Genomic DNA, 121,896 nt, shown 5'->3' with positions numbered 1-121,896 from the left:
GAGAGAGGGAGATATAGGGATATATATATAGAGAGAGAGGGAGATATAGGGATATATATATATATAGAGAGAGAGAGGGAGATATAGGGATATATATATATATATAGAGAGAGAGAGGGAGATATAGGGATAGATATATATAGAGAGAGAGAGGGAGATATAGGGATATATATATATATATAGAGAGAGAGGGAGATATAGGGATATATATATATATATAGAGAGAGGGAGATATAGGGATATATATATAGAGAGAGAGAGGGAGATATAGGGATATATATATATATATATATATATACAGGTATATATAGAGAGATACAGGTGATTATTGCTTCTATTCCCATCAGTCCTCATCTGGTAAAGTCTGCGGGGATTAGAACGAAGGGCTGAGCGGACTGTACGGGCAGAATGGCTGCTGTGGAAGGAAGAGATCAAGGAAAGAGCCCGAAGCAAAGCAATGTCCGCGGATCACAGAGATAGGAGAAGAGACTCGGCCCCGTAGTGAGGGACTACGGAGGAGACGGGAGGCGCTGTCCCAGGTGCTGACGGGAGAATCGCAGCGCGGCCTGATGATCACTAGTGGGACAATTCTGTCACCCCCCTCCCCACCGGCGAGTGCTAGTACCGGCTGTGAGACACACACCACACACCACACACACCACACACCACACACCACACACACACACACAACACCCCCACACATTCACACCACATACACAATACACACACACAGACACGCACACACTCACCACACACCACACACACACACAACACACACAACACACATTCACACCACATACACAATACCCACACAATACACACACACACCCCCACATACACAATACACACACACCACACACATATACTTGTACACACACATGTAGCTGTGACACAACCCATACTAGTACCTGAACACACACATACCAGTACATGTGTTACAACACACACACTAGTACCTGAATAACATACGCACACACAGACACACACATACACACACGTACCTGTGACACATCACACACAGACACACACATACACACACGTACCTGTGACACATCACACACAGACACACACATACACACACGTACCTGTGACACATCACACACACAGACACTCACATACACACACGTACCTGTGACACATCACACACACAGACACTCACATACACACACGTACCTGTGACACATCACACACAGACACTCACATACACACACGTACCTGTGACACATCACACACAGACACTCACATACACACACGTACCTGTGACACATCACACACAGACACACACATACACACACGTACCTGTGACACATCACACACAGACACTCACATACACACACGTACCTGTGACACATCACACACACAGACACTCACATACACACACGTACCTGTGACACATCACACACAGACACACACATACACACACGTACCTGTGACACATCACACACAGACACACACATACACACACGTACCTGTGACACATCACACACACAGACACTCACATACACACACGTACCTGTGACACATCACACACACAGACACTCACATACACACACGTACCTGTGACACATCACACACAGACACACACATACACACACGTACCTGTGACACATCACACACACAGACACTCACATACACACACGTACCTGTGACACATCACACACACAGACACACACATACACACACGTACCTGTGACACATCACACACACAGACACTCACATACACACACGTACCTGTGACACATCACACACACAGACACTCACATACACACACGTACCTGTGACACATCACACACACAGACACTCACATACACACACGTACCTGTGACACATCACACACACAGACACTCACATACACACACGTACCTGTGACACATCACACACAGACACACACATACACACACGTACCTGTGACACATCACACACACAGACACTCACATACACACACGTACCTGTGACACATCACACACAGACACACACATACACACACGTACCTGTGACACATCACACACACAGACACTCACATACACACACGTACCTGTGACACATCACACACACAGACACTCACATACACACACGTACCTGTGACACATCACACACACAGACACTCACATACACACACGTACCTGTGACACATCACACACACAGACACACACATACACACGTACCTGTGACACATCACACACAGACACACGTACTTGAGACACAACACGCACACTAGTGCCTGAACACACACACACCTGAGCACACACACACCTGAGCACACACATCGCTGGCCTTGTACCTGTGACAGCAGGAATCACTAATACTGTATGTATCCATTGCTGAGTAATCTGTAACCCCAGGGAGCAGACCAGAAGTGACTTCTCAGTGCTCTCTGCATATTTAGGAGCACACGCTAGATAGGACAATAAATGATGAGAGCCACTAGGGGGCAGTGACCCGCAAACATTCTACAGGGAGACAGAAGCTGCTTGGCAATTGAAACTTGCACACACTTGGAAGCTGCTGTCAGCTCCAGCAGTTATTCTTCCCATGGTTTTATATCTAATTACATTTCTCTCAGGATTACTAAGCAACACTCCCCCAGATGGGTAATGTGAAGGAAGGTGATGTCGGTGTAGCCAGCTCTAGATGTGAAGTCTTGCATATTTGCTTTTGATGTTAGTATAAGGTGGAGCTGAGCTTTAAGGGGCGTCTCTCAATCTTCCACAGGCTTCACAGTGTGAGCAGGGACAGAACTGGAGCTATGCCCCATTCTGGGTTTCGTTCCATATGTGCTTTTCCCATCTCTCTTCCTACATATCCTTCATTGGTTTCCATAGGACAGAAGCAGGAGGCTCAGAAAGGTACAGTGCTCGCACTTTACTCCCAGCTCTGGGAAATATTGGCTTTTGGGGTGGATCTGTAACTCTGCTGTGCTCAGTGCAACTATGTCAGTGTCTAGTATACTTCATATGCATCTATTGTGACACACACACAGCATACACAAACCACAAACCACACACCATACACACACACCATACACACACACAGCATCCACACAACACACAGCATACACACATAGCATACACACACAGCATACACAAACCACACAACACACAGCATACACAAATCACACCACACACAGCATACACACAACACATGACACACACACACCACACGCAGCATACACACACACCACACACACAGCATACACACACAGCATACACAGACAGTATACACAAACCACACCACACACAGCATACACACATACACCACACACAGCATACACACAACACATGGCACACACACCACAGAACACACAGCATGCACACATAAACACACAGCATACACAAACCACACCACACACAGCATACACACAACACACAGCATACACACATACACCACACACACAGCATACACACACACCTGACACACAGCACACACATACACCACACATACATACAGCACACACACATACACCACACACACCACAGAACACACAGCATGCACACATACACAACATACACAAACCACACAACAAACTAACACATAGCTTACACACATGCACAAACACACCATACACACAGACCACACAGCATACACACACCACACAGCATACACACACTACACAACATATACACATACAAACACACCAAGCATACACACACACACCATACACACAGACCACACAGCATACACACACCACACAGCATACACACACTACACAACATATACACATACAAACACACCAAGCATACACATACACACACCATACACACAGAGACACTCATACCACACACACAGCATACACACAGCATACACACACAATACACACAGCATACACACACAGCATACACACAACATGCACATACACTTACTGCACACTATATAACAGATTCTATATTGAAGGTTCCTTCCTACCTGTTCACTCCTGAGTGCAGGATTTATTACCAGTACAGTGAGTAATATTTTATGTTTTCTGAGCCAAATCTATTCCAGTATATTTAATTATACCTAAATATTATATAAGAATGTGTGAACATGCGCCTGTAAGGATTCACTACTGTAAGGCAGGAATAAGGCTTTGGAGAAATTTCTATTCTGTGTATTCCATTCTGGTTGAATGTAGGTTACATAATGGCAAGAAAATGTCTTTTATACTTAGAGATCGATACTTGCAGTCTGTACATACTACATGTATATAAAGTAAATGATAGACACATATGTGTAGATAAATCTGTGCAGACAGATTTAATGTACCATCTGAGTCTAGTTACATATATGTAATGAATTCCTCTACAGTATGTACGGGATGTGGCTGCAAGTATTCTATGTTGTGTACTGTTAATATGTGTATACAGATTTTAAAGTAAAAAAACAAAAATACCTGCGGGCAGTGCATTGGTTCAGTGTGCAATCTCTGCTAGCTGCAAACTTGTTAGTTCTGAAAAAGTCATGACCCCATGTGTTAAAGGTGACACAGGACAGACACATACTGTTCCATCTAGAACATGTGAAGAACATGACATGTAATGTCCTGGCCGTCCACAGTGCTGAATACATAACATCGCATGCTGGTATATGGATGCACTGATAAATCTTGGATGTAACCAGAATTCAGAGACATTTGCGTTTACCCTGTTGTCCTTCTAGTGACAAGTATCAGTTTGAATCACGATCTGTATCTAACGTTGGCATTGTTGGGTTCTGTAACTTTACATATTCAGATATTTCAGTTTTACATCTCAGGCTCTAAAGGATTACATGGCTATTTTTCTGCTGCATTTCTTGTTTGGAAAAGGGTAATTACAATTTAACCTCGTCTTCCCAGTCTGAAATTATTTACTACCAAAAATCTCATCTTCTTAAAAAAATCCCAGTAATTGAAAAAAAAAAAATAGATACAAGAGGGTGAATCACTTTAAGCAAGAAAATAATCTGTGAGCAGATGCATCAGGTCATATTGAAGAGTGAGGATGTTCACAGGTGTGCCGAGTCCTTTGAGATGGAAACATCTGTCCTGGTTTTATTTTGGAAGTTTACAGTGTACAAGTAGAGCCCAGATCTTCTTTGGCAGTGCCACTAATGGTGATAGCACCACTGGCAGTGGATTGCCTCCCTGACCGGCGCAGTTTGATCTGCAGCTTAGACAGCACGTTCCCATATATAATCTATCCACTCTCGTGTACGGAAAGCACACCCTTATACCGTCTCCTACTACATGCTTATTTTAGTCTAAATATAACATTTTTCAAAATGTTCAGAAATAAGAGAAATAGCTAAAATGTGAGAGGCCCCTTGGAAATATGAAGGAGCTGGTGCAATGGCCAAACAGCATAAATGTTCTCACTCCAGCTGCAACCAAAGTATGGATAGTAATGTCATAAGTGCCACCAGTGGCATACATAGAAATCACAGGGCCCCATAGCAAAAGTTCTTCCCCCTCCATAAAAAAGATATGCTTTTGGCAGTGTCATCTCTCCCAACTCTTATAAATGAGAAGGACATGTATTGTGACACATACACAGTTATTATGTCCCTATTGAAGCCTCCCAGTGTCTTCTCCAGCAATCCCCTTTTTATGTCCATTATAGAGCATGATGCTTCCAAAAAATACCCCCATCTGCTGAGTATGGTATCCCCACATTCAATTCCCCCCCTTGACACAGTTTCATCCCTCACATACTTGAGGATGAATCCACAGTGCCCCAGCAAAGTATGGTGTCCTCACAGTGTCATTGACACAATGTAATACCTTCACAGCATGATGCTCCTAAAGTGCACAGGGGGAAGGCCCACACAACTCCCTATTCAGCATCAGGGCTCCCACAAAGAAAGAAAGCACCAACAGCCCCCACACAGAATGAGGCCCCCACAGCCTTCTACACACAGAATGAAGGCCCCCACAGTCCCTCACTCAGTATCAAAGCCCCCACATCCCCCCACTCAGTATTGAAGCCCCCACAGCCCACTAAGTTTGGGAGCCCCTACTGCACACCACTCAGTATGTGTGCCCAAATCAATATAGGAGCCCTCACAGTCCCCCACAGAACCCCATTCAGTATAATTTCCCCCACCAACTCCCCACTCAGTAAAATTTCAGTATGAAGGCCCCCACTAGTCCCCAACACAGTATAAGGGTCCCCTCAATTACTGACATTTAGAAAAACAACACTACTCACCTCACCCCGTTCCCTTGGCATTCTGCTCCGGTCTGTGTAGTGTGAGTACTTAGGCTCCACACTGCAGGCGTGATGTAGTGACATCATCCTACCTCCACTTCATGGAGTTTCAGACTCACAGGCACAGGCTGAATCACTCTTTAAGCTCCCTGAATCAACATTCTATTTAATGGTGTAGGTATCCTGGGGATGTGGATAGAGTTGAAATTGTGATGATGAGGGAAGGGTGTTCAGTGAAATGCCGCACCCCCCAACTAACAGTACCGATAGCGGCCGTGTGGGTTGCTGCTATGGATGGTACACTCCCTGGCTTGTGTACCACTAGTAGTTACAATAGCTTCTATTAAAGTACAGTGCCTTGTGAAAGCATTCGGCCCCCTGGAACTTTTCAACCTTTTCCCACATATCATGCTTCAAGCATAAAGATACCAAATGTAAATTTTTGGTGAAGAATCAAGAACAAGTGGGACACAATTGTGAAGTTGAACGAATTATTTTGGTTATTTAAAATTTTTGTGGAAATTCAAAAACTGAAAAGTGGGGCATGCAGTATTATTCGGACCCTTTACTTTCAGTGCAGCAAACTCACTCCAGAAGTTCATTGTGGATCTCTGAATGATCCAATTTTGTCCTAAATGACTCATGATGATAAATATAATCCACCTGTGTATAATCAAGTCTCTGTATAAATGCACCTGCTCTGTGATAGTCTCAGGGTTCTGTTTGAAGCACAGAGAGCAGCATGAAGACCAAGGAGCACAACAGGCAGGTCCGTGATACTATTGTGGAGAAGTTTAAAGCTGGATTTGGATACAAAATAATTTCCAAAACTTTAAACATCCCAAGGAGCACTGTGCAAGCGATCATATTGAAATGGAAGGAGTATCATACCAATGCAAATCTACCAAGACCCGGCTGTCCCTCTAAACTTTCATCTCAAACAAGGAGAAGACTGATCAGAGATGCAGCCAAGAGGCCCATGATCACTCTGGATGAACTGCAGAGATCTACAGCTGAGGTGGGACAGACTGTCCATAGGACAACAATCAGTCGTACACTGCACAAATCTGGTCTTTATGGAAGAGTGGCAAGAAGAAAGCCATTTCTCAAAGATATCCATAAAAAGTGTTATTTAAAGTTTGCAACAAGCCACCTGGGAGACACACCAAATGTGGAAGAAGGTGCTCTGGTCAAATGAAACCAAAATCGATCTTTTTGGCAACAATGCCAAATGATATGTTTGGCATAAAGGCAACACAGCTCATCACCCTGAACCCACCATCCCCACTGTCAAACATGGTGGTGACAGCATCATGGTTTGGGCCTGCTTTTCTTCAGCAGGGACAGGGAAGATGGTTAAAATTGATGGGAAGATGGATGGAGCCAAATACAGGACCATTCTTGAAAAAAACCTGTTGCAGTCTGAAAAGACCTGAGATTGGGACAGAGATTTGTCTTCCAACAAGACAATGATCCCAAACATAAAGCAAAATCTACAATGCAATGGTTCACAAATAAACAAATCCAGGTGTTAGAATGGCCAAGTCAAAATCCAGACCTGAATCCAATCAAGAATCTGTGGAAAGAGCTGAAAACTGCTGTTCACAAACGATCTCCATCAAACCTCACTGAGCTCGTGCTGTTTGCCAAGGAAGAATGGGCAAGAATTTCAGTCTCTCGATGTACAAAACTGATAGAGACATGCCCCAAGCGACTTGCAGCTGTAATCGCAGCAAAAGTTGGCACAACAAAGTATTAAGCTAAAGGGGCCTAATAATATTGCACGCCCCACTTTTCAGTTTTTGACTTTCCACAAAATTTTAAAATAACCAATAAATTTCGTTCAACTTCACAATTGGGTTCCACTTGTTGTTGATTGTTCACCAAAAATTTACATTTGGTATCTTTATGTTTGACGCATGATATGTGGGAAAAGGTTGAAAAATTCCAGGGGGACAAATACTTTTGCAAGGCACTGTAGTTCCACTTGTAACCTTATTTTATTTCCCTATTGAATGAACTATATACCCTAAAGCATTGGTGCACAGCTTTATTGGCCCATGTGATTCATTTATACTTTAAACATTATTTAATTTTTTTTTAGTAGACGTTTGATAAAGGAGACAGCTGCAAATAGCAGCATTCTAGCCTTTTAATGTCTAGCTATATCATCACATCCTGACAACTGAGTTTAAAGGACATTCTACTGCATGGATTCAAAATGAGAGATGCTCTTTGTAATAACTCTCTTCTGTGTAAAAGGGTATGTTTGAGGACCAATTTTTTCCCAAGGAATTGCCTGACACTTATGAGGTTATCCAGCTTTTTCTTTTAAACAGCTGCAAATGTTCAAAAGCAGTTAAAGGGAATCTGTCACCCATTTTTAGTGATATCATGTACAGATATCACCCAATTGTCTATCCCATAGGGATTCTATTAGGACTTTTGATTCCCCCTGACCCTGCACCTTTGATGTATAAATACCTTTTTTATGTTGGTGGAGATGTATGGAAATCGCCGCAGTCTGGTCCGATGGGCGGGGCTTATTCGCCTTCTTCCCCCCCTCCTCGGCTTGCTAAATGTAATCTTCATCTGTGAATATCACAGATGCCATAGTTTTCTGCGCTTGCGCATTGAAAAGGCCTCCAGTGCTTGCATCGTATGCTTTGCCCAACTGTGGGCAAAGCATATAATCGGTACTGCGCATGCGCCGGTATTTTTCAGTGCGGTCTATGCCCCAGAAGTCTTCACATCCAGGACACACTTCCAGGGCATAGACCACGCTGAAAAATACCAGCGCATGTGCAGTACCGAATGTATGCTTTGCCCACAGTTGGGCAAAGCACACTGTGCAAGCGCCGGAGGCCTTTCAATGCGCAAGCGCGGAAAACTACGGCATCTGTGATATTCACAGATGAAGATTATGTTCAGCAAGCCAAGGAGGGGGGGGAAGGGCGAATAAGCCCCACCCATCGGACCGGACCGCGGCGATTTCCATACATCTCCACCAACATAAAAAAGGTATTTATGCATCAAAGGCGCGGGGTCGGGGAGAATCAAAAGTCCTAATAGAATCCTTATGGGACGCACAATTGGGTGATATCTTTACATGATATCACTAAAAATAGGTGACAGATTCCCTTTAAATAAACAATATTCATCTCTTCTTTCTTTTGGCAATCTAGCACCCACTCCATGAGACCTGCCAGTCTTTGCTTACAAGCAAGTAATCACATACCACAAGTAATCACCTGCCACAAGTAATCAACTGCCACAACTCTACATGCCACAAGTAGTTACATGTCGCAAGTAGACACATGCCACAAGTAGTCAACTGCCACAAGTAGAAACATGCCACAAGTGTCACATGACACAAGTAATCACCTGCCACAACTAGAGACATGCCACAAGTAAACAGTTGCCACAAGTAGTCACATGTCACTAGAAGTCACCTGCCACAAGTAGTCAACTGCCACAGCTAGAAATATGCCACAAGTAGTCACATGACACAAGTAGTCACCTGCCACAACTAGAAACATGCCACAAGTAATCACTTGCCACAAGTAGTCACATGACACAAGTAGTCATATGTCACAAGTAATCACTTGCCACAAATTGTCACATGCCACAAGTAGTCACATGTCACAGGTAATCACTTGCCACAAGTAGTCACATGTCACAAGCAGTCATCTGCCACAACTATAAACATGCCACAAGTAGTCACATGAAACAAGTAATCACCTACCACAACTAGAGACATGCCACAAGTAATCACTTGCCACAAGTAGTCACATGCCACAAGTAGTCACATGTCACAAGTAATCACTTGCCACAAGTAGTCCCATGTCAAAGGTAATCATGTCACAACTAGTCACATGACACAAGTAGTTACCTGCCACAACTAGAGACATACCACAAGTAGTCACATGCCCCAAGTAGTCACATACGTTAGTACTGGCACCTCTGCTCAGCAGTAGGAGCCATGATTCCCATGGTACAAATCATTGGTACAACCTGTGTTGGCCCAAGAGGGTTGCCTGAAAAGTAAGGGGATCCACTTCCGCCCCCTAAGCAGGTGGCATTTTAAATTATGATGAGCAATTGAACTGTAAAGAACCCATATAGTGTTCTTCCACAAGGACCCTCTTCTGTCTTTGTCTGCTCCTGACGATGGCAATAGTATGGCATGTGGGCACTTGTGCACTGATTGACTATAGTGATCTTGTCCCAGCTGCTTGTGAATAAAAACCAGGAGACCACCGATGCATCAGTGCTAAATTCCCAAACATAGCATGAACGTTATTGTTTGATTGATGTACAAAGTTTACAGTAAATTAAATATAAGTTTGGAAACACCTTTAAAGACAAATAGCTACCGGTAGTTCAAATGCAACATGCATAAGTGCATTATTACTCCTGTTGTGTTTGAGAACCAAAATTCATTGCACAGTATCCTATTTATTCTGTTTTAATGGTGAAAAGTTCTCTGTTATTTTTCATACCTTATCAGAAGGCCAAGTTGTCAAATTTTGTATGAAGCAGATGTTGTCCTGTTGTGGTGGACACCGACACCTGTAGCTTCATCCCATACCACTCATGGATAACCTAGGAATTTAGGATATTAATACTCATACATTTTAAAATAGAAATGCAAAATAAATATAGTATAGAGTACTATAAAGCCTTCATTTCAGTAACACAACAACACCAAAACATACACAAAACCATAACATTAGTAAATATTGGAATATTAAAGGTGTTTGGCTTTCTATACTCTGGTGAAACAGCTTTTATTACCAAAGAAGTTTCCATTTGTTATATGATGCAATGATGGTTCAAGTTCACCAGCACTTCTGCTTTCTAGCAGTTCCATGTCATAGTTCATAGAAGAGGGGTCCAACTGGGAAACTCCTTCTAAGATGTCCTTTTGCCATAGTAAGGCATATTGACAGAGGTTGTCTTTGTGATACAGCCACCTTTATCCCCTTCACAAAATGTGAGGTAAGTGTACTGCACATGTCGTGTCTCTCCCTTTGATGTGGGCTCCGGCGCTGAGCCCACATCTTTCCCAGCACATATCACCTGTTTTGAACAGCTGACATGTGCCACTAACAGCCGCAGGTGGAATCACGATCCACCCACGGCTATTAACCTGTTGAATGCCACTGTCAATCTCTGACATCGGCATTTAATGTGATCGCACCGGAAGCGCGTCACTAGTTCTGCCCAACGGCGCCCATATAACATGACCGCGGGTAGCCGATGGGTTGGCATGACAACCAGGGGGTCTGCAGCAGAACCCTGTTGTTGTCATTGCCAGATTGCTATGAGTGCCACCCAGCCGTCAGTGCTCATAGCAGGTGAGCACTTCTGCTACACACAGGCGATCTGATCATTGCCTGTGTGTAGCAGAGGTGATCAGTAGAAAACAGCTTCTAGTCTCTCATGGAGACTATAGAAGCAGGTGAAAAATAAAAATAACAATGTTTTTAAAAATTTAAAAAAAAAATATATATAAAAGTTCAGATCACCCCCCTTCGTTTCGCCCCATTCAATATAAAACAATAAAAAGCCCACATATTTGGTATTGCCGCATTCAGAATCACCTGAATCTATCGAGATATAAATAGAATTAATCCTATTGGTAAACAGCGTAGCAAGAAAAAAAAGTCAAAATGCCAGAATTACATTTTTTTTGTTCACCAGAACACTGCATTAAAATGCAATAAGTGTCGATCAAAAGATTGTATCTTCACCAAAATGGCATAATTAAAAATGTCAGCTTGGCACGCAAAAAATAAGCCCTCACCCAACCCTAGATCACGAAAAATGGAGATGCTACTGGTCTCGTAAAATGACGCAAATTCTTTTATTTATTTTTTTTTAACAAACTTTGGAATTTTTTTTCACCACTTAAATAAAAAATAACCTAGATATGTTTGGTATTTACGAACTCATAACGACCTGGAGAATCATAATGGCAGGTCAGTTTTAGCATTTGGTGAACGTGGCAAAAAACAAACAAACAAAAAACAGTTGTGGAATTTCACTTTTTTTTGCAAGTTCACCGCACTTGGAATTTTTTTCCCATTTTCCAGTACTCGATTTGGTAAAACCAATGTTGTCTTTGAAAAGTACAACTCGTCCCACAAAAAAAAATAAAAAACAGACCTCATATGGCCATATTGAAGGAAAAATAAAAAAAGTTATGGCTCTGGGAAGCAGAGACGAAGCAAAAATGGGCTGTAGGATGAAGGGGTTAATGAACTAAATGTTTCTTGTTATCATTGGCGGCATGACGTCATTTGGTATCTGCACTCTTGGAATTAAAAGGAATAATAATAACATTACTAAAGCTGTCGTACCTGTAAGTATTCCTATAACAGCACCCAACTTCTCCTGGTAATGTAGTTATCAATTTTCTATCAATTATCTTGATTTGCCATTTTCGGTGATATTTAAACACTCTCGTAATGTTGTAATGGTTATTTTAAAGGGTAAGAATGTTTATCTAATGAGCTTCATGTGTTTATATTTCTCAAGCAGTTAAATACTATTATAAATAGATTAGTCTCTCCATCATACCAAAATGGGGCTTGTAACACTTGTCATAAACTGTTCGAAATATGATGAATTTTTACACCATTTTAAATGTTTCTAAAATATTGTAACTTTAGTAGAACGCAGAATTGATTTTTTTGTTGCTTTTGGATAAAGAAATATTTACTGATTAGGAAATAATAAATTGACGTTAAACAGATTTACAAGGAACAGATCCCTGGTTCTCATCAGGATTCTTTATTTTGTCACCTTCCGCAATGGATCATTTGTATCCTGGAACGAGCAAGTCTTTCTGTGGTCTGCAGATCATCAAGTACTTGCTACTGAAGTTTGGATATAAAAGTGGTCATTACTGAATAATAATACGCCATATACAGGTTAGAAAAGTACATTGTGAACAAATGAAACAGTAAAAAATGGAATGTAGGTTACACCCATCATTCATTAGTCAAAATGCAGACATTATTCTATAATGATAACATTTGTATCTTCTGGTTGTAGGACTGAATATTCTATGTGAATGCTTTTATGTCCAGAAATTCCAGAAAAACAAAAGTATTGTACAAGTGACACCTTTATTAGCTAAACAGAAAAATTGTATATTGTATGTTACAACAACACGTTTATGCATGGGCTGCATGGGCTTGTGTCTAAAGATACAACTGAGGCTTTTGTTACCTATAAAGAGGTAATAGGGGTGATGATTTAGGAGATTAGAGATCTGGAGTCAGCTTGGTGGAGGTGCGAAGGGTAATCGATGTAGTGGGTCATAAATCCAGGTGTTAGATTGTGTCTTTTATAAAAGACATGAGCATCTCAGCTTGAATTACCAGATTTCTCTCTCACTGTTGTTCTTAAAATGACCTCTCAGTATTAAAACTTTTAAATCTGTCACACTGTGTCCAGGTCTAGAGAAATGTCATCTCATTCCTTATCGCGTGTCGCTTGTTCAAGGGGTGGATCTGCAGTGCCTGTCTGTGGCTCACTATAGTTTTGACGGAGCTGCTGTTTTCCGACAATATCCGAGAACTTCCGGTGGTTACCGTCGGTGGTGACAGCTGATCAGCAAGAGTACCGAAGTTTACACCCTTACCGATCAGATTTTGTTGGCCTGTCATAAGGATAGGGCTTCAATATAAAAGTGGCCAAATCCGTTATTTTTGGTGTCAGTTTATGTGAGAGTAATGGTAGATTTTGGAATATTTCTTTCAGTCTGTGGTCTCTGTGGAGTATGGGTTTGAAGATCTGCATCAATATTCCTTATAATGCTCATGTAGAGGTTGAGTGCAACCACAAGAGAAACCCTGGTGTTATGCCTGTTGTCATCCTTCCTTTGTTTGTAATCCAGGAGGGTGCTTTTTGGGATCCCTGTGGCATTTTGGAACTGTTGATCTGTTACCAGTGGATGGTATCAATGTTATAGGAATGTATTCCTGAGTGATATCACGTGTTTTCTATCTTCACGGTCTGAGCAGAGCCAGATGTATCTCAGAGCTTGACTGTAGATGATGGATATTTTGTGTGTCTTGGATGAAAGCTGTTCCATCTAAGATATGCCAGACAACCTGTAGGTTTATGGTAAATTAAATTTTATAGGGTATTATTTTTGATGTATATGGCTGTCCAGAAGCTGAACTGAACATTAATATTTAAAATATAATTCCTTAAAACTGGAGCTCTATGGGGAGCATTTTTGCACATACTGTACTTGTCTATGTAGTCTATGTATGAGCTTTTTATATTGTTCTAGCTAATCTGTAAATATGATTAATGGTGGCAATAAAGGATATGTGACTATGTGAATACAACTATGCGCATATAGTATATAGAAAAAGGATAATGTTAATGTTTGGTTCAATAGAAAGTCATATGATTCTTTAACTTCAAGATCAGGACATTTTTCCTTTCGAGTGCTTTTTCTTCCCCTTCTTCCAAGAACACAATTTTTTACTTTTCCATCAACTCAGACATATGATGGATTTTGGTAGGTAGATATATAATTTTGAATGACACCATTCAGTCTACTAACATCATGAAATATTCCAAGTGGGATGAAATGTTGAAAAAAATACAACACCATCATTATTTTTTAAGTTTCTTTCTTGCTACAATTAATGGAAAAATTAGCTGGCAACATGATTTGTTAGATCAGTAGATCAGTGTGATTAGATCAATATCAAACATAGATTTTTTATTTTAGTATTTAAAAAAAAAATAGACGTAGGTCAAATGACAGCTACCCTGGCATTTCAGTTTTGTATGTTCTCATGTTTGTGTGGGTTTCCTCCAGGTGATCCGGTTTCCTTCCACACTCCAAATACATACTGATAGGGAATTTAGATTGTGCACCCCAGTGGGGACAGTGATGATAATCTCTGGAAAGCGACTGTTAGATCGCAAAACTTCAGCACTGCAGTATATTGTGCAATAAGAGGACCAAGATGACAAGCGGGAGCAACCCAAGATGATGTCATGAGGGGGGTGGAGATGCATGTATACGCATACATGCAATGGTAACCCAATCATTTAAAGGGAACCTATCAGGTTTGTAAACACTATTAAGCTGCAAATATATTGTTAATCAGCAGTGTTATGAAAGTGCCTGGCCACAGTGCTGAAAGTAAGCACACCCCAACACTGACTGACAGCTGACTCAGAAATGCATAAGCGCAAAGCCGGCTGTCAGTCAATGCTAGGGCGTGCATACAGCTTCTTCTCTAGGTGTTGTGAGCTGTGACTGTATTTTCCCTGTACATGCTTTTATGACTGAAAACCAGCAACTACCAGGAGAAATAATGTTGATTTTCTCCCAGATGTCGCACTTCCAGTACTGTGGCTGAGCACCTTCATAACGCTATTAACCTCTACATCAGCAAGTTAATAAAATTATCAGACTGGTTCCCTATAAATGGTGCTATCAGTGATGCCCGACATAGAATGGTGATGTACTATAACATTAGAAAGCCCAAAGGCGTAAATACTTGATACTTTTTTGGTACACTGGGTGTTTTTCACTCTGTCATCTGCATGACAGCTCCGGAAACACTGGCGTCTCTGATCAGTGTTAAGATCATAGCCACCGGTCAGAATGCTGCAATCTCCACGCTGTGAAATTACAGCGTGAGCCCTCAGCTGTGACCAGAGGTATTAAGTTTTTGGGTTCGGGTACTGTTAAAGTGCCAAAACTAAACTTTTTTTAACTTTTAGCCGAACCTGCTGGACCCGAATATCTAGTAGATTGCCCATCACTACCCATGATTTAAGCTTAAATAAATTTAAAGGGGTACTTTGGGCAGATGAAATATGTTTGTACTGTCCCTGCCCTCGTACACAATAAAGATTAGATGGTTAGTGCAGTTCATAATTTTTATAACCCTTGTAATTCAGTGACCTGCTCCCTCACTGCTTCCCATACCATCTGGGTCATGACATCATACACAAGTGTTTAGCTCCCCCTTGTAAGGAATAGCCATCCTGAGAAAAAGGGGTGTGGCCAGGCCCCCTATTCTCTGTAGAAATACATCTATTATCAGGAGACTCGCTGATAACAGCGGGGAGTTACACACTGATGCCATTTCCCAGACTGAGGAGTGAGCACTAAAGGGAAAAGCAGCTTCTGTCACACCAGCCCCCTGATAATGGCTTCCTGTCTGCAGTCTGCAGTCTGCAGGTGAGGGGGCATGGATATGCTGGGTCTGCTCCCTGCTAGTAGCCCTGCAGACAGGGAGACATAGTTAGGGGGCTTGCTGCTGCTACGAAAAGCCAGGAGCAAGCCACGTTCCCGCACCTCGGACTGCAGACATGGAGCCATAGGCCCCCATATAGTATAACACACTCCCCATATGGCTCCACATAGTATAATGCACTCCTCATAGGCCTTCATATAGTATAATGCAATCCCCATAGGCCTCTAAATAGTATAATATACTTCCCACAGGCCTCCATACAGTATAAGGCATTCCCCATAGGCCTCTTTATAGTATAATGCACTACCCAAAGGCCTCTATATAGTATAATGCACTCCCCATAGATCTCTATATAGTATAATGCACTACCCATAGGCCTCCATATAGTATAATGTACTCCACATAGTCCTCCATATTGTATAATGCACTCCCCATAGGCCTCCATATAGTCTAATGCACTCATCATTGGCCTCTATATAGCATAATGCTCTCCCCATACACCTCCATATAGTATAATGCACTCCCCATAGGCCTCCATATAGTATAATGCACTCCGCATGGGCCTCTATATAATAAAATGCACTCCCCAAAGGCCTCTATATAGTATAATGCACGCTCCAAAAACCTCTAAAAAGTATAATGAAGTCCCTAAAGGACTCTATGTAGTATAATGCACTCCTCCATACAGTATATGGCACTCCTCATAAAAAAATGCAATACTCATCTTTCCTCCTCGTTCAACTCAGCAGAGCGGGCGCCATGTAGTGACATCATCATGCCCGCTGTCATTATCTGCATCATGACATCAGACGCAGAGGGAGAAAGATGGGAGAGGGAGCGTGTCGCTCCCTGTCTCATCAATGCTTTAACCTGTATCAGTATCCAGCCAATACAGTTGAAATTACGATGACGGATGGGGGACCCGGTGCTGGCCGCAGAGTGTAACTGTATGGGCACGCTGATACGGTTACAGTAGCATAGCTCCAGGTGGGCACCTAAGAGCGTGGTGCCTGGGATGACCACCCCCTCTGCCCCCCGGTAGTTACGCTAGTGGCCTACATTTTTCAGTTTCATCAGCTGTAAAGTCTGTTTCTATAAATCAAGTTCAAGTTTGGAAACCACAACATGCTGCGGCTTTTTTGGACAATGACTAGATTCTTATGTGGTTTTCTTTGAAAACTGAATAGAAACAGTTCTAGAAATATTTCTTAGAAATGTGACTGTAAAATAATAGGCCTTCATGTTCCGAACAGCACAATCACCATAAAAACAGCATGCCAAGTGTGTAATCTTTTTGGTTGAGTTGAGAGGTAAAGATGCAGTTGACAGCGGCACAACTGTTGGCACTGTGTGAAGCCACGGCATAATCTGTGTCAGTTCAGGTTTCCTAGCAACTGCTTGATTGTACCATTTTTCATATTAATATGTGTCATTTTAATATCAGTATTTTGAAAGGAATTCAAGATGTTTTAAACTAAAATAACTTAAATAATGTTTAGTTATTAAAGAGGATCTGTCACTATACTCCTGTTTGACGCTATTCTTCACCCTGGTACTAAAAAGTTTCTAAACATTTCTCATATATAATCACACTATATGGTGCCCTCTGTATCTCACTGCCTCCTCTGCTGACACTGACGATCTGGTCCTCCTACTTGGCCGATGGTCATCTGAAGACACAATGAAGACCAAACAGGTGGCGGTGAGTAGCGGAGGGAAAGTTGAGTAGTGAGATGAGTATCAGGATTATTTTCTTTTTCCCATATTGCATTTATTATGCTTTAGGATCTGGAAAGACCCCAGAATATAATATGGGACACAAAGTTCACAGAGAATAACTTCTTCGCAAATCAAATTTTCCGGGAAAAACCGAGTCAACAGGAGAATTTGATTATTGCCTCATCCGCTCATCTCTAATATTCTCTGTTTTTGAAAGGCTGTTAATTATTTTATGCTTTAGTCAACTACTCTTCTTATCAACTGGCTCTTGGATTTCCATGTTAATAGTATCAGTGTACCACCCCATTTACATTCATTATAAATATTTAACTTTGAGCATTCCCTTGTGGGATTGTATTAAGATCTGTAGCGAATACATTTCTTTTCCTGTGTTCTTATGTAAGTCAGGAATACATTATTAATGAGAATCAAATTATCTGGATTGAAATTATTTAATTTTCTGCTACATTTAACAGAATTAAATAAGATATGACCAATGCAAATGATAATGAACCATGAAGGTCATAAATCATGGATAGAGCTATATCACAGTAAAAGTTCTCAATTTCTTTCACCAAGTACAGTTTTATAATATTTTTGTAATATAAATTAAATGTAGCTGCAGAGTTAGCTTATAAACTGAGCAACTCTGACGATCCTCTTCAGGCATTCTACTAACACAAGGAGAGCGGGGAAACTTTTTATGTCTTTGGTCAACCCCTTTCAGGAATAATGAAGTTACTTATCTTGTTTTGTAGGTAGGGTGTATACAGTTGTGGCCAAAAGTATTGACACCCCTGCAATTCTGTCAGATAATACTCAGTTTCTCTTTGTTATTATTATCTTCATTTAATTTGTCTTAAATGAAAAAACACAAAAAGAATTGTCCTAAAGCCAAATTGGATATAATTCCACACCAAACATAAAAAAGAGGGTGGACATAAGTATTGGTACTGTTCGAAAAATCATGTGATGCTTCTCAAATTTGTGTAATTAACAGCACCTGTGACTTACCTGTGGCACCTAACAGGTGTTGGCAATAACTAAATCACACTTGCAGCCAGTTGACATGGATTAAAGTTGACTCAACCTCTGTCCTGTGTCCTTGTGTGTACCACATTGAGCATGGAGAAAAGAAAGAAGACCAAAGAACTGTCTGATGACTTGAGAAACCAAATTGTGAGGAAGCATGAGAAATCTCAAGGCTACAAGTCTTATGAACAGCGGAACACGCTAAATAAAAATATAAATAAAGCGTGTTCGCCGCTCGGGGTCCACCGTGCGGTAGATGGAAAAACCGCAGCTAGATGAAGACAGAGCACTAAGGTGGTAATGTGCACGGGGTTAATCAACACCCAAATGCACCAAGCAAGCTCTGTTGAAGTCACAGAGCTGCAAGTAGTTAATAACTACAATGGTGCTGAGCCTGTTAACTGCACAGGTACTCAGCCACACACAACCGGTAGATGTACAGCAGAGTAGTTATCTAACTGCACTACATCCTCAAGGACCTACCGTATAAACTTGGGAGTAAAGCGTCGCAACCGCGAACGCATACATAAGCTGCAACTGCAGCGTGGCGAGGATAGTGGCGCAGAGAGACACCGCTAACCGCAGGCACGATGTCAGACGCTGGCAGGCGATAATGGAGCATAGGCGCGCTGGCGCTGGTGCTAATACTGGCTAAAGCTCAGTCCCTCACACAGACGTAATAACCAAGGAAGGGGGTTACAAATGAGTCATTCATCAGTCCAAGCATCCATCAACATACACACTGCAGCAAGTATGACTATACTAGCGCATGGCGGAACAGCCATGCGCACTTTTTATAGCAAACGGGACCTTCCGGAAATCTCCAGAACTCTGAGCTAGACCAATGGAATCAGGAGCAGGACCTGAGCACCTAACTCCTGAACTCCAATGGCAGATCGCCCCACGAGCATGCTCAGAGGATGGGATGAAGGACTTAGCCTCTGGAGAGAGTTGCTGCAAAGCCATCTCCTCAGCAATCTCTTCTGCAGTGGACAGAGAGCAGGAGAATGCAGGATGTGAGGGTCTAGATTCCTGCATAGTCAGGGCAGAAATTTGACTCCTAACAACAAGTCCATCTCCAAAGACATGAATGTTCCTGTGTCTACCGTGCACAGTGTCATCATGAAGTTTAAAGCCCATGGCACTGTGGCTAACCTCCCTAGATGTGGACGGAAAAGAAAAATTAACAAGAGATTTCAACACAAGATTGTGCTGATGTTGGATAAAGAACCTCGACTAACATCCAAACAAGTTCAAGCTGCCCTGCAGTCTGAGGGTACAACAGTGTCAACCCGTACTATCCGTCGGCGTCTGAATGAAAAAGGACTGTGTGGTAGGAGACCCAGGAAGACCCCACTTCTTACCCCGATACATAAAAAAGCCAGGCTGGAGTTTGCCAAAACTTACCTGAAAAAGCCTAAAATGTTTTGGAAGAATGCTCTCTGGTCAGATGAGACAAAAGTAGAGCTTTTTGGCAAAGGCATCAACATAGAGTTTACAGGAGAAAAAAAGGCATTCAAAGAAAAAAAACACGGTCCCTACAGTCAAACATGGCGGAGGTTCCCTGATGTTTTGGGGTTGCTTTGCTGCCTCTGGTACTGGACTTCTTGACCATGTGCATGGCATTATGTAGTCTGAAAACTACCAACAAATTTTGCAGCATAATGTAGGGCCCAGTGTGAGAAAGCTGGGTCTCCCTCAGAGGTCATGGGTCATCCAGCAGGACAATGACCCAAAACACACTTCAAAAAGCACTAGAAAATGGTTTGAGAGAAAGCACTGGAGACTTCTAAGGTGACCAGCAATGAGTCCAGACCTGAATCCCATAGAATACCTGTGGAGAGATCTAAAAATGGCAGTTTGGAGAAGGCACCCTTCAAATATCAGGGACCTGGAGCAGTTTGCCAAAGAAGAATGGTCTAAAATTCCAGCAGAGCATTTTAAGAAACTCATTGATGGTTACCGGAAATGGTTGGTCGCAGTTATTTTGGCTAAAGGTTGTGCAACCAAGTATTAGGCTGAGGGTGCCAATACTTTTGTCTGGCCCATTTTTGGAGTTTTCTGTGAAATGATCAATGTTTTGCTTTTTGCTTCATTCTCTTTTGTGTTTTTTCATTTAAGACAAATTAAATGAAGATAATAATACCAAAGAATTTGTGATTGCAATCATTTTCAGGAAGAAACTGAGTATTATCTGACAGAATTGCAGGGGTGTCAATCCTTTTGGTCAAAACTGTAGTTGAGCTAATGGACAAGGTGAGCAAAAATACTTGACAGAGAAATTAATATATGCCAAATTAATACACATGTAACTATCTGGTACTAAGGGGTTAATAATACATGCTTGCTAAGATAGGAATGGCAGACCATTCGGAATGAATCAGAAACCCAAAAAGGAGAAGAACACCGAACATGAGGTCATAATTGAGTCTAATACGTGAGTGAAAAAATAGAATTTTTTTAATTTTGAGCAATTGGTAACACAGTGGCACAACAGAAGTGGGTGCCCACACTCATTAAAATACATAGAATACATGATTACACATGACTTGCCATACTACTTCATTTGCAAATTATGTTTTTTTTACTCATGGCTACTATTCTGTCGGTGATTCAGGTTATGCCATTTCAATTATTTTGTGTAATCATATACTCTATGTATTTTAATTATTGTGGGCACCCACTTCTCCTGTGCCACTATGCTACCAATTGCTTAAATAAAAAATTTTCTATTTTTTCACTGATTTGTTGAACTTAGTTATGACCTCATGTTTTGGGCTTCCAGTTAATAGACAAGTAAAGTCAATAAGTGTGATTACTTCCACCTCTGACTTTTCATCCAGATTGTGTGGTGGTGGTAGAGCTGAGTTTTGTTGAGTCACATTACAAACCCTTCTATCGGCTTTCCTCTTCTCAAAGCACTCTCACTTCTGCTATACTGCTCCTACTCCTATCTCCATTGCCTGCCTGGAGATGAGAGAAAGCTGTCAGAAATGACAGTTATGTCTGTTGTACTCACAGCGTTTTATAACCGCTCTTCAGTGAGATCAGAGCTGTCTGTCTTTACTTCTCAGCTGTCTGATAACACCCACTTGAAGTTGAAAACTGGAAAATTAACTAATTAGTTGCCAAACGCATACTACCAAACTTTAAAGTTAGCAAAAGGCAAGTGTCACCTGTTGTGAATTCGCTTTCTGGCCTCCCTCTGGTTATTACTGAAGGTAATGGAGCTGGTCAGATCAACAGAGAGGCTGCAAGTTCTCTTTCTGGGCTCCTGCTGGTGGTTACTGGAGGTAATGGAGCTGATCTGATTGACAGAGGCTTGCCACCTAATGATGATGATGATTGGAGATCTGGGGTTTCAGATTGGGATTTAAGACAGCCCACTCCCTCTATCCCTGCTGGTTATTTGCTTCCTGTTCCTCCTGAGGTCTGATTTCTCCAGCTCTGTCCCTGCATGTTCAGCTAAGTGGTTTATTTGCTATTCTGTTTGCATTTGATCTGGTTTTGTCTATCTTTTCTTGGTGCAGGCCAGCCAGCTCCGGCTGGGGCTGTGCTGAATCACCGCCCATATGTTACTGCTTGTGCCAGATTGTTTTATCCCCTGTTAGATTGGTCTCTTTCTGCTCTGCTTTCAGAATGTACCAGAATGCTGATATAGTGAGGGGCAAAGTCGTGTGACTTCTTCAGTGTTTTTTGCATCAGACATGTTGGACTTTTTGCAGGGTTTTTTGCGTGATTGCAGACAGTGTCTTTCCTTTCCTGTCCTGTCTGGTCAGTGTGGCCCCCATCATTTGCTCAGTCAATTTTCCTGCCTGTGTTTGAGTTTTCATCTTGTCTCACCGACAATATATGTTTGGGGGCGATCTATTCCTTTGGGGTCTGCTCTGGGGCAGTTTAGATTTCCCCTTTCTTGCTTTAGGCTTAGTTAGCTCTCCGGCTGTGCCGAGGCATCTGGGATCATCGTAAGTACGCTCCACAGCTACTGCTAGTTGTGTGGATAGGATCAGGGGTCTGCAATCCACTTAGGTACCAACCTCTCTGGTTTTCTGTGGCTTAGCCTGGACCTGCTCTCCTCCTCGGTGACCCATTCATAACAGAATTACCAGCCTAACTGTAGACTCTAGGGTACTCCAAAGAAGGAAAAAAAAATTTAAAAAAGTGTCAGAATTTTTTTTTTTTTATGTACTTTTTGCTCTTTTTTTTCTGGGGCTGCAGGAGGAGATTTTTTTTCTCTAAATGGAGGCTAAACAATTGTCTGATCATGTTGAGCAGCTCGCTGCTGAAGTGCGGGGAATTTCTGCCTATCTCGCTCAATCATCTGCTGTTGAACCAAAAATCCCTACTCCTGATGTGTTTTTTGGTGATTGGTCTAAATTTTTGAATTTTAAGAATAGTTGTAAACTATTTTTTGCTTTGAAACCTAACTCATCGGGGAGCTCTGTGCAGCAGGGTAAAATTGTCATTTCCCTGCTGCGCGGTGATCCCCAGGATTGGGCCTTTTCTTTGACACCCGGAGATCCTATTCTGGCTCTTGCGGACCCGTTTTTTCAAGCCTTGGGGTTGTTGTATGATGAACCTAATGCTATTGATCAAGCTGAGAAAACCTTATTGGCATTGAACCAGGGTCAGGATTCTGCTGAGTTATGTCAAAAATTCCAAAAGTGGGTGGTCCTTACTAAATGGAATGACGATGCCCTAGCAGCTCTCTTTCGGAAGGGTTTGGCAGAAGCCGTAAAAGATGTTAAGGTGGGATTTCCTGTTCCCTCTGGTCTAGACGATTCTATGTCATTGGCCATTCAAATTGATTGGCATTTACGTGAGCGTAAAACTACATGAGAGGCATTGCCGCCTTTCGAATGAGTGTCTGAACTCGTGCAATGTGATAGGGTTTTGTCTAGGGCGCAACGTCAGGAGTTTAGAATGCGTAATAAGCTGTGTTTTTTCTGTGGCGATGCCTATCATATTATTTCTGTCTGCCCTAAACGAGAAAAGCGTTTTGCTCACACATTTGTGGTGGGCAGTGTAAAGCCTAAGTTTCTTTTGGCGATTACCCTGATCTCCTTGTCTACACTTTCCGCTAAGACTTTTCTAGATTCAGGAACAGCTTTGAATCTGATGGATTTGAACTTTGCTAAATTTTGTGGTTTTCCCATGATACCCCTGTGGACTCTTATCCCTTTGAGGGGTATTGATGCTATGCTACTCCTTTGGTGGAGAATAAACCCCAGTTTTGGACCCAGGTGATAATGCGGGTCACCGCGGACCACCAAGAAAATTGTGAATTTTTGGTGTTGCACAATTTGCATGATACTATTGTTCTGGGTTTTCCTTGGTTGCAAACTCATAATCCTGTTTTGGATTGGAAATCTGTGTCTGTGGTGAGTTGGGGTTGTCAATGTGTTCTTAGTGACACTCCTGTTTTCTCCACCTCTCCCCAGTTTCATGATATTCCTGACTATTTGGCTGATTATTCTGATGTATTTAGTGAGAGTACGTCTGCGTCTTTGCCTCCTCATGGGAGTTATGACTGTGCAATTGAGTTAATGCCCTGGTGTAAATTTCCAAATGGTCGGCTTTTCAATTTATCGGTACCCGAACATGATGCTATGTGATCTTATATCAAGGAGTCATTGGAGAAGGGTCATATTTGACTATCCTCTTCACCTTTAGGTGCTGGGTTTCTTTTTGTGGCCAAGAAAGATGGTTCATTAAAGCCATGTATTGACTATCATTCCCTTAACAAAATCACGCTTGACCTCGGGGGCGTATAATCTAATTCGCATCAAGCATGGGGATGAATGGAAGATGGCATTTAATACTCCGGAGGGACATTTTGAGTACCTGGTGATGCCTTTTTGGCTCACTATTGCCCCTTCTGTCTTCCAATCGTTTATGAACGATATTTTCCGGGACTTTGCGGATAAGTTTTTGATCATTTATCTTGATGATATTTTGATATTTTCCAGTGATTGGGATTCTCATGTGGAACATGTCTGGACTGTGTTCCGGATTTTGAGTGAAAATTCTCCGTATGTTAAGGAATCGAAGTGCCTTTTTGGTGTACAGAGGATTTCATTTTTGGGATTCATTTTGTCCCCGTCTGCTATTGAAATTTACCCGGCTAAGATACAGGCCATTTATGATTGGGTTCAGCCAACTTCTTTGAAGGCTCTCCAGTAGTTTTTGGGTTTTACTAGTTTCTACCGTAAATTTATAAGTAATTTTTCTGGTATTGTTAAACCACTGACTGATTGACCAAAAAGGGCGCTGATGGGGTGAATTGGTCTCCAGAGGCAGTCTCGGCATTTCAGGAGCTTAAGCGGAGATTCACTTCTGCTCTGGTTCTATGGCAACCTGATGTCTCACTCCCATTTCAGGTGGAGGTAGATGCTTCTGAGATTGTTAGGCATTGGGTTCCTGCAGCTGCATAGCAGGAATCCAGAGCCTTGCATCCTGCGGTCTCCCATTCTTCTCCGACCGCTCAGGAGCCTGCAGAGCAAACTCAGTATCACATGCGCTCTGCTCAGACCAGCTCTGTAAGACTGGTTGTTGCTGCCACCTCTGGGTCAGCAATAGCAGTGCAGGCTGCCCTGCAGCAAGCCACTCCAGTGGCTAAGTCCTCTCGTCACATTACTGGGAATGCTCATGAGACGATCTCCCATTGGAGATCGGGAGTCTCGTGCTCAGCTCCTTCTCCTGATCTGATTGGTCCATCCCAGAGATCTGGAAGGTCCCGCATGGCTATAAAAGGTCCATATGGCCACACGCTAGTGTAGTCTCTAATTGCTACTGTGTGAATGATGATGGATGCATGAACCTGCGAATGACTCATTAAGATCCCCTCCCTCTGATATTACGTGTGTGGATAGGGATTTAGCCTTAGAGTCAGCGCCAGTCAGTGGCATGCTACAAGCCACAGTGCTCATCACCACAGAGCTAGCGTCCGACAGTGCGCACTCCTGGGCATTGTCGTATAGCGGCTGAGTCAGTTGCCGCGCTGCGGTCAGCAGCACTTGTGGGCGTCCGCGGTCGTGACGCCGCACGCACGGTTGGTCTAGACGGACACCGACCCTGTGTCTTGGGCCTGAGTCCTGTGACCATATACCATGCTTGCACACTGCTGAGACCTGTGAGGTCAACAGGCTCGGCATTTATGTTTATGCCTTAAGGCGACTCTGTGAATATAACAGAGTACGCCCAGTGCACACCAGGTGAAGTTCAACCCGTGTGCGATATACCACCATATTGTGTGTCTGCCATTATATAGCAGCAGTTTAACACCTCTGCACGGTGGACCCTGGGTGGCGAACGCACTTTTTGTTATTTTATATTTAGTGCGTTCTGCCGTCCCTAACATTACACAAGTGCCAGGGCCTGGCTAGTAATGGCGGACCTGCAGCAGCTACAGTGGTACATTCAGCAGCTGGAGAGCAGGTTGGCAGCTATTGAGAGCTCCACCTCAGCTGCGAATGCTACAGTGGCTGCTGCTCAGGCAGTCGCAGAGGCTGTCTCACGTGTGTCCACACCCATGCCTATGCCGACAATAACCAGCCTCCCATTGCCCGATAAGTTTTCTGGTGACAGCACCGCCTGCAGGGGTTTTGTGAGCCAGTGCTCTATCCAGCTGGAGTTACTGGAGTTACGCGATTTCCCACAGAGCGGGCAAAGGTGGGGTTTATTGTTTCTCTCCTATCAGGCAGGGCGTTAGAGTGGGCTACACCATTGTGAGAGCGTGATGACCCCGTGGTTCAGGGCGCTGCTCAGTTCCTCACAGCTCTGAAGCAGGTCTTTTTGGGACCACAGATCATGCACGACACTTCTCTCCAATTATTGGCCCTAACACAGGTGTCTCTCTCGGTCAGCCATTATGCCGTCCAATTCCGGACATTGACTTCCGAACTGAAGTGGCCTGATAAAGCACTCGTCCCTGTGTTTTGCAGAGGGTTAGCGGAGCATGTTAAAGATGCTCTAGCAACCAGAGAGGTCCCCACAAGTTTGGAGGAGTTGATTGCCATCTCCACCCGCATTGATCTCCAGTTTACGGAGCGCGGGCTGGAACGTGCGCAATCCAGACGAATTGTTAATTTAGCTCCCACCTTCTCCCAGCCACTAAGATTTCCTGCTCAGGAGCTTACACCTTCTGAACTTATGGAGGTGCCTCGCGCCGGGCCCAAGCCACGTCCGGTGCGAAGCTTCGCACGCTGTTACCAGTGCCAGCAGTTTGGTCACTCGGCTAGCTCGTGTCCTCTGTGCTGGTCAAAAAAACAATCACGTCCAGTGGTCATAGGTGGTGGTCTAATATGAAAACCTTTTCCCCCAAACCAGTATTCCGAGGGACATTAGATAGCACATAGCGGTGCTTCCACCTGGGAGGTAGAGGTCACGGTGGACTTCGGGGTAGAAGGAAACTTCATGTCATCATCCTTTGCCCAAAAGCACACTATTCCGCTGGTACTACTGCCTCGTCCCTTGACCATCAGGGTGGTTGACGGTGCGCCGTTACCATCCCAAGTTACACACCAGGCAGCACCTCTTGGTTTCTCAATCTCACCCTCTCTCCACAAGATGTTGTCCTTGTTCATTTTGCCAGATGGCATCGACCAGGTGCTTCTCGGACTTCCGTGGCTCAATTACTATTCCCCTCATATAGATTGTTCTTCGGGGAGCATACTGGGTTGGAGCAAGGACTGTGAGGGAAGGTGCATGAGGGGCAGTGTTCAAGTAGCATCCACGGAGGTGCCCGCGGATCTTTCCGCGCTCCCTGGACACTACTGGCAGTACGTGGATGTCTTCTCCAAAAACTCAGCGGAGACGCTTCCGCCGCACCGCCCTTACGATTGCCCGATAGACCTATTGCCAGGCGCGGAGCCTCCTAGAGGTCGCGTGTACCCTCTATCTCTCCCGGAGACAGAGGCCATGTCACAATATATCCGGGAGAACCTGGCAAGAGGGTTTATCAGAAAATCGGTGTCGCCAGCTGGTGCAGGGTTCTTCTTCGTGCAGAAGAAGAGTGGGGAGTTGCGCCCCTGCATTGACTACAGAGGTCTCAATGCCATTACCCTCTTCCTTTGATCTCTGAGTTGTTTGACAGGTTGCGAGGGGCCTGGATCTTTACGAAATTAGATCTACGGGGGGTGTACAACCTGATCCGCATACGCGAAGGAGACGAGTGGAAGACAGCCATTAATACCAGGGATGAACACTATGAATATCTGGTCATGCCCTTCGACCTCTGTAATGCGCCCGCTGTCTTCCAGGACTTCGTAAATGACATCTTTCGTGGTATGCTCTCTACCTCGGTGGTGGTCTATCTGGATGACATCCTCATCTTTTCTCCAGATGTGGCCTCTCACCGGAAAGACATCTGCAAGGTCTTCGACCGTTTGCGGGCGAATTCTCTCTTCAAATTAATGGACTGGCAGGAGCCCCATTCTCTAAAAGCAGTGCAGCGCATTTTGGGGTTCGTTAACTATTACCGCCAGTTCATTCCCAACTTCTCCACACTGGTAGTTCCTTTGGTCGCTCTCACCAAAAAAGGAGCCAATCCAAAGGTTTGGTCAGAGGAGGTCTCCACGGCCTTTTCATCCCTGAAAACCCATTTTGCTGGAGCTCCCATCCTCCACCATCATCCTGATGTGGATAAACCCTTTATCCTAGAGGTAGATGCCTCGTCCGATGGTGCAGGAGCAGTCCTTTTCCAGAAGGATGCTCAAGGTCGGAAGCATCCCTGCTTCTTCTTCTCAAAGACCTTCTCACCGGCGGAGAGAAACTACTCCATCGGGGACAGGGAGTTGCTGGCCATGAAATTGGCCTTTTCTGAGTGGAGACATCTCCTGGAGTGAGCCCGGTTTCCCTTCCAGGTGTACACTGACCATAAAAACCTGGTCTGTTTGCAAATGGCCCAGCACTTGAACTCTCATCAAGCTAGGTGGTTGCTCTTCTTCCGCTTCCGCTTCACCTTGCATTACCTGTCTGGAAAGAAGAACGTCCATGCGGATGCTCTTTCTCGCTCGGTGGTCTCAGTGGAGGAAGAGGAGGTTGAGCCTCGGCTAATTGTCCCTACAGAGAACCTGAGGACCGTGGCTCCGGTCTCTCTTTTGATGCAGTTTAGCAGGGCAAGACCTTTGTCCCTCCTCGTGTGGGCACACGTGTCCAGGGTGGGTGGTCACTTTGGCATTCAGCGGACCACAGAAATCATGAAAAGGTCTCATTGGTGGCCGCACATGGCTCGGGACACTAAAGAGTACATTCAAGCATGCGTCTCTTGTGCTCGGAACAGGTCCTCTAGGCAGAGGCTGGCAGGGTTACTGTATCCCTTTCCGGTGGCAGACAGACCCTGGGAGATGGTTGGCATGGACTTTGTGGTCTGCCTGCCCAAATCTGGTGGCAGCACGGTCATCTGGGTGGTCACCGATCATTTCTCTAAAATGGTGCATCTGGTGCCACTCGCGCGGCTGCCTTCCGCTCGTGGTCTCGACACACTGTTCATAAAGCACGTATTTTGTTTGCATGGTATGCCAGACAAAATAGTCAGTGACCGAGGTCCCCAGTTTGCGTCTCGATTTTGGAGGGAGCTCTGCAGTCTACTCAGTATCGAGCTCAATTTGTCCTCCGCATATCATCCCGAGATGAACGGGTTGGTTGAGAGAGGCAATCAAACTCTGGTCACATACCTGCGACATTTTCTCTCTGCCAGGCAGGATGACTGGACATCCTTACTACTGTGGGCTGAATTTGCCCTGAATAACCCAGTGGCTGATTCCACTGGTCAGATGCCGTTACTTCTCAATTACGGCTAGCATCCGCACGTCCGTGTCCCGATGCCAGTGTCTTCCACTGATTCCAGGGTGGCAGACTGGGCAGTGGAGGCTCGCAACATTTGGGATCGCACCCAGGATGCTATTCGTGCCTCTAAAGAGAGAATGAGAGTGTCAGCCGACACACATCGGCGTCCCGCTCCAACTTTTGCCGCTGGCGACTTGGTGTGGCTCTCTGCGCATAATATCAAGCTGCGGGCCGAGTCCTCCAAGTTCACGCCACGATACATTGGCCCCTTCAAAGTCCTCGAGTGCATCAGCTCAGTGGTCTACCGTCTGGCTCTTCCACCACACTTGGCCATCTCTGACACCTTCCATGTGTCCCTTCTCAAGCCAGTTCACATGGCTCAGTTTTCCGAGACATCTGCCGGGACATCAGACCTCTCCTCGGATGAATTTGAGGTCAACGCCATTGTGGGACGCAGGATTGTGCGTGGCAAAAAATTTTATTTGGTGGACTGGAAGGGTCATGGTCCTGAGACCCTGACCTGGGATCCAGTGGAGAACATCAACGCTCCACTCCTGATCACTGTGTTTGAGCGAACCAGAGCTCATAGGGGAGAGGGCCCTAGGGGAGGTAATGTTAGGCATCGGGTTTCTGCAGCTGCACAGCAGGAATCCAGAGCCTTGCATCCTGCAGTCTCCCATTCTTCTCCGACCGCTCAGGAGCCTGCACAGCAATCTCAGCGTCGCAGGCGCTCTGCTCAGACCAGCTCTGTTGGACAGGTTGTTGCTGCCACCTCTGGGTCAGCAATAGCAGCACAGGCTGCCCTGCAGCAAGCCACTCCAGTGGCTAAGTCTTCTTGTCACGCTACTGGGCATGCTCATGAGACGGTCTCCCATTGAAGATCGGGAGTCACATGCTCAGGTCCTTCTCCTGATCTGATTGGTCCATCCCAGAGATCTGGAAGGTCCCGCACGGCTATTTAAGGTCCGCATGGCCACTCGGCCATGTGCTAGTGTAGTCTCTAATTACTACTATGTGAATGATGACGGATGCATGAACCTGCGAATGACTCATTCAGATCCCCTCCCTCTGATATTACGTGTGTGGATAGGGACTTAGCCTTAGTCAGTGCCAGTCAGTGGCATGCTACAAGCCACAGTGCTCATCTCCACAGAGCTAGCGTCCGACAGTGCACTCTCCTGGGCATTGTCGCATAGTGTCTGAGTCAGTTACCGCGCTGCGGTCAGCAGCACTTGTGGGCGTTTGCGGTCGCGACGCTGCACGCACGTTAGGTCTAGATGGACACCGACCCTGTGTCTTGGGCCCGAGTCCTGTGACCATATACCATGCGTGCACACCGCTGAGACCTGTGAGGTCAACAGGCTCGGCATTTATGTTTATGCCTTAAGGCAACACTCTGAATATAATGCCCAGTGCACACCGGGTGACGTTCAACCCGTGTGCGATATACCGCCATATTGCGCGTCTGCCATTATATAGCAGCAGTTTATCTCCTCTGCACTGTGGACCCCGGGTGGCGAACGCACTTTCTATTTTTTTATATTTAGTGCGTTCCGCCGTCCCTACCAGATTGGTGCAGGAGCCGTTTTGTCCCAAAAAGATCTGGTGACTTCTAAGATGAATTCCTGTGCCTTCTTTTCTCGAAAATTCTCCCCATCTGAGCGCAACTATGACGTGGGGAATCGGGAATTGTTGGTCATGAAATGGGCATTTGAAGAGTGGAGACATTGGTTGGAGGGAGCTTGACATCAAGTTGTGGTCCTCACTGACCACAAGAATTTGATTTATCTTGAATCAGCCAAATGCTTGAATCCTAAACAGGCTATGTGGGCCTTGTTTTTCACGCATTTTAATTTTGTGGTCTCTTTTCTTCCGGGCACTAAGAATGTTAAGGCGGACGCCCTTTCTAGGAGTTTTTTTTGCGGATTCTCTTGATGTGACTGATCTTACTACCATTCTAAATGAGGGTGTAGTTCTTTCTGCTATTTCACTTGATTTGAGACGTGCCCTGGAGGAATTTCAGGATGACAAACCTGAACGTTGCCCTATGGGAAAATTGTATGTCCCTGACCAGTGGAGGAAAAGAGTAATGTCTGAAATTCATTGCTCCGCTTTTGCTGGTCATCCAGGTATTTTTGGTACTAGAGATTTGGTGAGTCAGTCTTTTTGGTGGCCTGCCTTATCTCGTGATGTCAGGAATTTTGTGCAGTCCTGTGAGACTTGTTCTCGGTCCAAGCCTTGTTCTCGTTCTAGTAGGTTGTTGATGCCCCTGCCGGGGCCCAGGAGGCCATGGACCCATATCTCAATGGATTTTATTTCCGATCTTCCTATCTCTCAGAGAATGACTGTTATCTGGGTGATTTTTGATAGAGTTTCTAAGATGGTCCATCTTGTACCACTTCCAAAGTTGCCATCATCTTCTGAGTTGGTGCCCTTGTTTTTACAACAGGTGGTTCGGTTGCACGGGATTCCTGAGAACATTGTGTCGGACAAAGGAGTCCAGTTTGTTTCCTGATTTTGGAGAGCTTTTTGTTCCAAACTGGGAAATCAGTTATCTTTCTCCTCTGCAATTCATCCTCAGACCAATGGGCAGACTGAGAGAACAAACCAGACTTTGGAGTCCTATTTGAGTTTTTTTATATCTGCTGATCAGGATGACTCGGTCTCATTTTTGCCCTTGGCTGAATTTGCGCTAAACAATAGAGCTAGTTCTGCCACTTTGATGTCGCCCTTTTTCTGCAAATTTGGGTTTCATCCTCGATTTTCTTCAGGGCAAGTGGAATCTTCGGCCTGCCCAAGTGTGGCCTCTGTTGTAAAGAGAATGCAGCAGATTTGGGACCAAGTGGTGGATAAGTTGTCCCACTCTCAGGAAAAAGCCCAACGGTTTTCCAACCAGCATAGGACCATTGGTCCCTGGTTTAAAGTGGGTGATATGGTTTGGTTGTCTTCAAAGAATATTCCTTTTTAAGGTTGTGTCTCCAAAATTCAAGCCAAGATTCATTGGACCTTATAAGATTTTGGAGATCCTTAATCCCGTTTTTTCCGATTGGCTCTTCCAGTTACGTTTAAGATCCATAACTAGAGTTGAGCGATACCGTCCGATACTTCAAAGTATCGTATCGGATGGTATCGGCCGATCTTTAAAAAAAGTATCGGTATCGCCGATTCCGATACCGGAAGTCCCATTCAAGTCTATGGGACTTCCGGTATCGGAATAAGAAAAACCCTTTCCTGCCCTTGTACAGCCTCTCTGGGGTCTGTACGGGCCTTTCGGGGGGCTGTGCCGGCCTGCCAGGGGGTCTGTGCAGGCTCCGGTGGTCTGTGCCGGCCTGCCGGTGGTCTGTGCAGGCTCCACGCAGCAATGGCATAAAGTGAGACTAGGGACTTTTTTTTTTTTAAGTGGCGGAGGAATACAGTGCGGAAGGATACCTACCTTCCGTCATTGGATTCCTGCAGCCCGTAGAGAACGGCAGCATCATCTGATGCTGCAGTTCTCTACCCAAGATCGTCGTGGGACACACTCGTGGACTGCTTCGGATCGTGGGTGAGTATTTTTGTGGTTTGTTATGTTAATATTTATTCCGGAAAGACAATGGCTTCGGGGAACAATGTGACAAGTATTGGTAAGTATGTTACTCTATGTTATATGTACTGTATGTCTATGTATGTATTGTATGTATGTAGTATATATGTGGTATGTATGTAGTATGTATGTAGCATGCATGTAGTATATATGTAGCATGTATGTAGTATGTATGTGGTATGTATGTAGCATGTAGTATGCATGTAGCATGCATGTAGTATGTATGTGGTATGTATGTAGCATGTAGTATGTATGTAGCATGCATGTAGTATGTATGTAGTATGTATGTAGTATGTATGTAGTATATATGTAGTATGCATGTAGCATGCATGTAGTATGTATGTAGTATGTATGTAGTATGTATGTAGCATGCAGTATGTATGTAGCATGTATGTAGTATGTATGTAGTATATATGTAGTATGTATGTAGCATGCATGTAGTATGTATGTAGTATGTATGTAGCATGTATGTAGTATGTATGTAGTATATATGTAGTATGTATGTAGCATGTAGTATGTATGTAGCATGTAGTATGTATGTAGCATGCATGTAGTATATATGTAGTATGTATGTAGCATGTAGTATGTATGTAGCATGCATGTAGTATGTATGTAGTATTTTTTTTTTTTTTTTTTTTAACATTTAACACATTAGCCGGATGATGGGACTACTACTGTCCTATCATTGGCTAATGTGTCAATCACTGTCATGGTAGCAGGCATCGCCCGATGGGACTTGTAGTCCCATCGGACGATGCTTGCACAGACCCCCGGACATCAGCACAGCCCCCCGGCAGGCCGGCACAGCCCCCCGGCAGGCCGGTACAGACCCCCACAGGGTGCACAGACCACCGGCAGGCCGGCACAGCCCCCCGGCAGGCCGGCAGAGACCCCGGGCAGTCCACACAGCCCCCCGGCAGGCCGGCACAGCCCCCCGGCAGGCCGGCAGAGACCCCCGGAAGGCCCGAAATGACGGCGCATCATGATGCGCACACACCGCGCATCATGATGACGTCAGGCCGTCAATCAACTGAACTTCCGATTCCGATGCCGAATTCCGATATTGAAAAAATATCGGAAGTCGGTATCGGAATTCCGATACAGCAAGTATCGGCCGATACCCGATACTTGCGGTATCGGAATGCTCAACACTATCCATAACGCATTTCATAAGTCTTTGTTGAAGAGGTTTGTGGAGCCAGTAGTTCCTATGGTGGCGCCTTCTGACCCTGTATTGGTTAAAGGAAATTTGGAGAATGAGGTAGAGAAAATATTGGATTCTCATTTGGCTAGACGGAGACTCCAATACTTGGTCAAATGGAAGGGTTGTGGCCAGGAGGATAATTCTTGGGTCTCTGCTTCTGACATTCATGCTGAAAGATTGGTTCGTGCTTTTCACCGGGCCCATCCTGATCAGCCTGGTGGCGTGGATGAGGGTTCGGTGACCCCTCCTCAAGGGGGGGTACTGTTGTGAATTTGCTTTCTGGCCTCCCTCTTGTTATTACTGAAGGTAGTGGAGCTGGTCAGATCGACAGAGGGGTTGTGAGTTCTCTTTCTGGGCTCCCTCTGGTGGTTACTGGAGGTAATGCAGCTGATCTGATTGACAGAGGCTTGCCACCTGATAATGATGATGACAATTGGAGATCTGGGGTTTCAGATTGGGATTTAAGACAGCCGACTCCCTCTATCCCTGCTAGTGATTTGCTTCCTGTTCCTCCTGAGGTCTGATTTCTCCAGCTCTGTCCCTGCATGTTCAGCTAAGTGGTTTATTTGCTATTCTGTTTGCATTTGATCTGGGTTTGTCTATCTCTTCTTGTTGCGGGTCAGCCAGCTCTGGCTGGGGCTGTGCTGAATCACCGCCCATATGTTACTGCTTGTGCCAGTTTGTTTTATCCGCTGTTAGATTGGTCTCTTTTTGCTCTGCTTTCAGAATATACCAGAGTGCTGATATAGTGAGGGGCGAAGTCGTGTGACTTCAGTGTTTTTTGCATCAGACGTGTTGGACTTTTTGCAGGGTTTTTTGCGTGATTGCAGACAGTGTCTTTCCTTTCCTGTCCTGTCTAGTCAGTGTGGGCCCCATCATTTGCACAGTCTATTTTCCTGCCTGTGTTTGTGCTTTCATCTTGTCTCACTGAAAATATATGTTTGGGGGCTATCTATTCCTTTGGGGTCTGCTCTGGGGCAGTTTAGATTTCCCATTTCTTGCTTTAGGCTTAGTTAGCTCTCCGGCTGTGCCGAGGCATCTAGGATCATCGTAGGTACGCTCCACAGCTACTGCTAGTTGTGTGGATAGGATCAGGGGTCTGCAATCTGCTTAGGTACCAACCTCTCTGGTTTTCTGTGGCTTAGCCTGGACCTGCTCTCTTCCTCGGTGCCCCGTTCATAACAGTCACCCTGCCATATAACTAGGACAAAGATCGCAATGCATTGTCTGGACTGGCCAGTCTTTCTCTTGACCCGAGCGTGACAGCATCATGTATTTCTATGCAGCTGTCATGCTCAGGTCAGGAATGACGACAGAGAGTCCGAGCTTTGCATTGCGATCCTCGCCTGAGTTATACTGGTGTCTGACTCTCCTTTTGCAGCCAAGCAGTTAACCTTGTAGTATTTGTCAAAGCCAGTGGTCGCACTGTCTGGTAGAAAAGTGTGATTCTTCTACAGAACATATTTCCATTGCTCCAGCGTCCAGTGGCTACTTGCCTTACATCGCTGCATCTGACACTTGCACGGTGCTTGGTGATGCATAGATTTGCATGCGGCTGATTGCTCAGTGAAACCTATGTAATGAGGCTCCTCCCATAGTTTTTGTGCTGATATTAGTGCCAGAGATTTGGTATGTACACACGTGGTCAAAATTGTTGGTACCCCTTGTTTAATGACAGAGAGAATTATAGGTTCCCCCCTGCCTAAAATCCAGGATCTTTATGATAAGAGTATTCGATCCCACGCATTGAAAATTTCATCCGATCCCTCTCACCCGGGACACTCCTCATTCCAACTACTCCCTTCAGGACGTCGCTTCAGAGTCCCCAAATGCAGCACCAACCGCCATATGAACAGCTTCTATCCACTCTCTGTTCAACAATTAAATCGTCATGTGTAGACTATATACTGTATCTGTCTTGTTAGATGTTACTTGTTGTATCTGTTGTTATATATTATGTTGCCTCTTTGCCACAAAGAATTCCTTGTATATATGTAATATGTACTTGGCGATAATAAATTTGATTGATTCAAATACCCACAATGGTGTCAGAAATATCTTGAATCTGACAAAAGTAATAATAAATCAAAAATTTATGAAAATGAACAAATGAAAGTCAGACATTGTTTTTCAACCAAGCTTCCAAGGAAAATTTTTTTAAAAATGAAACTCATGAAATAGGGTACCATCATTTCTGTCCAGGCCTTAATTTAATATTTTGTTGCACAACCTTTTGAGGCAGTCACTGCAATCAAATGATTTCTGTAACTGTCAATGAAACGTATGCATCTCTTGACAGCTATTTTGGCCCACTCCTCAAGAGCAATCTGCTCCAGTTGTCTCGTGTTTGAAGGTTGCCTTTTCCAGACGGCATGTTTCAGCTCATTCCAAAGATGTTCAATACGATTTAGGTCAGGGCTCATAGAAGGCCACTTCAGAATAGTCAAATGTTTTCCTCTTATCCATTCTTGGGTGTTTTAACTGTGTGTTTTGAGTCATTATCCTGTTGCAAGACCCATAACCTGTGACTGAGACCAGGCTTTCTGACACTTGGCAGTACATTTCTCTCTAGTATCCCTTGATATTCTTGAGATTTCATTGTACCCTGCACAGATTCTAAATACCCTGTGCCAGATGCAGCAAATCAGTCCCAGAACATAACAGAGCCTCTTCCATGTTTCACAGTAGGGACAGTGTTCTTTTCTTAATATGCTTCATTTTTCCATCTGTGATCATAGAGCTTATGTGCCTTGCCAAAAAGTACCATCTTTGTCCCATCTGTAAGGACATTCTCCCAGAAACTTTGTGGCTTGTCAACATGTAGTTTGGCAAATTCCAGTCTGGTTTTTTATGATTTTTTTTCAACAATTGTCATCTCCCATGAAGTCCACTTTTGCTCATACAACGACGGATGGTGCGATCTAACACTGATGATCCTTGAGCTTGAAGTTCACTTTTAATCTATTTAGAAGTTTTTCTGGACTCTTTTATTACCATTTGGATTATCCATCTCTTTGGTTTGTCATCAATTTTCCTCTTGCGGCCACGTCCAAGGAGGTTGGCTACAGTCCCACGGAGCTTAAATTTCTGAATAAATATGTGTAACTGTAGTCACAGGAACATCAAGCTGCATGGAGATGGTCTTATAACTTTTACCTTTAACATGTTTATGTATAATTTTCTTTCTAATCTCCTGAGACAGCTCTTTCCTTCACTTCCTCTGGTCCAGCTTGAGTGTAATACACACCATGTCACCAAACAGCACAGTGAGTATCTGTAGCCCTCTATACAGGCCCACTCACAGATTCCAAGATTGTAGACACCTGTTATGCTAATTAGTGGACACACCTTGATTTAACATGTCCCTTTTGTCACATTATTTTCAGAGGTGCCATCATTTCTGTTCAGGCCTATTTCATGAGTTTTATTTTTTATTTTTTAATTCTGTGGAAGCATGGTTGAAAAGCAATGTCTGACTTTCATTTGTTCATTTTCATAGATTTTTTATTTATTATTACTTTTGTCAGATTCAAGTTATTTCTGTGACCATTGTGGGTTTTTCTCTCATTAAACGAGGAGTAGCAACAATTTTGACCATGTGCGTAACTCTGCAGTTAGTGAGTAAGTAGAACATTACCAATTTTTGACACACATCGAGCCCACATGGGCTGCCATTTTTGGACTGTGTTGCTGTGGTTCCTAAGTGATTCCACTTTTGAATACTATTTTTCATAGCCGATTATTGAATATTTAGGAAGCGATTTCACAAACGGACCTATTACTGCACCAGCACCACACTTGAATTCAGTGAGCTCTTTGCCACTTTTTCACAAATATAAAGGCTTATTTTATGGCTAAGTGAAGGTTTTTATATACCTGTAGAAATGAGAGTGAACAAAAAAAACATCAATTCAATTACTAAGAAGTGTGTTCAAAATATTGTTTGGTTTCCAGTCTCATTTTATCTTTTAAAAAGGACCTTTTACTAAATTTTTACTTGTTGAACTGGGCACACAATGTAAAGGAATAAAACTTTCTTTCAATTCTGCCTCACTGTTGTGGGGATAATAGTAATCAAATTATTTGACACTTAATAACTGGGCTTTAGTTAATTCCAAGTGGGATTTTTCCCTGGGGGGTGTCTACTTCTCCCTGCATGAGTTGCTATCTGAAAGCACCCACATGGTCTTAGCAAAAGTAAACTCATTAGTTCCTTAATACGTTGAATGCTAATATTCATTAACGGAGAGGTGAAATACAAAAATGAAAAATAAAAGCAAACATTTTATTCTGTTTTGCAGCCACTATTACATCATGTGTCTAGCTCAAAATGAAAAAGTTGGAGAAAGTTTCTCTTTAAGGTGGCTAATGTAATTCAACCTATAGATTCAAGAAAGTATATGTCTATTCCCATATCTTATATAACGGACATGTAGCATGCCTCCTTCACAATAAAAATATATGGCTTTGAAGAATTACAACCTTGAAAATGATCACTTGTAGCTGTCATGTTCAGTATGATGTAATTCTCTCGTACTGTGGATTACTAGATTTCTCTTATTTGGGATTTTGGTTTTATTCAAACTCTGTGCATACAGCGAACTATAAAGTCTCTCAATTCACTTACTTGGAAGATGAAATTGAAAGTAATCCCAGCAAAACCCAGCAGAACTTAAGAATAGTTGAGTGACGATATTCAACAAGAGAACGTCAATTTATTCATGTTACATTTAAGGGTGGGAAAAACTGCTCCAAATAATACATGCTTGAACGGTGGCTGCATCATTTACTAAATACTTTAACTCATTTATTTAAAGTGAGATCAGTAAAGTAGGTTTGTTTTACCCTGTCAAAACGAAGAAAAAGGGAAAAAGAGTTTGCAGCTTGCTAAGTGCATTGCGGTATCTAAAATGGTTCCTATGAAACACGAACATTGTAAATGAGGAATTAGGATTGACTGTGAGTTGTTTTGTTCAATAATTCATGATTCCTTTCACAACTTATCAATAGCAATGACAAGTCATTAAAGTCGAATTTGGAAAAACAAATATTCATGAAAAACAAGTGTGCGCTATTCATATAATGTTAAAATAGAAGAATATTGTAGCTTCATTGAGACAACCACCAAAAACTGCATTTAAATTATTATTATTTATTATTTTAGAGCCATTTATTCCATAGCACTTTACATGTGAAAAGGGTTATTCAAAATAAAAAAACAAGTACAATAATCTTAAATAATACAAGTCACAACTGGTACAGGAGGAGATAGGGCCCTGCCATTGAATGTAATCTTTCAAAGGGTTATCTTCTCATAGAAGATTGTCAGTTTGTGTAACGTGATAGTCTGGTAACACGTTATCTCCTATCCATAGTATAGATAACTTCTATATTGGTGGAGTCTGACTAATTATACCCTAAGGCTAGGTTCACATTACGTAAAGCAGCCCGTTCAACGCATAGCGTTGACGGGCTGTATTAATGGTATAGCATAACGCGATGATTCATCAGCGCTAGCGGTGATGGAGCCTCAGACGCTGCAGCCCGCGTCCGAGGCTCCGTCAGTGATTGATGGCACATGGCGAACGCGTGCCGCTTTATGGCATGCATCGCGATGCGCCCAACAATGGGGCTAAATGGCAGCGTTAATAGACTGCGTTACATTGTGTTATACCGCGGTGTAACGCAGGCCGTCCAAGGGACAGCCTAAATGCAGTGTGATCCCGGCCTAACCAATCGCCACAATAGGAAATTGTTTTCACCCAGCTGGATGGAGTATTGCTTTATGTGTGCAATATGCTTCTCCAGAAAAATGCTTTTATAGTCAATGTGATCGTAGAGGTTGTGGCAGAGTCCTGCAGGCAATCAGTTTGGCACTACCATTATTATTCAATTTCTATTCCTATGACAGAAGAGAAGTTTGTAAATAACGAGCACAAATGTGAATACAGGCGAAGTAGATTACGACATCATATGAGATAACATATGGTAGATATAATTGATGTTAATTTAAAAGAAAAGTTATTTTTTATCATTTCCTTTAAGCTCTTAAAATACTCAAAAACTTTTCATAGAGGAGCTGGACCTAACAGTTTTTTACATTTAAGGTGGGAATGCTAACAAATTTAGGTGTATAGAAATGGATGGCGGGCCTAGTCAATACTATTTGTTCCATTAAATTAACTCCCTCCTCCAATTTATCCTCATGTTGGCATCATCCTCATCCTATTGTGCATCTAAACACAAGCACATTCTAATGGTTCCCAAACTATTGGTCTCAGTAACTTGGAGCTCCACTGACTCTCTTTCTACAGCCATGTAGTTGGAAACAGGAACCAATTATATCGCTAGCAAGAATTATCAAATTGTGATGAAGTAATGGCAGATTTTGCATTATGTGGTCTGTACAAAGATTTTTAGTCCCTAAGGTCTCAATAAATAGAGAAAGGTTTAATTTTTCACTGAATGTCATCACATCTCTCTTAACTTCTCATTTTCCTGTGTTAAAGGGGTTGTGCACTACTTTAACATTGATGACCTAACATTAGAATAGGTCATTAATGCCTGATCAGTAGGGTTGCGACACCCTTCACCCCCACCGATCAGCTGTTCTTGTCGGCAGCAGCCGGAACTGCTCAGTTGTGAAGCTGCTTCATCTACTGATAGTGGCTGAGGCCAAATACTGTACATGCACCCTCTATTTAAATCAATAGGAGTCGGATCTGCATTATCAGTTGATGGAGCAGCTTCAAAACTGAGCACTTCCGGCCACCACGAGCACGAAGAACAGCTGATCAATGGTAGCACTGGGTGTCGCACACCCACCAAATTGACATTGATGACGTTCCCTAAGGTTATGTCCTCAATTGTAAGTAGTGGATAACTTCTTTAAGTATTTTACATCACACAATGTCCAAGATTTGTGGTGTTCAAGACACGCAAATACTTCGATTTTTGCTGTTTTGCTATGATAATTGTATGTATTATTATCACTATTTTTTTTCTCTTATAAAACAAAAAAACAAAAACAAAGATGAAATGGAGGTAGTAAAAGTGCAGAGTAGAGGAAAGAGAAATAGTTGTTTGCAGGTAAAACACAAATCCCTAAAGCAACCGGCCTGTTGTACATTTAAAGATATTGCATTTTTTCAATGTAGATGTACACTACTGTAATATGCTAGACAATATCTAATCTGTCATTGTAACTTTGCCATTGTAACAGTGGTAAGATTCATGGATCTTAGAATCAAACATATGAGCCTTAGTAAAGGGAATCTGTCACAACATTTGACCTAAACTATTAATATGAGCATACAGGTTTTAGAATTCAGATAAAAGTCCTACCTGTATTTCTCATATCAGATGTGTTATTGAGAAATCCTCTTTTAATACTTTATGTAAATGACCTCTTCCATATCTCTGCCTTCAGAGCTTATTATACATGAAGGGGGAGTTACCAGTGTAACTTTTTGTCAGCAGTATATAACCTGTATGCCTATATTAAAAGTTTAGATAGGCTAAATGTGCTGACAGACTCCCTTTAACCCCTTTACCCCCAAGGGTGGTTTGCACGTTCATGACCGGGCCAATTTTTACAATTCTGACCACTGTCCCTTTATGAGGTAACAACTCTGAAACGCTTCCATGAATCCCACTGATTCTGACATTGTTTTCTCCTGCCATATTGTACTTCATGTTGTTAGTGGTAAAATTTCATTCAAATAACTTATGTTTATTTTTGAAAAAAACGGAAATTTGGCGAAAATTTTGAAAATTTCGCAATTTTCCAAATTTGAATTTTTATGCCCTTAAATCACAGAGATATGGCACACAAAAAACGTAATAAGTAACATTTCACATATGTTTACTTTACATCAGCACAATTTTGGAACCAAAATTTTTTTTTGTTGACCAGCGATTTCTCATTTTTGCAACAGCATTTTATTTTTACTGACCACATCACATTCGAAGTCACTTTGAGGGGTCTATATGATAGAAAATACCCAAAAGTGACACCATTCTAAAAACTGCACCCCTCAAGATGCTCAAAATCACATTCAAGAAGTTTATTAACCCTTCAGGGGCTTCACAGAAATTTTTTGAATGTTTAAAAAACATGAACATTTAACTTTTTTTCACAAAAAAATTACTTCGGGTCCAATTTTTTTTATTTTACCAAGGATAACAGAAGAAATTGGACTGTAAAATTTATTGTGCAATTTCTCCTGAGTACGCTGATACCTAATATGTGGGGGGAAGCACTGTTTCGGCGTATTGCAAAGCTCAGAAGGGAAGGAGCACCGTTTGACTTTTTCAATGCAAAATTGGCTGGAATTCAGATCGGATGCCATGTCACATTTGGAGAGCCCCTGATGTGCCTAAACAGTGGAAACTCCCCACAAGTGACCCCATTTTGGAAACTAGACCCCCCCAGGGAATTTATCTAGATATGTAGTGAGAACTTTGAACCCACAAGGGCCTCACAGAAGTTTATAACGAACAGCCGTACAATTAAAAAATCATATTTTTTTCCACAAAAATGATCTTTTCACCCCCAATTTTTATTTTCCCAAGGGTAACAGGACCCTAAAAGTTATTGTGCAATTTGTCCTGAGTACGCTGATACCCCATATATGGGGGTAAACCACTATTTGGGCGCATGGCAGAGTTCGGAAAGGAAGCAGCGCCATTTGACTTTTATGGCTGGAATTGAGATCTGACGCCATGTCGCGCTTGAAAAGCCCCTGATGTGCCAAAACAGTGGAAACCCCCCAAAAATGACACCAATTTGGAAACTAGACCTCCCCAAGGAACCTACCAGATGTGTGGTGAGAACTTTGAACCTCCCAGGACTTCACAGAAATTTATAACGTACAATTGTAACATTTTTTCCATAAAAATGATCTTTTCACCCCAAATATTTATTTTCTCAAGGGTAACAGGAGCCTAAAAGTTATTGTGCAATTTGTCCTGAGTATGTCTTATATAGATGTGTGGTGAGCACATTGAACCCCCCAGTGCTCCACAGAAGTTTATAACGCCCGGGGCGTGAAAATAAAAAAATCATATTTTTTCCACAAACATGACCTTTTAGTCCCCAATGTTTTATTTTCCCAAGGTTAACAGGAGAAATTGGACCCGAAAAGTTGTTGTCCAATTTGTCCTGAGTATGCTGATACCCCATATGTGGGAGAAAACTACTGTATGGGCACACGTCGGGGCTCGGAAGGGAAGTAGTGATGTTTTGTAATGCAGACTTTGATGGAATGGTCTGCGGGTGTCATGTCGCGTTTGGAGAGCCTCTGATGTGCCTAAACTGTTGAAACTCCCCACAAGTGACCCCATTTTGAAAACTAGACCCCCTACGGAACTTATCTAGATGTGTGGTGAGCACTTTATACCCCCAAAGGCTTCACAGACATTTATAATGCCCGGGCGTGAAAATAAAAAAAATCATATTTTTTTTCCACAAAAATCATATTTTTGCCACCAATTTTTTATTTTCCTAAGGGTAACAGGAGAAATTGGACCCCAAAAGTTGTTTTTCAATTTGTCCTGAGTAGGCTGATACCCCACACGTGCGGGTAAAACACTGGGTGCATAGCAGAGCTTGGAAGAGAAGGAGCACCATTTGACTTTTTCAGCGCAAAATTGGCTGGAATTGAGATCAGACGCCATATTGCATTCGGAGAGCACCTGATGTGCCAAAACAGTGAAAACCCCCCAATTCTAACTCCAACCCTAACCCCAACACACCCCTAACCCTAATCTCTGCCCTAACCCTAGCCCTAACCCTAATGGGAAATGAAAATAATTACATTTTTTAAGTTTTATTATTTTTCCCTAACTAAGAGGGTGATAAAGGGGGGTTTGATTTACTATTTATGGTGGGTTTTTATATTTGGCAGCTGTCGCACGCTAAAAGACACTTTTTATTGTAAAAATAGTTTTTGCATCACCACATTTTGAGAGCTATAATTTTTCCACATTTTGATCCACCGAGTCATGTGAGGTTTTATTTTTTGTGGGACGAGTTGATGTTTTTATTGGTATCATTTTTGGGCACGTTACATTTTTTGATCGCTTTTTATACCGATTTTTGGGACGCAGAATGAACAAAAACCAGCATTTCAAGAATTTCTTTTGGGGGTGCGTTTACACCGTTCCGCGTGCGGTAAAATTGATAAAGCAGTTTTATTCTATGGGTCAGTACGATTACAGCGACACCTTATTTATGTTGTTTTTTTATGTTTTGGTGCTTTTATGCACTGAAAACAATTTTATATAAAAAATAATTATTTTTGCATCGCTTTATTCTGCGAGCTATAACTTTTTTATTTTTTCACTGATGATGCTGTGTGGCAGCTCTTTTTTGCAGGACAAGATGACGTTTTCAGTGGTACCATGTTTATTTATATCTGTCTTTTTTATCGCGTGTTATTGCACTTTGTGGTATGATAATAAAGCATTATTTTTTGCTTTGTTTTTTCATTTTTTTTAAGCGGTCTGCTAAAGGGGTTAACTAATGGGACAGTTTTATAGCATGCGGCTATACTAAATATGTGTACTTTTATTGTTTTATTTTTTTATTTCCAAAAAATGAATTTATTAGGGAATATATTTTTTTTATTTATCTAGGCCGGTTTCACATTTGCGCTTTATAGCACAGCGACGGTCTGCGCACGGCTGCCGCTAAGCCCCGCCCCCTGCCGGCTCCCTGCCCGCCCCATCTGGTCATCGCCGCCTACTAGCGCACATGGACGCTTGCGATCTGCGCACCCTATCTTTAGCATAGGGTCCGCAGATTGTGCGCTGGCCGTGCGCTAGCAGGATTTTGCCATGCGCTGCGCACTTTTGAAGGTGCGCCCGTGTGCGCCGAACGCAGCATGTTGCATTTCGGCGCGCACGGCGCACCTTCAAAAGTGCGCAGAGCATGGCAAAATACTGCTAGCTCACGGCCAGCGCACGATCTGCGCACCCTATGCTAAAGATAGGGTGCGCAGATCGCAAGCGTCCATGTGTGCTAGTAGGCAGCGATGACCGGATGGGGCGGACAGGGAGCTGTCAGGGGGCGGGGCTTAGCGGCGGCCATGCGCAGACCGTCGCTGTGCTATAAAGCGCAAATGCGATTTTTTATAAATTATTTTTACACTTTTTTTTTACTTTATTATACTGTCCCAGGGGGGACATCACTGTCATGTGACAGATCGCTGATCTGTCACATCACAGATCGCTGTGACAGATCAGCAATCTGACACAGGCACTGCTGGAGGCTTCCTCATGCCGGCGCTTTGCAGGCATGAGGAAGTCAGCTCCCTGCAGGCCCCGGCCAGCATATTGGATCCGGGGACCTGCAGGTAAGGAGGCCCCTGGAGCAGCGCTGCACATCGCGCTGCTCTGGGGGGCTCATGGAAGAATGGAGGGAGCCCCCTCCCTGCCGATGCATCCCTAAACCCCGGTACACTGCGATCGTGTTTGATCGCAGTGTGCCAGGGGTTAACGTGTAAGGGGCGGTCCGTGACTGCCCCTGACACATAGTGCCGGGTGTCAGCTGTGATAATCAGCTGACATTTGGCCGCGATCAACGGCGCTCACCCTGTGAGCGCCGCTGATTGCGCTAGATGTACTGTCCCGTCCATGGGCATAGGGGCCCGGGTCCCATGGACGGGATAGTGCATCTCATGTCAGAAAGGGGTTAAAATCAAAAAAGTATAGTGTTATATGCATATATGGTATGAGGTAGTAGTAACAGGTCCTTATAAGGTATTTAGCCACAAATATTAAGGTCACATATTTCATATGACAACAATATCATCTAGAGCTGCGCAAATTGATCAGAGATGCATCAAGCTTTCTGTCAATATCACAAAAATTTGGATCCCAGGCTCTCACATTTTTTGCTACTCAAGTAAAACGGTGGCTAGCTGGCTGACATTTAGCTTATTCTTTTTAGGCCTAGGTTTGAGTTAAAAAAATATTATAATTCTAAACATTATACTCAATTTACCACGCTTGCCTTCTGCCTTTACTGCTGGGTTGTGAAGAAGTAGTGAGAAGCAGAGGACATAAAGAACAACAGAGAAACGAAGGAAGGAAGCTGTGTGTAAAAAGTTTCGAGATGTATAAAAAATGTTCCTAAGACTGTTTACCCGCTCTCTTGTGCATATACTCCCTACCAAATTCCCGTTCAAAAAGTTTACTTTTGAATGGTGGTCTCCCTCATTGAACTGTGAAATATCTGGTCTTGGCACATGCGAGGATGTATAGGCATTAAACATTTCATAGTTACAGCAGTTGCCTACCTGCTGAATTTCACAAGTAGATGTGCTCTGTATGTTCTTATCTAATGTGCAATTTTATTGAGTAGATGATACTGTCCATATGGCTCAAGGGGGCTGTATAATGTATGCATGATGCGCTTTTGGGGTTAATCCTTTACTCACATCTCATAGATATTCTTATTTAATCTGCATGTACGGATTGAAACACTTTTAGCTTATCTTCATTCATTTAATATCAGAGGGCTATAAATAAAAAAAAAATAATCTAAATGATGAAAATGTTTAGTTACACTAGGGTAGGGAATGAATTTGACCTTTGTCACGCTACTGTACTTCCCTGTGCTTTATCTTATCAAATTAATAAATTGTAAGCTCTCCAAGGAAACTGCTTTGTGATTTCCTTTTCACAACTCTAAGTACATTGCTGGAACTTGTAGGGACAAAACAAAGCAACAGTTGTTTATTTTGTGGTTATGGGGATAACACTTGGTAAAGAACGGCGGATCGTATGATGACTAAATGTTTACTAAAACATATGGATGTTTTTTCTATACACGTAGAAGGCAAATACTTGTAGCATTATCCAAAGCGTTTGTATTGCTTTTCAGCAAGCTGTGGGATATTCATATATGACTGACAGGACAAACAAAGGTATGCCTAAAAGAAACATAAAACCTATATGCAAAACATCTCTTGCCATTGAAACGAATGTTACTCAAACATTGTGTGTTTAGAGTTGAAGCAGATATGAAAGCTGTCAAATAAAAAGAAAGGTCACAACTTGGTAACAGCTGGCAAGAAGTTCACCTTTCCTAATGGACTCTATGTATTGTAAATGAAAAACGCTTAGCAAATGCAGTATAAAAGTTTTTGCAAATTAAACTTTAGACATTTAGGTAATAGGGGACAGTAAACATGTAATTTATATTATTAAGAAATCCACTTTAGATTGGATCCAATTCTATTTCGTTTGTTCCAGCAACGACACGCTTATTTTTCTATACACAATTAAACCATCATGACATTGTGTATTTAGGTTTACACTCAATCTTTCACATCAATATCAGCTGATATGGAAAATAAAGATAGCCGGCAGCTCATTATTGATTCCAGCCTATAAACAATACAAGTGCAATTAGTCTTAATTGAGGACTTTTTTTAATCGGCTCTATTTATTATATTTATAGCAAATACAATTTACTGCTGGGCTCCGTCAACAGATAAAGGTGATTTGGAATATTATGCTGTGAGAAACACTAAGGAAACACAGAAGTTACTTGTTCTAGTGAAATATTGTATTGGCAAAATTCGAAATTAATTTGTGCTTTTAAGGTTAGGCGCCAGCCGTATGAACCCAGAAGTAATATTAGCGCAAAAAATGACTAAAGACAAATATTGACTTGACTAGACAGGGTTTTCTTTTTCATTACAGCTGCTGTTTGTAAAATAGATTTCCTTTGAGAAGAACCTTGGGGTTTAGTTCTATTTATTGTACGTTTGATTTCAATATATTGGCTCTAGTACAGTTTTAGTTGTATTAACTTTTCTCAAATAAGACAGGTATTTAAAGGGATTATCCCTTTTTCCAAAAACTTTAGCTTGAGCACTCTGTTAAGCTACTGTCACACTTATTAATGCACCAGCAATCCCGACCAGCGATATGACGCAGTCAGGATCGCTGGTGCATCGCTAAGTGGCCGCTAGTGAGCTGCCACACAGGCAGATCTCACCAGACATAGCAGGGGTCGGGGGTCGTTACTTACCCGTCAGACACGGCGATCCTGACGTCCTCCCGCCCACGTCCACGCGTCGCTCGTCGGCACCACAGGAAGCCCAGCAGGAAGCTGACGACGAGAAACGGTCCAGGACGTTCTCGCGCGATCAGCGATAATCAGCGGGGGAGCCAGTCGGTGACGTTACAGCGATATTGCTAGCGATATCGCTTAGTGTGACAGGCCCTTTACTAGTATTAAAAAACAAACTAAACTTTGCTTATCCTTTCCAGTTCTAACTATGCATCTCTTCCACTGCCTCGGTCACTTGTTTTGGCTGCTGCTATGATTTCACAATGTAGATAGCGTAAGCCGAGTGATTGGCTGCAGCACTGCAGGTAAACATTAGTGGCCAGGGAAACAAAGACATAGTACACTGATGAGCAAAAGGGTAACAATGTATTGAACTTTTGATTTTCAAGCTCCATATCTCACCATCCTCTTTTGCTTTGAAAGTGAGACTAACATCATTTTATAAACAGTCATCTTAGCTATCTCATACATAAAATATGACTAGCAAACATTTTGCATATGATTAGCTATGTAGATTCATGTCATGTCACTTCATTGATACTGTTTTGCTCTTGGTGGTGGAAAAATCTTTTCCTTCCTGTACACTTCAAACTACAACCTGTTCTCACATTCCCTAATAGCTCAGTGTGTTATTAGGTTGATTTCCAAGTGGATGACCACTTGTTCGAATTGAGGACAGCCATAAAGAAAATGTCCCAAGGAAAGAGAAACAGCATCATCCAGCTCATCGATAGCGGTCCCTCTGAGAAGATAAAAAACAAACTGCATCATGTGAGTGCCAAGACAATTGGAAGCATACAAAATCAAGTCTGTCCTTCCATTCAAAAGCCAAGAGATGGACTTCCAGGCAAAATTTTGGAATCAACAATTCGGCACATCACAAGGTCTATCTGTTCTGACGCGACAAGCAGAGTAGTGGAGGTGGCTCATATGCTTCTTAATTGTGAGATCACAGAAGTCCATGCAAGCACCTTGCAGCGCATGTTGCACAAGTCTGGAATCGTGGTAGAAAAAAGGTGCAGAAGCCTTAACTTCAGAATTGTCATAAGAAGCAGGACCAGGACGACAGAGATATCTAGCTTTTTATTCTGTATGAGTCTAATATATCTGCAATGCTTATACTGTGTGTCAAATATTTGAGTGCTACACGTTATTAATATATGAGCGATGTGTGCAGTGCGTGCAGTATGCATCTAATATGTGATCAGTGTATACATCTAATATGTTAATGATATATGCGTCTATGATTTGCGCAGTGTATACTGTATTTATCCAATATACAAGCAAAGTGTGTCTGCTGCATTTCTCTAATAAGTGAGCTGTGTACATCCTGCTTTTGTCGATAATGTAACTTGTATGTGTATTATACGTATCATATACGTATGATGTGTACTGTATACTGCATGTGTGTAATATAATGTCATGATCCAGCGTGGATCTGACAGTTTAAATGGATAAGTGAACTTTTTTTTCCTTTGGCTTGGTGCCAAAGTGGGTCGATTGCCCCCGGTGGCCATTAGAATTATTACACGTGGTGTCATTCATTCTAAGTTGCCCTGGTGGTGGTGAGCGGTAGTGCACTTTAGTTTCTTTGGTTTAATGTGCACTTAATTATAAATCAGGTGTGAGGCTCTTTAAAAGATTTCTGGTGTGTTTGATCACTGTTGGTGATATTGTGTTGATCACTGTTGGTGATATTGTGTTCATCATTTGGGAAGCAAGCCTCGGTGATGAGTCCTGCGCAGCCCAGCCAGAGGGGATGAGTGGCGGCTATGTGGTCTGCAAGAAGGACTGGCATGGCGTGGTGGAGTCACAGTTTTTGGTGTCGGCAGGAAGTGCTGGCATGGCTTGGTGGAGTGGCGACGATGGTGAGAGTTGCACTCAGCATGCTGGACTTGGTTGCTGAAAACTGGACTCAAGCATGCTGGACTTTTTGGCAGAAGCTGGACTCATCTTTGGGACTCTGTTTACTGGGCATCTGCAACTGGTGGTGGACTCTGTTCCAAGGCTGCACTATGGTGAAGGATCCAGTTATGGTGATGGATCCGGGTGGAGGAGAAGATACAGGTGGTGGGCTCTGTTGCTAGGAGCATACGCAACAGAGCAAAGCTAAGTGGTGTTTCCCCTGTATTGTCATTTTCCCTTGTGTGTGTTTAGTGCAGTGGTGGGATTAGTTTCCGCACCGACCAATTCCCTAGTGAGGGTTTAGGTGCAGGACGAGTCAGGGTTTGAGGTACGCGTGCGACGCCCGGTGCGGAACCGGCATAGGGAACATTAGGAGTGCAGGGACTCTGGCTCAGGGGAGTACAGGAGGTCTCCACTTCCCTATTGCTGGGCCCACCATTGTTAATGTTACCCAGGTTCCCACTTTATTATTTAAATTCGCCTTACTGGAGGCGGGGTTTCCAGACTACTGTATGTATAACGCGTAATACCTAAATTCGCCAGTTGGAGGTGGCGTATCCAGCTGCACGTTTTATTATTTAAATTTGCCCCACTGGAGGCGCTGTATCCAGGGTCGCAGGTGTCTTATGGGTTCGCCTTGTGGTACTCGCTGCGTCCAGACACACGTGACCGTGACATTATCACCAACCCTACATTTTTTTTTTCTGGTGAGCTTTGGCCATGTGGAGACCTGTGAGTAATTGCTGCCAGGCCTCACTGAGGTGAGTGGGGAGCGGCAAGGTGTGTTAGAGCCGCTTCAGCAGCAGTTATCAGGGTCTGGGGCCTCTGCTCAGGTAACCAGGAATCAAATTGGTGGCTGCGGTCTGGCAAAAAGCCCCTGAAGTCGCTGCTGGGGAGCGGGACTTGTTCATACAGGCGGACGTAACCAGACAGGTGGGTGGAGTTGGTGATCCCCATGGAGCTGTGTGGGGTTCCCCGAGGTGAAGGGGTACGTCCCTGTAGTGAGCAGACTGGTGTATAGTCTGCGGGGCTCATGCCAAATCTTCAATACCACCGAAGAAGCTGCCCCCTCCTTGTCGTGTGGAGGAAGGCGACCAGCGAGTGTATTTTTCTTCCATGTCCCTGCGGCTTTGGAAAAAGCCCCCTAGAGTCGCTGCTGGGGAGCGGGACTTGTTCATACAGGCGGACGTAACCAGACTGGCGGGTGGAGTTGGTGATCCCCATGGTGCTGTCTGGGGTTCCCCGAGGTGAAGGGGTACGTCCCTGTAGAGAGCAGACTGATGATAGTCCGCAGGGCTCACGCCAAATCTTCAATTCCACCGAAGAGGCCACCCCCTCCTGGTCGTTTGGAGGAAGGCGACCAGCGAGTGTATATTTCCTCCATATTCCTGTCCTCTTCACCAGGTGTGAGCGGCAGGTGTGCTGCGGGGGAGTAGGGACAAATCTCACCCCTCGCCATTAACCAACCCTGGGAGGTGCAGACCTCATGGTGAAAGGGTTGGAGGGTGGTGTCCCTTGGTGAAGCGGGGGTGTGAGTGTGGTGACGCAGGGGGACGCCTCTGTTGTCGTGTCCAGAATGAGTTCACCAAATTTATGACTAACGAATGTGTGCAATAAACGTTCAGGTCCGGACCTGTGTGTGAACGAGCGTGTATGGGTGGCCACCAAAAAAAAACATCAGTGGAAGTGTGTTGCGAAGTGTTACCAGCGCATACTGAACATTCACATACATAACCTTGTTCCCCAGGTCGGCGCTGTGGAGATGAGTGGTGCCTCCAGAACATGTATTGCCAATACCAGCGGTGCGTTTGTCATTAACCTGAAGTGTCAGGTAGTGGTGGGGTGAACTCAGGATCTGGGCATCCCCGCTGTTTGTGTTTCCCTAATGAGGAGTGGTCTTGAGGGTCCAGAGGCCCCTCATTAAGGAGGGGTACTGTCATGATCCAGCATGGATCTGACAGTTTAAATGGATAAGTGAACTTTTTTTTCCTTTGGCTTGGTGCCAAAGTGGGTTGATTGCCCCGTGGCCATTAGAATTATTACACGTGGTGTCGTTCATTCTAAGTTGCCCCAGTTGTGGTGAGCGGTAGTGCACTTTAGTTTCTTTGGTTTAATGTGCACTTAATTATAAATCAGGTGTGAGGCTCTTTAAAAGAGTTCAGGTGTGTTAGATCACTGTTGGTGATATTGTGTTCGTCATTTGGGAAGCAAGCCTGAGTGAGGAAGGAGCTGAACATGAGTCCTGCGCAGCCCAGCCAGAGGGGACGAGTGGTGGCTATGTGGTCTGCAAGAAGGACTGGCATGGCGTGGTGGAGTCACAGTTTATGGTGTCAGCAGGAAGTGCTGGCATGGCTTGGAGGAGTGGTGACGATGGTGAGAGTTGCACTCAGCATGCTGGACTTGGTTGCTGAAAACTGGACTCAAGCATGCTGGACTTTTTGGCAGAAGCTGGACTCATCTTTGGGACTCTGTTTACTGGGCAGCTGCAACTGGTGGTGGACTCTGCTCCAAGGCTGCACTATGGTGAAGGATCCAGTTATGGTGATGGATCCGGGTGGAGGAGAAGATACAGGTGGTGGGCTCTGTTGCTAGGAGCGTACGCAACAGAGCAAAGCTAAGTGGTGTTTCCCCTGTATTGTCATTTTCCCTTGTGTGTGTTTAGTGCAGTGGTGGGATGAGTTTCCGCACCGACCATTTCCCTAGTGAGGGTTTAGATGCAGGGTGAGTCAGGGTTTGAGGTACGCGTGCGTCGCCCGGTAAGGAACCGGCATAGGGAACGTTAGGAGTGCAGGGACGCTGGCTCAGGGGAGTACAGGAGGTCTCCACTTCCCTATTCCCTATTGCTGGGCCCACCATTGTTAATGTTACCCAGGTTCCCCCTTTATTATTTAGATTTGCCTTACTGGAGGCGGGGTTTCCAGACTACTGTATGTATAATGTGTAATACCTAAATTCGCCAGTTGGAGGCGGCGTATCCAGCTGCACGTTTTATTATTTAAATTCGCCCCACAGGAGGCGCTGTATCCAGGGTCACGGGTGTCTTATGGGTTCGCCTCGCGGTACTCGCTGCATCCAGACACACGTGACCGTGACATATAAGAGTAATGGATGCGCTGCAATTCTCTAATATTTAAGTGGTTTGTTGGTTGCATGTGTCAAATATGTGAACAATGTTTGTGCTGCATGTGTCAAATGTGTAATTGGTGCATGTATGCTGTACAATTCTAAAACAGTATGTGAGCGGTTTATGCTGCCTGTATCTAATATGTGAGTGATGTATGTGCTGGAGGTGTCTGATATGTATCTGATATTTGCCTAAAATGTGATGCATGTGCTGCATGGTGTGGGACTCAGAAGACAATCTTATTCTTTATAGAAGAAGATATACAGTACAAAATCTATAGATCTCGATTAGCACGGATTTGTGTTTGAATTCCTGAGCTTTTTTCCTAAAAATCGGCAAAGTCAGCCAAAGTTTGGTAAATGACTGAGTTCACTATGGGCTCTTTCAGACGTCAGCATTTATGGTCTCATCACGGGCCGCAAAACATCCCGAACACATGTACACTAATGACACATGGATGACATCCTTATGTCATCAGTGTGACATGTACTGACACCTGGGAATCAGTGGTACAGTTAGTGCTGTTCCCCAGCCCTGGGTGCTGAAGTAACATCACTGCCCCCTGCTCGCATTGCAATGAGCGCTAGCAGGGACAATGTTGAGAGTTGTACCCAACTGTTGATAGTGAGAACAGGCATTGGCTGATGTGAGTATTCATCAGCTGCCGCTGCACTATAAATAAATATTAGAAAAATGATATGAGGTTCCTCTGTATTTTTATTAACCAGCCAGGCAAAACTGACAAATGCAGGCTGCAACCTTCATCTGTCAGCATTAGCAAGGCTGGTTATCAAGAATAGAGTAGTCCCCATGCCGTATTTTTAAATTGTTTAAATAAATAATTTAAAAAGTGAGGTCTCCCCCATTTTTGACAAGTAGCTAAAGTAGACCATGGATATTGGCCCCAGTCTAAAAATAGCAGACCCAGACTAATGCCAACAGCTTTAGTTTGAATGAACTGTAGTTGTCGGGATTACTTTCAGAGACACGGAGAGACCGTTTCACATAGGTGATTGCTTGTTCCATTCCTTGAATCTGAGACAGTACAGCCCTGAGTCCATGCAGGCTTCCATCAGTGGGGAGAATAAAGAATTGCGAGAAGTCAACATAAGCTGACACTGGCGCTTCAGTCAAGGCCACCTTCAGAGCTCTAAATGCTTTCTCCTGACATTCTCCCCATGAAATGGTTCTGTTCTTCGCACCAGTCGGCACCCCCTTAAAAAGTTCTAACAGCGGGTTCTGTTGTGAACTCATTTTCTGGTCTGCCTCTGGTTTCTGGGGAGGGAGCTGGTTGTGCTGACAGAGGAGTTGCGAGTTCTCTTTCCGGGCTCCCTCTGGTGGTGGCAGGAGGTAGTGAAGCTGATCTAAATAACAGAGACCTGCCACCTTTTAATGAGGAAGAGGAGTAGACATCTGGAGTCTCAGACTGGATTTAAGACAGCCGACTCCCTATTCCCATGCTGGTGATTTTTTCCTGCCTCCTTAGGTCTTAGTTTCCAGCTCTGTTCCTGCCTTCTCAAGCTAAGTTGTTCTCTGCTTATGTTCACATTTGATTTGGTTTGGTCTATTCAGTTTTTTGTGTGGTCAGCCAGCCCCGGCTGGGGCTGTGCTGAATTTCCACTCTTATGTCATTGTATGTGCTAGATTGCTTTCTGTCCCTTATTAGATTGGCCTCTTTTTGCTCAGTTTTCAGAATATGCCAGAATGTTGATATAGTGGGAGAAGTCTAGTGACTTCAGGGTATTTTTTGCTATCAGAAGTGTTGGACATTTTCGCAGGGTTTTTGGCGTGATTGCAGACAGTATCTTTCCTTTCCTGTCCTTTCTAGTTAGTGTGGGCCCCATCGTTTGCTCAGCCTATTTTCCTACCTGTGTTTGTGCTTTCATCTTGTCTCACTTTTCAATACATGTGTGGGGGCTGTCTATTCCTTTGGGGTCTGCTCTGGGGCAGTTTAGATTTCCCCTTTTCTAGCTTTAGGCTTATTTAGTACTCCGGCTGTGACGAGGCTTCTAGAATCATCATAGGTACACTCCACGGCTGCTGTTAGTTGTGTGGTTAGGATCAGGGGTCTGCAATCCGCGTAGTTACCAACCTCTCTGGTTTTCTGTAACTTAGCTTGGTCTTGTTTTCCTCCTCAGTGACCCATTCATAACAGAATCACCAGTCATACCGCAGATTCTAGGGTACTCAAAAGCAGGAAAAAATTGTTTAAAAAAGTGTCAGAATTTTTTTTTTTTATATGTATTTTTTCCTCTTTTTTTTCTGGGGCCGTAGGAGGATTTTTTCTCTAATGGAGATTAAGCAATTGTCTGATCATGTGGAGCAGCTCGCTGCTGAAGTGCGGAGAATTTCCACCTATCTCACTCAGTCACATGCTGTTGAACCAAAGATCCCTACTCCTGATGTGTTTTCTGGGGATCGGTCTAAATTTTTGAATTTTAAGAATAATTGTAAATTATTTTTTGCCTTGAAGCCTAACTCATCGGGGAGCTCTGTGCAGCAGGTTAAAATTGTCATCTCCTTGCTGCACAGCGATCCTCAGGATTGGGCTTTTTCTCTGAACCTGAAAATCCTATTCTGACTAATGTGGACGCATTTTTTCAAGCCTTGGGGTTGTTGTATGATGAACCTAATGCTATTGATCAAGCTGAGAAAACCCTATTGGCATTAAACCAGGGTCAGGATTCTGCAGAGTTATACTGTCAAAAATTCCGAAAGTGGGCGGTCCTTACTACATGGAATGATGGTGCATTGGCAGCTCTCTTTCGGAAAGGTTTATCAGAGACCGTAAAAGATATGATGGTGGGATTTCCTGTTCCCTCTGGTCTTGATGATTCTATGTCATTAGCCAATTAAGCTGATCGGCGTTTACGTGAACATAAAACTACACGAGAGGCGTTGCCACCTTTTGAACAAACGTCTGAACCTATGCAATGTGATAGGGTTTTGTCTAGGGTGCAACATCAGGAGTTTAGAAGGCGTAATAAGCTGTTTTTTTTCTGTGGAGACGCCTCTCATACTATTTATGTCTGCCCTAAACAAGAGAAACGATTTGCACACACATTTGCTGTGGTCATTGTACAACCTAAGTTTCTTTTGCAATTTCTCTCATCTGCTCCTTATCCACATTTTCCGCTAAGGCTTTTGTAGATTCAGGAGCAGCTTTGAATCTGATGGATTTGGACTTTGCTAAACATTGTGGTTTTCCTATGATACCTCTGCGGACACCTATTCCCTTGAGGGGTATTGATGCCACTCCTTTGGCGGAGAATAAACCTCAGTTTTGGGCCCAGGTGATAATGCGAGTTGCCCCAGACCACCAAGAAAATTGCAAATTTTTGGTGCTGCACAATTTGCATGGTACTATTGTTCTGGGTTTTCCCTGGTTGCAAACTCACAATCCAGTTTTGGATTGGAAATCTGTGTCTGTGGTGAGTTGGGGTTGTCAGTATGTTCTTAGGGACACTCCTGTTTTCTCCACCTCTCAATCTCATGGTATTCCTGATTATTTGGCTGATTTTTCTGATGTATTTAGTTATTTAGTGAGAGTAAGTCTGCGTCTTTGCCTCCTCATAGGAGTTATGACTGTGCAATTGAGTTGATGCCTGGGTGTAAATTTCCCAAGGGTCGGCTTTTCAACTTATCAGTACCCGAACATGGCGCTATGTGATCCTATATTAAGGAGTCGTTGGAGAAGGGTCATATTAGACCATCCTCTTCACCCTTAGGTGCTGGGGGTTTTTTTGTGGCCAAGAAAGATGGTTCATTAAGACCTTGCATTAACTATCATTCCCTTAACAAGATGACGGTTAAATATCAGTACCCGTTACCCCTGATGTCTGATTTATTCTCCAGAGTTAAGAGTGCCTGCTGGTTTACTAAGCTTGACCTCAGGGGGGCATATAATCTTATTCACATCAAGCATGGGTATGAATGGAAAATGGCGTTTAATACTCCGGAGGGACATTTTGAGTACCTGGTGATGCCTTTTGGGTGCACTGATGCCCCTTCTGTCTTCCAATCCTTTATGAATGATATTTTCCGGGACTTTGTGGATAAGTTTTTGATCATCTATCTGGATGATATTTTGATCTTTTCCAGTGATTGGGATTCTCATGTGGAACATGTCCGGACTGTGTTCCGGATTTTGAGGGAGAATTCCCTATTTGTTAAGGGATCAAAATGCCTCTTTGGTGTACAGAGGATTTCATTTTTGGGATTTATTTTGTCTCCGTCGACTATTGAAATGGACCCGGCCAAGGTACAGGCCATTTATGATTGGGTTTAGCCCACTTCTTTGAAGGCTCTCCAGAAGCTTTTGGGTTTTGCTAATTTCTATCGTAAATTTATAGGTAATTTTTCTGGTATTGTCAAACTACTGACTGATCTGACCAAGAAGGGCGCTGATGTGAGGAATTGGTCTCCAGAGGCTGTCTTGGCATTTCAGGAGCTTAAGTGGAGATTCACTTCTGCTCCAGTTTTATGACAACCTGATGTCTCACTTCCACTTCAGGTGGAGGTAGATGCTTCTGAGATTGGTGCGGGATCTGTTTTGTCCCAAAAAGATCCTGTGACTTCTAAAATGAATCCCTGTGCCTTCTTTTCTCGAAAGTTCTCCCCATCTGAACGCAACTATGATGTGGGGAAATGGGGAATTTTTGGCCATGAAATGGGCATTTGAAGAGTGGAGACATTGGTTGGAGGGAGCTAGAGATCAAGTTGTGGTCCTCACTGACCACAAGAATTTGATTTATCTGGAGTCGGCCAAATGCTTGAATCTTAGACAGGCTAGGTGGGCCTTGTTTTTCACGCGTTTTAATTTTGTGGTCTCTTTTCTTCCTGGCACTAAGAATGTTAAGGCAGATGCCCTTTCTAGGGAGTTTCTTTGCTGATACTCTTATTGTGACCGAGCCTACTACCATCCTAGCTGAGGAGGTAGTTCTTTCTGCCATTTCGCCCGATTTGAGACGCACCCTGGAGGAATTTCAGGAGGATAAACCTGAGCGTTGTCCTATGGGAAAATTGTATGTTCCTGACCAGTGGAGAAAGAGAGTGATGTCTGAAATTCATTGCTCCGCATTGGCTGGTCATCCAGGTATTTTTGGTACCAGAGATTTGGTGAGTCGGTCTTTTTGGTGGCCTGCCTTATCTCGTGATGTCAGGAATTTTGTGCAGTCGTGTGGGACTTGTTCTCGGTCTAAACCCTGTTCTCGTTCTAGTGGGTTGTTGATGCCCCAGCCAGTGCCAAAGAGGCCATGGACCCATATCTCAATGGATTTTATTTCTGATCTTCCTGTCTCTCAGAGAATGACTGTTATCAGGGTGATTTGTGATAGATTTTCTAAGATGGTCCATCTTGTACCACTCCCAAAGTTGCCATCTTCCTCAGAGTTGGTGCCCTTGTTTTTACAACAGGTGGTTCGGTTGCATGGAATTACTGAGAACATTGTTTCAGACAGAGGAGTCCACTTTGTTTCCAGATTCTGGAAAGCCTTTTGTTCCAATCAGGGAATTCAGTAATCTTTCTCCTCTGCGTTTCATCCTCAGACCAATGGGCAGACCGAGAGAACAAACCAGACTTTGGAGTCCTATTTGAGATGTTTTTTATCTGCTGATCAGGATGACTGGGTCTCATTTTTGCCCTTGGCCGAATTCGCGCTAAACAGTAGAGATAGTTCTGCCACTTTGATGTCGCCCTTTTTCTGTAACTTTGGGTTTCATCCTCGATTTTCTTCAGGGCAAGTGGGATCTTCAGCCTGCCCAAGTATGGACACTGTGGTAGAGAGAATGCAGCAGATTTGAGACCAAGTGGTGGATAAGTTGTCACTCTCTCAGGAAAAGGCCCAGCGGTTTTCCAACCGGCATAGGACCATTGGTCCACGGTTTAAAGTGGGTGATATGGTTTGGTTCTCGTCTAAGAATATCTCTATGAAAGTTGCATTTCCAAAGTTCAAGCCAAGATTTATTGGACCATATAAGATCTTGGAGATTCTTAATTCTGTTTCTTTTTGATTGGCACTTCCAGTTACGTTTAAGATCCATAACGTATTTCACAAATCTCTGTGGAAGATGTTTGTTGAGCCAGTAGTTCCTGTGACGGCGCCTCCTGACCCTGTATTGGTTGAAGGCAATGTGGAATATGAGGTAGAGAAAATATTGGATACTCGTTTGGCTAGATGGAGACTCCAGTATTTGGTCAAATGGAAGGGTTATGGCCAGGAGGATAATTCTTGGGTCTCTGCCTCTGACATTCATGCTAATAGATTGGTTTGTGCTTTTCACCGGGCCCATCCTGATCAGCCTGGTGGCATGGATCAGGGTTCGGTGACCCCTCCTCAAGGGGGGGTACTGTTGTGAACTCATTTTCTGGTCTGCCTCTGGTTTCTGGTGAGGGAGCTGGTTGTGCTGACAGAGGAGTTGCGAGTTCTCTTTCCGGGCTCCCTCTGATGGTGGCAGGAGGTAGTGAAGCTGATCTAATTAACAGAGACCTGCCACCTGATAATGAGGAAGAGTATTGGACATCTGGAGTCTTAGACTGGATTTAAGACAGCTGACTCCCTATTCCCATGCTGGTGATTTTTTCCTGCCTCCTGAGATCTTAGTTTCCAGCTCTGTTCCTGCCTTCTCAAGCTAAGTTGTTTTCTGCTTATGTTCACATTTGATTTGGTTTGGTCTATTCAGTTTTTTGTGTGGTTAGTCTGTGCTGAATTTCCACTCTTATGTCATTGTATGTGCTAGTTTGCTTTTTGTCCCTTATTAGATTGGCCTCTTTTTGCTCTGTTCTCAGAATATGCCAGAGTGCTTATATATTGGGAGAAGTCTAGTGACTTCAGGGTATTTTTTGCTATCAGAAGTGTTGGACATTTTCGCAGGGTTTTTGGCGTGATTGCAGACAGTATCTTTCCTTTCCTGTCCTTTCTAGTTAGTGTGGGCCCCATCGTTTGCTCAGCCTATTTTCCTACCTGTGTTTGTGCTTTCATCTTGTCTCACCATCAATACATGTGTGGGGGCTGTCTATTCCTTTGGGGTCTGCTCTGGGGCAGTTTAGATTTCCCCTTTCTTGCTATAGGCTTATTTAGTCCTCCGGCTGTGACGAGGCGTCTAGAATCATCATAGGTACGCTCCACGGCTGCTGTTAGTTGTGTGGTTGGGATCAGGGGTCTGCAATCCGTGTAGTTACCAACCTCTCTGGTTTTCTGTAACTTAGCTTGGTCTTGTTTTCCTTCTCGGTGACCCATTCATAACAGGGTTCACTATGCGGGTAAAGTTCTTCACGAGTCGCTGATAATAAACGGTAAGCCCTAAGAAAGCCTGTACATCCTTCACGGTCTTCGACGTAGACCGGTCCTGTACTGCAGCAATTTTCTAACGGGACGGTCTCACCCCTTCAGCAGAAATGACATGTCCCACTCATTTTGGGTGCGATGACACTTCTGGGGCTTTACTTTCAAACCGTGTCTTTGAATGTGGCCTAACACCTGTTCCAGTCTTTGGAGATGTTCCTCGAATGAGGCAGCATATATGATGATATCATCTAAATATAGAAGAGTGGCCTCAAAGTTCAAGTCGCCTAAACACCTTTCTATCAATCATTGGAACGTCCCAGGTGCATTAGCCAGGCTGAACGGCATCCGATTGAATTTGTATAGACCCATGGGGAATATAAAAGCCGTCTTTGCTCGGCCCTGCTCAGACATCTGCACTTGCCAATAGCCACTGTGTCACGTGTACCTGTCCTGTGTGACACAACCCGCAGGTCGGTAACTAAAACAACAAGACAAATGTGTCACGTGTACCTGTCCTGTGTGACACGACCCACAGGTCGGTAACTGAGTCATCAAGACAAAAGGGGAACACCGGGGAAGCATTTACAACGGTGGGCCCTGCAACAGGGAATGGGGACGTAGAGACCTCCTGCACTCCCCTGAGGAATTGTCCCTGAACACTCCTAATGTTCCCTATACAGGTGCTTCACCTGTCGCCGAGCAGGATACCTGAATCCATCACTATCCCTGCACCTATCCCTTGCTAGGGAACTGGATAGTGCGAACATTGGTCCCACCGCTGCACTAATACACACGAGGAAAAAGGGGAAAACACCAAAACACTTATCTTTCTCTGCTGCAGTCACCAGGCAGCAGAGTTCATCACCAGATTAACTTTCAGCAGTGGCTCGACACCTAAGAGCCAACTGCTACCTTCACCAACTTCAGCAGTGGCTCAACACCTAAGAGCCATCTGCTACCTTCACCATCTTTCTCTGCTGCAGACACCAGGCAGGCAGAGTTCAGCACCAGTTTCAGCAGTGGCTCGACACCTCAGAGCCCGCTGCTAACTTCACCAGGTTTCAGCAGTGGCTCAACACCTAAGAGCCAGCTGCTCACTTCACCGTGGTGGAATTCAAAAAGGAACTGCTATTACCAACACCTGCTGATACACCATGTGACCTTATATAGCCAAGGGAGTGGTCACATCAGCAGGGAAACCAACAGACATGCAATAACACCTATGGCCACTGGGTGCAAAAACCCATATTAAGCTCCCAGGCCTGAAAGTAAAAAAAAAAGGTTTAAATGAGGGACTGTAACACACTGACTAGATACAACGATGAGAAGTATTTTGCACTTCCCTGAGCACACAAAGACTCTTCAATCCTTGGTCACACAAAAACGCAAAGTTCCATCTATCTTTTGCACCAGAATGATGGGAGCAGCCCACGGGCTCTGACTCTCTCGAATAACACCATTCTGTGCCATCTGGGTCAGCATTCCTTTCACCTCTTGGCACATCTGCGGTGGAATTTGTTAGTACCATTCTCTTATGCGTCCGGTATTTCCAGTCGTGTGTGATTGTTGTTGTGCAGCTGAAGTTGTCCTCATGACGTACGAACATATCCTGATATCGCCCTAAGAGAGCTTCTACCTGCTGGACCTGTTGCGATGTAAGTTCTGTCAATTCAGCCCACATGTGTTCTAGTATATGGCGCCCTTCCCGCAGGTATTGAGGTTCTGGTGTTAAAGATACAGTTGTGGCCAAAAGTATTGACACCCCTGCAATTTTGTCAGATAATACTCAGTTACTTCCTGAAAATGATTGCAAACACAAATTCTTTAGTATTATTATCTTCATTTAATTTGTCTCAAATGAAAAAACACAAGAGAGAATGAAGCAAAAAGCAAAACATTGATTATTTCACACAAAACTCCAAAAATGGGCCAGACAAAAGTATTGGCACCCACAGCCTAATACTTGGTTGCACAACCTTTAGCCAAAATAACTGTGACCAACCGCTTCCGGTAACCATCAATGGGTTTCTTACAATGCTCTGCTGGAATTTTAGACCTTTCTTCTTTGGCAAACTGCTCCAGGTCCCTGATATTTGAAGGGTGCCGTCTCCAAACTGCCATTTTTAGATCTCTCCACAGGTGTTCTATGGGATTCAGGTCTGGACTCATTGTTGGCCACCTTAGAAGTCTCCAGTGCTTTCTCTCAAACCATTTTCTAGTGCTTTTTGAAGTGTGTTTTGGGTCATTGTCCTGCTGGAAGACCCATGACCTCTGAGGGAGACCCAGCTTTCTCACACTGGGCCCTACATTATGCTGCAAAATTTGTTGGTAGTCTTCAGACTTCATAATGCCATGCACACGGTCAAGCAGTCCAGTGCCAGAGGCAGCAAAGCAACCCCAAAACATCAGGGAACCTCTGCCATGTTTGACTGTAGGGGCAGTGTTTTTTTCTTTGAATGCCTCTTTTTTTCTCCTGTAAACTCTATGTTGATGCCTTTGCCCAAAAAGCTCTACTTTTGTCTCATCTGACCAGAGAACATTCTTCCAAAATGTTTTAGGCTTTTTCAGGTAAGTTTTGGCAAACTCCAGCCTGGCTTTTTTATGTCTCGGGGTAAGAAGTGGGGTCTTCCTGGGTCTCCTAACATACAGTCCCTTTTCATTCAGATGCCGACGGATAGTACTGGTTGACACTGTTGTACCCTCGAACTGCAGGGCAGCTTGAACTTGTTTGGATGTTAGTTGAGGTTCTTTATCCAACATCCGCACAATCTTGCGTTGAAATCTCTTGTCAATTTTTCTTTTCCGTCCACATCTAGGGAGGTTAGCCACAGTGCCATGGGCTTTAAACTTCTTGATGACACTGCGCACGGTAGACACATAAACATTCAGGTCTTTGGAGATGGACTTGTAGCCTTGAGATTGCTCATGCTTCCTCACAATTTGGTTTCTCAAGTCCTCAGACAGTTCTTTGGTCTTCTTTCTTTTCTCCATGCTCAATGTGGTACAAACAAGGACACAGGACAGAGGTTGAGTCAATTTTAATCCATGTCAACTGGCTGCTAGTGTGATTTAGTTATTGCCAACACCTGTTAGGTGCCACAGGTAAGTTACAGGTGCTGTTAGTTACACAAATTAGAGAAGCATCACATGATTTTTCGAACAGTGCCAATACTTTATGTCCACCCTCTTTTTTATGTTTGGTGTGGAATTATATCCAATTTGGCTTTAGGACAATTATTTTTGTGTTTTTTCATTTAAGACAAATTAAGTGAAGATAATAATATCAAAGAATTTGTGTTTGCAATCATTTTCAGGAAGAAACTGCGTATTATCTGACAGAATTGCAGGAGTGTCAATACTTTTGGCCACAACTGTATGTCTACAGCCCTGGTCCAAGGATCTCCCTGTTTCACAGTCAATTGCACGGCCTGTGGCGGTATTAGTTTTTCCGGCATGCCTAGGATTTGCGCTACTTCACTCCTGGATGGGAGCATGATAATACTTTCTCCCAAATTAACACATCACAGTGGGACCATCCTGTCATGTAGAGTGGCTAGCGTCCATGCAACAAGGAGCCCTGGAGGTAGTCGCTCCATAATAGCCAGCTGTATCTGTATCTCGACTCCTTCCAGAGTGGTACAAGCCCAGACAGGCAGGGGGAGGACAGTCTATCCTGGTGGCAAAATGAGATGGGAAGAGGCTGAAACTATCACTTTTCCCAATATCTTCCCACCACTGGAGGTCTCTTGGCTTGGATCACATGAATTAGCTGCTGAAACTCTCTCCTTTGGGGAGTGCGGGGACTCCACTGTTTCAGGAACACTTCTGTCGAGTCGTGGATGAGAAGATTTCCAAACTCTTTCAGCACGTTCATCCCTAGAGTGACAGCGTGTCTGTTACCTGTGTCCCCAGTGGTCAGCACAACTCCCTTCCTAACTAGATCTTTGCCGCAGACAGTTATTTGCATCCAGACTACCCCTGAGACCAGCATGGGCAAGTGATTGGTAGCCGTCAACTTTATCTCTGGGCCCCACTCAGGCCGCATTGCCTCTGGAAAGTGTTGTTGGAAGTACAGTATGTTTCAGGCATCATGGTTACCTTTGAGCCAGTATCTACCAGACAACATACAGCCCGACCATCCATTTTGGACCAGATGAGTGGACACATGGAAACTAGATTTGAGGGACTTCTGTTACTCCTTCTTGACTGTTCAGGCTACGGGCGGCATCCCCCAGGCTCAGAACCTCCTAATTTAATGGACAGTGTTGTAGAGGCTTATTTTGTCGTAAGCACCCCCGAGCCAAGTGTCCAGCTTCACTGCAGTTATAACAGGTGGGGAATCCCTCTCAGCGTAGCGTTCTTATTTCACAACGGGGTTCAAGACCATTTCTGCCTCCAGGCGGATTTGATTAAACTGCAGGTTTCTTCTTTGTGTCAGCCAATTCTTCTCATATATCCTAAATTTCCTTCAGCAATTCTTCCACCCATCTTGGATCGGTGACCATTGTCATGGATACCTCTCCGCACCAGACTTTCCCCACCGGGACTGTCACCCCCTGCTCTTCCTCGCGCATGTACGCTTCGCTCCCCACCTCTTAAAAGGTCATGCGTGGATTTACCCACAAGCACTCCCGCAAAGCCTGTTTCAGCAGCATGTCACGCAAGCCTGTCACCAACTGGTCCTGCAACACTATGTCAGTGGACCCTATGCCTATACCATCCTTTCTAGTAATGTCAGTATGGATCTCTTGTAGCACGTTCATGTACTGGGTCACCGTCTCCCCCTTTGAACCTGGCAAAATAAGCACATACGTAACTCCCCTATGTCAGTGGGGTCTCCATGGGTTTCCTCCAGAATTTATAGCACTTTGTTAACGGTGTCTCAGTCCCAGGGGGGTTGTAGCATGACAGAATCTCTCGCCTCTCCATCTAAGCCATCATGGCAACCTCCACCTCCAAAGCAAGGGTCATGGGGTGCATCCTCATCATCCCCCTGATCCGCTCAGTCCAGCTCCATAGCATAGTATTGTTCCCAGTAAACTTGAGTAGGTTCCTTAACATGGCCCCCAGGGATATACTGGACCTAAGTCCCACCCCAGCTTCTTGGTCTGCCGCCTCCATGCTGTTGGACTGCATCCTGCTGACTATGTCAAGCGTGAGCAGGTTGCAGGATTCAGTGATGGACAGGAGGTAGAACAAGAGTTAACAGGTTTATTAACAAAGGGATTACTCCATGTAGGAAGGTGATGGATAAACAGGGATAAAGCAAGAAGAAAAGGCCCGGTATAAGGGCGGGTTAAGATAACAATGGCAATAGATAATGCAACTGTTCATGAAGGGTTAAACTTATCAGTCCAACAGCTTCTTAGCTGCAGAGTCCTAATGTTCAATGGTGGTGCCTTCACAACCAGCACGTGATGATCCCAGGGTCATGATGAAGACATTGAAGATCCGGTTCCTAAAGGTGGTGACGAGTCCTTGCTGCTTCATGCGGGTTCCTGGGTCTGGATTCATCATGCAGAGTGAAAAGTAGTCTGTGACGCTGCCCGAGTGTGATTCAGCTTGGCAGAAAACTACGGGTGAGGTAGGACACAGTTCTATGCAAGTCACCCTGTCTGTCTCAGGCAGCACGCGTGCAGCAAAAACTGGCCTGGAGCGTCTGGCACTTTCAGATGCTGGAGCCAGGGGGCACACAGCCGGTCTCTGCTCACAGTCACTGTACTCGACTCTCGGGGGTCTATAACGCTGGCCTGCACTGTCATGTTGCTCCAAGGACAGAGCACCAACCTTCCCCTGTTGCGTGCACTGTCTTCCCACCAAGTCTCTCCTTCCCTTCCCGCGCACAGCCCCTTTTATCAAATGGTGACAGCCCCGACAGTTGCGTAACCGGCGCAAGAGAGATACCCTCGGTCCAGTCCATCTTCTTACATACACACTACAAAATTGAGATACTAAAGGTTGAAGCAATGCACAGTGCAAGCAAGGCTATCCTATCCAGGGACTGATATAAACACTGATCAAAGCAGTAGATTACACAGGGGGCAGGATGGGGCTCCTCTCTCGCATAGCAAACCTTTCCTGTTGGTCCATTTTGTTCAGAGGAGGGCAAAGAGCTACAAGGAATTGCCTTCATGTTAGCAATAGGAGATGCACCCAAACCTGGCTGACAAAAGGCTTAAACTGCAGATAGGAGGCAGAGGTTAGAGAGGAAGGGTAGGCATTACAGGATTAGACTATCTGTAGAAGATGAGGAGACTCTGCAGACAAGCTAATGAAAGTCTCACTGCATAATAGGATGCTGGTGATCCAATGCAGAGGGGACCCTGTAGAGATGAGGTCCTGGGCAATTACTCAGTTTCCTCTTCTTAATGTTAGCCTTTCTCACATACAGTAGTCTGTTGAATTTTTAATATGCATTTGACTATTATTCTGCATAGAGAAATAAACTGTATATAAATTACATAAATGTTTCATACTGCCTCTATACAATCTACATATGATATAAATCGAGCATATGTCAAGCGTTTAAAGAACATGCAAACTACAACTAACTTAGCTTGCTAGAATTTAAAAGAATAGTCAGGGATGTGTAAATACTTACTCATAGAAATTAATGATATAATATCATGAGCTATCAATAAATATTATAGGGACATTAGTGTATCAGGTTTACTTTGCGAGAACATCTGCTCTCTTAAGTCATTATTTACCAAACTGTGTACGTAGGAAGATAAACTACATAAAGCAGTAAAACATTTGGCTGCTTCATTGTCTTTATATTTCACAATGTTGTTTGTAACTTTTGTTTCTCAACATTGTGAAATGTAAAAGAACTATATTTATGGAATTAAATAAAGATCTAGCATATGTGCTTAAGCCTTTAATGACCAAGTTATTTTTAGTTTTTGGGCTTTTGTTTTTTTTTCCTGCCATTTTTCCAAGAAACAAAACAAGGTTCCAATATTTTTTTTTTCTTTTTCATCAGCATAGTCAAAAAATGGCTTTTTTTTCACAGGATGAGATGTGGATTTGAATGCCATAATTTTTTTTTACCATACAGTGTACTGGAAGACAGGAAAAAATTCCAAGCATGGTGAAATTGCAAAAAAAACCCCACAATTCTGCTATAGTTTTTTGTGTTGTTTTCTTTTTACAGTGATTATCATGATAAAAATGTGAGAAAAATAATCTGCAAACATGATTGCCAAGGGCAGTACAAATAAGTTAATGTCAAAGTTGTCCAGTTTTTTATTATTTTTAGCAGTGAAAAAATTCTGGAATTTGTAAAACAAAAAAACCTTGTTGACATCTTCTGTGATCTATAGCTTTATATTTTTTCATTGATGAAACTACTTAATTTTTTTAATCTCTATATTTTTGAAAGGGGAACAAGTGGGTGATTTTAGCTTTTACATAAGGAGATTTAAACCCGTCATCATTTGATGGGTATACTACAGTATATAGTGCAGTGGCACAATATTGCATTATATAGCAACATCACAGCTCTGGTAAGAAGCCCAGCCTGTGTTAGAACTTCAGAGGAAGATTAACATGGTGATTATGGACAGTTTTGGAAGTCTCCCAGGTGCTATCAAAACACATCAGTTCCCTGCAATTGCATGATTGACGTCAATGCTCAATGAAGATAGAGACAGATTCCAGCTTTGTAACACAACCGACATAATCCTACTGTGAAGAAGGGTCAGGCCAACCTCCCCCAATTTCAGACACGAAAAAAATTTGAAAATATTGCCTGAGTATGGAAAAATGAAGCAAAGAAGCTCTCACATTACAGAGAAGGTCACATCTACTCTAAGTGCATGAACAAGGCAGATGAAATCCTTTCTTCATGGATTTTGAGAAAAGATGAAGCAAAAATAGATGGAGCACAATGCACTGCAAAAAATTCATAACTTTGTAAAGACTGAACATTAATTAAATCAAAATGTAGTTACTTTTTAAGTATACACATTACATAAACATTAGCCTAGTTAGGAGTGCAGTCTACCTTACAATAACTCCACAAAGCCCCAGGGCTATATCAGAGTTAGCTGAACATTCTCTACACAAGCCAAAGCCCAGCAAAAATGACTATAGTCCACAGTATTAGCTCAATAATAGTTCAGCTCAGAAATTTCTTAGGCTAAGTTCACACTTGTGTATGGCTGGTTTGCGTATGGCTATGTATGTCCTCATTTAAGCTCCGCCTACTTCCACATGTGTCCTGTGTTTAACTGCATACCTATCTTTAACATTGGGTATACAGGGACATGCGTTGTATGCGAATGTGTCCGCATGCTGCGTTTTGACATGCCCGCGACCACAAGGGACATGTTGCATTTCTGTGCGTTCGGCGGGCACATCAAAATGCCGCATGCAGATGCATCTGCATACAACTCATATCTCTGCGTACCCAATATTAAAGATAGGTACGCAGGATGCATGCAGAAGTAGGCAGAGCATAGGCAGAGCTTAACGGAGGACATACGCAGTCATACACAAAAGTGAACTTAGCCTTAATCAGTGAGCAGTGTGAGAGATCGGCTTTGCAGTAGACGCTGGTTCACACATAGAACTTAGTTCACTGGTTCCAACAAACATGCAATTTATTTAAAGAAGTTCATAAACCATCATGGTTACAAAGTTAACAGCCTCTTCCAGGTAAATAAAGGTATCAAACAACAAAGTTGAAAATAAGTCCATATAACACATGGGCTCAGCCATTTAAATGTGAGTCTTTTTCCTCTCAGACTCCAGCAGTGCCTGAGCAGCACATGCAAAGTTTCCTCACCTTGCAAAACACACAGTCCAAGTGAGAATGCCCCAGCTGCCTTAAATTAGACCATCCAAGACCTGGACTGGAAATAGGTACATTACAGAGTGTTCCTCTCTGTTAATCTCCTGGGATAAAAATGCTCCCAGCCTGACATCCGATGCATCCGTCTGGACCACAAACTCTTTGGAGAAGTTGGGTGCCACCAAAACTGTCTGTTTACAGAGGACCAGTTTCAGTTCCCAGAAGATGGTCTCAGCTTCTGGGGACCACTTAACCATAGTCGACTTCGTTCCTTTCAGAAGATCCGTCAGTGGGGCTGCTACCAGGGCAATGTTAGGGACAAATCTTCGATAGTAGCCCACAATACCTAGAAATGCTCTTTAGTCACTCTTCTCTGAGCTTGCTCTAGTTTGTTGATGTCTTTTTTGACTCATGTTCAGTTTGTGATCTATTGGTGTACCCAAGTCTTTTTCACATATGCTGTTACTTAGCCCTATTCCTCCCATTCTGTATATGCATTTTTTATTTTTATTGCCCAGATGTAGTACTTTGCATTTTTCCCTGTTAAAACCCATTCTGTTAGTTGCTGCCCACTGCTCCAGTTTATTTATATATTTTTGAAATCTCTCTCTCTTCTCTAGTATTAGCTATCCCTCCTAACTTTGTTTACCCTGAATTCCTTCATCTAAATCATTGATAAAAATGTTGACCAATACAGGGCCCAGGACAGAGCCCTGTGGTACCCCAACTGGATGTGCAGCCATTTACAACCACTCTTTGCATCTGATCACTAAGCCAGTTATGAATCCACCTAACAGTTGCCTTGTCCATTCCATACTTAGTCATTTTTTTCAATAAGGATTGTGTGAGATACTTTGTCAAATGCTTTGCTGAAGTCAAGATATACTATATCTACAGCATTTCCCTGATCCACCCAGTCAGTGATTCTGTCATAGAAGGAAATTAAGTTAGTCTGACATGACTTATTAGTTACAAACCCATGCTGACTGTTTACTTCATTCTGATCCAGGTACTTACATACATGTTGTTTAATAATTTGTTCAAAGATCTTTCCTGGTATAGAAGTGGGCTTCATCGGCCTATAGCTCCCAGGGTCCACCTTCCCCTTTTTGAAGATAGGAACAACATTTGCTCTTCTCCAGTCTTCTGCCCCAGAAGTCCCTTCTGTTCTCCAAGAATTTTCAAAGATTATGGAGAGTGGTTCAAAAATTTCTGCAGCTATATCCTTCAGTACTCTGTAATTCATCTGGACCTGGAGACTTGAATTCATTTAGGTTAGCTAAGTGTTTCCTCACTATCTTTCTGTTTATAGAAATCCTGTATCTCCAATTCCCTTAATAGGACAGTGAAGATCAGTTCATGTTACATTTCCTTTATGAGAGAAAACAGATGCAAAATAGGATTTTAAAAGTTTGGCCTTTTCAACATCCTTTCTTACCATTTCATCATTTTTATCCTGTAAAAATCCTATAGCATCTTTGACTTTTCTTTTACTTTTGACATATACCAAAAATCCTTTTTCATTGCTTTTGATGTCTCTTGCAAGCCTTAATTCATTGTCAGCTTTAGTAATCTGATTCATGCCCTGCAGGTTCAGCAGACAGCATTATATTCTTCTTTAGATATGCCTCCCTTTTTCCATTAGATAAACATTTCTTTCTTCCTAAAAATGCTTCCTATTCTTTCCTCTTTTCGGAATTGTTAACGATTGTGCTTTGAGAATCTCATTTTTCAATGTTTCCCATCCTTCCTGGACATTTTTGTCCTTAAGGATATCCAGCCATTGTATCCCTCCAATTCTCTTTCTGAGTCCCTTATAATCTGCCTTTCTGAAATCTAACCTTGACGTCTGAGTCATCACAGCTCATCTACCCTAGGCATTAGGTAGGCTGTCGAACTTCAAGACCTCACTAAGTTTCATGCATTCATTACTGAACCACCACTCACCATCTGGTTTTGGCAACAACACTATGGGACTTGACCAGTCACTTTTGGATTCTTCAATAATACCTACATTCAGCATCCGCTTCACCTCTTTCAAGATCACCTCTCTGCGGGCCTCTGGAATCTGATATGGCTTCAGATTGATGTGAACATGAGACTCTGTGTGTACCTCATGCTCTATAACCTGAGTGACACCTGGCAACTCAGAAAAAAGATCTTTATTTATTCCGCTGCAACAGCTCTCAGCATTGCTGTTTCTGCGTGCGGGCCGTCACCTTTACATCTTTCGCGCTGACATCGGACTTGGCCACCAGCAAGGAGCTTCCACGGGTTCTTTGTCCTGCCACGGTTTAATCAGGTTCACATGGTACACTTGGTAGGGTTTCCTCTTCCCTGGTTGGTGGACTTTATAGTTGACATCACCAACTTTCTCTACCGATCCTTGAAGACATTCTCGACCATGTGAGCTAGGGAACAAGTCTCTGGTTGCAGCTACTTCTGTACCAGGTGCAAAAGATCAAACATTTGTGACCGGGGAGGTTTATCATGGTTAAAGTCCCAGGGATGGACCTGCTCTGCCCTGACTGCCAGGGATACACCCAGTCGAGCCAAGATCTCAGCTTTAAGTTTGTCATACTCTTTGGTGTCTTGTAGGGTTGAAGTCAAAGTACGCTTTCTGTGGCTCACTGATCAGATCTGGCACTAGAATCTCTGCCCACTGAAACGGTGGTAGTCTCTCATGGTCTGTCACCCTCTTAAACAAGGCCTGGAATGACTCAACATCATCCCCAGAGTCATCTTTTGCAATGCCCCTCTTACGGTTTTCCTCATCTGGGTCTTGTTGCTTCGGCTTAGAGGTGGTACAGTTTCTTTGACACGGAAGGCCTCTGCCAGTAGTGCCATGTGTTCCTGATGCTGTCATTGCTGCTGCATTAACAGCTTGTTGGTCTCCTGCTGATGTAGATTCACCTGTTCCAGCTGTTTAATTAGCTCCTCCATGGTTGCAGGCTGCGCTTGCACGGCTCCGGCTGCTTGACCCAGGACATGCAGTTTCCAGACTGCCATCACCTGTTGTTTGGGATCTCTGCCTGCATTCAAAACACCAATTGTGACGGGTCGGCTCTGCAGTAGATGCTGGCTCACACACGGGACTTAGGGAGCAGTTGATCCCACCCAGCTCTTTCAACTTCTCGAAAAATTCAGACCCATAATCCGAGCTCATAAAAGCACCTTTCAGCACTATATGTGCTGGAGTCTGCTTCTCAGAGTCCTACAACACCAATGTTTGGCATCGGGGGGACACATACCTCCAATCCACGACCTGTCCAGCTGCCACCATAAAGCAGTTACAGAGCTTTTTCAGCAATATATAGGATTAATTTGCTCCAAATTGTTGCCTATAGCAACAAATCACAGTACAGCCTTTATTTCTCAGTGCACTTTTTATTAGTTTCTATGGGCAACAATACTTTCTCTTTTAGGTCTCATACTCATTTGCGAGAAAAACGGACAAAGACAATGCAATAAAAAACAGATTGCACTCTGACTTATGTTATTCTGATTCCCTGCTCATCTGCAATTTTTTTCTCAATTCAAATCGGACTGACAAAAATATTGCAGTCTGCGTTTATCAGAGGTAACTTGTCAATGCAAGTCAATAGGTGCGAGAAAAAATCACATGGCACATGGACCATGTGTATGCCATCTGATTTTTATGCACCCTTCTCCTAGAAAACCTGACATTTCATCAGTTGAGTACAGTAAATCCACTGTGTGACCCATCAGAACAGAATAGGTAGAATAGATATATATTGCTCAAAAAATAAAGGGAACACTAAAATATCACATCCTTGTTTAAGGGTTCCCTTTATTTTTTTGAGCAGTATACATAGAATAGATACATGGAAAGATGTTAGTCACATATACAATTAGTGCAGTGCGTGTGTAGTTTAATGTTCATGGATTTAGCTAATAAATAACTTAAAGAAAAAAATTGCTAGCAATGTCTGTGAGGTGAATGGATTTCATCTGCTAAGAACTCTACTCAACTTATTCATGTCACTGCGAGACACTGATGCTGCGCTACGACGCGCAGCTCAGTATCTCTGCTGGCTGCCAGGCTGAATGCTTGTATCATGCCAACGTTCAGTATAGCATCTAGATGTAGCAGAACTAGATTCATCGTAGGACAACTGGATTATCATCTTGTTGGAGAGGTGAGGAATATGGTTGTTTATTATTACTTTTGTTTTACAGGGGACATGGGCTTCAGTGGATTATCACCTCATCGGACTGGTGAGGATTATGGTGGTTTATTATTATTTTTCTATTTCAGGGGAGATAGGATTCACTTGAAAAGTCGTAAAGGTGAGTATAACTTTTTTTAGTTTTATTTCAAATAAAGGTGTCAGTGTCTTTATTTCAATTAAAGGACTTTTTTCTGGGTTTTTTTAATTTACAATATGACTATGAGGTTAGTAATGGGGGTGGCTTATGGACGCCTCTCCATTATTAACCCCTGGGCTTGATGTCAGCTGCCAATACAAAGCTGGCATATACCCCAATACTATTACCCCACTTGCCACCACACCAGGGCAAGAGGGAAGAGCGGATGCTAAACTCCAGAATTGGTGCATCTTATGAATGCACCATTTCTGAGGCTCCAGAGAGCTATTGTTTTAGGCTGGGAGGGGGCCATTATCCATGACCCTTTCCTAGCCTATTAACCCCTTTCTGCCATTTGATGTACTATCCTGTCCATGTGACCTGGGACTTAATTACCATGGATGGGATAGTACATCATAGCAGTCAGCAGCACCGCTGATCATGGCCGGGTGTCAGCTGATTATCACAGCTGACACCTGGCACTATGTGTCAGGAGTGGTCACGGACCGCCCCTGGCACTGTGATCAAACATGATTGCAGTGTACTGGGGGAACAGGGAAGAATCGCGCAGGGAGGGGGCTCCCTGTGTGCTTCCCTGAGACCCTCAGAGCAGCGGGATGTGTTGCGCTGCTCTGAGGGGCTCCTCCCTGCATGCCCCCAAATCCAATATGGCCATGGGGGCCTTTGGGGTCTTGCAGGGAGGCATCTTCCTCAGTGCCTGCTGAGAGCAGGTACTGAGAAAGCCTGTGCAGCACCTGTCAGATTGCTGATCTGACATAGTACTGTGCAAACTGTCAGATCAGCAATCTGACACTTTATTGTAATGTCCAACATTGGGACATTAAAGTAAAAAAAAGTGTAAAAAAAATGTATAAAAAAATCCTAAATAAATAATAATAATAAAAAAAAATCCCTAATAAATACATATTTAGTATCGCCGCATCTGTATTACCCGCCCTATAAAACTATCCCACTGGTTAATCCCTTTAGTGAATACCTTAAAAAAAAAATAGGCAAAAATCAATGCTTTATTATCATACTGTCGAACAAAAAGTGCAATAACACGCAATCAAAAAGACTTATATAAATAAACATTGCACTGCTGAAAACGTCATCTTATCCCGCATAAAATGAGCTACCATACAGCGTCATCAACAAAATAAAAAAGTTATAGCTCGCAGAATAAAGCGATGCAAAAATAATTATTTTTATATCAAATTGTTTTTATTGCATAAAAGCGCCAAAACATAAAAAAAGACATAAATGAGGTATCACTGTAATCATACTGATCCGAAGAATAAAGCTGCTTTATCAATTTTACTACATGTGGAACGGTGTAAACGCACCCCCAAAAGAAATTCATGAAATACTGGTTTTTGTTCATTCTGTGTCCCAAAAATTGGAATAAAAAGCAAGTAAAATTAGTCATGTGCCCGAAAATGGTACCAATAAAAACGTCAACTTGTCCTGCAAAAAATAAGACCTCAGATGACTCCGTGGGTCAAAATATGGAAAAATTACAGCTCTCAAAATGTGGTGATTCGAAAACTATTTTTACAATAAAAAGCGTCTTTTAGCGTATGACAGCTGCCAAACATTAAGACCTGCCATAAATAGTAAATCAAACCCCCCTTTATCACCCCCTTAGTTAGGGAAAAATAATAAAATTTTAAAAATGCATTTATTTCTATTTTCCCATTAGGGTTAGTGTTAGGGCTAGGATTAGGGCTGAGATTAGGGTTAGGGGTGTGTTGGGGTTAGGGTTGGAGTTAGAATTGGGGGTTTCCACTGTTTAGGCACTACAGGGGCTCTTCAAATGCAACATGGCATCTGATCTCAATTCCAGCCAATTCTGTGTTGAAAAAGTCAAACGGTGCTCCTTCCCTTCCAAGCTCTGCCATGCGCCCAAACAGTGGTTTACCCCCACATATGGGGTATCAGCCTACTCAGGACAAGTTGCACAACACCTTTGGGGCCCAATTTCTCCTGTTACCCTTGGGAAAATAAAAAATTGGGGGCAAAAATATTTTTTGGGAAAAAAATGATTTTTTTATTTTTATGGCTCTACGTTATAAACTTCTGTGAAGCACTTGGGGGTTCAAATTGCTCACCACACATCTAGATAAGTTCTTTGGGGGGTCTAGTTTCCAAAATGGGGTCACTTGTGGGGGTTTCAACAGTTTAAGCACATCAGGGCTCTCCAAATGCGACATGACATCCGCAGATCATTCCATCAAAGTCTGCATTCCAAAACGTCACTTCTTCCTTTCTGAGCCCCGACGTGTGCCCATACAGTAGTTTTCTCCCACATATGGGGTATATGCGTACTCAGGACAAATTAAACAACAACTTTTGGGGTCGAATTTCTCCTGTTACCCTTGGGAAAATAAAAAAATTGGGGACTAAAAGATCATATTTGTGGAAAAAATATTTTTTCATTTTTTTGGCTCTACGTTATAAACTTCTGGGAAGCACTTGGGGGCTCAAAGTGTTCACCAGACATCTAGATAAGTTCCTTGGGGGGTCTAGTTTCCAAAATGGGGTCACTTGTGGGGGGTTTCCACAGTTTAGGCACATCAGGGGCTTTCCAAAGTCAACATGACACACGCAGACCATTCCATCAAAGTCTGCATTCCAAAACATCACTACTTCTCTTCCGAGCCCCGACGTGTGCCCATTCAATAGTTTTCTCCCACATTTGGGATATCAGCGTACTCAGGACAAATTGGACAGCAACTTTTGGTGTCCAATTTCTACTGTTACCCTTTGGAAAAAAATTGGGGATTAAATGGTCATGTTTGTGGAAAAAATATGATTTTTTTATTTTACGGCTGTACGTTATAAACTTCTATGAAGCCCTTGGGGGTTCAAAGTTCTCAACACACCAAGATAACATCCTTGGGGGTCTAGTTTCCAAAATGGTGTCATTTGAGTTTAGGCACATCAGGGGCTTTCCAAATGCGACATGACTTCCGATCTCAATTCCAGCCAAAAAAGTCAAATGACGCTGCTTCCCTTCCGAACTCTGCCATGCACCCAAATAGTAGTTTACCCCCACATATGGGGTATCAGCGTACTCAGGACAAATTGCACAATAACGTTTGGGGTCCTGTTACCCTTGGGAAAATAAAAACTGGGGGTGAAAAGATCATTTTTCTGGAAAAAATATGATTTTTAAATTGTATGGCTATACATTATAAACTTCTGTGAAGCCCTCGGGGGTTCAAAGTTCTCACTACACATCTAGATAAGTTCCCTGGGGGGGTCTACTTTCCAAAATGGTGTCATTTGTGGGGGGTTTTCACTGTTTAGGCACATCAGGGGCTCTCCAAACGTGACATGGCATCCGATCTGAATTCCAGCCAATTTTGCTTTGAAAAAGACAAACGGCGCTCCTTCCCATCTGAGCTCTGCCATGCCCAAAACAGTGGTTCCCACCCACATATAGGATATCAGCATACTCAGGACAAATTGCACAATAACTTTTGCAGTCCAATTTCTCCTGTTACCCATGGTAAAATAAAAAAAATTGGACCTGAAGTAATTTTTGTGAAAAAAAGTTGTTTTAATTTTTTTTTTTAAACAATCAAAAAATTCCTGTGAAGCACCTGAAGGGCTAATAAACTTCTTGAATGTGGTTTTGACCACCTTGAGCAGTGCAGTTTTTAGAATGGTGTCACTTTTGGGTATTTTCTATCATATAGACCTTTCAAAGTGACTTTAAATGTGATGTGGTCCCTAAAAAAAATTGTGTTGTAAAAATGAGAAATCGCTGGTCAACTTTTAACCCTTATAATAATAATAATAATAATCTTTATTTATATAGCGCCAACATATTCCGCAGCGCTTTACAGTTGAACAGTTTCAAACACAACAGTCATAAGTAACAACGTTAACAATACAATAATTAAAGCGAAATAAGACGACCCTGCTCGTGGGAGCTTACAATCTACAATGAGGTGGGGGAGATACAAAACACAGGTTTGTATTTACAATTATGTATTTACAATGATGGTCCAGCCATCTTCAGGGGGTGGGGGTTAGATGGAGATAGTGAATGGGCTACACACACACAAACATAAAATGACTTTGATTACTGAATGTGATAGGCCGCTCTGAACAAATGTGTTTTGAGCGAGCGCCTAAAACTATGCAAATTGTGGATGGTCCTAATATCTTGGGGTAGAGCATTCCAGAGGATTGGCGCAGCACGGGAGAAGTCTTGGAGTCGGGAGTGGGAGGTACGGATTAGGACAGAGGTTAGTCGAAAGTCATTTGCAGAGTGCAGCGGTCGGTTAGGCCGATAGACAGAAATGAGGGAGGAGATGTAAGGGGGTGCCACACTGTGGAGAGCTTTATAACTTCCTAAAAAAAATGTTGGTTCCAAAATTGTGCTGATGTAAAGTGAACATGTGGGAAATGTTACTTATTAAGTTTTTTGTGTGCCATATCACTGTGATTAAAGGGCATAAAAATTCAAGGTTGGTAAATTGCAAAATTTTCAACATTTTTGCCAAATTTCTGTTTTTTTCACAAATAAACGCAAGCAATATGAATGAAATTTTACCACTACCATGAAGTACAATATGTCACGAGAAAAAAAATATCAGAATCACCTGGATCCATGGAAGCATTCCAGAGTTATTTCCTCATAAAGGGACAGTGGTCAGAATTGTAAAATTTGGCCCAGTCATGAACGTGCAAACCACCCATGGGCTAAAGCTGTCTGCCTATCCTTTGCTGGTTATTAATTATAGGCGTTGCTATGTCATTTTTTGGGGGGTGACCCCCATTTTTATAACCAGTAAAGGCTAAATATACAGCAGTGAGCTGATATAAATAGTCTGGGAAGCTGCATGTCTATTACCCCCTTCCCAGGCTTGAAACATCAACCCCCACTTTTTCTGTAATTTATTGATTTATGAATTAAATGCATCTACAGTTAGCTACACACACACTGTACTCATTATATATGTCACTTACATATTTCTATCTAGCTATGATTTGAGGAATATTTACTTTGAAAACTATCTTTAAGTGACTTAGAGAATTACTCTATGTAAAAGCTAATGTTAAAATGGTATTGCATATGGATTGCATACGCATGTCACTCAGATGTCAGACACAGATGTTGGATGAGAAAAATCGCATTGTACTCACATGAAAATTGCATGCATAACACTCGTTTGACTTTTCGGGAACAACATCAGACTGATTTTATTTATGCTGATGAGTATGAGCTGTGATAAAACACTCCGGGATCGCCTTTGCTGGGGTCAAAGGTCACGTGCATTCAGCATGAAACTCATGCGCAGAGCTGGGATTCGTGTATAACTGACCCTGGGTCAGGTTTATTAACGGTGAAAGCAATGCAAAAGGAAATAAAACATAAAACAAATCCTTGCCTGTCCGGCACTAACTAAACAATGGACAACCTAACTACCAACTGGCGGGCTTCTCCCGTCCAGCCAAACCACAGTTGCAGTGGGCACTGCTTCCACTCACGTGTGTCTCTCACACAGACAGGCTCTCTGTGTTCCCAGGCTGAGACACTCACACAACCACCTTGCATCCTTTTATATCCACCTCCCATTATCCATTAGTAAGCAGGTGCGATACTGACCAGACTAGGCCACATAGGAAAGGAATCTGGGCGAGATATACCTGCCCTCATCCACTATTTCCACATGATTCTCACATATCCCCCCCTTCTGCTCAGACCACTCCGGTCGAGCAATGACACCGGCCAAACAGTGCACTCGGGACAGAGCATCTGCATTTCCCATCTGTACCCCAGGGCGGTGCTCCACCGTAAAAGTGTAGGCCTGCAGGGCAAGGAACCACCGGGTCACCCGGCTATTCCGTTCCTTGTTCAAGTGCATCCACTTGAGAGGGGCATGGTCAGTGATCAGCCTGAACTTTCGGCCCACCAGGTAATATTTGAGGGCCTCTAGAGCCCACTTAATGGCGAGGCACTCTTTTTCTACGACTGCATACCTTTGCTCGTGTTTATTCAGCTTCCTGCTGAGATAGAGGACTGGGTGTTCCACTCCGTCCCTCACTTGTGAGAGTACAGCCCCGATACCGGTATCAGAGGCATCCGTTTGTACCACAAACTCACTGCGGAAGTCCGGAGTCACCAGTACGGGCTGAGAGCAAAGTGCCCGTTTTAGGCTATGGAAGGCTTCTTCAGCCGCTAAGCTCCATCTAATCATGACGGAGTCTTTCCCTTTTGTAAGATCCATCAGGGGGGTAGCGATGGCTGCAAAATTGGGTATGAACTGGCGATAATAACCGGTGATCCCCAGGAAGGCTTGCACCTGCTTCTTGTTGACAGGTTGTGGCCAGTCCTGAACCGCCTGAATCTTATCAACCTGGGGTTTAACAACACCCCTCCCAATTACATACCCCAAATACCGGGCTTCTTCTAGCCCAATGTGACATTTCTTGGGATTCGCGGTTAGACCTGTCTCCAACAGGTCGTCAATCACAGCTTGTACTTTCTGGAGATGAGTCTCCCAGTCCAAGCTGTAAATGACAATGTCATCCAAATAGGCCGAAGCATACCGCCTATGTGGCCTCAAGACTCAATCCATCAGTCTCTGGAAGGTCGCCGGTGCCCCGTGCAGTCCAAACGGCATATACACATACTGAAATAAACCTTCCGGCGTAGCAAATGCCGTCTTTTCTCTGGCAGCCTCCACCAGAGGGATCTGCCAATACCCCTTTGTTAGGTCTAGGGTCGTAATATACCGGGCTTTTCCTAACCGATCTATTAACTCGTCGACCCGGGGCATGGGGTAGGCATCAAATTTTGAGACCGCATTCAGTTTCCTGAAGTCATTGCAGAACCGGATGGTGCCTTCCGGTTTAGGAATTAGCACAATCGGGCTGGACCACGCACTGTGCGATTCCTCAATGACTCCTAACTCTAACATTGCCTTCACTTCTCGGGAAACGGCTTCACGGCGCGCTTCCGGGATTCGGTAGGGCTTTACGTGAACTGTGACACCAGGTTCCGTTACGATGTCATGTTTCATTAGCATAGTCTGCCCGGGTTTTTCTGAGAAAAACTTTTGGTTGTGAAGTAGAAACTGCCTGACTTCCGTCTTTTGCCGCTCCGAGAGAGTTTCTGCAACCCGTACCTCCGGTACGGTATGCGAGCAGACAGGACGGGCCAGCTCCGCTGACAAGGCAGACCGATCCTTCCAGGGCTTTATCAGATTTACATGATAAATCTGTTCAGGTTTCCGTTTACCTGCCTGGTATACTTTGTAGTTTACTTCACCAACTCTTTCCTTGATCTCAAAGGGGCCCTGCCACTTTGCCAGGAACTTACTGTCCACCGTGGGGACCAGGATCAACACCCTATCTCCGGGTGCAAATATACAGATCTTGGCACCCCTATCATAGATTCTTTTTTGGGCACCTTGAGCCTGTACCATGTGTTCTTTGACGATAGGCATAACAGCCGCAATACGGTCCTGCATTTGTGTGACGTGATCTATCACTGTTTTAAACGGAGTGACCTGACCCTCCCAGGTTTCTTTTGCAACGTCTAACAGTCCACGAGGACGTCGGGCGTACAATAACTCGAAAGGCGAGAATCCCGTGGAAGACTGGGGTACTTCCCTGATGGCAAAAAGCAAATACGGAAGTAAATAGTCCCAGTTCTTCCCATCCTTGTCTATCACCTTTCTCAGCATCTGCTTCAGAGTTTTATTGAACCGTTCAACCAACCCGTCTGTTTGAGGGTGATACACGGATGTGCGTAACGGTTCGATTTGTAACAATCGGCAGAGCTTCATTATCCTGGACATAAAGAGGGTCCCCTGGTCGGTGAGTATCTGTTTTGGTATACCAACCCGACTAAACACATGCACCAGCTCCTTGGCAATCGTCTTGGTGGCCGTGTTACGCAAAGGGATGGCCTCCGGGTAACGAGTGGCATAATCCAAGATGACCAGGATATGTTGGTGTCCACGTGCAGACCGTGGAAGGGGCCCAACTAAATCCATCCCAATCCTCTCAAACGGGACTTCAATAATAGGTAGGGGTACCAAAGGGCTACAGAACCGGGGCTTAGGTGCAGAGGCTTGGCAGTCAGGACAAGACTCACAATATACACGAATATCATGATGCATGCCTGGCCAAACAAAACAGTGTAATATCCTTTCGGTGGTTTTCTGGACTCCCAGGTGACCTCCCATCACATGTCTGTGGGCCAGGTCCAGCACCTGCCGCCGGTAGGGTTTTGGCACGACTAATAGTTGCACCGTATCTTCCCCCTTTTTCTCTATCTGATAGAGTAAATCATTCTCCAGAACCATGTAAGGATATGCCAGCCTAGAGCCAGGTTCTACGGGTACCCCATTTATCACTTTTACATTTGTCCTAGCCTGAGAAAGGGTAGGATCCTTTATTTGCTCGCTTTGGAAGTCATCTTTCTGAACTTCTAAATCCGGCAAACGGGGAGGTGGACGGCTGTCAGCCTCCTCCTCTTCCCCGGTCTCCTCATTATCACCCGCCATGACTGAAAACGGGTACTGCAGGTCATTTCCCGCAGACTCTTCCCCCGAGTCTTCCGGGGAGACCTCTTCCAGGGGTTCGGGACCCACACGCTCCCTGGGAGAAGAATCATGTACACTATTACCCGAGGGCATCAACTGATTCTCCCACAATTGCCAGAAGTGGGGAAAATCCCGGCCCAGGATAACATCATGCAATAACGCCGGGACGAGTCCCACTTTATGTTGCACGGACCCATAGGAAGTAGTAATGCATATGACCGTGGTGAGGTACGAACAGGTGTCTCCATGCACACATGTTACAGAAAATTTGTCTGATGGTCCAGTCGGGGCTGACACCAGACTGGCCTTCACCAGAGTCACCACACTTCCCGAGTCTAACAATGCCACCACATTTTTGCCATCAACAGTTAAATCACACAAGTGTTTTTCCACATCCTTTTGACCGGCATTCACACTCACTACCCGTGCAACCATAGACATGCGGTTTTTAGAGTCTGTGACGTCGCACTGCATGGGTTCAGTAGTGACCGGACAGTTCGCAGCAATATGTCCCATCTCTTGGCAGCGGAAACACCTAACGGGCCCCTTGCTTAGACCATAGTTCGTTACTCTCGGCCTCGCAGTGCGGGCAGTCCCGTTTTCCTCCCCCACTGTCTTAGGGATTTTTCCATCTCCCCTACTCCCTGGAACAGTCTTACCAGTTCCACATGGAGATGATGAAGAACGAGGTGGGGTAGCGTCGTCTCGGAGTCCTTCCGCCACGGAGTAACGTTCAACCAGATCCACCAGTTGATCTGCCGTCGTAGGATTTCCATGGCTTACCCACTTCCTCAGGGCTGGCGGTAGAGCTCTCAGGTACTTGTCCATGACGACTCTCTGGATTATCTCTGGCGCTGTCAACACCTCGGGTTGTAGCCACTTCTTCGTCACGTGGATCAGGTCGAACATCTGGGACTGCGGTGGTTTATCCGGCTGATAAGTCCATTGATGCACTCTCTGTGCACGGACAGCGGTCGTCACTCCCAGCCGGGCCAAGATCTCGGCTTTCAGTTTGTCAAAGTCCTGCGTGGCTTCAGGCTCTAAGTCATAATAAGCCTTTTGGGCCTCACCGGAAAGAAACGGGGCAATCAGGCCGGCCCATCGTGCCTTCGGCCATTTTTCTCTCACCGCCGTCTGTTCAAACGTGGTCAGGTATGCCTCGACGTCATCTTCGGTCGTCATTTTCTGCCAGTACCGACTCACGTGAATCACTCTCGACTCGGCTTCCAGGTTAAGCTCAGGTAAGCTTGCCAAGCGCTGCGCCACCTGCTGGAGAAGCGAACAATTGGTAACTGTCATGTCCACCAACTCCTTCAGCTGGGCCATCATCACCCGATTAGCTTCTTGCTGGACGACGGTGGACTGTACCAGCGCTTTCACCACGTCCTCCATGCTCATGCTTGCAACGTGATGCCCGCATTCTCCACCACAATGTGATGAAACTCATGCGCAGAGCTGGGATTCGTGTATAACTGACCCTGGGTCAGGTTTATTAACGGTGAAAGCAATGCAAAAGGAAATAAAACATAAAACAAATCCTTGCCTGTCCGGCACTAACTAAGCAATGGACAACCTAACTACCAACTGGCGGGCTTCTCCCGTCCAGCCAAACCACAGTTGCAGTGGGCACTGCTTCCACTCACGTGTGTCTCTCACACAGACAGGCTCTCTGTGTTCCCAGGCTGAGACACTCACACAACCACCTTGCATCCTTTTATTTCCACCTCCCATTATCCATTAGTAAGCAGGTGCGATACTGACCAGACTAGGCCACATAGGAAAGGAATCTGGGCGAGATATACCTGCCCTCATCCACTATTCCCACATGATTCTCACAGAGCCCTTAGGTAATTTTTGTAAGACTTCACACTTGTAAAAAGGAATGGAAAGTGTCCAGCACCCCCTGAAGAGATTTGGTGATATAACTTAAAGCTATATTTGTATGTTGCGGCTTGAAATACTGTTATTACTCAACACTGATGGATCATTTTCATGATAGTTTCATATGCTGTGATTTGGATGTGTGATATAATTCTGTAATTGCAGTGTAATTGTTTTAGTATGTCCCCCCTGTCACTGAAAGATTTATTTTCATGGATGCCACATATACACATTATAAGCTATGTGGCTGCTTGCTTGTCGGTATTTGTACATGGAAAACCACATGGAGTCATATCCTATTTTTTCCGGCAACAAGGATGACAAGGGCTGAAACAAGTACAAATTGCACAGTACAGGAGAAGCTTTGGAACTTATTTATTTTTAGATCCATCCGTGAAAAACATGGATAGTAGTGAATAGTGAGTTCTGTGTATGTGTGTATGTATGTGTATGCATTTGTGTACCACAAAAGCTGGTGAGCAAGAAGAGTGCAATAGGGTTTTAACCATTAGCGACAATTATATTGGTATGGAGTGCTTACTCACCTGATCGGGTTGTGTATTCACAACAATTTCAAAGCATAAATCCTTCTGCTGCTGCAAGACCACTGCTTACAAAGATCAGAATGGTTTAATATCTTAACGTCTGGAAATTATCCAACTTCTTTCTTAGGATGTAACCACATTCATATGCTCATGTTGTTATGTCCTGATGAAGAAGTTGGATAACTTTGAAAAGCGCTAACCTACATTTCTTCTTTGTGTGTCCTGGATCCTTTTTGTGGAACTCCACAAGCATCGCAGAAAAACCATTTAGTTTTTCCATAGCAATACCATTCTTGTTTGTGTACTTCTGTGGTTCAGCTCTAGCAAGAATAGTTCTCAAAGGCAAGCCCATTAAGACATAGCTGAAACTTTGTGGGGTACATAAGACAGAAAGGGAGAAGTGTTGTGAGTTCATTTTCCCCTTCACCATTGAGGTCTGATGAACTCCCTCTTCTGGTGAAGGAAGGTAGTGAGGCTGATTACAAAGCACCTGAGCAGAATGATGATGACTGGGTGACTGGGATTGCTGACTAGATGTAAGGCAGCCGATGCCCTTCTGCCTTGCGGGTGATTTCTCTTAGGGATTCTTGGAGACCAGTCTGATTCCTGCTCCTCAAAAGCTAAGTTTTCTGCTCTACTTTTTGCATTTGTGTTTTGGTTTTGTTTTGCCTTGTTTTCCTGGATTTCTGCCTTTCCCTGCTGGGTGAGCTGAATTCCTTTTTGCTCTGTCTTCAGATAATACCTGAGTACTGATATAGTCTTTTTGAAGCCTAGCGTCTTCAGGGCTTTTTTCCCTATCAGTCTGTTGGCTCTTGTTTTTGAGAGGGTTTTGGCGGATTTCAGACAGCAGCTTTTCTTTTCTGTCCTATTTAGTTAGCTTGGGCCCCATCATTTGCTCAGCCTATCTTTCTATCTGTGTGAGTGTTTTTTCATCTTGCTTCACCGTCATTATATGTTGGGGGCTGCCTATTGCTTTGGGGTCTGCTTTGGGGCAGTTTAGATTTCCCTTTCTGTCTTTAGGCTATGTAGTTCTCCGGCTGTGATCGAGGGGTCTAGGGCACCGTAGGAACCCCCCATGGCTACTGCTAGTTGTTGTTGTTAGGTTCAGGGGTCTGCAATCCGATAGCTGCCAACTTCTCTGGTTTTCTGGACTTAGCAAGTATTTCTGTTTTTGCCTCCTACGGTGACTCATTCATAACAGAGAAGCTAGGCCTGAGACAAAACATTGGAAGTCTTGTGTTTATCTGCTGACGTCTCTATCCGCTTAGCCACTGGATTTCCGGTTGCTATCCAGGTGCTGATCACCCTTTGCCTTTTCATCCACTCTTTTCTTACAGCAGGGGTTTTCCATTTGGCCTAATCTATTACTCTGTAGGGTTTCTATTTCAACCTCACTGTTGCCTCTGTTCCCTGCTGGTGGTAGTTTACAACTACCCAGTTTGGTGGTGAAGAAGTAGTCCTTTTTGTGACAGTCTGTTAGGGAGAGTTTATATAGGAGGGAAATCTTAGATTAGAGGAGGCATGTAGGGAGTGTTTCTATTGTTATTGCAGTACTTGTATGCCGTTGATCTAGTGTGGTGTTGTGACATGTGATACAGGTGCTAGAATCAGTGCTGGCGTCACTGTCTCCGCCTTCGGACAACCTGACCATGAAGAGGAAGATCGGGCTGCAGCTGCTCTCAGACTTCTGTGGTCCAGCGATGCCCTCTCCATCATTCAATTGAGGTGCAGACATGCCACAGGCTTCCTGCGATAGTTAGCAGCCCCCAGGCAATCACATGCTGGCAGCTCATGTCGGCACGCTTTTCGACGGCTTATGACATTACTGTCATGCACTGGCATGCCCTCATTCAAGGTGCAGATGCGCTGGCACATTACAGTGACATCATATGCTGGCAATGTGCGTGCCGATGCTCATGGGGCCCCATACGCCAGTAAGGGCAGTAATGTGATGGCGACCCTGGTTGTTTACTTCTACCTGGCTTTTATATTAATTTTCTTCAATTCTTGTTTATAGTCCAGTTTTTACAGAGCTAAAACTTATAACTTATGGGCAGCACAGTGGTTTAGTGGTTAGCACTATTGCTTTGCAGCGCTGGAGTACTGGGTTCAAATCCCACCAAGGAAAACATCTGCAAGGAGTTTGTATGTTTTCCAAGTGTTTGCGTGTGTTTCCTCCCACATTATGAAGATAGGGAATTTACATTGTAATGATATTGTATGTAAAGCGCTGTGAAATATGATGGCGCTATATAAGCAATGCATATTAATAATAATATAATAATAATAATAACTTATTAGAGACAGCTGAAGGAGCTGGAACCAAGAGACAACACTCCTGTGAAGTCTAAACATTTTTTGTGTAGGCCAAGAGTGAAGGCCAGGGTATCACAAACACTTTACAATTCAATTTAATCTGCGTCGCTATGATCATGGTGTAGCACAAAGTTTCTAAATCTGCATTAAGCATACCTCAAGGGTAATGACATGTAGTGTTACACAGTATTTGTCAAGGTTGAAAAATACAATCCAGCCCTGCAAAGATTAGGGCCAAGCCAAGAGTAGGATTCAGCTGATTACTCTCAGTTTAACCGAACCATTTGTTAAAATTATCTGAGTTTGCAACCCGTCCCACAATCCCTTTTTCTGGAATGGTACTGCAGTGTCTTACAGCAGCTGCTGACCCAGCTGCCGATGTTATCTTCCCCTGCAGTGATTCTAATATTGATGGTCTACCCATTTAATGGGAAGCAGAGACCGCCTACATTAAGTCAAGGTTGTTTCTTCTTACTTCCACCTCATACTGTGGTCATGCTAACATTGTGCTCCACAATACTACCACAACATTTTTTTCAACCTCATCACCCCCAAGAGCTGCTTCACTCACTCTATCACTAATACATACAACTAGTAGTCCTGTGCTTTCTTCTACCTGGTTTGTGAAAATGGCAACATTCCTAATTTCTCTTACCCTTTCCCATGCTGACCCACCATGTACTTTGCTGTCCTAGCTGCACTTCCATACCCTCCATGCCCTTAACCTTCTTTTACCAACTATCAGGCACCTCTTCATCTTACCAGACATTTTAGTAGCCCTGATATTGTATTGCTTTATGCCCTTTCAGGAGTTCTCTGGAACTGGTTATTGAATATGTTTCTTGTGTTTGTTTGTTTTTTGAGGATGTCACACACCAAAAATAAAAGCACCATGCAGTGGCATTGTTATATTCTGTTATATTCTTGTTGCACCATGAAGGCTAGGTTCATGTTGTTATTTTGTTATATTCATTGTTATATCCATGTGGCGTCAATGAACCATCATGATACTGCCACACAGTGGCATTGTTATATTCAGGTTGAGTCATTATATTCAAAGGGCCCTTTATAGTATTACTATAATATTGAGGGGGCATAGTATGTGCCACTATGAAAAGTCAGAGTTTGAACTATGTGCTAGGCAAGATGTAAAACATTTCTATTCCATGTCACCGTGCTGGATCTCTCCTTCGGGTAAACGGGTGAAGCATTTTGTCACTAAGGAGTACTTAGCTTGAAATAATTGAGAAACACTCCGTAGAAGGTCCTCTTATCCAATAGTTGACAGCAACACCTTTTCCTTTTAATTCTAGTATAAGAATAACTATTGTGTACTTTGCTTGTTTTTTCTTTATATTCATTTTGTATTGTTAAATACACTTAGACAATAATTTTTACATATATGACAGCAGTTTGATAATTTATGTGACTCTGACTGGAGATTTTTGCCAAATTGGCATAAAAATATACCGTATTTTTCAGACTATAAGACGCACTTTTTTCCCAAAAAATTTTGGGGAAAAATGGGGGTGCGTCTTATGGTTGGGATGCACTTACCAGGAGACACATCCCAAGCTGATATGCGGCACTTTTGCAGATTATCGGTGGTGCAGCTGCCATTTTCATGAAGATCAACTCATCATTACAGCAATGGAGGTGCGGGGGTTCCGGCCTTTCACAAAAAGCTGGGAGAGCCCCTACACCACCGATCATCTGCCAAACTGACGCACCAGCCCGGGATGGATGCGCGGGGGCTCTGGAATTTCCACAAATGCCGGCGAAGTCCTCACACTACCGATCATCTGCCAAACTGCTGCGCATGAGCCTGGGATGGATGTGTGGGGGCTTTAACAAAATGGCAGATCCCCCTCACCACTGAACCTGCTGCACCTGCGTGCGATGAGCCAGACCACCTAACACCTCCTGTGACCCCACAATCCACCAGCGCTCCATATCACACCCTACCCCCCAGGTAAGCTGAATAATTCGGACTGTAAGACAGACCCTCAATTGACGCATTAATTTTTTTCCCTTATTTTTCTTCTGAAAATTTGAGGTGCATCTTATTGTCCGGTGCGTCTAATAGTCCAAAAAATACAGTTACGGTTTACTCAGACTACACGTACTGTAAAAATATATAAAATATTCATTAAATTCTCAATGTAATAAAAGTTATACTTTTATATATAATTTAACACATGCTGTCAAAAAAACAGACATTGTAAATTGTGAACACAAAATTGAAGTAATTATAATTGCAACCTGCTATATTCACTCAAATTATACTATTAAATCTATTTTTTTCTTATATTGTTTAAGTAGTCATTTGCATGACCACAGAAGTAAATCAGAACGGACACCTATGTCACCAATGATTCAGCCTCTGTCTGTGACATGAAATTGCAATCAAGTAGCTAAACGAATGTTCAGATGGCCAAAGGGGCAATCCATTGATACTAAAACATTGACCATTCACAAGGACTGCTAATCTGACAAGGTAAACTAAGGTCACAATGGACCATTGTTTTCAAATTCACAAAACTCAGTGGCGAATTTGATCCTGTAAAGTGTGATGGTTTCTAAAGCACTCTCAGCAATATTACTGCATCTAGCAATCATCCCTGTGTGTAGACAAGAGGCAACAACTATATTTGATTAATGATTATCACTGGAATCATGTTTGGAGTTTATCTGTCAAGATTAAAAATGAATGTTTCTGATTGCCCGTGCTATTGAGAGGGCAGAATGGCTGTCGGTGGACATCATATGAATGAATAGCCTTCTATTGTCATGTACAGGCAAGATCAAAGTAGAGACATGGCTTCCAGGCATTCACTTTTGTTTTTCTTTGAAAAATTCCAAGAATTGCCAGTGTGTGTTTATTACAATAGAATAAGTGCCAATTCATCCTTTGTGCTTTTTAAGCATGAAGCATTTGGTGATGTTTGTTTGCAATAAATTCATCAAAATGGGGCATGTGGTTCGTGAATTTTGTGGAAAAGTCACAAATGGTCTTTTATTTGGCTTTAACCATTTTTGCCAGTTTTAGAGCAAAAAAAATAGCATTTTTTAGAAAACGTCACAAAAATTGCTAAAAAAGTTTCCGCAACACATAAAATTGTTCTAGATGGAGTGCATTAGCAACTAGTGTTGAGCGATACCATCCGATATAGAGAAATATCGGATCGGATTGGATAGGCCCGATACAAAAAAAGTATCGGGTATCGCCGATTCCGATACCGGAAGTCCCATTCAAGTCAATGGGACAGAAATATCGGAATGAAAAAAACCCCTTTCTTTACTTGCACATCCAGTTCGGGAGGGGGAAGAGTGTGGGCGGTGCGTGGGCGGACACTGTGCGTGTCTGTGTGTGCGGGTGGGGTCTGTGGAGGCCTGCCGGGGGTATGTACGGGCCTGCCGGGGGCTTGTGCCGGCTGCCCGGGGTCTGTACGGGCCTGCCGGGGGCTTGTGCTGGCTGCCGGGGGTCTGTACGGGCCGGCGGGGGGCTTGTGCCGGCTGCCAGGGGTCTGTACGGGCCTGCCGGGGGCTTGTGCCGGCTGCCGGGGCTCTGTACGGGCCTGCCGGGGGCTTGTGCCGGCTGCCGGGGGTCTGTATGGGCCTGCTGGGGGCTTTTGCCAGCTGCCGGGGGTCTGTGCGGGCCTGCTGGGGGTCTTGTGTGTGTGCAGGCATCGTCCAAAGGGACTACAAGTCCCATCGGGCGATGCCTGCTACAATGACAGTGAAAAAGTTCCCACACAGCTTTTGCCATAAAGTGAGACCAGGGACTATTTTTTACAGTGGCGGAGGAATACAGTGCGGAAGGATACCTACCTCCCGTCATTGGATTCCTGGAGCCCCGTAGAGAGCGGTCGCATCAGCTGATGCTGCTGTTCTCCAAGGGAAATTGGCGTGGGACACGTGGATTTCTGTGGATCAGGCAGTATATGGCTTGTTTGTTATTTTCATATTTTTTCATAGATGACACTGGCTTCGGGGAACAATGTGACAAGTATTGGTGAGTTTTTACTCTATGTTATATGTACTATATGTCCAATGTATGTATGAATGTATGAATGTATTGTATGTAGTATGTATGTATTGTATGAATGTATGTATGTTGTATGTAGTATGTATGTTGTATGTATGTTGTATGTCTGTAGCATGTTGTATGTATGTTGTACAGTTGTGGCCAAAAATATTGACACCCCTGCAATTCTGTCAGATAATACTCAGTTTCTTCCTGAAAATGATTGCAAACACAAATTCTTTGGTATTATTATCTTCATTTAATTTGTCTTAAATGAAAAAACACAAACAGAATTGTCCTAAAGCCAAATTAGATATAATTCCACACGAAACATAAAAAAGAGGGTGGACAAAAGTATTGGCACTGTTCGAAAAATCATGTGATGCTTCTCTAATTTGTGTAATTAACAGCACCTGTAACTTACCTGTGGCACCTAACAGGTGTTGGCAATAACTAAATCACACTTGCAGCCAGTTGACATGGATTATAGTTGTCTCAACCTCTGTCCTGTGTCCTTGTGTGTACCACATTGAGCATGGAGAAAAGAAAGAAGACCAAAGAACTGTCTGAGGACTTGAGAAACCAAATTGTGAGGAAGCATGAGCAATCTCAAGGCTACAAATCCATCTCCAAAGACCTGAATGTTCCTGTGTCTACCGTGCGCAGTGTCATCAAGAAGTTTAAAGCCCATGGCACTGTGGCTAGCCTCCCTAGATGTGGACGGAAAAGAAAAATTGACAAGAGATTTCAACGCAAGATTGTGCGGATGTTGGATAAAGAACCTCGACTAACATCCAAACAAGTTCAAGCTGCCCTGCAGTCCGAGGGTACAACAGTGTCAACCTGTACAATCCATCAGCGTCTGAATGAAAAGGGACTGTATGGTAGGAGACCCAGGAAGACCCCACTTCTTACCCCGAGTCATAAAAAAGCCAGGCTGGAGTTTGCCAAAACTTACCTGAAAAAGCCTAAAACATTTTGGAAGAATGTTCTCTGGTCAGATGAGACAAAAGTAGAGCTTTTTGGGCAAAGGCATCAACATAGAGTTTACAGGAGAAAAAAGAGGCATTCAAAGAAAAGAACACAGTCCCTACAGTCAAACATGGCGGAGGTTCCCTGAAGTTTTGGGGTTGCTTGGCTGCCTCTGGCACTGGACTGCTTGACCGTGTGCATGGCATTATGAAGTCTGAAGACTACCAACAAATTTTGCAGCATAATGTAGGGCCCAGTGTGAGAAAGCTGGGTCTCCCTCAGAGGTCACGGATCTTCCAGCAGGACAATGACCCAAAACACACTTTAAAAAGCACTAGAAAATGGTTTGAGAGAAAGCACTGGAGACTTCTAAGGTGGCCAGCAATGAGTCCAGACCTGAATCCCATAGAACACCTGTGGAGAAATCTAAAAATGGCAGTTTGGAGAAGGCACCCTTCTAATATCAGGGACCTGGAGCAGTTTGCCAAAGAAGAATGGTCTAAAATTCCAGCAGAGCATTGTAAGAAACTCATTGATGGTTACCGGAAGCGGTTGGTCGCAGTTATTTTGGCTAAAGGTTGTGCAACCAAATATTAGGCTGAGGGTGCCAATACTTTTGTCTGGCCCATTTTTGGAGTTTTGTGTGAAATGATCAATGCTTTGCTTTTTGCTTCATTCTCTTTTGTGTTTTTTCATTTAAGACAAATTAAATGAAGATAATAATACCAAAGAATTTGTGTTTGCAATCATTTTCAGGAAGAAACTGAGTATTATCTGACAGAATTGAAGGGGTGTCAATACTTTTGGCCACAACTGTATGTATGTAGTATGTATGTATGTTGTATGAATGTAGTATATATGTATGTATGTTGTATGAATGTAGTATATATGTAGTATGTATGTAGTATGTATGTATGTTGTATGAATGTAGTATATATGTATGTATGTTGTATGAATGTAGTATATATGTAGTATGTATGTATATATGTTGTATGAATGTAGTATATATGTAGTATGTATGTAGTATGTACTGTATGTCTGTAGCATGTTGTATGTATGTAGTATGTATGTAGTATGTATGTTGTATGTATGCTGTATGAATGTAGTATATATGTAGTATGTATGTAGTATGTATGTAGTATGAATGTAGTATATATGTAGTATGTATGTAGTATGTACTGTATGTCTGTAGCATGTTGTATGTATGTAGTATGTATGTAGTATGTATGTAGTATGAATGTAGTATATATGTAGTATGTATGTATGTTGTATTAATGTAGTGTATATGTAGTATGGATGTAGTATGAATGTAGTATATATGTAGTATGTATGTAGTATGTATGTTGTATGAATGTAGTATATATGTAGTATGAATGTAGTATGTATGTAGTATGAATGTAGTATATATGTAGTATGTACTGTATGTCTGTAGCATGTTGTATGTATGTAGTATGTATGTAGTATGAATGTAGTATATATGTAGTATGTATGTAGTATGTATGTAGTATGTATATATATATTTTTTTGCTTTACATTCAACACATTAGCCGGATGATGGGACTACTACTGTCCCATCATTGGCTAATGTGTCAATCACTGTCATTGTAGCAGGCATCACCCGATGGGTCTTGTTGTCCCATCGGACGATGTCTGCACACACACAAGACCCCTGGCAGGCCCGCACAGACCCCTGGCAGCCCGCACAGACCCCCGGCAGGCCCGTACAGACCCCCAACAGCCCGCACAAGCCCCCGGCAGGCCCACACAGACTCCCGGCAGCCGGCACAGGCCCTCAGCAGGCCCGTACAGACCCCCGGCAGCCGGCACAGGCCCCCGGCAATCCCGTACAGACCCCCGACAGCCGGCACAAGCCCCCAGCAGGCCCATACAGACCCCCGGCAGCCAGCACAAGCCCCCGGCAGGCCCGTACAGACCCCCGGCAGCCGGCACAAGCCCCCAGCAGGCCCGTACAGACCCCCGGCAGCCGGCACAGGCCCCCAGCAGGCCCGTACAGACCTCCGACAGCCGACACAAGCCCCCGGCAGGCCCGTACAGACCCCCGGCAGCCGGCACAAGCCCCCGGCAGGCCCGTACAGACCCCCGACAGCCGGCACAGGCCCCCGGCAGGCCCGTACAGGCCCCCCACAGTCGGTACAGGCCCCCCGCAGTCGGCACAGACCGCGCATCATGATGCGCACAGACCGCGCATCATGATGACATCATTTCAGCAGCCAATCACAGCCACAACAGTGGCTCATTGCATTATGGGGACTTCCGATTTCGGTATCCAATATTGAAAAAATATCGGTACTCGGTATCGGAATTCCGATACAGCGAATATCGGCCGATACCCGATATTTGCAGTATTGGAATGCTCAACACTATTAGCAACACATTCTGCAACTTTTGGAAAAGTTCCAAATGACGAATCAGAAGAAAACATCAGGAAAGCCTAAACTATGCCCTTGTGAAGAACCACAAAAATAACATAAAATTGGCAAATACATATAAACTAGACGTTTAAAACAAGACACAAATAGAAAGATGAATTTAGTGCAAACAAAAAAAGGCACAAAATACTTAACAAAAAAAACAGACACAAATGCTAGAATGAATCAAGCCCACATAGTGGACATACTGAGGGGACATACTGCTCAGGAGAGGCACAGTGATGTGTATATTAATTATTTTTTATTTCATACATCATACATTTATTATTATTTATATATTATTACAGCATAATGGAGAAGTTTGTGGAGAAGAATATCTCTGTGAATCAGTTTCCCCGATAAAATCCATATGAACAGGCAAATTAGAATTTTGTTTGATCCATTCATTTCTAACAAACATTACAGTGTGGGATGAAAAATAAAACAAATGGTTCCTCTGAAACTCTGGCAAGCATGGCATGTGTATCACTAACATCAGGCTAAGATATGACTATTGGATAGTCATGCTTTCAGACACCTCCTATAAAAGCAAAATATGGACATTTTTTCCTACTTCCAAAAGAGAGGCAGAGTTGGTGCATTACCAGGATAAACTCTTTGCCCAACTTCTCCAGCTTTCACCAAGCAGACACTTGCAAGCCTCATGTCAGCCTAGGAGGTCCCATTTCCCCCAATTATTCCATATACATCATATAAACACCTGCATCTGCTCCCAAAAAGGGATCATATTTGGATCACCTTGTTAAAAAGCCATAACTTCTCTATAGAATGTGCATGTATGAATATCAGCTCAACAGGGATCTGTCACCAAAAAGATAAGTTGTGGGCTTTTTTTATTTTAAAAAGCCTAAAAAGTCCACACTGCAGTATGTTTCTAAACAGGATAACTCTCCAACATATTTGTTACAACCTACCTGCCAAGTGCAAGTGCAAAAACTAAGTGCAAGTGTACTTTGAAAAATTGATGCTATTTTGAAGACAAGGCTTAGTTACACGAAATACTGATTAGATTTAGACTGTTGTTCATCCACATTGCAGTTTATTTGCTAAAAATTAAAAATTATTAAAGGGGTTACCCAGGACATTTTGTATTTTTTTCCTATAGGGCAAAACACTTACCAGTTTTTTGCTAACTACAGTTCTAACCTGTGATGATCTCTTCAGCTCAGGTGGTGAATCTCCAGCTTCTTTTGTCTTCTAGTCACCAGAGCATCTCTTACTTTTCCACTCTACTCTGTCGATGGGTCGTCACTGCTGACATCATGCAGACATGCCGAGGAGCGGCCATGACTCCCTGTTAATAGAGCAGCATAAAGATGTGACATCACAGGAAGCAGAAGAATCACTGACAGGAGCAACCTGTGACAGACCTGACTCAGAAATGATCATCGCAGGCCAGAATAGGCAGATATTTAACAACTAACTGCTAGTAAGTTCTTGGACCCATAGGGAAATAATACAAAATGAAAGAATAAAGTTACGTTAAAAAAAAAGCACACCATTGTTTTGTCTTGTGAAATTCTCAATAAGTTTGATGTGTCACACGACCCTCTTCCCATTGAAAAAAATAAAGTTGGATCAAAAATGGCCAACTTCAAATGGCTGCCATGGTCACCACCCATCTTGAAAAGTTCCCCCTCCCATATACTAATGTGCCACAAAAAGGAAGTTGATATCACCAACCATTCCCATTTTATTAAGGTGTATCCATATAAATGGCCCACCCTGTGTATATATATATATATATATATATATGTGTATATATATCGATAAAAAAAAAATAAGGGCAGCACTACCAAAATTATACAATTGGTGCAAAACTTATTCAGCAGTGTCCAAACAGCCAAGTTAATAAAATAAAAAAATAGGCAGCACTCCAAATTAAATGTGAAAAAAGTGGATACTTTACTGATCCTCAGGTGGCGACGTTTCAACAGTTGATAAAGACTGGTCACCGTTGAAATGTCGCCACCTGAGGATCAGTAAAGTATCCACTTTTTTCACATTTAATTTGGAGTGCTGCCTATTTTTTATTTTTTTATTTTTATTTTATATATATATATATATATATATATGTGTATATATATATATATATATATTATTTTAAAGAGAATTTCATTGATTTTAATCAAGCAGTTAGCAACAGTTAAAGTTAGGATCTTAATATTTTAATCATTCAATGAGAAGGTAACTACAGTAGACAGTAGCATGTAAATGTGCATCCCTGGTCAAAGTTATTGTTTATTGTGAACAGTTAAGCAAGTTGAAGTTTAAATGATCTCTAAAAGGCCTAAAGTTAAAGATGGCACATTTCCTTTGTATTTTAGGCAAAAAAATATATTGTCATCTTTTACATTTTAAAAATTACAGAAAAGAAAATGAGCAAAAGACTGGGCACTTTGAAATGGTTAGTCCCTAGTAGCACCGCCTTTTATAAGTATCACAGCTTGTAAATGCTTTCTGTATCCAGCCAGGGGTTTTTCTATTCTCTATTGAGGGATTTTCATCCATTCTTCCTTGGAATATTCTTCCAGTTCTCTGAGATTCCTGGGTCATCTTGCATGCACTGCTATTTTGAGGTCTAGCCACAGATTTTCAATGATGTTCAGATCAAGGGACTGTGAGGGCCATTGTAAACCCTTCAGTTTGCGCCTTTTAAAGTAGTCTCCTGTGGATTTTGTTGTGTATTTAGGATCATTATCCATTTGTAAAAGCCATCCTTTCAGCTTTTATACAGCTGGTGTTATGATTGCATCAAGAATTTGTTGAAATGTCATTGAATCCATTCTTTCATCCACCCATGAAATGTTCCCTGTGTCATTGGCTGCAAAACAGCCTCAAAGCATGATTGAGCAACTGCCATGCTTACTGATTGGTGAGACGTTCTTTTCCTGAAATTCAGTGACCTTTTTTCTCCACATATACCTTTTAACATTGTGGCCAAAGAGTCCCATTTTAACCTCATCGGTCCACAGAACTTGTTTCCAAAATGCATCAGACTTGTATAGATGTTCTTTTTTCATACTTCTGAAGCTAAGTTTTATGGAGAGGACGCAGGAGAGGTTTTCTTCTGATGACTCTTCCATGAATGCCAAATTTGTGCAGATGCTTCTGAACAGTAGAACAATGCACAACACCATAGTTGCTAAATCTTTCTGAAGTTCTTTTGCAGTTAAGCAGGGGTTCTGAATTGCCTCTCTAGCAATCCTACGAGCAGCTCTCACTGAAATTTAGCTTGGTCTTCCAGACCTTATCTTGATTTCACTGCCATTTCTTAATTACATTTATTTAAAAAAAAAGTGTTTGATATCATGTTAGCCAGTTAAAAAAAGAATGCTCTCAGTGTTAAAAACAAGATCATTTTGTAGTTATGATACCTTTCTATGGCTAACATTATTATGTCATGCCTCTTTTTTTCTGTTCTTTTTGTGCATATATTTTTTATATATGTTTATTCAGATACTTTGTTATACATTGCCTGAGGAAGGGACCTAAGGAGTCTCGAAAGATTGCTTTGTAACATCATTTATTTTATTTTTGTTAGCCATTAAAAGGTATCATTACTACAAGATTATCTTGTTTTTCCCACTGAGAGCATTTAATTACATTTCAAATTAAACAAGGGGCAACTTGAAAATGGTTTCGCTATCTTCTTATAGCCGATACTTTGTGGGTTTCCATAATTTTCATTTTCAGAGTGCTAGGCAGCTGTTTAGAAATGGCAGTTGTTTTTTGGTACAAGGTTAGTGAAGGCTAGGTTTTTATAAAGCTGGGAAATTTTCATCACCTGGCCTTTCCTAATGATGATAGTGAACAAGCCACAATCCACAATATATATATATATATATATATATATTAGGGTGTTTCATTTTGTATGGTAAAAATTAAAATGTCAAATTTTTGCAGACTTTGCTTACGCCCCGAGTCTCACTAATGTAAAAAGTATATATGCCAAATTTCAAGACGATCAAACAATATTTAGAGGTTGCACACTTTTATCCATTTAATAAAAAAAAAACAGATTTTCAATGTTAAGTATTTTATTAGAAATTCAAACAATTAAAGACTTAGAATAATAGTGACAGTAAACAGTAACATTGATAGGCAGTATCATACATATTAAATGATTTATACTAATGTGCTGTGAAAGATGCAACTCCTTTTGTTCGCTTGGTGATGGCTTTGCTATGATACAAGACAACTCTTAACAAGAACTGTTTCTGTTGTTCATCTCTGATTGAATTATTAAACTTCTTTATCAGAGCAATGTCCCTTTCTGCGGTGTCATTCACCACCTTAAGGGTATGTGCACTGCACACGTAAGCATTTTTTTCTCATTTTTTTAAGCTTTTTTACTGGCAAAAATGCTTTAAAAACGCTTAAGAGAAGCATCCTATGCATTTTAATGAATTCTGCACTTTTTGTGCATATCGATGCATTTTTTCCATGAAAAACGCATTGTGGTAAAAAACGCAGCATGCTCATTAATTTCGCAGAAAAATCCACATTTCTAACTATTTTCTATGAGACTGGGGACACTCTGGAAAAAAAAGCATAAAAAACGCGCGTTTTTTTATGCAAAAATGCCTGTTTCTGGGAAGGAGTCCGGTTTTCAGCCAGGAATTTTCTGCATATGTGGGTACATAGCCTAAGAGCATTGACGGAGTTTCTTAGTGTATCACTGCAATATTCTTCTCCATCGTGGATTCCAAATAATTCAAAGAATGTCTTTGTTTTACTTGTAACAAAATTGATGAGGTCTTTTCCTTCAAAAACTAGGTTTTTACCTTCCAACCGTTTCAGTTCCTTTTTCTTTTCAGGTTTCATTCCTAAATTTTCAAACATCTTCTCCTTCTCAGCCTGACCGATGTTCATCCAAAAATGCCAATCCTGTTAGTTTCTGACAGACACCAAATGTGTCTCTTAGCCACTGTGAGGGCCCGTTCTCTGACATCTTTATCTGGATAATATTGCAAAAGCTGTAGCATCTCCATATCATTTTTTGGAGCCCATCGTCTTACAATTGCCTCGTGCCAAAAGTGGACATATATCAGAGAAAACGTGCTACTTTTCTTATTCCTTTTAATTCGGTGTTAGACATATGCAATTGTGTAGTGAATAGCACAATTTTGAGTACATGTATGGCCTTTGCCATCCACCTTGCTTCAGTCAGAGCCCCTGGAACCCTAAATTCGAAATCGTTTTCATCCCAACCTCCAAGATATAGAAGTGATAGTTGTAATAGCTCTTTGTAATCTTCTCTTGGATGACTGCCATCTTTCAAGACATTGTTGAGGTAGTCCACCATTTTCACACGTTGTTCTTCATTTTCAACCGTAATTCTGCTGGAGACACACTGACTCTAGTGCAATCCCCCTTTGTGTACAAGGACTTCTGATTAACTTCTGCTTTTTAGAGCACCTTTAAAAATCCAGTTTTTTCTTTATTTCCTGCATCCTTGTTCAAAAAAAAGAAAATTGAAAAGATATGGAGAGGATAATAAAAGCTGCTAAATGGGAGTATGAATCTGTTTTAAGAAAGAAAAGAAAGGGGAAATATTGATTATTCGACACCGAGGCCATATTCAGATTGTCTGCTCTGCACTGAAGTCCCCCCCAAGTACATCATAAGGCTAGTAACCCAGGTATTAGGAAACCCATTTTCTAGGTGGCAGGAGAAATTTGTGCAGACTGTGGGGAAGGTTGTGGATTTTCTATATGCAGTATGATCTTTGTCATGCTGAGTTGTTGCAAAATTTTGTCTAAAAAGTCACATTTTGTAACAGGTTAAAAACGTGCTGCAAAATCCACAGCAAAATTTGTGCCATGTCCAAATGTGGCATAAAAAGTGTCAATAAGAGGATAGTGTGATATATTGTCATTTTTCTGGCCTATGTAAAGTTGCTATAGTTTAAGATTTGCATGAAAAAAACAATAAAAATATACAGTGGCATGCAAAAGTTTGGGCACACCTGGTCAAAGTTACTGTTATTGTGAACAGTTAAGCAAGTTGAAGATGAAATTATCTCTAAAAGGCCTAAAGTTAAAGATGACACATTTCCTTTGTATTTTAGTTCGGAAAAAAATACTGTCATTTTTTTTTTTCATTTTAAATTGCAATGCAAAAGTTTGGGCACCCTTGGAGATTTGTGTGCTCAGAAAACTCTGGAGTTGTAGTGTCATAGTTAGGACATGGCTAATGTCCTGTTCTTACAGGGTTAACTTTTGCCAGCCTCTCTTTGTATCTGGGAGGGGTATTTATACTCACTCCAAACTAGCATTCTCTGTCAGTTATACTGCTGTTCTGGTGTGTCTGACCCCTGGTGTGCGTGTACTCTGCGTTGTTTGCGTGCTTCCCGTGGATGACCCGGCTTGTTCCTTCACTCTGTACTCCGTCTCTCATTTTGGTACCATTGTCTTTTCTGGTTCTGACCTCCTGGCTTGGCTATCGTTACTCCATTACAGTTTATCCCTATTGTACCGTCTAATGCCCGTTCTGGTTTTCTGATCTATTGCTACGTCCTGACTATCCATTCTGTCTAATCCTTTGGTACTGCATTGCTATCTCGTGCTTTGACCTCAGCTTGATCTGGTTCCTGTCTCTGTCTATGCCCCTTAGTAACATTGTCTTGTAGTTACCTTTCTAGGAGTTTCCCTGCAGCTAGTAGCTCCATGGAGCTTAGGCCACGCCCCCAGCAGTCATGTGCTTCAGGTCCTGGAGCATGCATTGTCACCACTACTGCCCGCTCCGCTGGCATCTTTGTGCACAGTTTTTGTACTCAGGACATGCGCTCTGGCTCAGTGAGCAAGTGCAGTGCGGTGTTCCTGACATGTAGTACATTGTTCTGCTGTTCAGAGACACCTGCGCAAATATGGCCTTCATGGAAGAATCATCACAAGAAAACCTTTCCTGCATCCCTGCCATAACAATCCCTGTGGATTTAGCAGCACACGAGAGTGTTTCTTTCATTTCCTTGTGATGGTAAATAAAAACTAAAAGCACTTGTTCCTTGGAAGGGAGTCAAGCTCCCAAAAATTCACCACCAGGCACCTTTTCAAGTAACCAAATTCCCTTTCTAGTACTCATTACTAATAGGGCAAAAAGTAGACACAAATGGTACCCGTCTATTAGTCGTTTTATCACGTTTACGGCAAAGTTCATCAGAAGTCAAATTCATAGCCTTTTCTTTAAAACGTTTAACATGTCCCACTGGATAACCCCTACTGATGAATTTATGACACATCTCATCAAGTCTATTGTTCAGCTTATTCTCATCCTTAACTATTCTCCGCACTCGTAGCATCTGGCTCCATGGGAGAGACTCAACCGTCTTCCTTGGGTGGTTACTATTGTACAACAAAAGACAGATGGAATTACCTTTAGACACGCTGAAAATAATGGCAGGAGCACATGGGGATCATGTCTAAAAAGATCCCAGAGTATTACAGTGGCATGTAAAAGTTTGGGCACCTCTCATGAAAATTATTGTTATTGTAAACAGTTAAGCAAGTTGAAGATTAAATTATCTCTAAAAGGCCTAAAATTAAAGATGACACATTTACTATGTATTTTAGGCAAAAAAAATTGTCATTTTTTACATTTTAAAAATTGCAAAAATGAAAATGAGCTGATGCAAAAGTTTGTGCACCCTGCATGGTTAGTACCTAGTAGCACCACATTTTGCAAGTATCACAGCTTATAAACACTTTTTGTAGCCAGACAAGAGTCTTTCAATTCTTGTTTGAGGTATTTTCATCCTTTCTACCTTGGAGAATTCTTCCAGTTCTGTAAGATTCTTGAGTCATCTTGCATAGAGTGCAGTTTTGATGTCTAGCCACATATTTTCAATGAAGTTCAGATCAGGGGACTATGAGGACCATTGTAAAACCTTCAGCTTGCTTTGAGGTAGTCTATTGTGGATTTTGAAGTGTGTTTAGGATTTTTATCCATTTGTAGAAGCCATCATCTTTTCAACTTCAGCTGTTTTACAGATGTTGTTATGCTTGCATCAGTTGAAATTTCATTGAATCCATTCTTCCCTTTACCCCTCAAATGTTCTCCCTGCCATTGGCTCCAACATAAATCCAAAACATGATTGATCCACCCCCCCATGAATAATGGTTGGTGAGATGTTCTTTTCCAGAAATTCTTTGCCCTTTTTTCTCAAAGCAAACTTTCTATCATTGTGGCCAAAGATTCCCATTTTAACCTCATCGATCCACATAACTTGTTTCCAGAATGCATCAGGCTTGTATAGACGTTCTTTTGCATACTTCTAATGCTGAATTTTATGGTGAGGACACAGGAAAGGTTTTCTTCTGATTACTCTTCCTTGAAGGCCATATTTGTGCTGGTGTCTCTGAACAGTAGAACAATGTGCCTCAACTCCAGAGTCTAATGAATCTTTCTGAAGGTCTTTTGCAGTCAATTGAGTGTACTGATTTGCCTTTCTAGCAATCTTAGGAGCAGCTTTCATTGAAAATTTGCTTGTCTTCCAGATGTTATCTTTACTTGCACTGTTCCTGTAAACTGTCATTTTGAACTGTGGAAAGGGCAACTTGAAAACGCTTTGCTATCGTCCTATGGCTTCCTCCTGCTTTGTGGGCCTCCACCATTTTTATTTTCAGAGTGCTAGTCAACTTCTTAGAAGAACCCATGGCTGAATTTTTTTGGCACAAGATTAGAGGAGGCTGGGTTTTTATAAAACTGTGAAATTTGCATCACCTTGCCATTCCTAACGTTGGTAGTGAACAATCCATAACCATAACAGGCTAATTAAGGCCTGAAACCTTGGTCAAAGTTATCTGAGCCCACAAATCTCCAAGGGTGCCCAATCTTTTGCATCAGCACAATTTCCTTTTCGTAATTGTTAAAATGTAAAAAATTGAATTTTATTTTTTTGCATCTAAAATACAAAGGAAATGTATCATCTTTACCTTTTGGCCTTTTAGAGATCATTTCATCTTCAACTTGCTTAACTGTTCACAATAACAGTAATTTTGACAAGGGGTGCCCAAATTTTTACATGCCACTATATAAGAGACATTACATTTGGGGAGTATAATTTCTCTACGAATTGAATTTCCCAGTAAAATCGAACAGACAAATTTCATTTTTGAATTTGTTTTGGAATACAGAAAAACCTTTTTGTAAAGAACCTGGTGATTGTTAGAGCACAGAAATTAGTTATTATATTGAGAAGTGTTTCTCTTATCTTGTTTGCAAACTTGTTTAGGAAGGGGAAAGATCAGCAAACCTGAAATACAATTCTTAAAAAAGAACTGGCTTAAGGCAATATAAATGGATGAGCTTGGAATCTATTTTCTGTTGTAAGCTGAATGGTAATATTACTTGTCTAAGGTGTTGTTCGGCAGTAGAATAGACATTTTTCTAAGTTTGACATGTCATTTGCTGAAGGTACTTAACTCGCTTTTGCCAGTTATAACTAAATAACATTTTATGAATTATGTCATGTAATAACCACAAACATCAAGCACTTTCATTTAGATTTTATGAGCTGGAGCATAATGAGGAACATGTTAAATTCAATTGGTCAAGAAAGCTGTGACCTTTACAAGAAACAAAAAATGTGCCTAAGCATTAATAGGCAAGTAATTGCAACTTAGCTGCCTGTTGAGCTCGGCGCCATTTTTCCCCGGCACAGAGCGGTCTCAAACGCTCCTGCCAGGGGTTCAGAAACTTCTGTCGACGTCACATCTACAGAGTGGAGGCTTCTTTTCTGGTCCGCTCTGTAGATGGGGCTGGACTTTCAAGATCATTGTGATTGACAGCCAGAACATGTCCTGTTTGAAACGTGTATGGCGAATATATGTCCTTTTTTCCTCCCATGTTTTCCCCCTTCTTTTTCCAAATATCCTTTGGCAAATGTTTTTGGATATTTCTATTTTAAATTAATAATAATAAATCTTGGATTTTATCTGTAACATATCAGGAGCTGGATCACATTTTTTCTTTCCTGTATCTAATGAGCACCTGCAGCTGTGCTGATCGCAGACTCCTGATCCTGCTGCAGATTGTGGAGGGTGAGCTGGTTTGTTGCCTTGCATTCATAATCAGAATGACCTCAGAAGTCCCACCTTGTTGCATCAGCAGAGGGAGCTGAATCCACTACAGGAGTGCTCTATGAACACTGTGCCGGAGGAGAACGGCACCATGCACAACAGGCAGGTAAATTGCAGTTACCTGCCTGTTAGTGCTTAGATACAATTTTTGATTTTTGCAAAGTCCCAGATCCCCCCATTAAAGTAAATGTGTCATCAGAAAATGGCCTTTGCATTAAATATATTTTGTAAAAATTGTGGACAATTTTTTTCATATCACAATTTTTATTAAAAATAAAAATGAGCAATTATGTAATTATTACATTGACCACCAAGCAATTTTATGTTATAACTTTCTGTATTTTCAGGAACTACACATGTACATTAGCATAAGTAAACAGACTTTGACTTTATTTTTTATATTAAAGCATTTTATGAGAGTGTGCAAAGGTCTTTGAGAAGGGAGGAAAAATGGGTGACTTGTGAAATAATCTATTGTGACTTGTTGTTCCTGTGTTATTAGCTGTTTATACAGGTGTTACCTGTAATTATAATACTGTCTCTGATGATAATCTGCCTACTGAAAGCCCTTCCTGAAAGGGCAGGAAATATGAGTATAAAATAGCCCTACTGACCAGTGTAAAAATTGCAAGACTACAAATTGTGTTTGTTAATAAATATTTTGATATGAGAAAAAAAAACTTTGCAAAAAAAGTTTTAAAATATATGTGTAACTCAAATACCTGATTTAGGCTATAGGTCATTTTCTGATGACACATTCCGCATAAAGACAATAATAACATTGGGCCAAACTTAAAAGTTTGAAAGGGTTGTCCAGTTTTTAAAAGCGTCTCCACACATTGAGCCAGCCACAGGAAGCCTGCGATTTTGACCCACAACAATTAGTTGTAGTCTTGGGAGAGTCTGACACCAAATATTGTAGTTTCCCTATAATATACCACAGGAGAAATAAAGCATTGCATAATTATCACTGACATTATGTGCTGTCATTGCAGTGTATGGATGTTTTGATTTCTCTATGTCCTGATTAACAGGCAGAGGTCTTGAACAGGATTGCCAACTTGACTTTTTATTTTTTCTGAACAACTTTTCAAAAAATCACAGACAATATTTTTTACAGACAAATTGGAAAACCATATTAAATTTTTATGATACTAGTAGTGATCCGTGTCTACAGCCCATAATTCTGGTTTGAAGATATCAGCTGCACTATAAAATTACGATGATTACAGTCTTAATATTTCGTACACGTTTCTTCAGCTTCAAATAAATCACAGATGCCTCATTTTATTTCTACGGACAAGGGAAAAACGTGCCTTATTTTTTAAGGACTGTCCTGGAACTTTTGGACAGTTGGCAATCCTGATCTTGAATAAGGGACCTAAATGATAGAATGTCAGTAAGATTGGGGTTCTATCATTAATATTTAATATTCTACCAAATGTAAAACAATGCATCTTCCCTGCCCATACTTTAGCCCTGGCATGAGTTGCTTCATATTCAAATTGATTCCCCCTTATCGGAGAACATGCACAACATCTGTAATTCTCTTGTGAGTCACAATAAGAAAGAACTTAATTGTGAGTTTATGTGGTTTAGCTAATCACCATTGCGAGGAGCTGATTACACTTTTCCTTAGTACTTTTTCATTTTGTGGATCAAATAGCTGTTCCAGTCAAGCATTCAAGAGAGCTACTCTTAATTTTGGTCAAGAAGTTCTAACTCATTAAGTTTGTTACACTGACATGTTTACTTTTAGATAATTACTTTGTTTTCTACATCTGTTTCCTTCAAAATTGAGAGTTTTAGAACTGCTTGACCTAAACGTAATATTATAATAGTCATTCTTGGAAAAGTCATTAGCAGATTTAGATAAAAAGTGATTTGCTTAGTATAGTTGCATTAGTTTTAATGCATTATTATTAATATTATTATTATTATTCCAGATCTTTCAAAGAATAAAAATGCAATATTTAAAGAAGACTTTTCACTGGATTTTTAAAAAAAAATCATCTGTGTACCTCCTCCAGTTGGTGCTGCTCCACCAATTATACTAAGTACCTCCTCCAATTGGTGTTACTGATTCTGGAATAGTTTATCTTTGCCTTCTGTGCTCCTCCATTCCAAATGTATGCCGACCCAGAAATACAGATGCAAATTTTTCCTTCAACCAAACTGGATGTTTGCTTTTTTCTCCTATGACATTTGCATATCAAAACACGACATTGTGTGGAAATAGTTGGTTGAAGGGAAAATTTTGCACCATTATTATTGAAGGGCATAAGTTTGGGGTCAAGGGGCACAGAAAAAAAAAAAAAGAAAATCTATTCCAGAATCAATGAAACAACAGCAACTGAAGATGGCTCTCCATGTAAAATAAAAACGCAATTGAAAGATCAGCTTTAAAATATAGTTGATGGTTCTTAAATTAATCAGTTAAAAGGGGTGTTCAGGTTTTTCATGAAAGTCTGCAGTCACTTTGTGAGACTGCAGACTTTTGAATCCTCACTTCATGCGCACTTAAGGACATTATGTGTGATGGAGCAGTAAGAAAGTGGCCAAAGAGTGCTAGGCTGAGGACCAGGCAGGGGAGAGAGTGGGTTTTGTAGTATTTTTGAAAGGCCAGGTGTTATATTTTTCCACCCATTTTCTGACTGTGTACAAATCATTAACCTCTTTCTGACCGCTGATGGGATAGTACGTCAGCAGTCAGAGTACCCTGCTTTGAGGTACTCCGTTCAAGCGTGGCATGCTTCTAGCCTCCCATGAAGGCTACTGAAGCATGCAAAAGTAAAAATGTGCTTAAAAATTAAAAAAATAAAAAAAACTAAAAGTTCAAATCACCCCCCTTTTGCCCCAATCAAAATAAAGCTATAATAAAAAAAAATCCCACATACACATATTAGGTGTTGCTGTGTTTAGAATCACCTGATCTATCAATAAAAAATGGATTAACCCAATTGCTAAACAAAGTAGCAAGAAAAAAATCAAAACGCCAGAATTATGTTATTTCTGGTCTCCGCGACATTGCATTAAAATGCAATAACGGGCGATCAAAAGAACATATCTGCACAAAAGTGGTATCATTAAAAATTTCACCTTGGCCCGCAAAAAATAAGCCCTCACCTGACCCCAGATCACGAAAAATGGAGATGCTGCGGGTTTCGGAAAATTGCACATTTCTTTTTTTTAGCAAATTTTGGAATTTTTTTCACCACTTAGATAAAAGAGAACCTAGACATGTTTGGTGTCCATGAACTCGTAATGACCTGGAGAATCACAATGGCAGGTCAGTTATAGCATATAGTGAACCTAGCAAAAAAGCCAAACAAAAAACAAGTGTGAGATTGTACTTTTTTTGCAATTTCACCGCATTTTTTTCCTGTTTTTAAGTACAGGACATGTTAAAACCAATAGTGTTGTTCAAAAGTACAACTCATCCCACAAAAAATAAACCCTCACATGGCTATATTGATGGAAAAATAAAAAAATTATTGCTCTGGAAAGAAGGGGTGCGAAAAACAAAAATGAAAAATCGAAAAAGCTCTGGTCATTAAGGGGTTAAAATGGCAACCTACAGCAGATTCACATGAATCGAATCACAAAAAATGTAATCTAGAGAATTCAAATTTTTATTAAAAATTCAATTAGCCTTGAATAAATTCACTCATCTCTATTTCCCAATATGAATTACTGTAATTTGTAACTCCAGAATAAACCTAAAATTCATATTTTGCCTGACAATTTCAAGCACTATTGGCTCTCAGAATTTACAGGAATTTGTGTAAATCTCTTGATTTCCCTCATTAGACCTTCAGGAGTCTGCATAGGAATTTCAGCCTTGTTATTAAGGTCTAAAAAGCCCTATATGTTGTGATGACTACTGTAAGTCCTGTGCTCTTGACTCTTAGGGTAGACATAGGGTCATGGTAACTATTATAGGATAGGCATTGAGAAATGTGACTTTTGTAATCCATATAGCTATGTCATTATTGATTAGAAAATTTTAATCCATAGTCCTCCCAGAAAACTATTTAGAATTAATTAGAACTGAAAATGTGAAAGAGGTGAGCCTCTGGGTAGCCAGTCAGCAAATGCTGAAGTCAAATTTATTGATGAGATTCGTTTATTTCCAAACTGCTTTGTAGAAAGATGAAAAAGGTATATCTGAAGCATAACTTGATTTTGCATTTTATGTTTCCACAGATTATCCATAGTTGGTCTCAGCATGAACACTTTACTGATTACCTCATGCAGAATGGAAGCTAGAAAATCATATCATTTGCAACATTGAAGCATCTTAGTTTCCCTTCTTCTTTTTGGTGTCATTGCTGTCACTATCAAACAATTTGCAAGATGAATTTCTCAACAGGCTACAACAATCAGTCAACTAATGAATCATTCTTCCAAAATATGCAGTTGGACGAAGACTGTACTTTGCCATTGGCAATAATTTTTACTTTATCTCTGGCCTATGGAGTTGTTATCATACTTGGACTCTCTGGAAATTTGGCTCTTATTATCATTATATTGAAGCAAAAAGAAATGCGCAACGTCACCAATATTCTTATTGTAAACCTCTCATTTTCTGATCTTTTGGCAACAATAATGTGTCTCCCGTTTACTTTGGTTTATACCCTGATGGATCACTGGATTTTTGGAGAAGTAATGTGTAAGCTGAATGAATATATTCAGTGTGTTTCAGTCACTGTTTCTATTTTTTCTTTGGTCCTCATTGCTGTTGAGCGTCATCAACTCATCATAAATCCTCGTGGATGGAGACCAAATAACACACATGCTTGCATTGGAATCACAGCAATATGGATTGTAGCCATGGCTGGTTCTTTGCCTTTTATGATATACAATTCTTTAACAGATGAACCTTTTCGGAATATAAGCATTGATTCATACATTGGAAAATATGTCTGCATGCAAGAGTTCCCAAAGGAGAAATTCAGACTGTCATACACAACTTTGCTCTTTGTTGTACAGTACCTCGGGCCACTCTTCTTTATTTTTATTTGCTATACCAAGGTATAGTATTCATGTTTTCTGCTTTTGTCCTCTTTCGAATTTGCTAGCATATTTTACGTGGAATCAATAATTTTGCATGCTGTTAGCATGTATGCTATAATACATTTCTTCCCTCTTTTTTAAATTGTGTAGTCTTAGTTTCCAAAATTTTGAAGTCTGAAGGTGACATGCATTTGATTAGAGGGGTATAAGCATTTCAGCAAAGGAAGATAGACAATGGTATAGCAAAAGTCATTCAATTTTAAAATATACTAGCTGAAGAGCCTGGCGTTGCCTGGGCATAGTAACCAACTGTGGTTAGTTATAGCAAATTATAATGATTATATTGCACATAAAAACCGTGCATCTAATCCTATCCTGTGTGATACTGACTGCTGAGCTGTGTATCTAATCCTATTCTGTGTGATACGGACTGCTGAGCCGTGTATCTAATACTATTCTGTGTGATACTGTGTGCTGAGCTGCGCATCTAATCCTATCCTGTGTGATACTGACTGCTGAGCTGTGTATCTAATCCTATCCTGTGTGATACCGCCTGCTGAGCCATGTGTCTAATCCTCTCCTGTGTGATACTGACTGCTGAGCTGTGTATCTAATCCTATCCTGTGTAATACTGACTACTGAGCCATGTATTTAATCCTATCCTGTGTGATACTGACTGCTGAGCCGTGTATCTAATCCTATCCTGTGTGATACTGGGCTCCCCCTGCAGTCTGTGTCAGAGGGTGGTCTGTGTTGGCACGGTAATAAATTGTGTTATTTCCAGCTTTACAGAAGGTTGATAACACCATAGAAATGATAAGAATAATAGGCCTCAGTTACCACAACTGTCTACAAAGAAACCTGTTGCTGATAGCAACCAATCACAGCTCATTTTTCATATTTTAAACAGCTCTGGGACAGTGTGGTGAGTTTTGAGTGGCGACTTTTGTGTTTCTACATTTATGTGGCGAGGTTGGTGTATGTGTGGTGAAATGTGTGCTGAGGGTGGTATATGTGTTGAAGCATGTGGTAGTGTGTGGCGCATTTTGTGTGTGTGTTCATATCCCCGTGTGTGGTGAGTATCCCATGTCAGGGCCCCACCTTAGCAACTGTACGGTATATACTCTTTGGCACCATCACTCTCATTCTTTAAGTCCCCCTTGTTCACATCTGGCAGCTGTCAATTTGCCTCCAACACTTTTCCTTTCACTTTTTCCCCATTATGTAGATATTGGCAAAATTGTTTGGTGCAATGGAACACGCGGGGTTAAAATTTCACCTCAAAACATAACCTATGATGCTCTCGGGGTCCAGACGTGTGACTGTGCAAAATGTTGTGGCTGTAGCTACGACGGTGCAGATGCCAATACATACACTTATTCCCCATTATGTAGATAGGAGCAAAATTGGTGAATTGGAACGCGCGGGGTTAAAATTTTGCCTCACAGCATAGCCTATGATGCTCTCGGAGTCCAGACGTGTGACTGTGCCAAATTTTGTGGCTGTAACTGCGACGGTGCAGATGCCAGTCCCGGACATACATACATACATACACACACACACACACATACATACATACACATATACACACCCACATTGAGCTTTATATATTAGATTTTTTACATCAGCTCCTCATGGTTTTAAGCTTTCTGTCACTCAATGAAAATCTTCATTGTTTACTGCTAGACCAAGGTCATGTAATGGACAAACGGTTGCTCATTTTGTTACAAGACACAACTCTAATAACTGTACTGCATCTATGGGTCATTCATGATACCAAAATTGATTATCTTTTATAAGTTAAAGGGTATCTGACCTTTCAAGTAATTCTTCAGACTAAGCTGTCTTGTGAGAGTACATGAAGAATAACACTATAACTGGTCACTATATAACTGTATCTTGCATTTTCACCAGGTTTCCCCTCTGCATGCTATGTCTCCAAACTGCAAATCTCTGCCATATACATCACAGCAGAAGGGAAAACAACAACACTCTCAGGTTATCTTTGTGCTTATAAGAGCAGGTTCTGTCAAGACCTATGGGCACTTTATCCCCAAGAGGAAGGACTCTTTGAGTTTTGTAACCATTCTAGCAACTATGTGAGAAAGACCTGGAAAGATCAAAACTTCTACCCGTCATATTGTCTTCAAGTCATATAACACATTTTTTAAGCCTGCTGCACTAATAAATTTTGCTTGATGTTTAAAATCAAGACATCGTGAGTGGAGATGAGCAGACCCGTGGAAGTTTAGGTTCTGGTACCCGACCCGGACTTCATTCCAAAATTCGGCTCAGGTACCGTATCTGTTCCCAAAGTTGAACCAGAACCTGAAACCCATTGAAAACAATGAGGTCCCAAACTTTTGAGTTGAAAAATTCTCTCTCTCAGAATTCCTCAGATCTCTGACTATTACAACGCACTTCCTGGAGAAGTCTGTGTTCAGCGTTTAGCCTCGGACAATAGCTGTCTGGAACAAACCCCAAACTTTTAAGTTCAAGTTTGTTTATCTCTAATCATGAGAGTACGGTTGCTTTCCCTTCTATTATACCTTGGGATCACCACCCAGTCTAACACTCAGTGCACACCATAAATCACTTCAATATCCACATCACAACTCGCAGCATAGACAAAATTACACAGCAGTAGTGATCATTGTAGATCTGAATCCAGCATTGGAGTGAGGTAAAATTCTTGTTAGAAGGCTCAACATATTCTGTCTATTCTTCACTCATCTTCCCTCTCCCCTCTTCATAGAGTATATTGGGCAATGCCACATAGCACTGCAATAAACCTGCAATTTGTCTTATCTGAGAAAGATAGATTTGAGTGTATTTTTTTCAGTATGGATGGTGAGTTAAGGAGGCAGGGCTGAGAAGAAGATGAGCCCTATAAGTGGGGTAGGCAGCAGATTTCTCTGATAAGAAATATTGCAAAGTTTATTATATTTGCTTGTACTATCGATTTATACAAAGTTTGTAGAAAGTACAATTTCCATTTAAGTTTGTTGCTGCATTTCCTCAAGCAGAGGTAGAAACAGCAAGGAAATGATATTTAAAATATATTGGCAAATTACAGTAGCCTAATTCTGTGGTGAGAAAATGAACTTTATTCTCCCCAACAGCGTTTCGGTTTCAGTCATGAGGGTGGCACTGGCACTGGTTCAGTCATAGCTCTGAGTATACAAAGTGGCAGCTGTAACCATGCCCCAGTTCTGACTGACAGCTGAGCCCCAATACAGAGGGACTGTCAGTCAGGGTTGGGGGTGCAGTTACAGTCGCCGCTCTTTGTTCTCAGAGCTGTGACTGTACCAGCACCGATGCAGCCTCTGTGACTGAAACCATGCCTCTGGCCCTGATTGATGCTGGCTCTGCATTGGGTTCAGCTGTCTTTCACGGCTGCGGGCATAGTTTCAGTTATGTGGATGGCGTCGGTGCAGGTTCAGTCACCGCTCTAAGTATATAGAACGGTGGCTGTAACCGTGTCCCTGGCCTTGACTGACACTGCCAGCCATTTCCAGCTGGGTCTTCCACTATATCACATGGTGCGCAAGGCATATCATTGATATGCATTTTGCAGCATGTGGTCACATGGGCCTGGTGAGCAGAAGGTCTGCCGGAGGTCAAGAACAAAGAGAGAGGATAAAAGAAAGAGTAAAGAAAAGATGAATAGAGGACTTGTGGTGGCAGGATAAGTACTTAAAGGACTGGGAAGTAATTATACATTTTTTAACCCCTACTTGACACTCTATGGCCCAGAAAAATTGTGTCCAGTAGGGACTAAAAAAAAACTTTGCTTTCAGCCAAATATGTTTTTTTTGCAAAATTGGGAGTAAATTCAAGTTGCTTCTATCTAATTTCTATTGAAAAATGTATTATTATCTTGGTCACTGTCATGTAGAATATAATTACTTTCTTTACAAAACTTATAAATTCAAATTTTAATTCTGGTTGCAAAAATAGTTATTAATTAGGACACAAAAAAGCAGAGAGTCATGGAAAATAAGCCATTCAATAACTCCATGAGCAAAGGTTCTCCGAAGTACAGAAAATAATATTGGTAAATTAAATTATATATTTTCTTCTTTCCTTTTAGATATTTCTTAGATTAAAAAAACGGAACAATATGATGGATAAGATGAGAGACAATAAATACAGATCCAGTGAAACAAAGAGAATCAACATCATGCTCTTTTCCATTGTGGTTGGATTCGCTTTATGTTGGCTGCCGTTTTTCATATTCAACTTGGTGTTTGATTGGAACCATGAAGCAATTGAAACCTGTAATCATAATTTGTTATTTTTGATTTGCCATCTGACGGCAATGATCTCTACTTGTGTCAATCCAATCTTCTATGGTTTTCTCAACAAAAACTTTCAGAGGGACCTACAGTTCTTCTTTAACTTCTGTGATTTCAGATCTCGAGAAGATGATTACGAGACTATAGCTATGTCTACCATGCACACTGATGTTTCTAAAACATCTCTTAAACAAGCAAGCCCAATAGCATAAAATGGATGATGAAATGCCAATATATTGGCAGTAAGTGTGTTGAAAATATGTTCCTCCAATAAGCACAGATTTATTGCTTAAGACTTGACCATCACTAGTCACATCATGAACATTTGTGTTTTTGGAACTTGTGAACCACTTGCATTGCATCTGGACTTTGGGAGTTTTTTTGCATTATTATTATGCCTGTATCTCCCACACATTTTAGTATATGTGATTTGGTAAAATGTCACTTACCGCCATATCGTTATATAATAGCATTCTGTGGCCGTGTGCTTTTACTTCGTTGTAGTGGGTTAGTGTGGCTTTTGGCACTAAGAACAACAAAAATACACTGATCATCACCAAAAACTGTGAATGTTACAATATTTTATACTTTACACTAAAGCTTGTACTATTAATTATAACCACAGTATATCACATGTCCTATTTATTATAATTGTTACTTTTTCATAGAAATGTACAGAAACATACGCAATTATATTTTACAATGTGATATTAAGGCAATGCTTTATAGGTATATGTTTGAACATTTTTTCCTTTTATTATACACTGCATCTGTAGTAGGACCAGGGAAGACAATATTTTAAGGAAGTGTGCCTTAAAGTTTATACAGTGAAAAACTTCATACGGTAGTGTCCATGTGTTTTTCCTCTCCACAGAACTAAGTTCTGTGATATTTCTGGTTTACTCCCCATTATTGTTGGTGGTAATCGATTTCATGGCTGTTAAACACAGATGATTTTTTTTTAAAGGCTAAGTCCATTTTATGATAATAAATATTTAACACTTCCGAAAAGTTACTACTAAACCCTAATGCCCTGATTAGAAGATACAACTAATATACAACTGTTTCAGTGGTATTAATCAGCTTTCATACCCATTAATGCATGACTTGAGCAATCTACTTCATCATCCATATCCACATCTCATTCACATTCCACTATTTCAAGCAATCAGGAATAGCAAACAGAGAGAAGGCATCACGAGCAAATGAAGTGGGTCACCCAAATACAGGTAAACATTTAAAACCATTTCATGTTGAAATAATGTAAATAATATTGTCTTTTTTTAGAGCAGACAGGATCATGTTCATTAGGACGGTCCTCATAGCTGGGTGGTGGCTCACATCATTTGATGCACTGCTGATGATAAGTTTAGGGTGGCTTGACCGATGTATCTAAAAGCCCAACACTCTTTTTGCGCAAACAAAAAAATTGACGTAAGAAGTATTAATTGAAAGTGTTAAAACATGATCTGCTTTTCTTCACTATCATTTTCAAATAATAATGGTCATGTACGAATGTACGAATGATCATTTGTGCAGTTCTTCATTCGCTTTCCGTGAGTGCTTGTAGAGATGGCCACCCATGCACAGAAAAAATAAAATTTTCATATCGAAATGTTTAGGCCGGATATTTTGCATCTGTTTTATGGATCATAATATTTGTTATTCATGGGCTGTTATTTATTCAGTTAATTTTTCCAATGGTCATAATAAGAGAATGAACAATTTAAAAGTATGTAATAGCAATTTCATGTCCAAATATTTCATGTATAAGAGGTCTGTGTAGAGCTATTTGTCTCCATAGTTACAAAAAACCTCTGTATAATCTGATCTTATAATTATATATTAATCTTTTCAATAAGTCCTCATATTGATAGTTTATGGATATCAGAAGAGGGGGACACTGTAAGACAAAACCATGACTTTGTCAGGTGGTCTGATGAAAACAAGTTAACACCTTTCCAGATTCCGTCCAGGAGGATAGGTGATAATTTACTTTTTGGTGGTTGTCTCACTGCTGGGACCTGCACCGATTGCCAAAATGGGGAAATTGTATCCCTAATTGGAACCTTTTATCTCCGTTACAGAATGGGCTGGCAGGTTGGATGCCTGACTGCTGCCATATTCATTCTCTATGGGGCTTCTGGAAAAAGCAAAGTACAGTGTAGTGCAGAGCAGCCCTATAGGGAGTGAGTGAATCACACGTCGGCCACGCGCATTGCTGCTTCATTCTAAAGAGATAGATGTTCCCCATTTTGCTGATGAGCGTCACAGTGGTTGGACACCCATAGATCAACAAGTTATCTCCTGGGCTTCTTGCTAAATATTTTGATTTTGGATTAGAAATAAAATAAGAAAGCAAACTATGTTAAGCTATGAACACTTTTTTTACTACACTTTTTTGCTGTAAATTCATTTTTGGAATTCTAATAGCTGTTTGGCTTCTACCACTTCTACAGGTGCTTCTCACAAAATTAGAATATCATCAAAAAGTTAATTTATTTCAATTCTTCAATACAAAAAGTGAAACTCATATTATATAGAGTCATTACAAACAGTGATCTATTTCAAGTGTTTATTTCTGTTAATGTTGCTGATTTTGGCTTACAGCCAATGAAAACCCAAAAGTCATTATCTCAGTAAATTAGAATAATTCATAACACCAGCTTCAAAAATGATTTTAAAATACGAAATGTACAGTGCCTTGCAAAAGTATTCTGCTCCCTGTACCTTTCAACCTTTTCCCACATATCATGCTTCAAACATAAAGATACCAAATGTAAATTTTTGGTGAAGAATCAACAACAAGTGGAACACAATTGTGAAGTTGAACGAAATTTATTGATTTTACAATTTTGTGTAAATTCAAAAACTGAAAAGTGAGGCATGCAATATTATTCAGCCCCTTTGACTTAATACTTTGTTGTGCAACCTTTTGCTGTGATTACAGCTGTATGTCGCTTGGGGTATATCACTATCAGTTTTGTACATCAAGAGACTGAAATTCTTGCCAATTCTTCCTTGGCAATCAGCTCGAGCTCAGTGAGGTTTGATGGAGATCGTTTGTGAACAGCAGTTTTCAGCTCTTTCCACAGATTCTCGATTGGATTCAGGTCTGGTCTTTGACTTTTCCATTATAACACGTGAATACGTTTATTTGTGAATCATTCCATTGTAGATTTTACTTTATGTTTGGGATCATTGTCTTGCTGGAAGACAAATCTCTATCCCAGTCTCAGGTCTTTTGCAGACTCCAACAGGTTTTCTTCAAGAATGGTCCTGTATTTGGCTTCAGCCATCTTCCCATCAATTTTAACCTTCTTTAACCTTCTTCCCTGTCCCTGCTGAAGAAAAGCAGCCCCAAACCATGATGCTGCCACCATGTTTGACAGTGGGGATGGTGTGTTCAGGGTGATGAGTTGTGTTGCCTTTTATCCAAACATATCATTTGGCATTGTTGCCAAAAAGTTTGATTTTGATTTCATCTGACCAGAGCACCTTCTTCCACATGTTTGGTGTGTCTCCCAGGTGGCTTGTGGCAAACTTTAAATGACACTTTTTATGGATATCTTTGAGAAATGGCTTTCTTCTTGCCACTCTTCCATAAAGGCCAGATTTGTGCAGTGTACGAATGATTATTTTCCTATGGACAGACTGTCCCACCTCAGCTGTAGATCTCTGCAGTTCATCCAGAGTGATCATGGGCCTCTTGGCTGCATCTCTGATCAGTCTTCTCCTTGTTTGAGATGAAAGTTTAGAGGGACGGCTGGGTCTTGGTAGATTTGCAGTGGTATGATACTCCTTCCATTTCAATATGATCGCTTGCACAGTACTCCTTGGGATGTTTAAAGTTTTGGAAACCATTTTGTATCCAAATCCGGCTTTAAACTTCTCCACAACAGTATCACGGACTTGCCTGTTGTGTTCCTTGGTCTTCATGATGCTCTCTGTGCTTGAAACAGAATCCTGGGACTATCACAGAGCAGGTGCATTGATACGGAGACTTGATTACACACAGGTGGATTATATTTGTCATCATTAGTCAATTAGGACAACATTGGACCATTCAGAGATCCACAATGAACTTCTGGATTGAGTTTGCTGCACTGAAAATAAAGGGGCCATATAATATTCCACCCCCACTGTTCAGTTTTTTAATTTCCACAAACATTTAAAATAACCAATACATTTCATTCAACTTAACAATTGTGTTCCACTTGTTGATTCTTCACCAAAAATTTTCATTTGGTATTTTTATGTTTGAAGCATGATATGTGGGAAAAGGTTGAAAAGTTCCAGCCAAATAATTTCACAACGCACTGTATGTTCAGTAAATGCACTCAATACTTGGTCGGGGCTCCTTTAGCATTAATTACTGCATCAATGCAGCGTGGCATAGAGGCGATCAGCCTGTGGCACTCTTGAGGTGTTATGGAAGCCCAGGTTGCTTTAATAGCAGACTTCAGCTCATCTACATTGTTGGGTCTGGTGTCTCTCATCTTCCTCTTGACAATACCCCATAGATTCTCTATTTAGTTAAGGTCAGGCAAGTTTTCTGGCCAATCAGGCACAGTGATACTGTTGATTTTAAATCAGGTATTGGTACTTTTGACAATGCTGGAGAATGAAATTTCCATCTCCAAAAAGCTTCGGCAGAGGGAAGCATGAAGTGCTCTAAAATTTCCTGGTAGACGGCTGTGCTGACTTTGGTCTTGATTAAATACAGTGGACCTACACCAGCAGATGACATGGCTCCCCAAAACATCAATGTTTGTGGAAACTTCACACTAGACCTCAAGCAGCTTGGATTGTGTGCCTCTCCACTCTTCCTCCAGACTCTGGGACCTTGTTTTCCAAATGAAATGCAAAATTTACTTTCATCTGAAAACAACTACTTGGACCACTAAGCAACAGTCCAGTTCTTTTTCTCCTTGGCCCCAGTAAGACACTTTTGGAGTTGTCTATTGAACATGAGTGGCTTGACACAAGGAATGAGACATTTGTAACCCATGTCCTGGATACATCTTTGTGTGGTGCCCCTTGAAGTAATGACTCCAGCAGCAGTCCACTCCTTGTGAATCTACCCCAAATTTTTGAATGGACTTTTCTTAATCCTTTCAAGGCTGCAGTTATCTCGCCTGCTTGTGCATCTTCTTCTACCACACTTTTTCCTTCCACTCAACTTTCCATTAATATGCTTGGATGCGCAGTACTCTGTGAATAGCCAGCTTCTTTAGGAATGACCTTTTGTGGCTTACCCTCCTTGTGGAATGTGTCAATGACTGCCTTCTGGACAAGTCAGTAGTCTTCCCCATGATTGTGGAGACTACTCAGACTAAGGGACCTTTTTAAATGCTTAGGAAGCCTTTGCAGGTGTTTTTGTTAATTATTCTATTTTACTGAGATAATAACTTTTGGGTTTTCATTGGCTGTAAGGCATAATCATCAACATTAACAGAAATAAACACTTGAAATTCATCACTCTGTTTGTAATGACTCAATATAATATATGAGTTTCACTCTTTGCATTGAAGAACTGAAATAACTTTTTGATGATATTCTAATTTTGTGAGCAGCACCTGTATATGTCACAATACATTTCAATACATTGCAAGTTGCAGTATGTGATCTGATAGCCAATTCGGCAAACCTACTCTCTGCTTGGTCACTTGCCCTTTTTCTTCTCTCTCAAAATATGTTCAAAGCTGATTTATTATTATATAGATATATCAGCTTAGAAGAGTATTTAGACAAGAGTATTTAGACTTGTAGAAATAAGGATGGGAGACTCTGCCTACAAGCAACAGTGAATGGCATCCTACAGCTTGCTAAAAGGCTTCAAGCCAAATGGTTGAAATTTTTAATAACATTCTAATAAGAAAATTACTTTTTCATAATTAAGTTTAATTAAAAGGGTCCCGGAAGGTCTGTCTTTGACTTACTGTGCACTAATGGATGATACCACCTATCAAATCCTTCCTGTAAGCTGAAACTGTCTGAAAATAAAACTGTCTTTGTTGCCCATAATGTCCAATTACATTACAGTTTTCATTTTGTATACCACTCTTGAAGAAGAAAAGCTGTATTAAGATTGGTTTCCATGAACAATAAAAGAACTGTTTTTTTTTCTAGACAGTTCCATAAGAGTGCCATTAGATAAGAGCCAGAACACTGTGATGAAAATCTACCCTCATGCAAAGCCAGTAGCATCAGGAATCAGGGCAATCTATATTATGAGCACCATATCAGAGGCAAATAAGTAATCATAAAATGACACGTAAATTAAACAGGTATACACAAAATCTTCTACATTATTCTTGAGCACTATCCTCTACTACACAGATAAAGAATAATAAAAATATCCTTCCAGTTAATGTGAGCTGCCCTACAGTACACACTGTACAGAGCCGCAGGAGCTGAAAACTGAGAGCTGAGTGGTGTGGGTGCCACATGTCAGACTCCAACTGATCTGAGGTTGATGACCTATCCTAAGAATAAGTCATCATTTTCAGTGTCTAGGTAATGGATAATCCTGTTGACTTGTCTTTAAACCTAAAGCATTTATATTTTCCCTGTTTTCCATGCTAATGAGGGCTTTGACTAGATGTGGTGTTAGCTGTCCAAGACTAGTCAGCCCTCTTTCCATATTATCAAGCCCCTGTGGGCATGATAACATAATTTGCATGAGCAGCATCATTGCTGCTCATGCAATTCTAGTGCATGGGTACCACTCCTTCCCGCAGTGTCATTGTGTTAGGTGTATGCTTCCCGGCTTCAGAGGCGTGCACTGCGCATGACCAGAAGCCATCTTCTAAACTTACGATCATGCATAGTGCTTCAGAGGCATGCACTGCGCATGTCTGGAAGTTTAGAAGATGGTGTGCACCTGGCTTCAGAGACGCTGTGATGCTGCCGGAATGAGCGCCTCACATGTGCCAGATTTGCATGAGCGGCAATGATGCAGCTTGTGCAAATTGTGTTATCATACCCACAGGGGCGTGATAACATGGGAAGAGGCCTGACTAGTCTGGGGCAACTAATACCCATCAACTAGTCAAAACCCTCATTAGTATAGCAAATGGGGGGCAATATAAATGCTTTTTTTAAACCTCATTTGCACAGAAAAATGTTACACAGGGATAGTTAGGTAGGGAATTTTCTCATAAATAAGTGAATGCTGCTGGATTGGAGGGCATGGGGGACCTGACAGGTTCCCTTTAACAAAGTAGAGGGACCTAGTGCTCTATCTGATCTCTTTTTTAGAAATGTCCACCTTTAAGACAGGCACACTGTGCTTTTTTTCCCCACCTAAAAGATAGACAAACCTGAAAAGTTGTTCAGATGGAGTAAAAAGCGACTCCACCAGCTTCTTAAAGTTAATGGGCCCGACACCTAAATCCTGTTATTCAGGGCCCCAACAGACCCATTGACCTGGCTAAAAAGTAATTTGAAGGCAGCCTTAGATGTTTAACGTA

General features: G+C 42.3%; 1 protein-coding gene across 2 annotated transcripts; it reads left to right on the top strand.

Annotated features, from left to right (window-relative positions):
• Window positions 1–338: 338 nt before the first annotated feature.
• On the top strand, window positions 339–116,282 carry NPY1R (neuropeptide Y receptor Y1). Of its 2 annotated transcripts, none has more exons than XM_073576872.1 (3): window positions 339–2,846; window positions 109,314–110,141; window positions 114,217–116,282. In XM_073576872.1, exons 2-3 carry the CDS (start codon window positions 109,464–109,466, stop codon window positions 114,631–114,633), a joined length of 1,095 nt encoding a protein of 364 aa, XP_073432973.1. In that variant the 5' UTR covers window positions 339–2,846; window positions 109,314–109,463; the 3' UTR covers window positions 114,634–116,282. The 2 variants fall into 2 exon arrangements, with proteins under 2 accessions (XP_073432973.1, XP_073432965.1); XM_073576864.1 differs by having other exon boundaries at window positions 344–3,940.
• Window positions 116,283–121,896: the final 5,614 nt, after the last annotated feature.

The sequence above is a fragment of the Dendrobates tinctorius genome, unplaced genomic scaffold (genome assembly GCF_039654945.1).
Source record: "Dendrobates tinctorius isolate UK_male_01 unplaced genomic scaffold, ASM3965494v1 ptg000008l, whole genome shotgun sequence".
NCBI classification, from domain to species: domain Eukaryota; kingdom Metazoa; phylum Chordata; class Amphibia; order Anura; family Dendrobatidae; genus Dendrobates; species Dendrobates tinctorius.
The sequence above is the reverse complement of the archived record's forward strand: the minus strand, read 5'-3'. Positions and strand labels throughout refer to the sequence as shown.

What these genes read in the sequence shown, in the direction of transcription:
- NPY1R (XM_073576872.1), top strand. Translation starts at nt 109,464, where the DNA reads ATGAATTTCTCAACAGGCTACAACAATCAGTCAACTAATGAATCATTC. An exon ending in TTTTTATTTGCTATACCAAG is followed by an intron (nt 110,142 to 114,216) that starts GTATAGTATTCA and finishes CTTTCCTTTTAG; the next exon opens with ATATTTCTTAGATTAAAAAA.